At 30.8% G+C, this 111,662-nt stretch overlaps 8 protein-coding genes across 11 annotated transcripts; 4 read left to right on the plus strand and 4 right to left on the minus strand.

Moving 5' to 3' along the window:
- The first annotated feature begins 17,355 nt into the window (after positions 1-17,355).
- On the plus strand, positions 17,356-58,758 carry LOC113394951 (heme peroxidase 2). The gene is made up of 24 exons (XM_026632445.2): positions 17,356-17,590; positions 44,565-44,729; positions 45,336-45,496; positions 47,197-47,363; positions 49,591-49,660; positions 49,983-50,112; positions 51,256-51,448; positions 51,559-51,696; positions 51,788-52,017; positions 52,345-52,470; positions 52,576-52,728; positions 52,819-52,994; positions 53,086-53,221; positions 53,413-53,684; positions 53,775-53,948; positions 54,509-54,685; positions 54,959-55,162; positions 55,279-55,521; positions 55,758-55,942; positions 56,052-56,320; positions 56,748-56,897; positions 57,024-57,170; positions 57,367-57,523; positions 57,767-58,758. Exons 1-24 carry the CDS (start codon positions 17,574-17,576, stop codon positions 57,950-57,952), a joined length of 4,026 nt encoding a protein of 1,341 aa, XP_026488230.2. The 5' UTR covers positions 17,356-17,573; the 3' UTR covers positions 57,953-58,758.
- A 759-nt stretch (positions 58,759-59,517) lies between these two features.
- On the minus strand, positions 59,518-65,073 carry LOC113394952 (serine-threonine kinase receptor-associated protein). Of its 2 annotated transcripts, none has more exons than XM_026632447.2 (8): positions 64,837-65,073; positions 63,191-63,325; positions 62,905-63,063; positions 62,287-62,408; positions 61,878-61,959; positions 61,202-61,369; positions 60,081-60,292; positions 59,518-59,792 (listed from the first exon to the last, which is right to left on the minus strand). In XM_026632447.2, exons 1-7 carry the CDS (start codon positions 64,949-64,951, stop codon positions 60,099-60,101), a joined length of 975 nt encoding a protein of 324 aa, XP_026488232.1. In that variant the 5' UTR covers positions 64,952-65,073; the 3' UTR covers positions 59,518-59,792; positions 60,081-60,098. The 2 variants fall into 2 exon arrangements, with proteins under 2 accessions (XP_026488232.1, XP_026488231.1); XM_026632446.2 differs by having other exon boundaries at positions 59,518-59,795.
- Positions 65,074-65,796: 723 nt separating this feature from the next.
- LOC113394971 (signal peptidase complex subunit 1) lies at positions 65,797-66,229 on the plus strand. The gene has a single exon (XM_026632473.2). The coding sequence runs from the start codon at positions 65,875-65,877 to the stop codon at positions 66,154-66,156; it is 282 nt and encodes a 93-aa protein (XP_026488258.1). The 5' UTR covers positions 65,797-65,874; the 3' UTR covers positions 66,157-66,229.
- LOC113394970 (GPI inositol-deacylase) lies at positions 66,216-78,942 on the minus strand. 2 transcript variants are annotated; one of them, XM_026632472.2, is made up of 17 exons: positions 78,660-78,942; positions 78,493-78,584; positions 78,290-78,420; positions 76,211-76,368; positions 75,729-76,007; positions 75,266-75,436; positions 73,930-74,051; positions 72,752-72,886; positions 71,898-72,054; positions 71,032-71,303; positions 70,382-70,510; positions 69,876-70,097; positions 68,763-68,951; positions 68,369-68,522; positions 67,862-68,262; positions 67,580-67,681; positions 66,216-67,071 (listed from the first exon to the last, which is right to left on the minus strand). In XM_026632472.2, the coding sequence occupies exons 1-17, from the start codon at positions 78,810-78,812 to the stop codon at positions 66,645-66,647; spliced, it is 3,294 nt and encodes a 1,097-aa protein (XP_026488257.2). In that variant the 5' UTR covers positions 78,813-78,942; the 3' UTR covers positions 66,216-66,644. The 2 variants fall into 2 exon arrangements, with proteins under 2 accessions (XP_026488257.2, XP_064071825.1); XM_064215755.1 differs by lacking the exon at positions 69,876-70,097.
- Positions 78,943-80,121: 1,179 nt separating this feature from the next.
- On the plus strand, positions 80,122-81,736 carry LOC113394994 (UDP-N-acetylglucosamine transferase subunit ALG14 homolog). Its single transcript, XM_026632500.2, has one exon. It carries the CDS (start codon positions 80,225-80,227, stop codon positions 80,858-80,860), a length of 636 nt encoding a protein of 211 aa, XP_026488285.1. The 5' UTR covers positions 80,122-80,224; the 3' UTR covers positions 80,861-81,736.
- A 1,016-nt stretch (positions 81,737-82,752) lies between these two features.
- Positions 82,753-84,619, minus strand: LOC113394995 (uncharacterized). Its single transcript, XM_026632502.2, has 2 exons — positions 84,110-84,619; positions 82,753-83,405 (listed from the first exon to the last, which is right to left on the minus strand). Exons 1-2 carry the CDS (start codon positions 84,443-84,445, stop codon positions 83,130-83,132), a joined length of 612 nt encoding a protein of 203 aa, XP_026488287.1. The 5' UTR covers positions 84,446-84,619; the 3' UTR covers positions 82,753-83,129.
- Positions 84,620-85,299: 680 nt separating this feature from the next.
- On the plus strand, positions 85,300-94,086 carry LOC113394993 (uncharacterized). 2 transcript variants are annotated; one of them, XM_026632498.2, is made up of 7 exons: positions 85,300-85,551; positions 85,685-85,833; positions 86,089-86,242; positions 89,527-90,114; positions 91,091-91,381; positions 92,267-92,372; positions 93,540-94,086. In XM_026632498.2, the coding sequence occupies exons 1-7, from the start codon at positions 85,503-85,505 to the stop codon at positions 93,703-93,705; spliced, it is 1,503 nt and encodes a 500-aa protein (XP_026488283.2). In that variant the 5' UTR covers positions 85,300-85,502; the 3' UTR covers positions 93,706-94,086. The 2 variants fall into 2 exon arrangements, with proteins under 2 accessions (XP_026488283.2, XP_026488284.2); XM_026632499.2 differs by having other exon boundaries at positions 85,688-85,833.
- An 8,151-nt stretch (positions 94,087-102,237) lies between these two features.
- LOC113395009 (cathepsin B) lies at positions 102,238-103,543 on the minus strand. The gene has a single exon (XM_026632520.2). It carries the CDS (start codon positions 103,448-103,450, stop codon positions 102,434-102,436), a length of 1,017 nt encoding a protein of 338 aa, XP_026488305.2. The 5' UTR covers positions 103,451-103,543; the 3' UTR covers positions 102,238-102,433.
- Between the last annotated feature and the right edge of the window lie 8,119 nt (positions 103,544-111,662).

Below are 111,662 nucleotides of genomic sequence, written 5' to 3' on the forward strand. Positions count from 1 at the left end.
CCGAGACTGCCAGTGATTTCTCGTAGATCTCGGGCTCGGTGGTTGAAAAAAAACATTGTAAGGAAACCAGATGTATACCCACCAATCGGCATTGGTACAGCGTAGTGGAATTAACTCAATACCTGCTTATTAAAAAGGTCTTTAGCTAGCAATAAGAATTACATTATTGACCATTCATTTTTCTACATTCAAGCAAGCAACAAGTAGCACTAGTATTACATTTGACTGGATACCTAAGAATATTTTGTAACAATTTTTTAATACGATATTATTTTGTCATTTTGCTGACAATGCTATTTAATTTCGTCAAATATTACGAAAACTTTACGTAATCCTTGTGCTTGTTTAGTCTTACCAAAGCATGACATTGTGTAGGAGACCTTATCGCGATTCATAATAGAATCACATGACTTGGGAAGAGCCGTTGCAAAGTATCTAGTTTTGAGATTCCGAAAAATTCTACGAAATAAATTGTTAACATAAAACTCGTATCGGTCATCGATCGCTAGTAATTTTTACCCGCTTAAGATTATTTTTGAGAAACATAAATACCAGTATCATCACATGACAGGTTTATTAATAATAAGTAAGAAATCAAGTTTTAAACAAAAATAAGATATCGTTGTAGGCGAAGCATTTATTATATAATAAGAATGAAAAACATCTTGATTATAACTTAAATACCTAATAATTATACTTAGCTACGCGTCCCGAATTCGCTCGGGTAAAATATAGAATGGTTATATTAAAGGACATTTATATAAAAAATATGTGTTTTCGGGACATTCGCGAGCGTACGCAAAATTTTTATGGGCTACCGCATAGAGGACAAACACACAAGCATTCATTTTTTTTTATATAGATTAAAATTATCTCCTATTATTATTTAGAGTTTAGTTTTTGTGTATTGATGTGACGCCTGACTGATTTCGATCACAAGATAGTGCACAAACACGCGTACATTCGGTATTTTCTAGATACACTTCTATGAGAGATGCTGGATTCAGGCACAGGACCGTCAGCTTTACTTTCCGAAACATGGGAGTTAACTTTCACTGAGAATTCCCTGACAGAAAAACATAATGACTTAATAGCCCGACCCGCGATTTAAAACCCAGGACCTCGTAATATACAACCTAATAGGATAGCCACTTAACCAACGAGGCGGTCAATGTCATAGTAAAATTTTATGTATTTTAACACTAAAAGCGTATTTGAAATTCTTGTTATTTTGGGTCAATTATAGTAACTGTGTTTAAAGTATAATCTATATTTATTATGTTATTTATAGAAGTGATCACTATTTGAAACTTAAATATATATATTAACTAATACGATATTTTTTCCGAGCAAACGCAAAAACTACGGATCCGATTCAGTTGACGCTAAAGCATATGATTATACTTAAAAACTGGTATTATTTTATCTAAATACGATGGAAGCTGGATTTGCATCAATAAAACCTATTAATAAAAGTACCCGATAAATTTTGATAAATAATAAAGACTCCGTAGTTAATATAATAATAATTAATACCTTATTTACTAATGCATATTATGTTTCTAACACAAGATTTAAATTTATTAATTTGCAAAGGTGTTTGCATAATTTTATTATATAAGTATCTGCATAATTTTAGTATAAGGTTAAGTTTTACTACTCATCACTTTATTAACAGCCTGTTAATGTCCCACTGTTGAGCTAAGGCCTCTTCTCCCTTTGAAGAAAAGGTTTTAAAGATGTGACAGAATTTCATTGAAATTAGACACACCGAGCACGAGATGAATTATAAACAAAAATTAAGCACATGAAAATTCAGTGGTGCTTGCCTGGGTTTGAACTTAAAATCATCGGTTAGGATTCTGACGCGTTCTGACCACTGGGTCAATGCTGATTAAAATCCAGGCAAATTCCATTCGGTTTCGGTAAGTAATTCGTGTTAAAAATTATTATTGTATTATAAGTCATCTTGTATTCGGCGTTGAACAAAATCGAATGAAGTTCTGAGACATCAGAAAACGCATTTTTCTTTCATTCAAATCGCATTGGATCCGCTCGGTGGACTAAACTTATGAGGAGAAAGGCCAGCTCTATCACCTTACTTTTACTTAAAGGACGTTCTAAACCAGACATTCTAACCATTTCTGTTAGGTATTTCACCCAATTGATATATATATTTTATATTACATTATTATTATATTAATATTGTACAACATCACATACGTTACTCTGATCCCAATGTAAGTAGCTAAAGCACTTGTGTTATGGAAAATCAGAAGTAACGACGGTACCACATACAACCAGACCCAAGACAACATGGAAAACTAATGAACTTTTTCTACATCGACTCGGCCGGGATCGAACCCCGGACCTCGGTGTGGCGTACCCATGAAAACCGGTGTACCCACTTCTCGACCACTGAGGTCGTCCATTTAAAGACTTTTATTATTTAATTTGAAAAACCTACTCACTACTACTTCGCACTAAAACATAAGGTTCAAGACTGGTGCGTTTATAATTTTAAGCGGAATATTTATAAGTTGAATAGTTAATTACAGTTACGTCAACATTCTAGGAGAAAAATTGAGTCTAACAGTGTTATATAAACGCAAATAATTTATTTTGTTTACAAATTTAAAAACAATTACACATTTTTTTAATGTCTCCAATAAACAATGAGACGGAATTATTGCTAAATCGAAAGGCTATATTAATTTTATTTCAATTTTTTAATTATAATAATAACTCTGTTGTATTAATATGGTTTTTAATATAATATATAAATATTATACAATATTTTTGTATATTACATAAGATAAAACCTGCATATAACATTTAAAAAACTTATACATAAATTTTAATATAAATAGTAAATGAAATGTATTTTTTCTAAGTTTTTATGTTATAGAACAACCAGTTAGAAACAGAATAAAATTCCAACGTAGAAAATACATATAATAATATTTTTTATACGTAATCCTTGAATTTTATTACTGAAGACGGAAGACTAAGCGATAATATCTGAACAGCTGATTTCAAGCGGTCCATGTTTTTGGTAATAGTAACCGAAAAACATGATACTAGAACTCAAAGGACGTAAAAGATCCGGGTTGATGAACCCGGTATGATCGCTATAGTGAATGTTGTAAAATCATCAAAACTGGAATGTTTACTGAAGTAAGGAGACTATCGAGGCCGATCTTAAGAAAAAATAACAACTTAAAACAGTCAACTTACAGTAGTTACAATGTCAACAGATAACACTTTGTTTAATAAATATTCAATAATTAAAAGGAGTGTCGGAGTATTTCTTTAATACAAATCTATAAATCTATAAACATTAGATTCTTTGGTTAGCGGATCATTGACGCATGTAAATATCAAAACAAAAAATAAATAAATTAAAGAATTGTTTGGCTATTATAGTACCAGTATTAATTGATATCAATATTTACTTTGAACTTTGACATCCTAAAATAAATTAAACAATTTATTTAAATTTTACTACACACACACAAACTGACTCGTAATTTTGTTCATAATGCGTTTAGCACTTATTTAATAACACCGAAATTTCTAAAATAATATATCATAAACATGGCCTCGTCACAGTTTCATTATAGTTACAAATAAATTGAATTTGATATTTAAGATTATCTCCAACAATACATTAAACCCTTTATAATATCTTCGCCCATTAACACATCCCACATAATTACTAAGACACCAAAATGTTTATACCGCAATGAGCATTTACAACTGATTATACATCAGTAAATCATTTATGATCATTGATGCTGCGGTCACGAATGCACGCATATCCTTCGTTATATAGCCCATTCTCCTGTTGCCTGACCCTGAAGTATTACTTATTGCCACTTTGTTTTTATTGCTAGGTCACAGATAAAGTACAATACACGAGTTCATCAACTCGCCGCCCTAGTAGTCTGTCTTTGTTCACATCTATATAGTATCATTTATGTTAATCCTATAAAAACGTTGATAATCTATTGTTACATAAGTTAATTCGTTTTTATTTTTATATAAATAATATAATTTTATTAACTCCTGTGAATAACTTTAAATCATTGTTTTAAATATAATGTGCCCGAGGATAGTAGTGGGAATACCTGAATTTAATTATCTCGAATACAGGTGCCGACTGTAAACCGATCTCCATCTTCTTATTTATAATCAAATTTCTATTAAGATTATTATATTGAGAGCGAGCGAAGAGCAAAGTTTTCACATTTAAGGGCATTGTAAAGAAAAGTGAACACAGTTGTACGCATGTCTTGAATAATATTATCAATTTCCATTCTCAATATAAAACAGGATCTGTTCCCATTTTTAGGACGGTTTCGTTTCATTTTATTAATAAACAGTTGCCTGTCCCGCCTTTGTACGGATAAAATAAGGTTTTAATCCCATAGTATTTTTAATCGACGTGATTTAAACATTCACTGACCGATTTAAAAATATATCGAGGTATAAATATAAAATAAAATAAATAAATATAAATATAATATAATATATATAAATATACCAGAGAAATATGCAACATATTAACTTATTATACAGCCTGTCCATTGTGGAAATATAAATCAAATAATATGAAAGCATATCCACAGACTTTGTAGTTTTTGAATAAAACCGAAATAAAAAAAAAACAAAGTTAAGACTTAAGAGTAGTATGTAAAAAAAAAATTAACAATAGAAGCGAATTTTAAATGCATTCTTTTGTAAGAATTTAATCTTTAATCTAATTTTTATCATAATCTAATAATATAAAATTTAATATTTATTAATTAATAGTAATTAAAAATAAAACGGCAATAAAATGTTATTTCACTGACTTTTAAATAGAACTACATATTTAATACGTTTATTATTTATTAAACCACTTTAGGATCAAACAAATAAAATAATCGCCATTAATAGTACAATTAATTACATTATCTTATAAGTTGTTGACTTTCCGCTTAGCCACACTCACGAAATCCGTGCTCTCTCTTTAAAACATTAGTATAGATAAGAACATATTAGAACCATTAAAAACAACATAATGAAACAAAAAGGAAACTTAAAAATACACCAGATACCAGACTCTGTGCAGAAAGATATAATATTTATCTAATGAAAAGTACGTAAGTACGTCACTTATGAATTTGCCAAATGCATTGTAAACATAAATGAATACTAAAAAAAATAACATTTTTAAAATAAGAGTTGCAGAGTTTCCTTGTCTGGAGCCAGACATGGATGTGGAGTCAGCCCATGCCTATCATAAAATCCATTGTTTTCCAAACTGAACCATATGTATCACTTCAACTCCGTTACATAAGAGGCAAAGATTTTTATTCAGCTTTCAAGTTTTCACCTAAACAAACTATCAATCAAATATTTCAAGTGAAAAGTTTAACAATAATAACAATGACAATTGCTTTAATTTTATTTATACAGCTAGATACGTTGTCAAAGCTGAGAACGCGCCGGAAACCAACGGTTGGCGACTACGTACACGCACACCAGTAAAGTATTATGACGTTTAAGGTTTGTCAAGCGTATCTCTCACGCACACCAATATGATAAAGCTGGCTCGTTTATTTTGCCTTTTTGTTGTGGTATACTCCATATAGATATATAAATATGAGGACAATTGCGTGTTTTAATGCTATATCTGTATATATTTGTTAAACTAGCTGTTACCCGCGGCTTTGCCCGCGTAGAATATGAATATATTTATAAATTAACTTAAAATATTACGTTCATGTAAGTTAATGCTTCTAACTTCATGACCTCTTGTTATACCACATTGGTGTGTATTTCAGCCCTTAGGATAGAATATTCAGAAACTCTTAAATACGTATCAACTCATTTTTAATCAGTGGCACAAAAATAAAGTCTCATGTTTTTAACTGAAAAAATGACGGACTTCCATACAAACGTTCAACCCCTATTTCACCCCTTTTAGCGTAGAATTTCCAAAATTCGCTCCTTAGTGAGTTTCGTGATATGTTAGTTTATAAGTGTACAGCCTAAAATGTAAGTTTTATGATTGTAGTTCTAAAAATGACAATACTTTCAACAACTTACAACCTTTCATCCCCCCTTTCAACCCTTTACAGCACTTTATTCAAAATAAAAAGTAGCTTATGTCCTTTCTCAGGCTCTAGACTATTTGTATACCAAATTTCATTTAAATCGGTCCAGTAGTTTTGGCGTGAAAGCGAGACATACAGACAGACAGACAGAGTTACTTTCGCATTTATAATATTAAAGTATGGATTAACATTAAAATTTTTATTTTCGTATACATCCTTCAAATAATCGGATATCACGTTTTAAATATGCGGAAATAGTTATAATCCGACACGATTTATTACAACACAACTAGTAAACTATAATGTTACCAATACAGCGTGTATTCGTAACGAGTTGTTTGATAACAGTTATTTTTTCTTCACAATCAAAAATATAATCCGTTTAAAGTTGATGATTTATTGTATGCAAAGGTTCCAGCTTGTTCAGGAAGGCGCATTTCGTATATAAAGGAGTCTAAATTCCCTTTCACCGGCCACGTGATACCTCGTGACTACGGCGCTTCCAGTTTTGTTTCACTTTAATGGTTTGTACTCTGTTCACCTAAACATTATAGCAGGAATCTTTATTTATCTATATATGTGCATATCTATACTAATATTATAAATGCGAAAGTATCTCTGTCCGTCTGTATGTTTGTTGCTTTTTCACGGCGAAATCACTGAACCGTACTTGATTAAATTTGTTATAAAGCAAGCTATTTAACCCTAACGAAGGACATAGGCTACTTTTTATATCGAACAGCTAGCACCAAAGCTTACAACGCAAGCGAAGCCGCAGGTCACATCTAGTTCGCTTACACATTTACGTTCCATATGTACTTATTTATCTATATACATAAAATGTCAACTTCAAAATATGACAGGAACATATTATTCTCAAAAAGTGAATATTAGCTCAATCACGTCATACATAAATAAATGAATATTAAGGTTTATATGGTCGTGCCTACTGTAGCATGCTTATATTTTTTTCTTTCCGTCTTTCACGTCTAAATGATTTGATGTTTTATACAAGTAACGTACAAAACTCAAATAATAAAAAAGTTTATAATCCTATGCACGAAACCTTTATAGGTTTCGATTTTTACACCTTTGTAGGTTTCGTGCATAGGATTATAAATGTAAAATAGGTATCTTGCGAGCCGTAACAGATAATAATTTTCAAAGAAATTAAAAAGATATGCTATTTTGAATACTGTTCTTAAAATAAAAATCACTCATGTACGTTATTACTAATGTCATTTTTCAAAAATAGAATTTTAAGATTAACTAACGTCTTTATAAACGTGAAATTAATGTTTATTTTTATAAAATAAAAATGTACGGGGAATAAACCAAAATATTATTTATGGGAGGGTCAAGAATTTTATTAATAATTGACTTTGTAATTAACCTGCCCACTAGACTTGGAATGGACTATATTTATTTTTAGTAGTAATAACTACTTTAATAATGAATACTTGAGATGATGCAATTACTTTGTCATTTATGTATAGTTTTTTGATAGCAGCTTAGAGACAAAGAGTTTTTTTATTTTTATTACACAGATAGGCGGACTGGCAAATGGGCCGCCTGGGTAAGTGGTCACCACCGCCCATAGACATTGTTGCTGCAAGAAATATTAACCATTCCTTACATCAAAAATGCGCCACCAACCTTGGGAGCTAAGATGTTATATCCCTTGTGCCTGTAGCTAGCTCACTCACCCTTCAAATAGAAGCATAACATTACTAAGCATTGCTGCTTGGCGGTAGAATATATGATGAGTTGGTGGTACCTACCCAGACTTTCGGATAACACGTAAAGCCATTAGTCCTAATCTCTCTCCGGTCGTGTTTCCATGGTATCGGATCATGAGAGTGCGGGAATAGAGAGAGTAACTGTCTCCGTGTATTTGTCTTTCACATTCGTGCATATATAACTCCTGCGATGTTAACTAGTTGCCGGAATAGTCACCGTGGCGAGGTTCAGTCAAGAGTACTACAACTCGTTGCAATAATAATAATCATTATATAGTATGAAACAAAATCGGTTACAGCTAACTGTCCCTATGTATGCTTAGATTTTTAAAATTACACAACGGATTTTGATGCGTTTTTTTTAATAAATAGATTGATTCAAGAGGAAGGTTTTTAAGTATAATACATGCACAATATAGTAGAGAAACATAGTTTATTTTTGAGGTTTCTAAAGTGATGGCGTAAATAAACACATTTTTTTGCAAAACATTGCAAACGCTCGCTGAACCCTACGAGATAGATCAAAATAATGTACTACAGTATTATTGTACACCTTAAAAATGTCTTCAAAAAAGTCCGCGATGGTATATGTCTATCTCTTATGGATAGCCCACAACAATCATTTTTTATCCTGTACTTTTTACGAGAAATAATGGCTTATTTTCGAAGCGATTTTAAGCAATACAGCATTAATCCTTATCCAATTAACTATCTTAAATACATTGTGCATTTAATATAGATTAATATAGGCCCTTACAGCATGTAATTTCAATGAATATTTTCGAAGATATTACATATTTAAAACGCATTGACTTAGTAGTATTATAATTTATAATACAGTGAAGACGAATTGTATTTAATGAACAGTTTTAAAATATTTATTCATTAAGCAACTTTAAATGTTAATTTAATTAGAAAATTGTTAAGTAACAGTATAATTTGTATGTATAGCTTACTTTACTCATATTTGCAAATGTAAAATATGTAAATAATTAAGCTTTAATTTATAATTATGATAATAAACGCGTCCACTGTTACATACACATAACTTCGTTACGAATAAAGTTAAAAATTAATGAATATTATTTAATTTTCAAATAATATACAATGCGTGTTTACTAGACATATTTACCATTTAAATTAAAACTTATGCTTGTGTTAATAGTGAGTACCGCACTATTACAAGTAGGTACGCGAAACTACGTCATATACATCGTTACGCGGCCTATTATAATTAATATTACTTTTAATTATATTATTAATGTTCCTCATTTATACAATTTTGAAAAACATTGACATTGAGATATTTAAATGACACGTTGAAAATATTTGAATGGACAGAAGTCTTGTTACGACGGAACATGATAATTCTCTCAAGGATATACGTATTTAACTTGAAACATGAAAATTAATAAAATAAACAATAAATTTACTTTTGAAATATTTATTTTAGTATCATTGTGGTAATACTTGTCAAGCCTTTAGTTTAAACGGACAGTATATACTTAGTTTTTGTAGCCGGTACATTTATAAATAGCACTTTATTTCATACCAAAGTCGTGTATGAAACAAATTCTTCCTGGAATTTTAAAATAATATTACTAATAATAATATTCTCCATCGGAAATTTAAATGTTGTGGTCCTCTTTAATGCGTGAAAACTCTAAATCTTTATAAAAAGAAGGAAACGCTGTTTTATAATTAAGAATTACAACAACAATGGTTTTAAATTATCGTTTCTAATTAAAGACTAAGGAATTTTGTGTTGGTTAGTTAAAGCCAGGTTATATTTAATTGAACGCTTGCTTTAAAAGTATCAGTTTATGTGCACATACAAGCACGCAAACAAAAGTTGAGCCTCTACCCAAGTTTATAGAATTCAAGTCCTAAAAATTAGAATAGAATTTTCTCTTAATTTCATCTTAAATTAAAGAATTATCTAGTTTCAAACACAGTTTGAACAAAGCTTTGTAGTTAACTTATTAAGAACTTTTAACTTGTTTATATCGCTTTGCAGATACTTAATATACATGTATATAAATAATTCTCAATTTTCAACAACTCATGAATAATGTGTAATTTTTTTGTTTTAATAAAATATTTTATCTAATATAATATTATAAACAACACTCACACTGGAAAGCGTACGTACTTTAATATTCTTTTGTCAAAACATAAACAGAAAAGCTTAACGAATTTCTGAATAAGACGGTTGAAAGTGAAATTTTTGGTCAATATTTGACTTAAAGCACATACAACGATAATTATTTATTGAATAATAGGTTTTATGTGAAAGTAGTAAGGTTCAAAGTGTTAAGATATAAAAAGTAACAAAATTCCTTTTTTGTTAGGAAAAATTGCAAAACAGTTTGTAATATGTTTACTTAAACTTTAAAATCATTATGCTTTGTAATAAGAAAGTGCACATCTTAATATTATACATTTTTATATAATAATTGAGTAAATCTATAAAAATGATTTAGTAAATTAAAGTAACAGTCTTTGAATGTCCCTTTGCTATAATAAGGCCTCTTTACCATTTGAGAAGATGGTTTAGAATTTATTCTACCACGCTACTCCAATACAGTTTGGAGGATATAAACGTGGCAGATTATCAGAAACTACAGGCTGATTTCTTACGACATATATAGCCGCATACATGATAAATGAGCCACTTGATGGTAAAGTCACCGCTACACAAAGTATATTGCAAAAATTTCTTTTTTTTTTTTTTACGCGATGTACTGCGACGTCATGTCTTTTGTACTTCTAGTTACACTAGCTTAATCACCCTTCAAACCGAAACACAACAAATATAATACTAAGTATTGCTACTTAACGGTTGAGATAAACTTAAAAGGTTTTCCTTCATCCGATCACGAGATATTCTATAAAAGCATGTATTACATAATATTTGTATTGCACAGAAGGGAAATTCTTAAATTCCAATTTGACTTTTTATTAATGAATAATATCTTATAATTATATTCGTATTAGATCTTATTAATAACAAAAACATTTTAAAGCATATTAATTTTTCATGGTGGTCACACTGAACCACGTGCTTTAAAAATAGTTTTAGGCATGTCATGTACAAGTAAAATTGACATTGCAAAAATTAAACATCTATCCCGACTTGAACATCTGACAAGTGACGGGTGCACTTGCACGGTATCCTACACGTGTGTGACAGGGATTATCGAAAGGTCTTAGTCACATTTAGTTAAAAAAAATACAGTACTATAAATCTCTTTAATAAATGACATATTTTCTTATCCCTATGCTTGAAATACCATAAGTAATTGACTTCGAGATTATATAATTTCGTAATTGTTATAAGCTAGTTGAGATGATACGATGTCGCCGGACTGGTTTGGAAGCAATCTCTACTTTCACTAGACGTTCATGTCACTTCGGTACTTGATTGTCTCAGGAACCTCATTATGGTATCCAGATTACCATTACTTAAGAAAAACTAAGGGCTCCTACAAACAAAAGACACTTTGTCTTTATTAATAGAAGTAATTTTATATATCATATATAATTGATGAGTGGCCCAATGGTTAGAACGCGTGCATCTTAACCGAGGATTGCGGGTTCAAACCCAGGCTAGCACCACTGAATTTTCATGTGCTTAATTTGTGTTTATAATTCATCACGTAATCGGTGGTGAAGGAAAACATCGTGATGAAACCTGCATGTGTCTAATTTCAACGAAATTCTGTCACATGTGTATTCCACCAACCCACGTTGGTGCAGCGTGGTGGAATATGCTCCAAACCTCAAAGGGAGAGGAGGCCTTAGCCCAGTAGTGGGAAATTTACAGGCTGTTAATGTATATATGATATCAATTAATTACGCAGGCAGTAACTCTAAATAATAAAATGGACCAGAATAAGAAATTTTCATCTTCAACTGTATCAATTTGGTCGCCGATTTAAATTACAGATGCAAGTTCGTTTTTTGTACATTACGTTTTCATTTATAATTTCTTTAATTCTTGGCGTTGAAGAAAAAACTTTGTAAAGATTTCAAACGTATAAACTCGGTATAGAGGTAGGGGACGACCAAAGAAACGATGGACGGATTGTGTGAAAGACGATATGGTCAGAGAGAATGTTACTTGTGAGAAGACGTCCGACAGCGAAGTATGGAAGAAGAAGACATGCTGCGCCGACCCCAAGTAAAATTGGGATAAGGGCAAGAGGGTGATGAAACTCGATATGCATATGCTACTACATATATAACTAATTTTAGAAAAACAATTTGATCTTCAAATCAAAATATTATTATTATTATTACTAATAACTAATTATTTAATTATACAATTAAATAAAACGTTGTTTTATATGTTAACAAATAGACACTCAAATATAATTAACAAAATAAATAGATAATATTTATTTTAAATCGGTTTTGTGTCCTTGTCCTAATTCTTAAGTAAAATTTGATACAAGTTGACGTTGATACATTTTTTTTTTAATACGTTCGTGTATTATGTCTGGTATTTTTAGGTTCAGATGTTATCTTAAGAACCATCTAAAGGAACTTCTCCGTTTGAAGTCTTCTTGTATACTATTGCTAGCATCCGGTTATATCCTCGTGTGGTGTTTATTTGAGTTGTAAGCTATCTCTACAAATCCATTAAGACAAATTTATTAAGGTTGAGTGATCGACATACAAAATATGAATAGGATATAAATAGGATTTGTTATATACATTATCTCATTGGACTTCTAAAAAAATATATTTTTATATTTTTTTTGGTATTGGTTGGCGCACGAGCATATTCGCCACCTGATGGTAAGTGGTCACCACCGCCCATAGACAAAGGCGCTGTAAGAAATATTAACCATTCCTCACATCACCTATGCGCAACCTTGGGAACTAAGATGTTATGTCCCTTGTGCCTGTGATTACACTGGCTCACTCATCCTTCTAACCGGAACACAACAATACAGAGTACTGTTATTTGGAGGTAGAATATCTGATGAGTGAGTGGTACCTACCCAGGCGGGCTTGCACAAAGCCCTACCACCATATCAAGAAATACTCAATAGCAGGAGGAGCTTAGAAACTAGATGTGTTTACGACGGACTTCAGAAAGTACGTAAAGCCATATAAGTGCATTTGTGTTTGCATTCACACTTATGTACATAATATCTGATATTATAATCTTATTATCTTCTGCATAGTTTTCGCCGTTTCAGTCGCCATTGAGAATCTCTGACGTAGCTAATAGGACGGATGAACGACAAAATATATTCAAATTATCGATAAAAATTAAACTCGACCACGTACCCATTTTTTATAATAGATTTGACGTAATATGTTACTAAATGTAGTACAAAATAAGCATAGCAAAAACAGGACTTAAACATTTTATAATTTGATGTATGAGTAACTCTTTTTACGTAATACAATTTTTTATTGAATGTAAATAAAACCCAACACATTTTCATACGTATGTCCAATTTCCTGAGAACAAATAGCAAACCACCTTTTTTATTCTGCCATAATATATTAATGGATAGATAAGAATGTACACATATGTACGTTGGTGTATTATCACACATTTTCGCCATAGTTAATGTTATCATACCTGCGAAAGTGAAAGCGGACACTGCTCACAATCCAATAATATTTAACCCACGTGTTGCGTAATCAACGATCAACTTAATGACCGCTCTTTCTCCGATCCAATGTTTATATTTATAACGGACATGAGAATAATCTTTTTATTTTGTAACTTGATATTGAGTTATTTTATACACTAGCTGTTACCCGGCTTCGATCGGCGAACATAGATTGTTATGAATTATTATGAATTAGTAACATTATCCTTTATGTTATGGTTATATAATTTAGTATTTTATGATTACATACATATATAATTGTATTTAACTAACATGACTGTATTTTTAGATGTTGAAAAAGTGTAACTACTGAGTTTCTTGTCGGTTCTTCTCGCTAGAATCTACATTCCGAACCGGTGGTAGCTTTACTTAATATAGTTTGTTAAAGGACGATTCAAAAGTGCTTGTAAAGGCCTACTTGAATAAGGTATATTTTGATTTTGATTTTGAGTATGACTTTTAATTGAAATATATGAAGTAGCTTATGATTGATTAACAAACATCCAGACAAATAAACTTTCTGGCTGGCTGTGTCGAGCGGATTTAATTCAGCTTGATCAGCGTATTCCATACATTTTATATAGACGTATATGATAACCGCTCCTTTGTGTCCTAGCGCTAAGCTATACAGCCTTTAAACTTCCTCAATAAACGGAATATATCAAATAATTATTCAAATCAACTGAGCATTTCCGGAGATTAACGCGATCAAACATTAAAACTCTCTATCTTTACAATATAAATATAGATGTAAGATAATTTAATTTTCTTTAATTAAATGTGGCACAAAATAGTTATATATTTATAAAATATCGTCTTCAATAACAATCAAGGATTACAGAGTCATAATATTAAATTTAAATTTAGAATTTCACAGTGTTTCACGTGTATCGACCGAACCGTATAAGCGACCCGTTCTCACTTCGTGCGGGCAAAATTAATGCTTTAACATTTATAAGAAATATTAGTATTAAACAGGGTTATGCAAGTCCGTCTGAGTAGTCCCACCACCCACTCATCGCATATTATCTTTTAGTCGGGTGAGTAAGCTATTGTAACTACAGGCGCAAGGGACATAACATCTTGTTTCAGCCTTGATGGCGCGTTGATGGTATAAAGAATCGGCGGAGGTGATTCTCCATTTGCCAGTGCAGTTACTATACACTTTACTTTAACTGGCCTCTAGGTGGCGCCTCAACATGTCATATTTTATGCGTCTCAACCATACTATAACAATTAGTATGCATATATATATATACATTAATTTACAAAACACTTTTAAAAAATTATCGAACCGATTGTTGACATTAAAATTGAAAAATATGACATATATAATATGTACACTGTGTACTATATATATTGTATATATATGTATAGATTTATCTCGAAACAATCGTACATGGAAGTTCCATATTAATTTGAATCTGGAAAAACAAATCTTATCTCTATAAAATTAGTATGTTATGAATCAAGGGATTTACTGACAATAATAATTATTAGGATTGATTCTGTTTACTCTGGTTTCCCCACACGTGGTATTAATCTCCTATATAATAAAATCAATATAATTCCATTGTTAAAAAATAGGGAGACCCCGTACCAATCAGTCGGTTAGTAAGAATAACGGAAAATACAAATACATATCAATTACACAGCATCACTTGTAAAAAAATATATATATTTTTAAATAAAGTAAAGAAACGCTAATAGTCTATAGCAAAGCTAAATAAACAACATTTGACTTCGAATTGATGCGATATAATTGTTCGAGCTTGAGTAATGTAAGATATTAACTATGGATTTGTGAAAAAATGGCGTTTTAAACATAGACGAAGCTGTTATCGAAACATTTGAAGTAAAAATAAAATAATGTTAGTAGTTAAGTGGAAAAACTTTGTAATATAAATAACGATATGTACATTAATTAAGACCTTTTTAGATTGAGTAGTGCACAATATAGCTAAGCAAATCGCATATAGGTACATTATAAGTTTTGTTTGTCTTAATTCCATGCAACGTCGTTTTGATTCATTCAATACAACAAAGTAACTTTTAAACACAATTATATTATAAACAAAACAAAATCACAAATAATGATTCGAATTTTACGAGTAAAAATAGTGATTCATAGCGGTTTTACCAAAGTCTGCATGAATAGTTTTAAACATATTAATTAGAAGATACATTTAAATTCTAAATTAAAATAAATTCATTTAACTTAACAAAACTTTGTAAACATTAACACAACATATATTTTTTAAGATTGATGAACAAGAAAAAAGCATAGATAAAATTGTCATAGAAAGAAATTATTTAATTCAACTGGCACAGTTGTAAAGTTTCATAAATCTAGTTGACCGGATTGAAATAGACATGAAGAACTAGAAACGACTGTTGAACACTGTACTGGATATGAACTAAAGAATATTATAAAAGAACAATATACCTTCGAATTGTGATGCTGCAAAAAACCAACCAGAATGTTTGAAAACACAAGTGCATCTATTTCGTATCACCTAATTCGAAGGACTTTCAAGCCTGTCCCGGTCTGCGAGAGCACGTGTACGGCGTCTGCCAGTCGTTGGGGAGGTGTGAGAGTGTAAACAATTGCCAGACAGGCTGTAAATGATATTATAAACATACCACGTATTATTATTATGCTGTATATAATAACGCTTTCAATTACACAGGATATAGAAAATAACCTGTAGGGTATATAATTATATATGCAAGTCAATATTTCCCTTAAGTCTACTAAAAAATTATCTTGTGTAGTTTGGGCTAATATAATTAAAGAATAAATATTTCGTGTTTATTTAACTTGTTTTCTTCATTTTTAGTACTTGAAATTCTTTTCAAAAGTAAGCCTTCTTTGACATATAGAAGCTATAGATTAATATAATTAAAATCAATTTATTTTTAGATTTTTACAAGAGCTTTTGAGTAAAGAATGCCTAGAAGGTGTTTTTCTTTTTTAAAAGATGCAAAATACGTATTGATTCATTAATCTACTTGGTGGTAGGGTTTTGTGTCTGGATAGGTACCACCCACATCAGATATTCTACCGGCAAACAACAACACTCAGCATTGTTGTGTTCCGGTTTGAAGGGTGAGTTAGCCAGTGTAACTACAGGCACAAAGGACATAACATCTTAGTTCCCAAGGTCGGTGGCGCATTGGTGATATAAGGAATGGTTAATATTTCTTACGGCGCCATTGTCTAAGGGCGATGGTGACCTCTTACCATCAGATGACCCCATACGCTCGTCGGCCAACCTATACCATAAAAAAAAAATACATATGAATAGTTCAAAGTTATACTAAGTTTAAAAACAACTGAACTTGTGACTGTAATTCAATTTATTAGAAAGGTACAATAAAATAAAATAATTGAAAGTTCCTAAGATATCTTGAACTGGCTTACGTGCAATTATTCACGATGTCAGTAAGTCTGGCTACAAGTAACGTATTATACGTTCAAAATCAATAGATCAAACTATATAATAAATAGACGTTTAAGGCTAACAGACGAACTAATATTTAATAGTTAATGGATAATACCTTCTTTCCTCAATCAAGCAAAACATTCTGTTATTAATAAGATCACATGATCGTTCTCTCGCAATTTATGAAGAATATTTATAGAATTTATTGAAATATTAAGTGAATTTTATATCGATTACAGGTGAGATAATAGTAAACAAAACTAAAGTAGGGCTGCATAAACGGCGTCAGTTCACCGTGTCAGTAGCGCGTAAATCTCTGGGACGCGAAAATTTAATTTGTCACCGAATACGCAATCGGTGAAGATAGCGTCATCGTCGAACGTAACCGCGAAGTTTGATAACTGCTAACTTTCTCTCTCAGCGCCTGTACAGTTGAAGGAAGGCTGCATCCAGCCTCACTCCGCGATAGTCGACGAGCCAGCACGTTCGTCGAGAACGGCGCGCGCTCGCACCGAACGCGTTCTAAAATTCAAAATTAGGACATTGGTTCAAAAAACATAGTGACAAAAATTATCTGCCAGTTCTGTTTTGTTTCTCATGATTCAATTTTAATATTTTAGTGAATGTTTATCGTTTTTTTAAGGCGACATGGGATCCTATAAAACGTAAGTATTTTTTATAATATATTGGATTTATAAAGTAAACATAATATTAAATATTTAAGATCGTCGTCTAATACACCTCTGTCGACACTTAATATATCCTCTCGATTATAAATGTAGGACAATGCCAGATGCAAGTTCAACTCATGTCAAGCTTTGTCTGAATAGCGTTTAAATTATTTTAAACACATTACGAAACGTCAAAAGGAACGCTTTAAAAATATTTTAACAATTGAGTTAAGTAGTCGCGGAAAGCAATCGACCTCGATGGAGTAACCTTCTAGACAAATATTCGTTTATTTTAGACACAGTAGGTAAAAGTTGAAGAGTTAAAATATTTGATAACTGGAGGTCCTTGTTCATTTGCATTAATACACAGACAATTTTGACCTAGTTTCTAAATTACATAATACTGCAGCTTAAATCATGAGGTATTGCCTAAAATACAGGTTTTCGTTACGTCTTATCAATGAGTTAATACATTATTTTTTTGTATCGCTTCGTATTAATAGATTTATTATTATTATTGTGCTATTTCATCTCTATTGCTTTTAAGAACAAATTTAATTTTAAATTATGACCATAAAAATACGCAAATTCATTTTATGTGTATAATATAAGCGTCCAGTATAAAGCGTTATTATTTATTCAATTATTTTAACTACCTAATAACTATAATAGTACTAATAATTATTGTTATTCCTCTCAGTAGAATAAAAACAGGTTAAGACTGTCAATAGCGAGAATAAAACATCCAAAGGACGTTCTTATCACTGAAGAAGTGATTTTTTCCAGACAACGCAGTTTTGAATAAACAAATGTATATAATAATATCTAACCAATTAGAAACAATACATTTTCCTTGAATCTTTAATAAAAGTCATAAATTTATTAAAGTTATTTTGTCGAAACGTTTAGAAATAAGTACTAATTCCATTTTGAGATTATGTAAAACGATTACTGCATAATTGTAATTCAACATAACAGACACGTCTAAACTGTGATTATATCATCAACCGGACATTTGAAGTTTTTAGTGACTATCGACTCTTTTTAAGACGATTCAAATTAGGAAATTAAGAAATTGTATTCGAAAACTATAAGTCATTTGAAGACATATAAAAACTTTAACAAAGAACGTCTTGATTGATTTTTTATTACAATTCGATATTTCGTTATAAATTATGAATGTTTATATTTCACAAGATCCTCGTTTTTGATTATGTCCATTTTGGGAATGAAACAATCGCCTCCTAGGCACTTCCTTATCATATAGGAAATTGTAAACAATTACAAAAGTCTGGTCAGATATTCTTCTCAGACATTTTCTTTTGCGAAAGGTATTATTTTTTTTACTTAAGTGTAAATAAGAGAGTAATGCTTCTACATCAAAAAAAGGAATTTAAATTATAAATTCTCATCTTTTACATCATTTCATTTGTTTTCTGATGCATACTTCATGCATATTTGTATATTCTATAGATCTTTAAAAACGACTTTAAGTAATAAAAATAAAGGTGTACTATAAAGTAAAAAGCAAAATCCTCTTGAAATAATATAGCTTAGTAAGCGTAACGTTTTAATTAATCATCTGTTAATAATTCAATAAACTCGAGGAATGACTAAGGAAAACTACGATTTTTCCGGTAACTTAACCGGATAATGATACAAGTATTCTGCATATATATCTATGCAATCAACATTGATAACATCAATAGTATAAAGTATAAATAATCACACCTTAAGGTCACATTAAAGATTATGTTTTTACTATTTATTAATTTAAATAACAAAATTTTATTATTAACAAAACAAATGACTATTCTCGTTTATTCAACGAGAACTAAATATTTTTAGATATATACTTGTATTAAATTTAGACTAACATATTATTTCCACTTAATACTTATATAGATAGCTAAATTGTAGTTGTTTAGAAATAATAATACATAATGTTTGGTATTTGGGACGAGGTCGAGTTTTAAAATTACCCCTTATATACGTAATATTATATACATTTAAATGGTATTATATTCATCCGATCTAAGTTAAAACTTTTAAGTACTATAAGTTACTTTAATATCGAACTTGTCAAGTCAAATTATTTTCTTGACTATATTTTTATTAATGATCGGGGATTGTTTGTTAGACAATCCAAGCTTATTGATGGGAACATTTGTAATGTCATATTGCATACATTCATTACATTACATATATTAACAGCCTGTAAATTTCCCACTGCTGGGCTAAGGTGGCCTTAGGAGGCCTCCCTTTGAGGAGAAGGTTTGGAGCATATTCCTCCACGCTGCTCCAATGCGGGTTGGTGGAATACACATGTGGCATAATTTCGTTGAAATTAGACCCATGTAGGTTTCCTCATGATGTTTCCATTCACCGCCGAGCACAAGATGAATTATAAACACAAATTAAGCACATGAAAATTCAGTGGTGCTTGCTTGAGTTTGAACCCGAAATCATCGCTTAAGATGTACGCGTTCTAACCACTGGGCCATCTCGGCTCATACAATCGTTGTCTCGACAATATTAAGCAACTGTCTAATTGTTTACCATATGATCAATCATGGAATGAACAAAGACAAATTCAAATTACGTAATCACCTAAGCTAATGGATAAAACGGTTGACCTGCGCTTAAACCCTAAAACTCTTGGATTTAAATGACTCAGTGATATTTACAAATTTAAATTAACAATATATAATATTCCATTGCAATGCGATTTTTGTTATCTGTACTAAGATGCTGTGCTTGTAATTTCTATAATAGTGTATCAATTTCGTATGTAAGAATTTATGTGAAACATGAGCCCAAATAGTCCAATGGTTAAAAGAACGTGAATCTTTCACGAGAGTCGTGAATTTTAATCCGAGCACTGATCATAATTCATTTCGGGCTATGTAGTCAAAAAAAACATGAGTGAAATTGCTTGTGGAATATGCCTTAACATTCCCCGTAAGATACTTCTAGTCAGCAGTAGAATATATAAAAAACTAAGATAAAATTATTTGATGTTAGGCCTTATACAAGTACGTATCACATACAGTACCGACAAACGACAATACTTAAGATTCCGTTTCAGTACCGTTTCCGTTCGTTTAAAAGAGCCAGTGTAACCACAGGAGCAAAGGATGTAACATAGTTCCCAAGGTTGGTAGTGCAATGTGAATGGTCGTTGGCCCAGACTGTCAAACAATTTTAAAATTCATATATACATATATATATCTGTAACTATATCCAAGTATTATCTTTATCTTTTAATATGGTATTCCATCTTTACTATCCATGGACATTCCGAATACAGAGATTATAATCTGCTATTATTTTCTAAAGATAATAAGAAAATAAACTTACAAGGAAATACTCGGAAACTCAGATATGGAGAAACCTGATATTATATTCAATGCATCGTTTCTATACTTATTGCCATTAAACATGAATAAAAAAGGAAATTTCATGAGAAGTTCATCTCTTCTATTTAGGAATTTCCGTATGAGTAATTAATTTTAATTCTTATACAGTATACAATATAACATTAGTGTTGTTGTGGATACTTTTAGAATGATATCATTTTCTTATATAACGAAAGACAATTTTATTTGATTTAATATAAATGAAGAAACGAAATAGTATATTTTATTTTTGAAAATTATCGACAATCTTTAAGTTACACAGTACTCATGAAGTATCACTATGGTTTATTATTTACTAGATCCTACTACAAGTTAAAGCCCTTCTGTTATTTTAAGCAGGAAATTTGGAGCTTATTCTATCTGGTGATAAACGTTTGTTAGAACTTCGCGTGACAAGTTAAGGGCTTCTCACGATGTTATCCTTAACCTTGAGCACGCGATTAATAATAAACACTAGTTAAACACACTAAAACTTTTAACAATAGTTTGAACAATCATAGCCGGATTTGAACCTGTAATCTTCAGTTAAGATTATACGGTTGTTTTATTTATTTAATAGATGAATAGGCAAATGGGGTACCTGATGGTAAGTGGTCACCAATCATAGACAAATGTGCCGTTTGAAATTTTAACCATTCCATACCTTGGCAACCTTGGGTGAGGTGGGTGAACTAAGATGTTAAATCCCTTGTTTCTGTAGTTATACTGGCTTACTTACCCTTCAAACTGGAACCCAACATTAAATATGGTAAATTATGTGACGAGTAAGTGGTAACTACCCAGATAATCTTGCAAAAGCCCTTCCAGCAAATTCTATCCAATGCACAAGCTCGTCTCTCCCATATACTGAGCTGCTCATCTCTCTCCTTGTTATTTATCATAAACGTGTTTTAAAACTATCAAATAAAATATATAAAAACCACCAAGCCCCGTATAAAGAGGTGCCTAGTATTAGAAGAATATGCTACCTTTAGAATTGCATAATATCATCCGTATCCGATAATGTCTTAGTAACACTATTTAAAATTAACTTGAAACACGATGAGATAATATCAAAAACAATAAAATAACTTAGTAATAATTAATAGTTGTTTATTTCATTACTATTACAAGAATTTGTGATTAAATTATGCAGATGTATAATTATATGTGCAATTGATAAACTTCCTCATCGCTTCTTGCATAAACATTTACAGAGATATGGGCATACATTATACATGAAAATCTGATAATGTTTATATACTACATGATGTGTATCATTTATTTATTCAAGACTAGCTATCCATCCCCGCTTTGCACAGTAAGAGGATAGGGGATTTACATAAATTTTTTATATGGTAACACATAACTACATACATTGATAGTGACATGACTTTTTCTAATATCTTCAACAATCCTAAAAAAACTCACGAATTATACACCTAAACATTCCTCAAGACTTCGCAACCGTTCGATAATGCGTTCAGTAGTTTTGATTTTATCGCGTTCGGACAGACAGACGCTGTAATCGGACTCTGTTTTATAATATGCAGTATTTACAAGCAACAGTACAACTAAAAAAAATATGCTGAAAAATAATAAGGTTTTTATACCATCTGATGTATGCAGAACAAAATTAAAATTACATAATAAAACAAATAATATTGTGTTGAGTAATAACCAACTGCCTATTAATGGAAGGCGAATTACTTTTAATTGTTTGTCCAGGATTCGAAAACAAGATTACAACAAATGTCAGTTGATAAAAAAATTGTCACATTAGAGAAATCGAAGCAAGATTTTAAAAAGCCTCTTTTTTGTGTTTGTTGAATTGATAGATTATATATGGAAATAACGTTGTTTAAGTGTTATATATTTCAGATGTTTTTTTTAATTACCATTACTTTTTAAACAACCTTTACCTGTCGAATCAATAACCTAAAAAAACCAAAATAATTGCTAATCTTATTAGGAAATTTCTCCTAAAATCCTATTTATTTTTTAACAAGATTAATATAGCCTCGCTACTGTTTAATGAAATACTCTGTGACTATATACTGTAAAAACATTCAATAATTATTAATACATTAGAGCCTTAATCGGTGATTAATGTTCTAACCCAGACAAACACCACTGACTTTTCATGATAATTTCTGTTTATAATAATATTTAATTAATCTTTGGCACGACGGCGATGAAAGATTAAGCAATTAAACTATATCCATCTCTATCTTTAATAATAAACTCGGCTATCTCATTCTTGCACTGTCATCACTAACATTGTTCATTTTTTTCCGTCTTCTTCTTGCCTTATGACATTTAACATTGTAACATTTCATACTTAATATATTATTTTAAATAGCAACACTAAAAGTTAAAAAAAAACAAAATAATACAATGTAAGAGTAAAAAAAACATTTATCTACATACTAAACTGTAACATAGTAGTTAAATGTAGCTAATTAAAATATTAATGTAAATAAATGATATTTTTTTTACATGCAATTAAAGACAATAATAATTTTGAATGCTAATTTTATCTTCTTGGAGCTATTTTAATTTTGCATACAACCAGCAGAAATATTAACTTAAATTAACGTACAATATTATTAACATTCCTAAATAAGAAAATCATATTTAAATTAAAAGATTGGATTCATAAATATCTGATGTTGCTTAAGACCAAATCGATGCTGTACTGGATTACGTTAACCTTAATATGATATTATTAAACCTGCTGAACGAAGAGCTCTTCTCCTATTATAGAGAAGTTCAAGAGCCTATGTGTGAACATAGGTGAACACACGCTGATTACTTTCATCCAGCACATTGATGTTCTAACGACATGTTTCTTCATCAAATAAAATATAAATTACAAACATAAATTAATCACTTGAAAACTTAACAATAATAATAATAATCTTACTATTAGTTAGATGATTATTATTATTAATAAATATATACTTTCCATTAAACTATAATATCAGTTTATAGAGTTCATATTATTATCTATGACACCATATTTATGATCATCTATTGAAATTGAACTAATAATAATAGACCTAGATACCAGTGCCCAAACAGAGATGATGCAATAACACTAAATTGAAATACAGGTCGCCATTAAAACTTGAGGCACGTACCGGCGCCATCTTCGATGCGTCAAATCGTTTATTGCGTAAACGGTGGCTATTTGAATGGATTTTGCGTGACTTTATTTTTACTTTCCATGACCATATGGAGTCATATTGTCTTTTATTATTTGTAAAGTTATTCTTAAGCACAAATTCTAAGTACTTTAAAACTTCATTAAACTAATATAAGTGAAATATAAAATACAAGGGTTGAAAAACCAATTTATGATTTGAACAAAACATTCAAATCATTCAGAGTCAAATCGTATACATTATAAATTAACTTTTTATGGCGAATAGAGAGATATTGAAGTTACCGGGAGATAGCTTATATGCACTGTCAGAATTTCTATCTTGAATAGTTTTTTAAACTGATTAAATAATGTCCATATATACCCAGATTATAATAAAAGGGATCTATCGATTAGTTTTACGAGCTGTTAACATAGCCCTAAGCTTAATAGGGTTAAATATATATGTAAAACATAATATACAATTTTGTACATAACTCTTTATCTACCTTCTCGAGTAATTCTTCCTTGAGTATCTCTAAGATCAGCGAGAAAAGATCCTTATTGGGCAATTCTGCATACATTTTCATTGTATCATAAAATTAAGTTACTCCTTGTGCAATAATACAACGTAAATAACATAAACCAAAGATTAATATCAATTATTTTTATTTTATAAGTCCTAAATAATTCTTCTTTTAATAACTTTTAAAAAGTAAAAGTTCTAGTATTTTTTTTTTCATGTAAAGCGTTTACGGAACAAAAATAATAATCAAAACAATACTTATAATTATACATGTAACATTTTGTTTTTTGAATACATTTTAACAAATATAAAATATAAATAAATAAAAATATCCCAATTATGGAAATTAAATTGCATTCCTTAAATGTAATTTTATTTACATACATATTGTTCAATATTATACAATACAATGCATATAATATTGTGTATATAATATAAGTAAGACTTTCAAGTGTATATAGGAACTCGATTTTTTTCATTGTATACAAAACCATAAGTACAAATACTTACTTTTTAATAAAAATCGATCCTATAACTGTAACAAATACTGAATACATATTATTTATTTTAAATAAATAATACGACAAAAATAATTTAACTTCTTACGTTTAATTTTATGGTATAAATTTATAAGAATCGAAATGTGTATATGTATATCAATTTGAATAAATAACATATTCAGATAATTCACATATAACTTATATCGCACGTAAACATATTGTGGGGTTTTATTTTATATTTAACGTTTCAAAATTAAATGTTTCTTTAGCAAAAAGGTGGGAACTTAGAAATCTCACTTCCGTCACGTGCACTTTGCGTTGCACGCGTTTTTTTTTTTTAATAATTGATTATCTTTTATGCTAAGACCAGAACGTGTGGTAGCATAAAATGTTTATACGAGCAAAGGACAATACCTAATATTATAATTTACTAATGGCTAATCATCTATACTAATATTATAAATGCGAAAGTGACTCTGTCTGTCTGTCTGTATGTTGCTCTTTTTTTATCAACCATTAATGATGATTTTTTATCATCTTATATATAGCTAAAAGCTAAATAAACGCAATTATCGTAAACATTTTAATCACTTTAGATGTTCTGTTTGAATAAAATAACTCTCCAGCTCTGCCTTTTAAAAGGCAATTCTAAATAAGAACTCATTGTATTTTTAAAGCGCAGTTTAAATCAATACTAAAGCATTGACTATGAATTATAAAAAAAAAAATGTACATATTTTAGTCATATGCACATTACATCTGTCCTGACCGGTAACACAACTTTACGCAACACGGGGACCTCTTTGCTTTCCGTTTACATAATACGTTTTCGATTTCTTCCACTGCCAGATTCACTTTCGTTACTGACATATGTAAATGAACGTCTTTTTTTATCATTGCTATGGTAAAAAGTTTTAACATTTATTATCCACAAGTATACATAACTTAATATGAACACCATATGTAATATTAAAATACGTTCGTATAATTATAAATTCTAAAAATGTTACCTAACAGGTTGCAACACGCTGTATCTACCGAGCAGTTACTTCAATTGTTTTTCACCTAAAAATATTAAGTAACTTAAATTACTTGTTTATGGATATTTTTATGAGTTTATTATTTAATATATAGAAGGTTTTTGTCTGATCGTGAGCAAAAAACGTGATAAACTCGTCACAGTTTACCTTTGTTTGTAATAGTCATTATTTATAACTTCGTATTAAAACTTATAGAGTTATTGAATAAAACGATATTGTTCTATATCGTAATCTAATATAATTGCTTTTAATAATAATAATATATTTAATCTAAACACATCAAATTAATCTTGTTTCATTAACTATACTAAAACTAAAGGATAATAATTAGCAGCTTCTGTGTCATCAACCCAAACTAAAAAAGTACTTACAGATAGGTACTTTGAAAAGTAACCAAGAACTTACTCTGTTCTATTTTCTTTAACATAATTAAACGAATGTAATAAGTTTAAACGAACATCGAAAAATCAATCCTCAAGTCAATATTTAATATAAAAGAAATGAAAAAAAACTATATTTAATACAAGAAAATTACACAATAAAAGTGAATATTCCTTATTTTATAATTAAAAATTTGTAGACAGATATAGTTCATCTGATGATAAGTGGTCATCACCTCTAGACATGGCACTTGGTAACTCAAATGTTATATTCCTTTTATTTGACGTTACATTGGTTCTCTCACCCTTCAAACTCGAACATTACAATACTAAATATCGCTGTGTGGTAGTGAAATATGTAATGAGTTTATAGTATCTACCCAGACGAACTTGCACAAAACCTAACCATTTACTTAATACAGAATATTTTAAAACTCATTAGAAAAAAAACAATATTTCATGAAATACTTTTAAGTGCAAAGCGCTTTTTAATACTAACATTACATGCTGTTATAAAAACACCTAAAACCGGTTATTCAAAGAAACCGGCTGATAGGAACTTGGATAAATGTCAAAATTAAATGCATTCATAACAGACACCTATGTTGAAAATTATTTTAATACATAGTTAAAGGAAGTGCTTAAGGAACTAGTGCATGAAGTTTGGCAACCGAAATTGTTCAAGGTTTGTCATTAAGATAAAACTCGCAGACTTTTTCATTTATCTATTTTTTGTACAATTTGAGAGTGACAACTTTCGTTACCTTGAAATGTACAGTAATGTTGTGAATCTACCTTAAAACAACAATAATTATTACCAGACTTTTTAAAACATAAGGACATTACATTCATTTAAAAATATAATTTCAAATAGTATAAGTAATTACTATCAATAACCCAGCTCAAGGTTTTGTCAGATTCAAAGGCATATTTAAAATTAGTTATCTATTTTGTTTTTATTATTACTGCCTCATTGCTATAATAAATAGATATAAGGTCGCAAATACCAAGTTTGTGGGTTGAAAGCCCAAATCTGATCGATAAAAAGTTACAGTTTAGTGTTAAAATTGTGAAAGCACGTTAAGCCGTTAGTCACGCGCCTGAAATCTTTCCGGTCGTATTGCATTTGCTGTCCCATCGGATTACGAGAGAAGGAGACCTATTCAATGACCACAGACCAGCCAAATAGACGACTAGACGTACCATAGTCCACATGTTTGCACCATGACATGACTTGCGTGGTTGACTGCTCTCCTTTCAGATTGGTCGCCATAGCCGAAATCGGTTAGAATGATATCATCACTAGTGCCCTGCAGCTTAATTTCATTTGGATTATACTGGTCGATCGCATACATAAACAAAGTACATTTCAATAAATAAAGACCGATGCAGTATTCTAAATTGCTTGACATTTATGCTTATTGCTACGTTTATTGTCATAATACGTAATTATTGTATCGTGAAGTTATTTATAACCCATAAATTTCATCAATACTTGTAATATTATTGTACCTGTTTATTTTATTAGGAAGCCAACATTAAATAACACGATATAAACTAGAAGAACTAATAAGAACTACAATCAATTTGTTACACTATATATAACAACAATAGGCTAATTTTACATGCGAATAAATAACTTAATAACACACACAATAATATACAACAGGATTTAATTTTTTATTCTATGGTATCTGTTGTCGGACGAGTGGTCACCACCACCCATAGAAAATTGCGTTGTAAGAAATATTAACCGTTCCTTACATCGCCAATGTGCCAACCTTGGGAACTAAGATGTTATGTCCCTTGTGCCTGTAGATACTCACTCAATTAAACTTCAAACCGAACACAATAATACTGAGTACTTTGTTTGGCGAAAATACTATTAAACAATTTAAAATATGAATATTTTGTGCTGCAATTTTTTTTTTGTTTCGTATTTATCTAGAACCAATTTTACTTCGAAAGTATTGAGTGAATTCTTGATATTAACAAAATAAACATACAAACCGTACAAATTAATAATGTAAACGTAAATAGTAATTTATGGACATGAATGCAGACGTTTGTTGTGGTTTGAGTGGCTATTGACCTAATGTTACGAGCACGTAGGCTTAGGTAAGTCCGCGTGTTCAACATTACCGCATAACAACTGTTAATATTCTTCCTTCCTCGCCTATTACACAATATTTTACGCTATTACATTCGACAGCACTCGGACTCATTGTATATATATGTGAATCACAAATTAAAATGCTAATTTACTCTGGTAACCAAATGAAATAATTTAACTATATTTAAGATTTATTACATAAAGTTTTCTTTACTGAAGTAACTAGTAAACTACCGAAATTGATGTTTAAATTTGTCATTAGCTTCTAATTAGGGATGAAGCAGCGTCACCGTAACCATATCGGATATCCGAAATAAAATAAAAAAACTAAAAAATCTGATAATCGTATTTAAATGCAGTAAAATATAATTTATATATCCATATCGATATCCAGATCCGAAATTACATGTAGGTACTCGTACATAACATCTTTGTTACTAATCTGTTCATATCCTATGCTAGGCAAAGGTTCCCCCATCTAAAAAGAGAGCTTCATTTTTCTCTTCCGTCAAGGCTAATACGGCATGTTTTAACTCAGTAATACTAGCACAGGTTTGAACCATGATCTCATTTTATTTAAATTAAAAGAAGGAAATTGAAAAAATGAATAGGGAATCAATATTATATTAAATGTATTTACTATCCATAGGATGTCATCATTAGCGTCTTTCTGTTGGCACACTCTATTCGTTTGAGGTCTGACGGTTATATAAATAAAAAAAATATCTGGTAGAATATTTATATCATTATAATAATATTCTTAATCTAGCCAGGATAACCATACTGTACTCTACAATGTCTTTGTCAACTTTAATAATAATTGCATAAGATATATATTGTCTTGTCGTAGACAAGATGTACGACGTAGTGTAGGACGTCCTCAGGCACGGTGGAGTGACGATTTGCGCAATACGGCTGGCAGGAGCTGGATGCGAGTTGCCGAAGAGAGATCACAATGACGTGCAATTGGAGAGGGCTATGTCCAGCAGTGGATGATGATGATGATATATTGTCTAAACTAAACTAATGTATGGGATATAAAAAAATATTATTATTAATCTATTCCTGCCCCGTTGAGATGCTTTTATCGACTACTTATACTCTCAACAAAAATCTCTTACTCGGCTCTCATAATACCCACGTGTGAGATAGGAAGGCGCTAGGATTCCACTCTACCGGAAGCATACGTCTTACTTTTCATAGACTATATTAAGACTAGTCTTCGCTATTATAAACTAAAAATATATACAAGGAAAATTGTATATTACGAAAATATTGTACAAATATGTATTTAATTAAAACTAATGTTGCTTTCCAAGATATCATGTTTCTTATATATAGTGTTATTAATTAATTTATTATATGAATAACAAAACGAAGGAGATCAACATTTTATACCGCCATCGAAATGATACATTACAGTATTGAAAATGACGTCTTGGTACAGACAGAATCTTAAGTACCATGGATGCAGAGTTTATTTGACCGTTCATTCGTGTTTCTATATTGCAGTTTAAAGGATGAATGAATAAATTTATTCATCATATATGCAATCATGCAAAGAGGCATATCTTCAATCCCAAAGTTGGCTGTATATTGACCATGTAAGGAGTGATTTATTACAGTGTCAGTATCACAGGGAGAACGTGACCGCTTACTTTCAGCTGGCCTATACGCTCGACTACCGAACCATGATAAATTAAAAAAAAAACATCAACAAATTAAATATGCAGCCTTACAGTTGTCTCATGTGATATATAACATCTGACATTTCACCTTGGTAGGTATAAGAATAATATAAACAAAATTAACATTTTATCCTCTCGGAAAACGGGCTCGTACTATCGGACGACCAACTCTAGCAACGCGCGTACTCATTGACTTCCTGTTACACATTTCCGTCCCCTTTCACGAAATCACTGCCCCAGTTTGCAGGAGCGAGAGGAAAGATATTAAACGTCAAAAATAAAATATGCACAGAATGACTATTAAGATTGACCAGCAATATGATAAAGCTCTTAAATAAAGTATTGTATCCAATATAATTAACATGTATTAACAGTTTGGTAATTAGTAATCATTTGATATGGTACTGAGGCTGACAGTTAATTAATTGATTACCTTAATATACCAGCTGTATATTTGCTAAAGTCATAAATTACTTTAACAAATTTCGTCACGACATAAACATATAATATCATGATAATAGCTTTTAATTAAAATAAAATTAATTAATCATTTTAATTCTTGGAGCGATCGTCATAATTTTTTTTTTTATTTTATTAATTTAATATTTTCTTTTTGTATTTACTATAATAATAATATTAAATATTTAATGTACAATGATTGCTTAACAACGTTGCTTCGAAAAATATTTTAATAAGCTATACAATAAAAGTTACGATGCTTCACGTGTAGAGAGGAACAACGTGGTTGACGTTGTCTGGACAATTAAAAGAATGTTAATTAAAATGTCAGAAAAATAAAATACTTATAACAAAATGGTATTAGATACGATTTATTGAGAATATACAGCTAGAATTTTTGCAGTTATACATTTAGGTAACTCCTAAATGCACTTCTTATGTGAAACATTTGACTCAATATTATAAGCAAACCTTTTTATATTCTGATGTCCTTTTTAATAATATACGCGTTATTCACGTCGTTATTTCTGAATTTATCATCATAACCATTATATTACACGTAGTTACAGCTATTTTGTTGTCAATTGGCTTTGAAACTTTAACCTCAGAGATATAACGAAGGCTATCGAAGCGATTAGCCTAAAACTTGAAAACTTAATTTATTACCTTGAATCAAAATACTTACTATATGAATTTAGAATGACAAATAGGACAAAGGAAATACCTTTATCCTTATGACTCAAACGGATATGATTTTGATAAAGTTCAACGACATCAGATGACAGATACTGTTAAACATTTCAATTTAATATCATTACCATTTTATTGAGCAATGCTTAGACAATATTTACATTGTAAATATAACCGGTACAATTTGAGGAGTGACTTTGTACGTTATTTATGAGAATATGATACCTAAATGTTTCAGCATTCTTAATCAGTAATTACAAAATTTAGTGCTACTATATATGACTTATAAATTACAATATATCTGTTAGTTTACGTGGAATAAGCTTATATATATTTTAGTGTATTATAACGCATATGATATAAATACAGAGAAGGTATATATGTAGTTGTATACTTGGTAGTTTTAAAATGGAAATTTTTAATGGTTAAACTGTTGTTCAAAGGTTTGTTTTTAGTTTTTTCATACACTTACTAGCCGCGTACCCGATGGAATATCCAATCGGGAAATATTAAATCGTTGGTCTTTTAATTAAAAACAGAAGTCTAAATACTGTCTAATCTAATTTCTATAAAAAATATAATTTAGATAAAAAAAGTTTCATCGCCCATTTAATTAAACCCCTTATGAGATAAATTTTGAAAAACTTAGTTCTGCCTTGTATTCCACAATACACATTCCTGTAAAATTTCAGCCTGCTAAACCCACCGTTTTCGGTTGTGCGTTGTATGGACTAGACTTTCATAATTAAATACAGCACTGTTATTCTGTGAGAACTCCCTTCATATTTCACTCGTGAAACCGACTTACGACGACATCCTTTTCTGACACGTATTTCGTTTCCCTTAAAGACTATAACTACAATTATGTGAAAGACGATATGGTTAGAAAGAATGTTACTTGTGAGATGACGTCCGACAGAGAAGAATGGAAGAAGAAGACATACAGCGCCGACCCCAAGTAAAATTGGGATAAGGGCAGGTGGATGATGAACTACAATAGTAAATATCATATATTACTTTCTGACAATTCATGATCGTTGTTAAGAAGCCTAGTTTTTCTTAAAGGAAAACTGTAAATTCATCAATTAACATTCAAAAACGAACATTAATACGACTCCGGTATATTGTTGGTTGTATACATCAAGAATTAAATTGCTCAATAGGGTGCGAAGAAATTAAGACAAAAAAAACTCAAAGCCACAATCAGCTAATACAATGAAACAATGCAATCGCCTTAGGATCTACTTAAGCAATACTACCGTTTTCTTTTCTCATTAAAGTCAACAGATTTATCTATTTTATTATCATTTATCTATTTATTCACGGTAAATTAAAAATGACATTAATTTATTAACTATAGTAGAATAATTTATGAGGTTAAAAATACCACTAAAAAGTTTAATTTTGAATAATGTGTAGTAAGACTCGAAATGTTCTTATTATAATGAATTTGTATTAAAAGCGCGAATATAGAATTTTATAGATCACAAAAAGACGTTTGAAATAAAAACAAATTTTAAAGTCGTATTTTTATCTATAATAAATTACTTTAGAGATAAAATATGTTAAAACTATTTTTAAGATTATACTTTATTTTTATTCTTAAGAGATTACGATCTTATTTTGAGTAAATAATACTTTGATCAACATTTAGATCGTATTATAATATTATTTTTAAAAACTCGTAAAATAAAAGTAAGCATTTTAATACGTTTGAAAATATCAAAGCTATTGGTGAGATTATTTGTTAGTATATTGTTATGTAATTAATAATAACATTCGGTTCAATAAGGACTTAAAGAATGTGCAAAATTGTGTAAAAATATTTTAATTGGATTTTTCTTGGTCATGTTGCAGCTAAATTAATGTTCAAGCAGCAATGAGAAAAATAACCGTGTTCCGGTATGAAAGGTGAAGGAGCCCGTGTAGTTACAGGCCAAGGCCAAGACTCATCATTGATGGCTTTAACAATGATTGGGTGACCCATTTGTCAATCTTCCTATATTTAATTAAAAATACATGGAATAGTTCCATGGTTTCTTAAGAGCTAGGACCACTGTATTATTTTAATTTTAAAAATACGGACCAATATCGATTGGGCAATGTTTCCAACTCAATCGTATAAATTGTTTTTAATCATATAAGAAAGATATTTTTCGGTATAACGTATTGGTTCAAGAATTATGAGATGACTTCTAAAAAAGCCTAAGTGCCATAAAATAAAGATTCAAAAGAACCCTACTAGACATTACAAGCAATTAATCACTTAACGGTTTCGATCTCTTCGAAGACGCAATATTACAAAATAAGCTCAAAGAAGTAATTATTAATCGGAAATCATTTTCATATTTCGAATAACTCATAATATTATACATTATTATAATAACATAATAGTTATAATGAGAAAATTATTATTAAATAACAGGAATATTTCTTTTTTATTTAAATTTAATTACACCATTTATTGAGTGTTATTGTTTGTTTTTGCTCCTTTAATCGTCAATTTTTAATACAATTATACACAGTACAATTCATTACTATACCTACCTTTAGTGTCTGTAAATAAACTTCCCGTAAATAAAAGAGATAGGCCCATTTTCCAAATTTAACGATCCTGTATTATCTTTAAAAACACATTTTTCCAACCCGAATAGCTTACTTAAAAATAAAAGAAGTCATAACTATAAATAAACCTCAGATTTACGTATTCGATGTACATACAAATATAGCTAGAAGAACTGTTATTAATGCACGATATATTGTTCTACTATATATAATACACTACTAACAGTTCTTGGTTAATATATCTTTATTAATAATACAACACTAATCCACTTAACTACTTTTACCAAGATTTATTTTACTTCCAAAATTCCGATAACATCTCCGTCGACATTCAAAAGGTCATATTGTGGCAATACCATAATAAATATCATAGATTATTCAAGCTCTCGACCAATGATATCCCCTCGATTTGATTTCAAATGTTGTTTATTTGTCTTTTGCCCTATTGTGGTTGAAATAGACTACATGTATTTATTTTTACAATAAAATAAATTAAAAGTTAAAACTGTGTTTTTAATTATATTTATGCGTCAAGTAACACAAAGGTACATTATTAAACCGAATTAATCATTATTCAATTACCCTTATAAAAGATAATAGTGTTATTTTGTAAATGTTTTGATACACAAAGTTCGACAGTGTTGAAATTTATTACATTAAGGAGGATACTAGTCGTCCGTTCGTACGGGTAACATTTATACCAAGTTCAGTTCCCACTCAAATTGAAGTTGAAATAACTCAAAAATCCTTTCTTAGTGAGCGTCTACTTCGCGAAAGGAATAACTATGCTAAATTACAAGCCAATTGGATCTATAGTTTCGGAGATCCCGTGATGAGTTAGTCTGTGGTATTTTACTTATAAATATATATACGTATATAAGTCTGTTGTTCATTTATATCCCTCATCTCTAGAACATATTAATATAAAAAAAATCGAATAAAGAGCTTTGGTAAAATATCAAACATATTACTCATATGCAATATTATAACTGACATATGAGGACCCTATATGTGATTATGTATTGAAATAATAAATTTAAAATAACAATAAAACCAGGGACTACAAAGCTTTACTCAAAGATTACTAGTATATAAATATAATATTAATTAAAATGACCAAGAATTCGGTACTTTAATCAGCAAATTAATCAATATAAGTTCGCTTTGTACGAGTATATCCAAACATGGATATCGGCACCATAAAGGTCGTGCGTACAATTCGCATGTTAGGAAGTAATTAGAGGGCAATCAACTTATCTTAGGTATTGACAAGTTAATTGCAAAGTCACTATAAAAACCACTAATAAAAACGGATAAACAAAAGAACGGAACCTACCTTGAATCATCTTTCTACACACTTAACCTTAATTTTAGATAAATTCAAGATTATTCTTAAAGTTAAGTCGGAATCTTTTAAAAAACTTTTTATAATTTTATTTTATTAAAATTGTACACAGTTGTAGTGGTATTTGTGCAGATCTTTCTGAACCTAGTCAGTTACTCCATTTATGTATAAGTTTGTATTGCAGTACTCCGATTCAAATAGGAGTAAGCCAGTGGCTGGCACAAATAATCTTATATCCTGTGATTGATGGCACGATGACACTGTAAGGGGTTCGCAGCTCATGCAATGACAGTATAAGGACAGAAGTGACCATACATAACCAAGTAGATAATTTTCTCGACTGCCTCATAAATATATGTAAACAATAACAAATTGACAACCCGCAGAATTACATTTGCCAGTCTTTCTCAGGTCAGGATATTTTCTTTTCCGAACCGGATCCCAAATCGATTGTCAAATTGAACATTTGACAATCGATTTTATTAAAGATTTTGATATGATAAATAAAATTAATTAATAAGTTGAAAATAATAAAACTATACTTACTTATAAAAACAACATTAGGATAACTCTAAAGAAATCGCAAGATCTATATCTTCTTATATTGTATATTATAATTTTTTATCTTTAATTTATCCGTTTATTATATTATTACTTAAATATATTACATGTGGTAACATGTAAATGTCTAATAATAAGCCTATATTACACACAGCATAAAACAAGCTGTTACATGAGGTAACGTTTTTCCCCGCGCCGATAGATTTTCGCAAGATACAGTTGCCTCATCTGGAGTCGCCGTGTTAATCTCCACGAACAAAAGTTGTCTATTCATTATTCATTCTGTTGTTTAAAGATGGTCTTCAAATTTGTCGGGTTGTACCGTCACGTGATTTACAAACCTGCAATGGGTGAGCCAATCGAACATGACAAATCAGTAATTATCACCAGTTTACGTAGAAAATTCGATTTCAAATGCTATTTTTTATTCAACAAAACCATCGTTTCTTTATTAACATCTATATACTAAAAAAAAATCATGTATTACGTCATTGAATTAACTGCTGGCCTCCTCTCCTTGAAAAGGTTAGCAGCTCAATCCACCACGTTGCTCCAAAGAGGTTTAATGACTGTGACAGATATTTATCCGATACATGCAGAGTTTCCTCAAAATGTTCTAACCGCAGAATCTGAGACGAATTATTAGTAATCTATTTATAATTAATCTGCAGCCACGAGTTATATCGGATACTGTATGTATTTAACTTCAATTAAATTTGATATATTGTAGAACAAATCCAACAGAAATTAGTCCCCGTTTTGTAACACTTATGCATGAAATGTATTATTTCCGAGTTCAGTTTGTTTTTCCTACTGTTTATTACTATCGTGATCGCATTCAGCATTAGAAGTGTAACTAATAATTACTTAGTAACTGAATAATAAAAAATAATAATCGAGTAAACCCTAATCTTATATCAAACATTGCGTGCGAACGCCAATAAAAAACTCGATTCAATTTTTTTCTTCATAACTAATTGTGTACTGATAGTTTTGAAAATAAGGATATATGAACAGTAACCATTTAATTTGCATATATTAGAACGTAAATGAATGTAATCTTAACCAATTAACATGAATACCATCATTTTATGTTTCGCAAGCAATTACTTCGCAATGCTTATGTATGTGATTTTTAATCAAATTCAAATAGGTAATAAAAACATTATTGGAACTATTATATTTTTTTTATTATCTGTATTTAAACTTTCCAGTATAAATCTGTGTTCCAAAAAAAAATAAACCTATATCATATGAACATTCTCAATCTTTGGCTATAGTTATATATATGAGAAGTATTTGATATTTGACAACAGTTTGTGTGTATCTTTTGTGCTTATAAATTCGCTCCTAAGAGTCTTAGCGGGATACGTAACCTGCATTTCAGTGTAAATAAATAAACTAGATTTAACATTCAATAAGTTTCTCTAGGTTTATTATGAAAGTATATATATATATATATATATTTTACAGTAATTATAATAATTATTTGTGTATTCACATAACGTTCGAGTAATTAATAAACAATAAAACAAGATGATTTCAGTTATAAATATTGTTGAATTGTCTGAACAATAAACATACAGTGAATTAATTAACTTTAGTCCTAATTCACACATTCATAGCAACGAAAAACTTAAAAATTCTCATGTCTATTTTATAAACCTATTCACTAACGAAGCCGTGCCCCCTCTGTCTTATAGTGTATATGAGTGAATGACGTTAGTGTTTACAAAATGTCTTAGTGTGCGTGAGACGACTTACAGTAAAGTAAATATTTTTTTTATATTTGTTGAATTTATTTTATTAAAAATTAATGAATTTAACGTAAATGGGCGCGCCTTCTTGTGGGAATAGATCTATCTTGAGTAATTAGCATGCTTATGATAGATTTTAGAATACAATGTAAGTTTGAATTGCATTTACACAATACATACTTGTAATTCTTGAAAGACTTAATGTCTTTATAGATCTAAATTCAAACTCTATAAATTATATTTATATATTATAAATATATAATTATTTTAAAATAGCAGCAACATTTATATCATAATTAACTTTTTTCTAATTCATTTAGAGCTTACAATTATTCAACAATTCTCCTCTCAGATTCATACTACAAATAAAATAATAATAATAATTATCAATTAATTAAGTCTAATGTTTTTTTAAATGTTTTTTAATATTTATATTGAGAACTTAAATAAATTTACAGAGTTTTCTTTACAATTAGTCTAATTTGATATACTATATTGAGAAAAAAAAAATGTTAATCGTTCAAACGATGAGTTTATCAATCAAAGTCAGAATATAAAACTCTAACGATAATTCATAAATTATTGAATGTTTATTTAAATATATACAAATGTGTAAATATAAATCAAATTTAATTAATCTATTTGCTCGAAATGAGTTATAGGGTAACAGAATGATTCTGTCAGTGAAGTAATAGACGATCATTAAAAACCAATAACCAATGTAATTAATTTTAAATCCTATATTTTTTTTAAAAATATTATGCTTAATTAAAAACATAAACAAAATAAAAAAATATAAATTTAAAATAATATAATATAAAATTTCCAAACACAATTTTAAGCACCATGAAGTTAATGTAACATATATTTAAAAAAAAAAGACTATATAATTATTAACTAATATAACATTATATAATTGTTCGCACTAACATCGTCAATCGTCAATTACCTTTGTATTTTCAACAGGAAAAAATGCACGTAAATTTCACACGCAATTAATAAAATAGATTAAATTCAAGGAAATCTTGCAGTTAAAAATAATACAATGCATTTAGTACTTCAGAAATAGAACATCATTCGCCTATCGGTGCAGTGTGTTTTAAAACCTCCTTGTGAATACAGTTGTGGTGCTTCAGCAAATGGTACCGTAGCGAGCTCCAAAATACAAACCGCTAGTTGTAAGGTATCCTGGTATTCAGCAGTTTGTATGTAAGATATGTTCTCAATTAATTAACAAAAACCTTTTATCTATGATAAAAACGAATTGAGATTACGTATACTCCTTCGAAAAAGAACTATATAATATCAAAAACAGGTAATCAATCTTTATTACCTATGTATTTTTAGTATCATTGCTTTTAATTGTTTTACTCGAGCGCGATGTTTACACCTAAATATAATACTCGTATTCCGCCTCACAACAGAGGTCGTCTGGTCCGACGTGAGGTCATCACCACGTGATTGGAAGGAGTTTTTTTTTTCATCTCTACGCTTAAGGCAAATCGAGATCGTTTCTAAGTATCCTACGTTGATTTTTAACCGGACGTTGAATTAGTAATTCGTATTTCCATCGGTAAATTTCCAAATCGAAGATGCTTTTATATTTGACGTATTAATTTGGGAATTTTTAACGTTTAATTGAATTTAATGTAATAAAAATGTCTATCACGAACTGATAAACGTGTTGAATACATTGTAATATAATATAATATAGGTACTCATCGTAATCATATACATACTAAAAAGTTACATACGATTGAAGCACACTGTTTCACACCTGGCAAGCTCAATAAATAAAACCATGTTTTTTTTTAAATGAGTAGTCGGACCCGCATATAGGCCACCTGATGTTTAGTGGTCACCACCACCCATGGACATTAGCGCTGTTGGAATCATTAACCATAACCTTACTTCGCCAATGTGCCACCAAACTTGGGAACTAAGATGTTATATCCCTTGTGCCTGCAGTTGGCTCACTCACCCTTTAAACCGGAACACAATAATACCAAGTATTGCTGCTTGGCGGCAGAATATCTGATGAGTGGGTGGTACCTACCCAGACGGGTTTTGCAAAAATGCCCTCCTACCAAGAAATGTTATTAATTGTGCGTATATTGGATAAAATTATTCCACATATGTATCTATCAACTTTAACTTTTGACTTTAGAACAGCATACATGTTCATTCTTCGTCAATCGTGAAGAAATTCTACATACACGACAATAGTTGCGATTACAATATGGTTTTAAATTGTATTGAAGTTTATAAAGTACAAACCAAACATCAATAAATCTAACGAAGGCACAACTCTGTGTAAATCATTTGACTGTTTTTGTAACCTTTTCGAAATAACAAAAGGTTATCTTGAGAATCCTCGATCACGTTTACTTACGAACTACTTCGAAAAAGATTGCAATAAATAATTATTTACTTAATAAACGAATTTCAATTTGAAAAGAAGATCATTAAATGCAATTTTGTGTGATTACATCCCTTATCCGAATTGGAAATTCAAATATTGCAAGCATAGTCATTCTAAACAATGCATAATATTAGTTTTCGTGTTCTTAAGTATTTATATAAAGGTGTATAAAAATAAATACTCCCTCCCACTTATCATAATTATTATAAGTATTCTTATTTAATTATGTGTGTGAACGAAAAAATTACATATTTAATCTCATGATGGTAGAAAAGTTTTTGGGAAACATCTTATATATTTAATCTACTCTAATAGTATAAATTTCGTATGAGGCAAGTTTAAACTCTAAGGAAGGACATAGGCCATTTTTTTACGCTTAACGCTTAAAGACTAATCCTTAAAACGAATCTGCGAGCGACAACAAGTACAGTATAATAACAATTCAATTTATGTGGTTGTAGGTTTTGAGGAATGTCAGACATGCCAATTTTTTTTTAGTTATACTTAACCGATAGACACTGGCACAAGTCACTACTGTGCCGTTAACGAGCTGCCAATCAGACGATATCCCTTACCATTCAAACCGATACAAATTATTGCTGGCTATTAGAAGAATAAGTTAGTAGTGAAATACTACTCGAAAAGCCCCTACCACCGATAATGATAAAACATTAGAACGTTAATTGTCCATTTTACGATGATTAGTAAAACATAGTCATCACAGTTATACAATCGAAATTTCCCCTTCGTTTCGTCACAGTGACCTTGCTCAATACATTTTTATCCTATGGTATTCTCACATCGGTCACGTATTATTGGCGAATACAACGTACTTTCGTTTCACGTTTTATCAATCGAGGCTACTTGTTCATTTCTGTTGCGTTTTTGACATTGGCACTATAATGTTAAGACATTCGGGTCAGTGCCGTAGACGGTTATAACTTATTAGATCTTTAAATGGTCATATATGTAGGTCTACTATGTGTATTAATTGGTTCATTGAACTTCAAGATTCGACCATAAATAATGAATGAGTTCTATGTATCAGCTATGACGCAATTATTGAACATGTCGGCTATACCTTTTTCTATCGAACCTGCGTCTGGGAGCTCAATTTATTTATAGTTACTTAAGAATATTAATCACATTTTTTTTTTAATAAAACAACTAAAGGCAGTAAAGGTTAACAGTTTGAATGATTAAATATAAATTATATGACATATTACATTAAGCTATGTGAAAGTCGTAGGGTGACATTGCGAATGTCGAGGCCCTTGAGCTGAAGTCTAGTCTTCAAGGATGTCTATATACGCGCACTTTTGATAAATCTAAACGTATTTTGTTTAACATTTATAATATACGAAGTTGTTCCACATATTTATGAACTTAATATGCTTGTGGCAAAACTTCGTAATGTCCGACGTACGATCCAACGTTTGACATTATTTTTCGCCAATTACATGACTTTAATTTATGGTTCAATTCCACAAATGAAGACGAATTCGTTTTGAAATATAAATATTTTTAAAACAATGGAATATATCTAACAATTTAGATGCAAATGTTAACGAAATGGGAACATCAGGAAAGTATTCACTTGTTATTCAAATTAGATGCTACCCATTTGCAACTGTTTTTAACTTTCTTTCGTTAAATAGTTAAAACGCCTACTCTACTTTTAAATGGTTACGAATTGAACTTCTTAAAAAAAAAATTCAATATTTAATTTTCTTCGTTATATTCATGCAATCTGAAATTATATAAATATTTAAAAAGTCAAGTTAAAAAAGTTTTATTATCTTGACTCAAACATACTCATTGGCGGCGCAAAACCAAAAGTTTAAGCTTAAGGCTAAATCGAGGGAGACTTTTTTCAATTTACCCAATTGATTATTGTACTCAAACGTTTACTACTTCGCTAATAGACGTATCTTGAGCGCGTGTAGATAAACACATATTTCTTTCTGTCATGCTTAGTTTATTTATATATTTAGATAGAGTGCCGCTCGACAAAATAACTAAAACAAACGAGCCAACTTTGTTACGGATTGCGAGACCGCTATGCTTGACAATCGAAAAATACCATTCTACTTTAATAGTGTGCTTGTACTTAACCAACCAAAGCCAGACAAAGAAATCATCGAAGCTGTCATGATTGATTTGAAATTCGAAAACTGAGACTGTTACTATAATTAAACAAAATTATCCTAATTATTGTTATAATTGTCAAAGTGAGCTAATTTGCTTCAAGACTTCTCAACCAATCTAGAAATTTTCCATACGCAGGCGAAGTTTAGTTGTAGTTAGATTCCGCCCGGGAATCTAACATGTAACAATCATAATAGTGTTATTTGTCAACATATTTATATAATTATATTTTTGAGGCTAAAGAACGTAAACACGCACAGACGTTTGATTTAAGTTTGAATGAATTAATATGACTGTTAATTTTCAGATGAAATTTAAATTTATTTTAATTAATTATTTGCATATAAATAGTTAAGAATTTTGTCATATATAATCGTGTCATATATAATCACGATTACATATTTTTTTATGTATATTTTTTTCATATTAACCTAATTCGGAATTTACTGGCATGGATTTATATTTAAAACCTGATTTAAATATGGACTGAAAGGTATAACTATTCAGATAAATGCTGTCTTATTACTTAACAATCCTTACTTTGTTATACTTTTATTTTTATTTTTGGTCAAAGGGGTCAGGATCGAACCAGCGACTTTCACATCGCTAGGCGACCTGTAAGCCGTTGTGCTATTGTGGCTTAAAAACATGTTTTTTTTTTTTAAAATTAATATCGGTAAAAACAACTTTGAGTATCGAAATATCCAGTTTTTAGGAATAAGAAAAACAAATCTTCGACAGGTACACGAAATCATTACTTAAGAAAAAAAAATTATGTAACAAAATTCTGGTATATATTATTGACGTAATAATGAAAAGCTAATCTTAAATGAATATAAATGTGGTGGCAGACGGTTGTTTTGATATTATATTTAGGGTTTATTACGTGGGTGAGTGTAGCGCGTGACTAACCAGTATTTTGTCACTTCCTGAATCAGAACCAGTCACGTGGATTAACGGCGATCAATCTTGTCGCAATTTAAATCGAACTCATAGTTTCATAGACTCTTGCGCCAAGCCCTTAGTGCCGCTACGATTATGTATTAAACTAGTTGCAATCTATGCAACTATACTTAAATAAATAATAATTATGTCTTTATACTATTTAATTATTTCTTTTTTATTTAACTTTAAGGAAAAACTAATAAATTTCAAGCTATTATATAAAAATAAACTTGTATTTAAAATTTTAATTAATAATTTTTCACTTTTAATTTATTGTTGTTGTTTATTATTTTCTAGTTCAGAAATATTTCTAATATCCTATAAGTAAAGAATTATTATATTGTTTAATTTTTAAATTAAATTCTATCCTCTTAATTAATTATATTCTGAAATTTGCATAAACAGCAACAGTCCATTACGATATTAAATTTTAATTATTTATATTTTATTTAAAGGTATAATAACGATAAATTTATAGCCTTATAGTATTTCAATAATTAATAGTGTATTAACCTGTAGACAATTGCTTATCTATATCTATCAAATATAATCCTTAAACTTAAACACAAACTAAATTCATTTTCACTTTTTGCCCGAGTCACTTACATCAACTGACTTTGAACTAGGAAACTTTATATCAAGGTTTTGCGGTATACTTTTCCTTTAATCAAAGAGGTCATTCATCTACTTGTAACATGCAAAATACATTAACATTGTTGTTCCGGTTAAAACTAAGTCACCAATTAACAATATTATTTTATTACTAATTAGACAAATTATCTTTTATATATTTAGATATATTTCGAAACGAATCCAACTAGTGTTTGTTAGTGTGTGTAGTGTTAGTGTGCTTGCCGGGTTAAATTTTTTTTCATCCCATGGCAAATATACTATTTTAAAAATACATTTATGTTGTTTATTCACTATAATAATAATTAAACATTTAATATTTAAAGCTGTCCTAATATCTAAGGTTTTCCTATGTGTTGGCTATGTGTTTCTACTTAGACTATAATAGTAATTTATTATGTAAATATTGTTATGTAGTTCGGTTTAACTTGAGTTATTTATCGAGGAATGCATGTCATGTTTGGGATTTTATTTCGACGACGTTATTTTCATAATATTCCCTAAGCATACCAAGGAATTATCGATAAATATCGTTAGTGATAGCGTTTTATAATATTATAAAATTAATTATCATTAATTTTTTGGTACAATTTTTAAATTAATTTTTAGATATTATAATTCAATTCCAGTAAATAACAGTAATATTTCTATTGCAGGATATGGCGAAGTCTTTTGCTTTTAGCAATTGTATCGATAGAGACACAAGCGCAGAAAACGAAATCAGAAGACAACAGTGTCCAAGCGGTTCCGAGTGATCTACGAAGAGCTGTCAGCGAAGCCCTAGCCTTAGAAAGGCGATTCCTACTAGGAGCTAATGACGCGTAAGTGTAACAATATTAATCATTGAAATTAATATATTCATTGGATGGACAGATTCAGTAATATTTTTTATCAAAAGAAAGCTTACGCTATATTTATGTGGTAAAGTAAGGTGTAAAAATATAAACTTATTTCAAGGGTTGAGACCATTGATAGCATACAAATGATGTAATTTATGTAACTGAACGTAACTAAATGAAAGTAACAGTCTATAAAATTATTATTATTCCACTGCTGGGCAAAGGCATTACTGCATCTTGAGTTAGGAGAAGGTTTGAAACTGATTCCACCTCGCGGCTACAATATGGATCGTTGAATTTTTTGGATAACCGGAAAATGTAATGGAATTCTTGAACACATAATGTGTTCGTTTCAGCACCCAGCATAAGAATCATTATTGAAATAAAAGTGTTTGGCCAAGTTTAAATCCATAATATTTGGGAAACATGCATGTATTCAATCATTCTTAGTGTTAATCAATAAAATTCAATAAAAAATGCAAGTGTTATATTTAATTTTTTTTCATAGGAGCCATAGTTAAAGTACTTAACTATATCACACTGGTATAGGATAGTTACAGCACTTTAATTTTATTTGTATTTTCTCAGGCATAATTGTTCAGAATCTGAAGAAGATGAAATAAGCAACACACCGTGTCCCCCTAGCAAGTATCGCAGTGCGAGCGGGGAATGTAACAACGTGAGGCACCGACCGTGGGGACGGCGAGGGGACGTGTTCATCCGACTATTACCCCCAAATTATGCGGATAGTATGTTATCATTAATCAGTTATCAAACTATCTATATAGTAGTAATAAACATGTCTAACCAGTGCCCGATTACCCACGTAGCAAGAGAAGAACAGCAATTGCTACGGGCCCCGGCTTATTTAAACACATCTCTGCCTGAGTGTAATTTTTTAAACAATTTGTGTAGGTCAGTTGTTGTGTATCAGTTTTATATTGTTAGTTTCTTATCAAAATTATAAATTGCCAAGCAATTTCATATCTGACTTTTTGTACTTGTCAGGGCCTATAGTAATCTTCTATACTATTAATTACCCACAAAAATGTAACCTAAATATAATTGCTTTTTAACCACTTCATACTTATGAACCCATAACAGATCAGCGCTCTTTGAGAGTATTTGCAACGGGTCCCGCGCTTGCTTAATCCCGCACTGTGTCTATCTTTACCGTATATTCACAATGAATGCTGCTTCTCTTTAAAATATATCAAACCGTTAAAAAATGTTACCATAAATAATTTCAAATTTTTAAGACGTACACAACTCGTACCATTTTTAATCTGCATAGTATATTATTATATACAGGAAAACAAAATTTGTTGATTTTTAATTCTTAGTTATAACGATCTTTTAATATAAATAATAAATCCATTATGTATCGTCAGACCGACAAGGTGATTAGTCAAATTTAAGATAAACTCATCGACATAAGCGGATCTTAGGGTACGAGTATTAAAGTTCGTTGCACTGTTACGTATTCTAATCGATTAACGAAATATATTATGTTTTGATAATTAAATATATCTTATAGAATTCTAATTAAACATTAGATATATTTTTAGTATTAGTATTACGTTGTTTAATATCACTAATTCGTAAATAAAAAAATAATATGTTTTTTTATTTTTACTATATTCAATCCTATCTTTGAAATTATTTTTAGATAATATCAAACGATATATTGCTTCTAATATTAATTTCTGTTGCTACTATTTTGTTTACACTCTGTTCTGCTCAGTCTAAGAGCGCAGTTTTAGATTGCTATTTTCTGGTATTTAAAGTAAGCGATGTTCATTTGACCTCTAAAGCCTTATCTGCGAGTGTCATCTTTATCCCGTATAATTAAACGATTCCTTACTATTTATTGATCGATAATTAAAAAATAGATATCTACGTCACGTAAAAATTTATTTGCAGATTTTTAACAAAAAATAAGTAAATATTGTTTTTGTTACAATATTAAATAACAATCTTTAAGCGGTTGCCAATATTCGATCTACTTCGTTTTAATTTGCATATTAGATCGAGACTGAGAAATATGTAGGACAGTTGCAGGTCTTGAACTTTATTAACTATATTTTGTAATAAAATCGCAACGAAAGTGGTTGTGAATGCTGAATTTAATAGTATTATTACAAAAGTTACGCTTAATTTCTATAATATCTAGGCTTTAATAGCATTGAGCTATTGAGCCTACAAATAATTAAAGATATTTCGACAGTGTTCCTAAATTATATTCTATACCTATAACACAAAATATAGTAATTAGAGATAGGATTAACGAATATATATTAATTAAATTTACTAAAGTTTTAATTCATGTTTTTAATGTGTGTTGTGATTAACTGGATATCCTGACAATTAGGAGTATGAATAAGCGAGACTATATTTTATATATTTTTCATTTGAAGCAATTTTTAAATTATAATTTCTTTTTAACCAGGTATCTATCAACCACTTGCACCTCCTCGTGTTCCCGAACCAGCACTCGCTATCCAAGCAGTGTCACAACTGGCACTGCCCGTGGAACATGACTACGTTACCAGCATCCTTGCAGCTTGGGGACAGTTCCTTATGGATGATCTCATTGCAACAAATAATGGCAACAAAGTAAGGCATTCGATTTAAACTTATATATTAGTTTATACTCTTCGTTTACCTTTAGCTAATAAATTTAAATATGTATTTTGTACATACTTTATATTTTAAATGCGAAAGTAACTCTGCTTGTTACCTCATTACGATTATGGACTAAATCGATCTTAAAGACATTTGTCATTGAGATAACCTTGGCATAAGAACATTTTAGCAACCAATATAAATAAACTACTACAAACATTTGAGAGACATCTTAAATAAACTCAACCGTAAAATACACTTATTATGTCGATGGAACTGAAAATGCAAATTAAACGTAGCCTTAAAATCATACAATGAAAAGTACGCTGGTATTATATAAAATTTTGTACTTAATAGTCGTGGTAATCAATTATACGTCTTGTCGCATCGTGTTTCACACGTCGTGGGCAGCGGTGCGAAGGTCGGCGGACGTAGTTTTTGTTGGGTACGGCCTAAGTTATTGTGCACATGCATAGTTTACGAGTAATCATGCAGCTAATGATGCGAGCTTGTGTTTAGGCTTGAACTTGGCCGAAATTATAGTTAAGTGTACTTAATTATAATGTTGTCCGTCCATGTGCGCACCTTTATTGAGAAAAAATAGAGTAATTAGGATATTAACCTTGAAAATGCTGTTTGTCTAATTTTTTGTTAAGATAGTAAAAAGTCACATGTATTAGGAATATTATTTTACGAAACAATTGGTTTTATAATAATTACAGGACTGAATTTAAGTAGGATTTTTCGGTCAGTAGAATAATAACGATGCATTATTATTTTACTGATGGAAATGATTCTACTGGCGGAAAATCTAAGCGGATCTATTGTTGAATTTTTGAAGGGCTAAGATTGAAACATTTGTAAAGCAATATTTAAAGTTCAATGACATTCTTCAACTATCATAAATTACTTAAAATACTTACCGAAAACGAATTTCAAAACTACAAAAAGTATATTCTCTTAAAATAAAAAACCTGTGCATATTAAACCAAAAAGGTCATAATTTTTTTCAACGAAATCAAGTTATATTTTCAAGTGACGTCTTATGGTTCGTGATAGTTCGCGAGGTCACGTGGGGAAAGGTTATAAGTTATTACCTGTCAGTGAAAGCCGTGACGTAATAGTAATCGTAGTTCCTAATACCACGCCTCGTGTATGAAATAATCTGACTGACATCTAATCCGATCGGAGATCGGAAATAGGAACTATAGGTTCTTTCACACGTGGGTGTAGATATCTTTAAGTTTTCTATTAAATTACGTAAGAAGCGGAAAATTTTATCGGTATTAGGTATTGCTTAAGAAGATAGCGATTTCATTTTAAATTAAGTGCTATTTATTACTAAAGGCATGTACATAACCATAGTGATTTTATAGAAAAGTCAAAAGTTTTTATGGTCTTACTCAAGTTTTAATTCATTCATTCATTCATTCAGTTTTAATTCAAACTTGGATTTGTCAAACTCGCTTACGAAAGTTACACAATGATAAATGACGATTACGTCTTCTTTATACATACATCGGTTGTGTGAAAGTTTAAACACGCCTTAAGACATTATTTAAGGTAATTCGATGAATGGACTTTTTGTTATACTCAAGCTTTCTTTGATGACACTCTATGACAAGATGATTGTTTAACTCTCATTCATTAGTTTTTTACGCGGCTCTTTCCGGTTTTGATATAATTATTACTTTCGTAAGAATGAACTCTTTATAATCACCGGAACTTAAATTAAATATTTAGACGTTATATTTCTTTATATACTACATAATTAATGGTTACACTAAATAGATATATACTGAATTTATATTTTCATTAATCTCGTGGATAGCTTATGAGGTTATAAATCCTATGATTCTGTTAATATATACGGTTCTTTTTTCTAAAAATAAGTCCTTTATAGGACAAAGTTCAGAAATTAGTAGGCTTGACGCACCAAATGACTATACCCTTTCCGAGACATTCCACAAAATTAGTCTCTACATTCGTGTCGGGTTGCCGTCCTATCAGATTATGAGAGCGATAAAATTAAGTTTAAACACATGCACAAACAGCGTACATGGTTCTACACTAAAATATATCTTGCACATTTGATTGATCAAATAAATTGAAATGTGACCAAAGTCGGTCAGAAATGCATCACTCAGATTACGTTATTTTACATATGTTGAAATAAAACTAAATATTATAATGATTTTTATACGATTTTTTTTTTCAGAAATGTGAAGGTTCCCATTGCGAATATGTCCGTTCTGCACCGACGAGAAATATTGATAACTGTGGATATGGTAAGTTTACCAAAACTCTTCAATTTCGTTTTGTCTAAATTAACAAACTGTCGTTGTCGAAAACCTGTGATGAGTTAGATGAGGGAAAGAAGGTAACCACTTAATACCAAATAGTCCATTGGCCAAATCAACATTTAATTATTATCTATTTCTTTAGAAATCTTACCTGTCATTTAGAAATTTCATGTTTCAGTATACTCTGAAACATGGAGCTTCCTCGACAAATAACTTTTATGAAATCGTTATAATAATAATATGAAGGTTTATTAAGTAATTAATTACAAATATTTTTAGTAGTTGAAATATTTTTTTTTCTTCACAGAATATCGCGATCAAATGAATTTAGCGACATCTGTCCTTGACGGATCCGCTCTTTACGGAAGCTCTGAAAAAGAATTGCGTTCACTTCGATTATACGATGCTGGGAAAATGGATGTTGCTTCCTGTCGCAAGTAAGTTGTTCTACCGTGTTTGGCTCTTTTATTAACCGGATTGTTTTCTGCAGTTCAGTCATTTTAATAGATAAGCTTTTATTGAATTTGGATGTTGGCTATATATTTTAAATTATTTATCGTATGACATATTCGTTTAGTAAGACTTATGTAGTGAGGTTAGGTTCAGTTTATAGACTGTACATTATTTTGTAAAATAGCATCTGCTACTACATATGTACTTTAAACAATTTTCCATTTTATATTTTTATAAAGGACACTTGAAAATCTTGCTTAAATTTATCAAATAATATTTAGTGATTGTTTTAATATTATTATATATCTTTTTGTTTACAATTAATTGGGACATGGTAAACTTTTAAGCAATTTTACCGTTTCAAAATAGTCTAAATTATCAGAATTTTGTTACAATAATCTTTAAGAACTAATTCCATAGAACGACCATGAACTTTAGTCCAAGGAAGTATGTTGTAGCTTAAGTAATGAACTAAACGACTGATTCTATAGGATATTTACTAAAGACAATGATACTTTACAATGACTATGACCAGAATCAATGACTAAACCAGATAGCTTTAGTTAATTTGAATGATGATAATGGAAGTAGAATTCCAACATGTCGTCACAGAAATGGATTGTATGCAAACAAGGGCACCCCACCCAACCTTCACATGATTTGCATTCCGCTATAGATTTTGATCTAACTCGCGCTTTAGCTAATATTGACTACGAATCAAGAAATACTTACTAAATGTTACCGATCCATGATTTTTACTTATTCTTTCATAAACTTACTAACTTATATTTTTATAATTTGTTATGAAATTTCAACAATATCTAACAAGTTGAAGTTTTCATGATATCGTACATTGGCAATATCTTCAAAAAAATTAAGGTAGTCAAAAACTTAGCTCGGTAGGACTTGCCTAAATAAGATATTCAATCGCCAAACAGTTTGAAGTGTGAGTGAGCTAGTGTAAATACTGACACAAGGGACATAACATTTTGCTCCTTAGGTTTGTGCAAAAAAAGGTTAATAGTTCTTACAACCATACCATCAAGTTGCCCAATCGCCCGCCATACTAACTTCAATACAAAAAAAGAAATATTTTGGTCCTATTTTAATTTTTATTTCTTGTTCAGGTGCAATGATGGCTCTCCAACCGCTCCCTTATACAAAACGTTATTAGCGGAACACAACCGTATTGCTGGCGAATTGTACTCGATGAATCCTTTCTGGGAAGATAACGCACTTTTCTTGGAGGCCCGTCGAGCAATCGCTGCTGTTATCCAACATATCACGTACAATGAATTTCTCCCAGTATTATTAGGAGAGGTAAGTTAAATACTTCAATTACTATCTGCAATTATCTTTAATAAGACAGATATTATAATGCTGGATAACTTTTAGTGAATTTAACAAATTACCAAATACTTTTATTTCAGGTTGGAATGGCTAAAGCTGAGTTAAAATTAACTTCCCTCGGATTCTGGCGTGGATATTCCAGTTCTAATCGTGCTGGTGCATACGCTGAATTAGTTTCTGTAGCACCTATTTTCGACGCTATGATGAACGAAAAACTGGTAATATTTTAGTATAATTATTATTTTTAACTTGGGACTTAATTTTTTCTTTTATGTTACTACATATTTTAACATCTTACTTTTTGTTTAGATAAATACAACGGTAACTCTAAATGACCTTGTTAAAACAAGTGCACACCAAGTCTCCAGATTTACGCCATCAGCACAATGGCATCTCAACCGAGCCCGTGATCATGGTGTGCCGTCTTATTTAAAAGTTCTTCGTATGTGTGATCCAATGGCTAACATTAAGTCATACGCTGACTTCGAAAAACTTGGGTTTGATAGGACTCATCAAGAAATGATGGCTGATATGTACAGGTATGGATTTTTTAAATCTTGTTACTAAAATATAATAATTTGGTTACCTCTTCTTCTTGGTTATTTAGTTAGCTATCTGGGATGTTACGACTCATCACTTATTCGATAGACATATGCAAAGGTACTTAGTATTGCTACATCTGATTTGCTGCGTAAGTGTGTCAGTCTAATGACAGGCACCAAAGACTTAGTATCATAGTTTCCATGGGTGATGGTTCATTAACAATGGTTAATATTTCAGTGCCAATATCAGAGAACAGTCAGCATCTGTTGGCCCAACTGCCAGTCTACCTAACTTTTGTAATAGGATAAAAAACTACTTTTCAGGAATGCTGACGATATTGAGCTGATGATGGCAGGAGCTATGGAAAAACCGGCGTCTGGAGCTGTGATTGGGTCTACTCTAGCATGTGTTCTAGCAATGCAGTTTGCTAACCTAAAAAAAAGTGACAGGTAACTAGATTTATTTTTTCTGAATTTTATTTATAACAATCTTAAATTTATAAACGAGAGGCTTTATCTTCAACTGCAATTTATAATATGTTATGATTTCATCAGATTTTGGTATGAAAATGATTTACCTCCATCATCGTTCGCTCCTGAACAACTAGCAGCCATCAGAAAGGTGTCCCTTTCTGGACTTTTATGTGCCGCCGATGATTCCCTCGACAACGTTCAACCTAAAGCATTTGTCAAAGAAGATCCCTATTTGTGAGTTTTCTAAGTTTAAACGACCAAAAACATATTCATTAGTTATCGTATCGTATCGAGTAGTGTCTTACTTATGAATGTTTTTCTTAGGAACGCTGCCCAACAATGTTCTCAACACAGTCGCCTTGAGTTATCAGCGTGGCGGGATGAAAACGGTGCAAAAGCAGCTGAACGGCTCTCACAGGATATGCTTGCTGCTGCTCTGCACAAAGCAAAGCAGGAAATGGCTGACAGAAAGAAACTCGAGTACATGCTGTGGGAAGCCCGTGAGTATCATTAACAGAGTTAATAATGATTATTTTTATACCTAATCATTTAAGCATTTTTTTTATTAACAACTTAATAAACGATTTATAGATGGAGGAGCTGATCCTAAATCTCCAGTTGGTACTGCGGCTTCCTTTTCAAAAGCAAATAAATACGCTTTGAAACTTGCCAATACTTCGCTATTCTTTGAATTCGCTACAAATGAACTTCTTAATTCTGTTAATGGGTAAGAAAATAATATAAAATGTCATTATCATTCATCTAATATATATCATACAATATCAAATGTATTACTAGTACAACACATTTATATTGTACCAGTAATACATTGAATTCTTGCAAAAATAATAATAATTTAACAGCAAACTAAAAGCAAAAGTCAACTATTATAAAGACTTAATAATTTCTATGTTACAGGCGTCGTCGCAAGCGTCAAATATTCGATGATTCACTTGGTTTCGGTACCTCCAATGAGTTTGTGGATTCTTTACAATCAGTCGATGTAAGCAGCTTCCTTGGTCAGGACCAAGTTGGACCAATTATCGAACCTCAATGTGACGATAACGGCAACTGTGATCCAGATAGTCCGTTCAGAACTTATACAGGATATTGCAACAATCTACGTAATCCTAATTTAGGAAAAAGTTTGACAACTTTCGCAAGATTACTACCACCAGTCTATGAAGATGGTAATTATATAGTTACTTTAAAATTATATTGATTATTATAAATATTTGATTTGACAGACAGTACAAACCATTTATTTTTACTTATTAAAGGTGTAAGCCGTCCTCGTATCAACTCGGTAACTGGAACTCCGCTGCCCTCTCCTCGTATCGTATCAACAGTCATACATCCCGACATATCAAACTTACACACACGGTACACATTAATGGTTATGCAGTTCGCACAGTTCCTCGACCACGAACTCACTATGACGCCTATTCATAAAGGTAAATCTTTTCCTAAAGTATAGCATAAAAAAGCGAGAAAGCACATACAGTGCAACCTCGATACAAATCGGAAGGGAACAAGTAAATATTCGTTATATAAAGTAATTCGTTAAACTGAGGTTTGTTATGTTGAGGTTAGGTTGGTCTTAAATTAATTATAAAGAGGTAAAAAAATAGTTTTATTCTCCTCAACATTACGTACTTATCTTCTTGTAACGAACAACTTCTACTAATAAATGATAACACACTTTTATCAAATTACTGTATGTATTTTCTATACAAAAACAATTGTAGATAACAAAAATTTTTGGTGGTACTTTATATAGAGGTTTTAGGTTGACAGAATTCGTTAATTTGAGGTATTTATACTTTTTCTTGCTAGTTGATTCGTTATAAAGAGGTTGTTCGCAAAAAATGTTCGTAATGTAAAGGGATATTTTACATTGACTCTTATGGACAATTCAAGGGACTTAAGAAGAATTTGTTAAATTGAGGAAGTCGCTATATTGAGGTACGTTATATTAAGGTTGCACTGTATTAATAATTCCTTATATTTTCAGGTTTCCACGAATCTATACCAGACTGCAGATCGTGTGACTCTCCGCGCACAGTTCACCCTGAATGCAATCCGTTCCCAGTGCCGCGCGGTGATCACTACTACCCCGAAGTAAACATAACCTCAGGCGAGCGTCTCTGCTTTCCATTCATGAGGAGTTTGCCGGGACAACAGCAATTGGGTAAGAAATTAAAATATGATAAGAGGTTACCCCAGGACTAGTAAAATCTATAATAATGGTCATGATTTTTCCAACAAAATCCCCATCAACGGAATATGACTAATAGCTAGTCGATATGTATTGATTATTATTTACCTTGAAGCAGCATCAATTTCCATTACAATATTTAACAAAATTTTATCAAAATTGGGAATATTTCACTCTTTAATTACAAACAATAATTAAGTAAATAAAAATGTGCAATAAGTAATTTCTTGTTTTTCTCATTTTTAGGACCTCGTGAACAAGTTAATCAAAACACTGCTTTCCTTGATGCTTCGGTAATCTACGGAGAAAATCCTTGTATTGTACGTAAGCTTCGAGGCTTCAACGGCCGACTGAACGCTACCGCCAACCCTCTTAATGGCAGAGATTTATTGCCACGTTCCGACAGCCACCCCGAGTGTAAAGCAGCAAGCGGTTTTTGTTTCATTGCTGGTAAGTCTGACTTCAACTTATGTATAAAATAATAGCAATTGATGTCTGGCGCAGTCTTGTCAACGTAACTTTAAAATTAGATATTGTTTCTCTATAAATTTGACCATTTTTTTTAGGTGACGGCAGAGCATCTGAACAACCTGGTCTAACTGCCATTCACACTATCTTCCTTCGTGAACACAACCGCCTGGTCGAAGGTTTACGTGGAGTTAACCCCCACTGGGATGCCGATTTACTATTCGAACACGCTCGTCGTATTGTTGCTGCGCAGTTCACACACATCATTTACAACGAATTTCTTCCACGACTATTATCTTGGAATGCAGTTAATCTTTATGGGCTGAAACTATTGCCTTCAGGTAAAACTTATTATTTTTTATATACTTGGTGGTAGGGTTTCATGCAATCCTATCTGGGTAAGTACCACCCTCTCATCAGATATTCTACCCCCAAACAGCAATACTTAGTATTGTTGTGTTCCGGTTTGGAGTGTGAGTGAGCCTTTAAAAATTCTTATCAAATGTACAATTACCTAGTTATGTAAGTACGTTTTTTTATTTTTCATATAATGTCTAACAAGTCAATATTCTTCCAGGTTACTATAAAGAATACTCTCCCACCTGCAATCCCGCAATTGTAACCGAGTTTGCTGCCGCTGCATTCCGATTTGGTCATTCACTATTGAGGCCACATTTGCCACGTCTTTCACCAACTTACCAACCTGTTGATCCTCCAATTCTACTCAGAGATGGATTCTTCAGACCCGACATGTTTATGAACGTACGTATTTCAAATGAAACCATCTAATTAACAATTATAATATTATATTGGATTAAATATATATAAATATTCGATATTCGATAATAGAAGAATATATCATCTGTTTTAGCACCCACCAATGGTTGACGAACTCATGCGTGGTCTGGCATCCACTCCAATGGAAACTCTCGACCAATTCATCACTGGCGAAGTCACAAACCACCTGTTTGAAGATCGTCGTATACCTTTTTCTGGAATTGATTTAGTTGCTCTTAATGTCCAAAGAGCAAGAGATCACGGTATCCCAAGCTATAACAACTACAGAGCCTTATGTAATCTTAAGAGAGCTACAACTTTCGAAGATTTGGCTAGAGAAATCCCAGATGAAGTTATTGCGAGGTAATTATTTGAAAGAGAAAGCAAACAATGATTGCTAGGTTTTGAGTGATATTGTTCGTAGCTATAATTCTTAACTGTATATAGAGATACAGTGTATGTACATATATAGAGATACGGTAATTTAATAACACAACAGAGATCGTTGGGAGTGATCACCCATGGCGGTAGATACTAGAAAGTGTTTTTTGTTATTAATTTATAGGAAATATTTTTAAATATTAATATTTAAAAATACGTCCATTTTTAAATATATCTTAATACTTGTTATATAAGTTATACTGTTATTTCAACCATAACAGTGTTGGTTCTTAATAAAACTATTAGATAGAAAACATGTATGATTTAGAAATTACGACCCGTAAAAATGATCTCACATATTACTTGTTTTTTAACTGGGATGTTATAAAATTCTTATTTATTATTTCAGATTCAAGAGGATATACGCAACTGTAGACGACATTGATCTTTTCCCTGGTGGCATGAGCGAGCGTCCTCTGCAAGGAGGTCTCGTCGGTCCTACATTCGCTTGCATCATCGCTATTCAGTTCAGACAACTCAGAAAATGTGATCGTTTCTGGTGAGTGTTTAATTTGCGTTTTTTTGTTAAATAGATAACATATCAACTATGTAACTTTACAAGCATTCAATAAATCCGAATATTAAGAAAATTAAATACATTTTAAATGTTTCTTTGTGTATAAAGGTATGAAAACGATAATAGAGCGGCTCGGTTTACGGAACAACAGCTCTCGGAAATCCGCAAATCGACGCTCTCCAAGGTGCTCTGCGATAACTTTGACATTGCGAGTGATATTCAACGTGCTTCTTTCGACCTTCCTAGCAATTTCCTGTAAGTCAATGGTTACAACATTATAACCAGCCAGCCAGTATCATAACAGCGTATACCTACGTCATTATAATGACGATTTATAATTTATCAGTGAATTATTAATATTAGTATCATCTACGCTACAAGTTAAATTGTATCGAAGTAACGAGGAACCAATCGATAAAGGAATGAATTATAACCTGTTCCCTTTTTACAGGAACCCCCGTGTCCCATGTGCATCGTTACCGAAGTTAGACCTCTCAGCGTGGCGTGAGAGTTCAACTCAAGGTTGTCTGATCGCAGGCCGCTCTGTACCACTCAGTGATTCAGCTTTCCCGTCTCCCTGTACTTCTTGCATCTGTACCGTCGAAGGGGTAAGATTTTGTGAATTTTCATTTAAAATTTATATTTAACAAGATTCACATAATATTTAGTATTAGATTAGAACAACATAGATGCACATCTGTATTGACTACTTATGCACTGTACTGTGTAAAATATCACCTAAGTTGGTATATTTTTGAGATTGGGAATCGTGACTGAAATAAGGTGAAAACAACAATAATATTAATTCATATATATTTAAAATATTAATATGATTATTTTAATTTCTAAAGGCTCAGTGCGCATCCCTCCGTATAACGGACTGCGCACAGCTCTGGCGCGAATGGCCGCGCGAGGCGGTGCTGCGCGATGACGTTTGCACGGCGCAGTGCGGAGCCGCGCCGACGCAGCCGCGCGCGCCAAGAAGACCGCATCTCAACTTCAAGTTCCCGGACTTAACACCTTTTATCGCCAAGTGATTTGAACGCGGCAAATGTGAAAAGTGATGTGACTTATAAACCCAGTGATGTTGAGTGAATGAAAACTTTAAAAATAATATGTAATGAATCTATATCGATACAAACAATGCAGTTTCAAATGTTATAATAATAATTGTAATCCATCGTATAAATTTAGAGTCAAATTAAATATTTACAACGTAAAAAACATAAAAGAAAATACTTTATATATAACTGAACAATGTGAATGCAAGGGTTTATATGAAACGCCCAACCAATGACATTTTTATTTTTATAAGTGGTCATAAATGAATTGCTTGCGCGTACATAACTAGTATCATGTATATTACATTTCTATCATAATATGAATGTAAGTAATAAATATCTCTTTAATTATTATCAACAATAAAACATCGGTAACTCGTGTTACTATAATAAAAAAAAATAAACAAGTCATTTGAACAAGGTCACATAAATAAACGTGATGTGACAATGCGCATTTACGGCCATCTTAAGCTTTAATTTAAAAAAATGAAACGATACAAAATAATTTAAGATTATTATATAAGTCTCAAATATCACAACCACCAATATATTGTTACTATTAACAGAATTTTACCATTCATGTTACCATTAAACGTACAAGAATAATAGGGGTCAATTAAAAATTAATTTAATAAAAATAGTCCTTTGTAAAATAATAAAACTTCTCACTGCCTAGGTTTCTGTCTAATGTTAAGTTTATGTAAATTATTTTTGTAAAATATTGGCGTAATTATTTTTTTACTTAGTCTTAATTTTTACAAAGTAATATTAGGGAATAAAAACTCAAAAATAGTCATACAAGTGTTTCATTCAACGTCACAATATCAATTTATTTTATTCGTAACAAATTACGATTCTTTATACATACGCACATCTGTTTCAGCATTTAAACTATATTTCTTTGCATAAAAAATCAAAGTCATATAATCTATAATTCTATATGCTTTATAAAAAATCAATATCGGTTCATACAGCCAATAACGTAAGAAAATAATCAGCAAACTTATGTTACTAAATATCATTATTTAGCATTTACAAGATGATAGATTTTGTGACAACTATAAAATTGTAAAAATATGAATAACTTGACTGAATTATTTTTCGCGAATCTCAAAATCTATATTTATTAAATTACTTAATACATTATACAATCAGTAAAAATACTTGTACATAATGTCCGGCCCCTGGGAGAATGTGTTCCCGACAAATACATGATCAAATGAATGATGTAACTTTAAAGTACATAGTAAGAATTTTTGATTAAGCTTCTAGTATCAATTATTTGCCGTACTAACGAATATCATAATTAAAAACGATATCAGTTGTAAAAATAAATGTCAATTTTGCATTAAATTTAATAGATACTGCGATATTACCATAATATAATTTATGTTTATAATTTACATATAGTTTATAGTAAGGTACAAAATTATGTTAACTATTTATTTTTGAAGTGTATCACTAATCATTACCGGCTGATAGATGACAGGAACACATTCTCTCAGGACTTTAATATAATAAAACAAATAAAAGTGCAAATATTATTTACAAATCACTTTATTTCGTTTCATAATATTATCAAGTCTATTTAAGTTTCTTTTTACAATAAATACATTGCATTTGAGTATAAAAAGTAGTGTTGCCGTATAAAATAAACAACACAAACACTGGACAATCGTTAAAGTCTTGATTTATACGTCCCGCACATATTGTATGTACATCAAACACTTGGCCTGGTGACTGCTACCGTCAAGTTCGTGGTTCGTCGTAACCACCAAGCGCTCAATTTTGATTGCACATTGTCTTCTTCTCTTCACTTCTGAAACATTTACAAGAAATTATTAAATATCGTTACTATTAAAAGGTCGTATATAAAATCCTTAATCTAGATGACCACAGCTTCAAAATACATGCAAGCCACCAGGATTTTTGGATGCTTTAGAAAACTGCATGTGTCGGACGATATTTGCCATATGCATCCCTAACAACCTGTGTTGAAGCAACATGGTTAAATTAGGTCTAAATATTTTCCTCAAGAGAAGTGTTTATGCCCTGTGGTGGATGGAGGTGGCCCACCAAAACCTTTGGCTCACTGTACACTCACGGGTAAGTCGAGGCAGTGTCAGTTCGCGGCAACTTCCTTGAAGCCGTTGGCGATGGGCTGGTGCTCGTTGCTGCGACGCCACAGCCCGTACACGCGGCCCGGGACCGCCTGCCACAGCCGCACCGTTCCGTCCTCCGAGCCCGTCGCATACAGCTCGCCATCAGGCGACCAGCGTACGCAGTGAACCGGGCCGAAGTGACCTTTGTTTGATTCTGAAATCATACAATCAGACTGTTAGAAAACCTTTTTTTATCAATAAATTAACAGAACTTTACTTTTTGTTTCATTTAAGATAAGATTTTTTGCACCACAGAGAAAGCAACTTTGTTGTGTTTTTTTTTCAGAGGCATTGCTTACTGGCTGCATCAGCCGTAAAGTAAAGGGGGCGTCCCTTTACTTTATGGCTAAAGGAAGATAAGATAAAGGCATATGTGTGTAAGCAAGTTTAAAATGCTCCTCTATACTCCACCACCAGCACCATAAACAAAGTAATAGTACTTTGTTTATGGTGCAAAATGCTGTCTGCAGACACATTAAATGCGGTATTTCTAATTAAAGTAATTAATAATAAAGGAACAGTAAAATGCTTAAAATTGAGCTAAGGTTGATGCTAATTATTATTCGTATCCTTCCTTCTTTATCAATGAACAAACAAACCATTAAAAGAATCTGTCTTAACAGTTTACCTATATTTGGTCATGAATCTCAATAACTTACTACTAGTGATTGTAATAAATCATTGTAATAATAATTATTTATTCAACTTCCTGATACAATTTCCTTGTATTTTTATTTCTATATCAAAAGACAAAAGAAATAATCTCATTTTTACTTTATACCATATAAATATATGGATCTAATGGCGTAGTTAATCAAATATTTCAAGTATAAGCACAAGCATCTCTAAGTTTTTATGTGCTTAAATTATGTTTATAATTTATTTTACACTTAGTAGTAAAACAAAACCACATTACGATAACTGCATGTAATAAATAAAAATCTGCCAACCTGTATTGGAGCAATGAATAAACTCCAAAACTTTGCTCAGGAAGGAAGCAGTTTGAAGTTCATTTATTGATAATAATTAATTTAGTTATGTTCAAAATGTTCATATTACTTACCAAGTTCAGTGCCAGTATTGTAGTCAAACTTGTAAACCTTGAGATCCTCTCCGCCGCATACAAAAGTGGCTCGACTTGGAGCCAGCGAGGCAGAGAAACATTTAGTTGGCACAGGGAACTCGCGCATCTTACGCATCGTGTCTGACGAGTAGAACGAGACATTGGTACCTGAAATAAAAGACAAAAATATTACAAACAGTTCATTAAACTTACATATATATAAGTTAATTATAGGTGTCCTGTTAGTTAACCTGTGTTTTTGGTAGATAAATTTTATTTTATTTTTTCAAACAAACATATTCACAGTTTTTTAAATTATAAGTAGGCAGATGGCCAAATGGGCCACCACAGATAGGTGCTGTAAGAAAATTACCCACTCCTCATACTGCCAAGCGCAACCAACCTATGGAGCTATGTCATGTTCATTGTGCCTGTAGTTACAGTGGCTCACTTACTCTTCAAACATAACAATACTAATTATTGATGTTTGGTGGTAGAATATCCCATGAATGGGTGGTACCTACCCAGGCAGCACAAATCCCTAAAACCAAGTATGTGCTGTCAGTTCCTTTGGTCTATCTTTTGTATTGGGCTCGAGTCTTTAGGATGGAAATATACAATGATATATTATTTTTCCTTTACCTTTCTCAATAAATGGGCTATAATTAATTCTTACCATGTGCTACAGTCAATACTGCTCCATCCCTTGATAATTCTAAACTGTTAGGTATTGTTGAGAATTCAATTTTGTGAACCTCCTGAAAATTACAAAACATTAAAAAAAATGCAAAGTATCAGATTAAACGTCGTATAAAACACCGCCCGTATTTTTTTAAACATTTATCTAAATAAAGGTAATACTAAAACTACTGGTGACAAAAAGGAAAAAAAGACAAATTGTTTTTGTCAATATATTTGCTGTCAACAATTTTATGGTTTCTGTTATCTATAATAGATAGACTATATATATGTCTGTCTTAACTAAACTATAATCTAAAATAATATATAACTACAATATCAATCGGAATAAGTTTTTGCGTGACATTTTGCATATTAGTATTAAAATGAAAAATATAAAATCTTACCTGGCCGCTTGTGCGATCCCAGACACGCATCGTAAGGTCATCGCTAACACTCACTATACGCGAGTTGTGCAAAAAGACAGCATGCCTTATGCTGCTTGTGTGCGCACTTATTTTTTCAAGGGCTGCAAATTATAAGAGTTTGACATTTAACGATTTTTTTATGGCTTTTATTTGTGCCAATAGGGCACAGATAACCAATTATAGCATATTTTAGTAGCAAGTGACCGTAATGAATCCAAATAAGACTGAATTGTTAATCACATTGCGTCAACAGCCCATTCTTAAACACAACAAAAACGCGCCCGGGTGCAATCACTCAAGCATTGTTTTGGCGATCTCCCCTATAGGTTATAGGAACTTTACGAAAGATCTTTGAGACCTGGGGCGTCACACCGTTAGTCCAAGACTTGATTGATAACCATTGGCGAAATGCACCCCAACGTGCGGCACCCGTGTTTTTTTTTCACCCAGCATTGATTAAGACGGGACTTTCGTTCAAAGAAGTTACAATGACAATCAATGCACTTACATATGTACATAAATAAGGATCTGGGTGAAACTTGTCTTGATTTAAAATTTTAGCTTTTAGTCATCATAATAAATACATAAAATTCTTACATCCTGCATCTGGCTTGTTAAGATCAAATACTCGTATTATCTTCTCATTGCTAGCAGTCAGCAGTAGAGTGTCATCGGCATTAAAGTTGACGCTTTTCACTATGTGTTCGTGATCAAATGTATGAACCACTTCACCATATCGCGCGTCCCATAATTTAGCTATAAAACAAATTTTAGTTTAAAAAATAAATAATGTTCCATTATGTAAATGTAATGTAAACATTTTAAGGCTATTGGTTGATTTTAATAATTTTGTTAACATAAATTTACTTAAAATAGAAATCACCTGTAAAATCAGCTGCTCCACTAGCGGCTAAATTGGCATTTTGTGTTAAAGCTACCCCCCACACTGCACCTTTGTGGCCCTCAAATGTTCCAATCCAATCTCCAGTCTCACCTTGTCTTAGCATAGGCTTGCCATCTACAAGGGAACAAATTATGTGTAACATATGCATTATGTACAGATAGTGACTTTGAAACATAGTGAAGGCAATTTATTACTATAAACAAGGTTATTGTGAATGGGCACAAGAAAATTATAGGTATTGATTCTAAATATATTGAAAGTAAATATATCTTTTGTACCATTTCATTATTAATAATTTTACTTAATATATTATTGCTGCTACTAAATCTATCTGTAATCATTAATTGCTACGTTAGCTAGTAACTTATGACATACAGTCGAACTTCTGCAAGAACAAGAACAAGATCTCAAAAAAATCGAGTTATTAGGTTTTTGACTTATATAGAGTTTTGACTTTTTGAAAGAAAATATTCGACTTTTAGATTAATTGCAACCAATCTTGAGTCACTGATTAATTCAACATCAAGAGAGTTAGATTTAAGTAATGAAACCTCCATTACTTGAGAATTCAACAAATCTACATTGAGACTTGAAGTTCCCTTCAAAACATTTTATGTACATTTGACTTATCAAAGTTTGTATTACAGAAGTTTTATTTTATAAGTCCACATGGATTGGATAATCCACAAAAATTATTATTATTGCAATAAAGTATTACCAAAATCTTATATAATAAATAATGGTCTTTCCAGGATGAAATCATAATGTTTTTGTTTAAACAAACATGTACAACAGTAGGTTAATTTTTGGCATAAATAAGAAGATATTTAAAATTAAAATATCCTCAAACTAGATTCTAATCAGAATATAATACTAGAAATTATAAGTATATGCTCTTTTTTTTAAATTGAAACATCATATTTCAATCTTGAAATCAAGTCCACAATTCATATCCAATTTGTGACATATTTCAATTTGTGTATCTTTAACCTTTATTTACACATATAACATGTTGCTGAACAGATGGTAGCCCTCCTATTATGAGTAAGGTCAACCATAGTAACAAAAGCAATGAAAAAATAATTATACCAAGACAAATATTTTAGTCTTTCCTTGTATGATACAATGAAAGTAACTAATGTTTACTTAACATTCCATGTTGTAAACATTAATGTCAAGATTCGATTTATACCTTGAAGAAATACAAGGTGACCCAGAATATATAGAAGAAATGTCAACAAGCTTAACGTAAAAGAAATAAAGGTTTGACCCTAGAGATTTTGTATTTGCAATAAGAATGTAAGTCATGTCCAAGTCACAAGAATAAAAAGCACAACTTGTCTATCAAGGTAAGCTACCGCCGCGAGGAAATACACGAACGGAACCTCAAGGTACTTCCTGCAACTCCGGAAAGAGAAGGTCACTACAGCCTTAGCAGAAATTAAACTTCACGTACTGACTTACACAAAACAAAAAAAAATGAAGGCCTTTCGAATATCTCTTTACGCCTAACATCTGTCGCGTGAATACCAAACAAATACGCCCAAACACACTTGCAAGTCTTCCACCTACATGTAGGCCAAGGCAAAAGGGCACCCCGAGTGCAAAGCAATAATTAAACTTACCTTTACAGGCCGAAATCAAAAAATATCCATCTTTTGTAACGTCACTGAAGTCCAAATGTACAACTGGTCTAGTATGGCCACCACATGTGAGAGGAACTTGTTTGAAAGTTGTCATTTTTTGTTTGAAATTTTTAGTTTGTTGTACTTTTGTAAAATAAAACTAGTTACTTTAAAAATTAACCTAATGAGTCTGATCGTTCTGAATGTTGACAATCGACTGACGGCAAAATGCATTGTGGTGTTGCTACAGGTGTCTACATTATTCGTAATTGCAAATCGCAACTTTTTTTATATTATTTTACTTTTCTTATTATACAAGTACCTACCTACACAATCAATAACATTTTAGAGTGCTAACTTATTTGCTGAAGTATTCATATTTTTTTATTCCAATGTACAAAATTGAGATATTGATCTGTTTCATAAATACGTTAATTTTGGAATTATTTATGTATAAGATGTTGAGATTAAGGTTATAATTAATTTTTTTCCTTATTTAGTATATAATCTATATATGTAATAGTATATAAGGAAATTATTTTATCTATTTATTACATTATAAAAATAGCGTAATATAATTATATATTACGCTATTTTTTATTAATATTAATTAATAAAAAATATTAACTAAACAATATCTAGATTCTCATAAAAGAACCAAAAATTTGTTATATACAGTGTAATTGAATTTAAAAAAAAAAGAATGAAGTAGGAATAGAAAAAAATTAAATTAAAATACTACAAAATATATTTTATACAAAATATATATATTTATTTTAAATTTTAATATAATAATTTATGTTTTAACTATTAACATAATATTGCATTTAAACATGAGTTTAATTTACTTTTGTCTTTACATTTGAGCGATTTATTTCAAAAATATATTTTTTTTAGTTGGCAATTCGACGATTATACCTTATCTATATTTTTCGCCATAATTAAGAATAAAGTATTATTGACGTGTTGTTTGTCTACGTCGCCTTGTCAGTGGTGAATTTAACTAAACTAAACAAATCAGTTTTCTTAACTTATAAAATGGATATTTTTACGTCTATCCCAACCCATATAGATTACGTTGGACAAGCGAAAGCAGAAAAGCTTTACAGAGCTATAATAACATTATTCAGCATCGTCGGTTTTATTTGGGGTTATATTGTACAACAATTTTCTCAATCTGTCTACATTTTGGGTGCAGGATTTATACTAGCTGCAATTTTAACTTTACCACCGTGGCCGATGTATCGCAGAAACCCTCTGAATTGGCAAAATCCTAGAAATACTGATGAAAAATCATCTGGCAAGAAAGGAAAAAAGTAACATGAAGCTTTTAAATGACGTGTCGCTATTATTGATCTTATTTGTAATAAATAAATAGCTTTTAAGGTAAAAATCTTTTATTTTTCAGTATAATTAATATCAATCAGTTTATAGTTTAAAACAGGAAATTTGTCATATAAAATATAAGCACAAAATTAGGCCATGTTTTATACAAAATTACATACTTTTTTGAGATGTTTACAATATTCTTATACAAGTTTAAGTAGCTAACGATGAAATGCACACACAAGACGTGATTCCATGAGAAAATAAGGAATCCAAAAAGAATTAAATTAATCACAGTTTCAAACTAATTACACCAATTCTATTTTTTCAATGAATAATTCTTATTTACCTAAACTGGTAAAATATTGGTGGATTAGCTATTTTAAAATCTCTATTATAATACTCAAAACATTAAATAAGTGTCAAAATTCACTAGGATCTAAATAATAATTTCCAAAAAGAAACTATCACTATGATTACTATCAATGTTCTAAGCTATCGCTGAAACTGAACTTTTCTCTGAGATTTTTGAATATATTGTAAATCCTATTTTCATTGCACACATCACATTCACTGGTATTTTCATCATTTTCAGTGGCTTTTTCATTTGCAAAGTTTTCACTCTTTGGGTCTGGATTAGTATCAGATTTAGTACCCTCAGTTTTAGTTTCCGTTTCTAGATCCATTTTACTAGGTATCTTTTCATCACTAGCATTATCAACTTTACTTTCCAAATGCTCTTCAGAAGTTACTTCAGTGGGTTCTTCTTTGTCATACAATTGTTGTATTGTTATAATTGTAAACATAAATGTTACACCATAGTTTACAATAGATAGGGAAAATGGCCCTAAGGCTAAAATAAATATTGCCATTGTGTAAAGCAAAGCAGCTACTGCATCATAATGCCTCCTGGAAACAAAAATAAAGAAAATTTTAAACATTTTATTCAACTATAATAAACAACATTTGTTCAATTGATTGTCAGGAATATATCAAGTTTGTAGAATATATTAAAAATTAGAAAAATTGTCCATATCCAAATATCATTGTTTTTTATTTGTTCTATAGTATCTATTACATTTGACAGTACACCAGTTGGCTATGTATATGTAGTCTGTGCTGTAGGACTCTTACTGTTATAGTAAATAGTAGTTAAATAAGACCATAACTTAATAGTAATAATAATACATTTATAAAGTCCTTCAATAGATATTTTATAAGGTAACAATAATTAAAACCAATTTGCAAGCATATACAATTCTATTGCCCACCACTATTTATGTTACAAATTTGGTTGCGAGAGTAAAGCATTTTAAGGGCAATTTTGATGTACATTGACTTGCACAATAAAATTCTAAGCATTCCAAAATGTTTAAGGTGTTTAACGTATTGAGAAAACAATTTCAAATATACTAACAAATTTTTCTTTGGTCCATCCATCTGCCAAATAATAGCAGAACATGCTGACATCACAAAACCAGTGTGGTAGGATGTATCTGGCTTTAAAACCATACTATATCTGAAAATTAAATAACATGTATAATTAAATAATTTTGTAAATTAAAAATTAGTAGTTGTAATTTGGTTTGTTTGATCTAAAACATATTAAAAGTTAAGTCAATGGGAATAGTCTGTCGAAGCATTACTAAGAAATAATATTACTAGTGGGTTAATGGTTATTTAAAAACAAACTATTTACTTGAAATTTCGAGCCCATGTCAATAAAGCGGGTATATTAACAATTGTCACTGCCATCCACAAGAAAAATAGCATCATGTGAAAGTTTATATTATTTAAGTCCTCATCCTCATGCTTGGCTTCGTTTGTGTCACACTTCTCTTTTTTTTCTTCTGCGACCTTAGGTAATAATGCTTTTGAATTGTCATTATTCTCTGTATTCGTTGATTTATCATCTGTTGATGCATTAACACTCTCATCTAAAGGATATTTTTTATCTGTTGCTGTGACATTTTTTGCAGGACATGATTTTGTGGCACTTTTAGTTTCTTTGGATTTAAACATACGACAGATCCTGCTTGCTATTTTGGACATTAGTCTATAAACAAAATCTTCAAGATATTCTTCATACATTTTAGATAGCTAAAAGAAATAAAGTATTATTTTTATGTTATCTTCAAATGACACAGGATATAGATGTATCATTTGTACTATAAAAAGATTAATGTTTTATTTGTCTATAACTAACCATGAAAGCATAGAATGCAGCACCAGCAGCTAATGACGCAGCACCACAAGAGAGTGGAACCGCACATACAAGAGCAGCACTCATAATCATAGGCACTTTTTGTAGCCCTGCTGCCATCTTCTCAGCTAGCCCTGTACCACCCCGCCATACTATCCTAATAAGAAAAAAAATATAAGAAACTGCAGCAAGAATATGGAACATACACTATTTTTAGTTATTAATATGCAACTTGATCGTTAATTTTCACGCATTCTCATATTATTTATCACAATTCTTATCGCAAAACAAATTGGGAAAAATAAAACGGTCGTATAAAGTTCCGCATTTAGCATTATTACACTATACACCTAAATAAAATATTGATGAAAACAATTTAGAATACTATTTTACAAACCTAAATAACAGTCGATGAGCCAATTGAGATGAAAATACCATAACAATCAATACAGCTGCGGCAACCACATTTAATATACCCAAAGCAGTCATATAAGCTGGCAGCACTAGCAGTGAACGTGTAAAATATTGTAACTCGAGATTTTTCCAACTTGCGTTTTCTAAAAGAAATGTTAAAAACGGTACTGACCTGGAACAAGAAATAATTTTACTCTTACTTTAATATTACCACATTTGTAAACAAGAGAAGGCACTAAAAAGTGCAAGAAAATCGAAACAGGTGACAAAAAATAAACTTTGCGACTTAATGTAAAAAATGCACTTTTAAAGTTGCACTCATTGCGCCAAAATAGATAAAAAGCTACAACAAATTACGACGCATTATGATTGAATAATTGTTGCCTCGTTTAAGATTATTTATGCAACTAATTATAACAATATAATAAAAGTATATCTTTGTTACAAGCATCGAAAACATAACATCCATGTTGAAATAATAGTATGAGACTATCCGTCAATCTGTGCACGCATTAAGGGTTATCAATTAAGGTTTATGGGCTAGATTTTCTCAAGTACTTTCGACCCATTTTCTGAACTTATTATTATTTAAAGTACTCTGATAGAGTTAGGGCTGACATCTTATCTAATATACTTTCTATACTATATATAGGAGTAAAGATACATAAACAACATTGACCTTGACTTGGCATAACATAATTTGTCAATATATGACATGAATGGTATCGTGTATATGAAACCCATAATATATAAAATAAAATCACAGAGTGCATATTTTGTTTTTTGGTAAGTTAATAAAGATTAAATAAAATTATTATGCCAAGTTATGATGGCCATTATAGTGGTAACTACCGTCCATAGACATTGGCAATGTAGGATATATTAGCCACATGTTATATTGTCAATGTGCCAACCACTATGAGAACTAAGCTGTTATGTCCTTCGTGTCCCCAGTAAACAGACTCAACCTGAAAAACGAAACACAAGAATACAAAGTATTGCTGTTTTGCGGTAGAATGAGTAGGTGGTACCCAGATTTGTTGCGCTGTAAATTTGTGTAAACAATCCTTGAAAAAATCGTATAAAATAAACTTACATCAAAGTCATACTTCCTAATCTTCCAAACACCAATGCGTAATACGGTTTAACGCCTTCACTCATCAAAGCACTGTGTATCGATATACACGAGCCGCGTTCTTTCAAGCTCAGGATATTACTTCTAGCTGCGAGTAAAACTATAGCCACTACATAAGGCACTAATACTGGGGTGTAGTTACGTGAGAGTTGTGCTAAGCGATGGTACCACGATGTTGAGATACTGAAATTATTTTTTTTATAAATTAATAATTAAAGAAGAATTACACCTTAATAGTTTTTCCGACGCGTGTAGTAAAAGTGAAGTAAAGTATAAAGACATGTTCACACTATCGCGTATCGGTGAAAGTTCATGTTACGACCCGAGACGGGACTTGAACCCAGAACCTCGGAACATAAAGCCGGATAAGCTAGCCACTAGACCAAGAAAGCGGTTACTTTTCATATGGAAACTATGCACATTTTAAAATTCTTATTTAGATATTACAAATAATATTTTGTACTTACCTAATCCTAAATGTGCATTTTGGATCTAATAAAAGAGTAATCTTAACTTTATCTACGGCCTCTAAGCCTAATGTTACATTAGGGTTGCTTTTAAATAAGCGTAGTTTCATGGGCGTATTTTTCAAATGCCTGAAAAAAAACAGTTAACATAATTTAAAATAAACAATAACTAAACACAATATAATATATATAAGTAATAGCGAAATCCATAGAATATCAATATGTTGACTAAATGAATTGGAAAGCAATTCTCTATGTACAACTTTCTTATATGTATTTGTAAAGGTAACTAAAAAGTTAAATATCCAAGAAAAAAAGTACAACGTATTTAACATCCACGTGTCTAGTCAAAAACATCGATTTAAAATGACGTTTTACCAATTGAACCAAGTCTTATGACGTTTCGTTGTCGATCAGCAAACTGGTGAGGCAACAATCTGATAACGTGGTATCGATATCATTCTCCCTAAAGTCTAAATTTTAAAAATGGAAACTGCGAAGCCCAACTCCTTCTATAATATGATACTAAAACTTCCAAAACACGCTAAAACTTCTGGTGTAAGTTTTATATACCTATATTGGTTCAGTAGTTTTCCGTTAGGCATTTGATAAAAAAGACATTTATTAGAGTAGACAATAAAATAACTTACGTAAAATAATGAAACGATTCATGATTCCTCGCCCATGGCACGTGCAATTCTGCGGACACGTGATACTGTGTCGTTTGACAGGTGCTCGTCGGCTCGACGTATAACAAATAAGCTTGATGTATCAGATTCAAATCAGACAGAATCAATTCATAATACAAACTGTTCGCTTCGGTTTCATCTTTTATTACATTTCTACCGAATGAAAAATCTGACGGTAGTTTAACATCAATCTCCCTTGAAGCGTGGTCGTTTATATCCACATTCAGTACTATCTGTAAAAATATTACGAATTAAAATAATATACAGCACATAGTACACGTAACAAAAATTTAAATTTAAACTTCAGTAACATTTAGATCCAATGTCACGTAATGAAATATTACATTGAATTTAAAATATATAAGACATTGCTTAGTTGATATCTTTGTAAAGGTTAAAGTTTGATATTTTGTTAATACAAAACGGAGCAATACTCAATGTTGCTGTTTGGGGAACTCAATATAATGGCCGAGATGGCCCAGTGGTTAGAACGCGTGCATCTTAACCGATGATTTCGGGTTCAAACCCAGGCAGGCACCACTGAATTTTCATGTGCTTAATTTGTGTTTATAATTCATCTCGTGCTCGGCGGTGAAGGAAAACATCGTGAGGAAACCTGCATGTGTCTAATTTCAACGAAATTCTGCCACATGTGTATTTCACCAACCCGCATTGGAGCAGCGTGGTGGAATATGCTCCATACCTTCTCCTCAACGGGAGAGAAGGCCTTAGCCCAGCAGTGGGAAATTTACAGGCTGATTATGTTATGTTATATGTATCGATTAGTTCCTAACGGTTCCATTTGAACTATATAGAAAATAACCTACCGGCTTCTTAGTAGGGGATACTTTAACAATAACGTGTGTCCAATCCGGTTCGATTTCCATCAGTTTATGTAAATGTACCGTCGCCAGCTTTCTCTTGCCGAAGTTAGTAGCTGCGCCGGTCCAGCGACTCAGTTCGCTCAGCGAGGTTGCTTCTTTGCTAGAAATTTAAATAAGATAGTTATTACTTAAGACTCATCTATATAAAACTAAACGTCACCCGAAGTTTCACTCGCGTTTTGAGGGTTAGTTGTCGGGCATAAAAAAATAGTACTTCCTTGGACTTAAAGCTTGCTTCTTACCAAATTTTATCAAATTCGGTTCAGTGGTTTTGCTATGAAAGAGACAGACGTACAGACAGAAATAGTATATATATAGACAGAGAGACAGACAAAGTAACACTTGGTGGTGGTGCAAGTCCGTCAGCGTAGGTACCACCCACTCATCAGATATTCTACTGCCAAATAGCAGTACTCAGTATTGTTGTTTACCGGTTTGAAGGGTGAGTGAGCCAGTGTAAATGCAGGCATAAGGGACAAAACATAGTTAGTTACTTAGTCCCCAAGGTCGGTGGCGCATTGGCGATGTAAGGAATGGTTAATATTTCTTACAGTGCCATTGCCTAAGGGTGGCGGAGACCACTTACCATCAGGTGGGACATTTCCTCGTCCAACCTATCCATCATAGGTCTCGAAATTCCTAAAAACATGTTAAATAAACGCGAAGCTTCCCGGGTGACCCACTAGTCATAAATTAGTGGGGCCAGCTGAGTTTAAAACCGCAATCTTTGATTAAAATTCACGTATTAATAGATACATGTTGGATTGATAAATAAATCTCTTGTGTTAATTTCTTACCAGTATCTGTACGAATTGTAAACATTCTTCGCGTTGCATCCAAATATCCAATCTCTATCGTCTACGTTCACAGATTCAACGGCTACAAATCTATTTTGTGGGAAACTAACAAGTCTTATCATCAGGTGTGTTGTCCTATAAAGATAAATAAAAAATATTTAACATTATAACATAAGCTAAAATATTTACACGAAATGAAACTCAATTGTATATACATAAGGTATACAATGCAATATGAAATAATATTAACATTAAACCATATTGATTCAGCTAATAGTTATTAAGTTCTATTAAAATTACTAACTAATAACTCAGTGACAGCCCGTCATAACTACATAGGGTACCATTGAAAATCAGCGTTGGGTTTATGGAAACCAACTTGGAAGCTGAATGATACCCCTGCTTAGGACACGATTACTATCATTGCTTACCAAATCTCTTTTTTGTCGTGTTACTTCATTATTATTCTTAATTATTTTTTTTTAATACTTTTTTTAATTGTGCCTTGGCCGAAATAAACATATCTTTCTTTAGAATTAAAGGAAAGTACTAGGATGGACATGCTCTCAAAGAAAATAATATCAAATCATTAATAAAAAACATTAAAAAATGCGCAAACATCCAACAAAAACTCAAACATTCCACAAATTAAAGAATTTATTTACTCATATTATAAGAAAGGTAACAACGAAAGATTTGGATACAGTATATAACAAAGCGCTAATTTCACCAATGTTTCACGTATAGGCTGTAAAATAATTACCCTTGTTATTCGAATGAATTAAGAAAATACATTAACGAAGGTGACGTGAGCTCTCGGTGTAATAATAATTATTTCGAGGTCTGGAAAAATGCCAGCAATGCGCTGTATTTGTTAGTGTTTGTAGACGTATTCAATGAGATAAATATAACAATTTCATTTTACTCGTAAAATGCAACCATTTTATGAATTATATTAAAATTCATTTTGAAATTCTATCGTATCTTTAACCCATTTCTATTGAAACGCCTTTATAGTAAAGCGATATCTTGAAATTGGAGATAACGGATAAATAAATTACATGGTATATTTTTATCAAATAAATCAATTTCATCAGCATTGTTAGATAAAAAATATCGGTTATTCCAGTACATATATACAACGAGTTGTGTCATTTAAATGTTTTTATACAAGTTACCTCTCAATCTCCGGCCGCGAAATTTGATAAATTCGCCTGTTATCTTCGTACCAAAACGAATCGGCTTGCATAGTCACGTTGGGTCGTATTATAAATGGATTTAAAATCATTGATCGATTCGTCTATAAAGGAAAATTAATATATATATATAAAAACTGTTACCAGATATATATAATAGAAAAGCTGGGTGGTCAACTGGGCAACGTGATGCCCTGTTGTGACCTTCACTTATAGACATTTACACTATGATATTCTACATTATATATTATGAGACACTACAGATTTCTAACATAATAAATATAAAAACTTTTTGGGGTATTAAATATTATGAGCCAAGGGTCTGTATTACAATGATTCATCCTTCAAGCCGAAAACAGCAAAAGTGGGCATTGATGTTTATAAGTATAACTGATAAGTAATATCGTGGCAACCATATATATATAATAATTTAAAAGGAAGTGCTCTATTCTACCCAGATAAAAGATTCACAATTCTTTAATTGCATTGAGAGACATGCAATTTGTTTATGTAACTCCACTACATATTATCGAAGTCTCCCAGCCATCTGTTTGTTTGCAATAACCCAAAAATACCGAACGGCTTTTCGTGCAGTTTTCGCAAAATCCGTTGGCTGGTTTAGAAGTTAGTGGAGACACAGACAGAAACAGAAAGTGACATTATTATAATCCGTATCCATTAAAACATTTGTTAATAGGGCTTAATCGTGCAACCCCGTCTGGGCAGGTACAACCCACTCGTGAGATATTCTACCGCCACTCGGCAATACTTAGAATTGTTGTGTCGGTTTGAAGGGTGAGTCGGTTAATGTAACTACATACACAATTATTATACTGACATATAATTTTAGTTCCCAAGGTTGGTGCCGCAATGGCGATGTGGTTAATATTTCTTACAGTGCCACTGTCTATGGTCGGTGGTAATAGCTTGGCATCAGGTTTCTATTTACCAATTTGCTTACCAATTTTATAAATGGAATTTTTTTTAAAAAATATATTACGGTTCTTGGGTCCATGTTACCAAATAAAAGATTCATTCATATGCCGTGTAGAAAAAAATACATTAAAATGTACCAAAATAAATAAGATGTTATTCTCTAGGACTCTTACACTTTAGATAGTGATTAGATAAAAAATTATAAAAGATTATCTTTGACAAACAACTGAACCTTATTAAAATAAAAATTTAAAGTCCCAAAAAAAAAATAGATTAAAAAAAAAAAAAAATTCACAGGTATTCTTAATATTTTACTTATTATATCAATATCAATGTGAAATTTACAAAAAAATGTTATTAAGATAAAATAAATAACGAATACCTCAAAATATTGTCTAGCACTAGCTGCTATTTTCTGATTATTCTCGGTAACTTGTGTAGTATGTGGATCGATAATGCTGAAGAGGAAACGGTTTACTACCATCACGAGCTGCTTACACCACACCATGCTGACATGATCTGGTGTTACCCATACACCGGGAATAGCTGTGGTCTGTTAAAATCAAACAGTTTAATTAGTTAAGAAATACCAATACCTACCATAGATATTTTTTTTAAGTTTGACTGACAATTGAAAGTAAAATTGAACTATTCATTTAAAAAAAAAAATACTCTCCATAATATGTTTTTAGTTTTATACTGCTAGTATTGTAGAACTGATAGTTTTCATATTGGATTAACAACCTCAATTAATGTTATTTAAGTTTAATTTTATCTATATTGCGAACAATATTCATAAACCAAAACAAATGATAATATTTCATTAAAATGTATATGAAATTTACCAGAGCACTAATGTGACTGTCGTTTGAAGAGGTCAGACCGGCTGGAACCAGTACATCACGTGGTCCACTTCCAATGGTTATTAGAAACTTTTTTTCCTCTACTTCCTTATATTTTCTGACATAGGCTTCCCATTCTAAGTTCATAAGCATATAATAATCATTTATTACTGAATCAAAGTTAATAACTGGAGCCTCAAGTGGTGTTGCCAACGTTATTACAATATTAGTAGTATTGATTGTACTTGGATATGCCAAGAGACGTTTAGCAATAAGTCCTCCCTAAAATAAAACATATATTAAGATTTTTTTATTCATATTATAAATGTCAAGATCACTATTCCATATTTGACAATAAAAATGACTTATATATGAATATTTCTGTAGTGTGGTTGGTCACCTTGATCAATGGGTTAAAAAAAAACGATATTATTGATAAAGTTATTTGAGGTCATTCTAAATGAACAATGATAATGAGTCCTTACCATTGACTGTCCGATAAGTATAATTGAAATAGGAACTGACTTTGTATATCTATTGCTTTTATAAAGGCTCAATATTTTTGTTACACAAGCCGCTGCAAACTGTGTTTGACTTTGTAGTACACCACCATACAAACCCGAGAGCTCTTCGTTATAATTTACTAAAAATTTATAAACACAGTGAACTTTTTGTATCATTTGGAGAAAGTAGGTGAAATATGTAGTAAAGACTATGAAATCATATATTGTGTTTTTTTTATATTAAAATGTGACATAGATCCCTTCCGCATAAATATATTATACAAGACAATCAATTTGAGAAAAACTGTTGGGAACATTAATTTATCATCTTATATTTCCAATTTTTTTTACTGATATCACTAAAGATTTTCAATAGCGACTACACAAAAAAAGGTAAATTAATTGAATAACAGAAAAGAAAACCTAAACCATTTTATTATAATATGTAACATTTATTTTTATTTATATTTTATTTTATTTATTCTTTATTGCACCCAAACTTAAAACTAAAAATTACAATATTGCTACACAAAGTTGCATGAGGTGCAACAGGCGGCCTTATTGCTCAGCAGCGATCTCTTCCAGGCAACCGTTGGGCAGAGGATCATAATATTTACATATATGGGAATGGTACAGTAATTTAAGTCATATTATAATACATACATAATATAATAGTACACAATACACAGATAACAATAAATATATATAATATAAATATATACTATAATAAATATTTACATAAATAAATACATAAAATATATAAAATAAAAAAAGGAAAAATTCCAAATTCGAGAAGAGCGCGCTTATGAGTCTCCCTGAAGAGAGTGAAACGCTCTTTAAGATAGAAGTGTGTCACTGGATTAAAAAGAATAGAATAGAGAAGAGATAAAATGTGATTATTCCTGCGAAGGCGAATAGGGAGCCACTTGAGTTTTTGGCGAAATTCGGAAATATGATCATATTTGCGTAAACCAAATATGAACCGTATACATAGGTTTTGTAATCGCTCGAGTTTACCTAATTGCTCCTCACTTAAGTTATTAATCCGTGAAATAAGTCTCGGGCTACCAATGATAATCACCTTTGTTTTTGTGGGATTAACTCTCAGACCATAAGATTTACTCCATTGACTTATGTGCATCAAATCTTTGTTTATTAAATCAATGGTGTCCGAGAGCCCGCTAAATTGAGTCTGTGAATATATTTGGAGATCATCTGCGTACAAGTGGTAGAGAGAAGAAATGTGATTAGTGATAGAGGAAATGAATATAGAAAATAATAAAGGAGACAACACGCCACCTTGCGGGACGCCAGCGCTTAGCATACACCAGTCTGAGTTACGACCATTAGTGTATACGCGCTGCCGACGCCCTCGCAAGTAACACTGAAACCAGTCAGTTACCTTAGGAGATATGTTAAGAGAACGTAGTATAGCTAGTAAAATGTCAAAATCTACAGTGTTAAATGCATTACTGAAATCCAGCAGTGCTATGACTGTAATCAGCTGGTGGTCCAAACCAAGTATAGAAAGAGAGTCACTTGTTGATATATAAGACGCTCAAATACTTTTGATAAGAAAGGAAGAATCGATATTGGACCGAATTCGGAGTAACTATCCGGATTGGACTTTTTAGGTACACGGATTATTTGAGCATCTTTCCAGATTGTAGGAACTGTACAGGATTCTATCGACAAGTTGTAGATAGATGTAATGATAGGAGCTACAAGGTCAATAACGGGAATAATCATTTTACGGCTAAAGCAATCTGAACCCACGGCATCAGAGTTGATGTCTAGAATGTTCTTCTTAACATCACATACAGTAAACTGACTAAAAGAGAAAACAGGAATATTGGGAGTAGAAGACGCTGTAATATTTCTAATAGTGCTTGTTTTTGTCGTACCATCTATGGTATCCGAAGACGAGAAATGCTGGAAAAACCTATTTATATATAAATAATGGTATAATTTTAAATCTATTATATTTAAGTGTATGTCCGTTTGTAAATGTGTAAGTGTAAAAACGTAATGGCTAGTTAGACTTATCATTAGCTTACTTACTTGTAAAATAATCGAAATGGTATTCATATTTTGATGATAATGCTTTTCTCAAGGCCACAGATGCTAAAGATCTAGCCTGCATGTGACTCCCTGAATTCCCTGGCAGAAAAAGAACGGGTACACCATCAAACCTTAAAAAAAAGTAAAGGTAAGAAAATAGTAAATTTTTACGAAACGAATTTTAAGAAACTAGTTTCACTTACCACATTTTTCTAGCTCTCTCTGTAAATCTTCCTTCGCTGTATGCATAAAGACCATATTGAGGAAATATTTTGTTTTCATCCAGAGTTATACGCTGAAAGTTTACGAAAATATGTTATATGGGAATCAAATACTTAATGAGAATATTTAAAATTATAACAAAACTCACCACATACTGAGGATACTCAAACATATATGTCATAGCACAATAATTATTTTTGTCACTAAAATAATTATTCAATATACCGAAAAAATAACCCACAACAAAAATAAATGATATAATTTGAAAGGCACTAAGGCCAATAATATTTAATATTTTCATTATTATTACGTTTATTGTAGGGATATCTAATAAATACGTATAATTAAATTATTTGGAAACTAAATTCAGTGCAAATAAAATATATTTATATATTATACATTTCATATCGCGGCATATTATTACAATTAATTAAGACATATTAACCACTATATAACAAAACATCACCGTTCACACCTGATAGTGTCAATAATAGACTAAGAAAAAAAATAGAAAAACAATGTGCAATGACAATTTGACAACATAGTTGCCAGCACCTAAAACTTTTACCTATCATGCTATTAGCGTTTCTTATCTAATATTGCTTAAACTTTGTTTTTTTCAATTATTATCACCTGAAATATGAAACCGCAGTCTTGCATTACCTAATGGTCTCATTATTGATGCAAACACAAGTGCATTTTTTCTTCTTTCTTTTTTTCACATTTATATACATCATTAATACTCCGATTTTGATTGAATCATTAAAATCTTAATTACTACCATCAGGCAAAAGGTCAATTTTAATCATTTTATAACAATTGATTTATATCCATAAATGAAACTGAGGTTTTATTTGTACAACCTAGTTTGATATAATTTGCAAATCTCAAATGGTTTAGAGGATTTCCGAGGTTTTTAGAACCTTATTCATCCCCATTTATATCTCTGAAGATAATATTATGTTCCAACACCAGTATACCGCTTGGACTTGGAGAATAACGGATCCATTTGTCCACTTGTTTAAGGACTTAATATTAAAAATTCTTATGGAAGTAAAAAGCCAATCAAAATATTTTATAATTTTAATCGAGAAGCTAACAAAAAATATCAGTCTATATATATTTCTGCACATAACAGTACGTATTATTATACTGTTGTGTTAATGAGTAAATTAAAAGTTATTACTCTAATAATTTTGGACACCCGAAATTTTGTTTTAATTTTTAACATATTATACACGTGATTTTACCAATATATTTATAGAAAGCCAATAAGGTCCCCATGGGCCGCAGATTGAGCAACTAAGGATCGTATTAAAGGACCTTCAAAAATTCAATGTTACATGAAGTTAGGTTCTTGAAAAAACAATATTAAGGAAGTATTTTCATTTGAAATATAAATTTAATAGTAGCTTACATGTTTCTATAGTTATAAACTTATTAAAAAAAAAAGATTGTTGCTCACGTGCACAATAGACATTTTTTTATATGTAGCTTAGCTTTAATATTAATAGCGTTGATGTTTGCTGTCACTGTCAGTTGTAACACTTGTAACTACAAATTTGTTTTTGGAGAGTTGTTAGTTTTTGAACCATTAACTAAGAATAATAATAATACTTTTTTTTCATTAAAGACTGCTACATTTTTATTAAATATAAAGCAATTTTTTGATAGCTGAATTACTCATTAATATTTATCGAGTTAACAGTTAATATGGGTGTTATCTTATACTTAGCAATGAGTATAATTGCGGCGTTCATTACGAGAGTGTTCTTTCTATTTCATAAAATATTAAGAAGTGATTGCCAATTAATTAGCCCAAATAGTTATTTAAGAACAATTTATTGCATCGGGTCTGGTGGGCATACGACAGAATTGTTGAGACTCATGTCTCATTTAGACTCGAAGAAGTTTCAGCCACGACTATTCATTCTGGCAAAAAATGATATCAGTAGTGAAGTAAAAATACAAGAAGCGGTGGATGGATCTGATGATTATACCTTATATAGAATACCCAGAAGTAGAAATGTTAAGCAATCATATATATCATCTGTATTCACAACTATTTATGCAACTCTTTCTACAATTCCTATTTTATATAAGTTTAAGCCTGATGTTATATTTTGTAATGGTCCTGGAACATGTATACCTGTTTGTTTGGTTTCTTTTTTAATGAGATGTTTTTTTATTTTAGACTGTAGAATAGTATTTATTGAAAGTTTCTGCAGAGTTCAAACACTGTCTCTATCTGGCATAATATTACAATATTTTGCTGATATATTTATAATACAATGGCCACAGTTAAGGCATGTATGCTTCAGAGCTAAATACTTTGGTAGATTAACATAGATTATATTAGTATTATAAACTTCATTTAATTAAATACAAAATCAATTAAATATTTCAAAACAATTCCTATTTTCATCAATAATAATTTATTAAAGATTTTTGTTCGCAATTTTTAAACAATTAAAAAACATATTTTGTAAAAAACATTTATTTTGTATTTATGAAATAAACATTGTAAATCAAAAGCCTCATACATATGTAAATGTATCGTTTCTTTTTTAGAAATTCCTTATACATAATGATATATAACATTATGAAAATATACAAAAGAAAATTTAAACCAATAGTTCTTATACTAAATTAAATAGTAAATACAAAAGAGAAATCACAATGAAATTAATTTATTTTATATAAATATAGATCTACTTTGAAGTAATATCTATGTCAGATCAACATTAATCTATCTACAATATACAATAAATGTAATGATTCCTTTATAAATTGCCAACAATGTAAAGTGTAAATCCTTCAGTCTTCACAATAACTGTGCATTTCAATCACCAATTTTAACAGTCAAAGGGGATCTAGTGATCTCCTTTCCATACTAAAAATAATGAAAACTCTATAAATATGTTTGATTCATTAATATGGGTGAATCGTAAATGTTTCTAAGATAAATTAAATCAAAATTAATTTGCACATATAGGAACCTATTAGTAACTACTAATATAGCTGCTGTTAAGCTTGTATTGTCACAGAGAACAGACCTAACAGTGACAATTTAGTCTTTAAAATGCAAAATTCTGCAATAATTGCAATTTTTTTTAATAGCTATATTTTATATATTTATATCAGAGATTCCATCCCTTTTTGCATTAAACCTCCTAAGAATATAAAATTACTTTCAATAATTTTTACAATTGTATAATACAAATATATTACATAGATATTGATCATTGCACTTACATGTAAATATATACAGTTAAAACCGTTTATGGCGACATCGTTTAGAACAACATATCAGTTATATTGACCAAAATCAAAGGTCCCGGCTGAATGCTATATAACTGTCTTATCAAAAATATTACTTTGTATGACATTGCTTACTACGAAATACCACATTAAACGACCACATTTGGCTAATGTTTTTGGAGAATTATATCTGTAGAACAAAATGTGTATATGAGACAGAAGTGTTCCAAACAAACTAAAATTAGAGATTTTATGCATATAGGAAAATGACATTGTTCTTTCTTAATATGTATGCGTTTTGATTGAAATAAACCTTATATTTGGTAATTTCATACTTTAATATATTTTGCCTATTAATACCTATGACCTACACATTCAATAATACCACTTCATAAAAAAATAAGCATCAACGGTTGTTACGACTATCGGTTTTTACGACTAAATATGAGTAGTCCCCTTCAATGTCGTTATAACAGATTTTGACTGTATTCATATATGAAAACATTGCAACATGTCCCCTTTAATAACTCTGTAGTCTACTTCTCCACAACCCTTAGGAAGGTACACTGGATGGAAACTTCTGATTAAATTTTAAAATGCATAAAGTTTACACAAACTTCTTTTTGTTTTTACAACGAAATAAGAGATACTGTACTAAGGAAAATAAATTATTGGCATTGATCACATTTTCCTTTCTTAACACTGGATATTTGTTGACTTCATCATGACTATTAACTTTATACATAAATATATACATATATGTTACAGTTATGTTATATAATGTAGTAATTGTTTTTACTAATTAATATTTGATATTAAAAAATCATTACTGTAATTAGAATAATAAATTGACTGTACTTACAACATTATAATTACAAACTCATATTACTCAACTCAACAGTGGCTGGAAGTCTCTTGAGATAAAGATTTTTTCCCAATTTAATATTTCTGTATTGGTATACAAATAATAAAATGTAAAATAATTGAAGTGTTATTGTTCATTAAGTCCTTTAAAAATATATTAGTTATAAATAATATTCGAATGAAAAGTCTTCAATAATATTTAGAGTAAGATTAAAGTATATCTTATTTAAACTTAGATTATTGAATTAGACACACAGTAAAGTACAGACCGATGAACATCGGCCACAATGAATTGTTAAAATCACAAATACACGTTAATCTAGATTATATTACAATTGAAAATAAAAGACACCTCATAACAATATCGCCCACAAGTCAATATTTAGGCACATCAGAGAATACTAGAAAATTGGTGACTTAAGTAAAATCATAAGTACAAACGGAAGAATTAAGTTTTGCTTACATATCTAAGTTCAAAATATAATACATGTTCTTAGGGTTTGTTGACATCAATGTTTGAATCAGTTTGGTGACTGGTTTCTTGTTTAGGGCTGTTAACAGTTTTCTGATCTAAGTTGTATTTTTCTTCATCGATTAAATACATTGCTTCATCATATGTTGGTGGTGGAAGTTCTGAACTAGAAGGCTGCGGTTTGCTAATTGCAGCACTTGATATTAGAGCATCATAGGAAGGTGGTAAAGTTGCACTTGATGGTGATCGAGGGACTTGACCTACATATGCCTGTTCAGCTTGTACACTTGCCATATCCTAAAATACAATATTCTTTATTTAAGTGTTAATTTAAATGACAAACAAATATGATTATGTATTTTTGAAAATATATCTTAGGAATTTTGCTACCTTACCAATATGTTTAGTTATTATGAAACTAATAACTTAAAGAAAATTTATATTTTGTAATTTTTTATAAAAATTAATAATAAAAAATTCATTTTAATAATTACAAAGTAATACTGCCAATAATGCTGTACAACAGCTGTTAATGATGACTTTTAGTTAACTTTCAAATATATATACCCATCTGTAATGCTCTTAAGCTTTAATCAATAAATAAATGTACTTTGGAGAATGAGTTCATTAATAACTAAATTAGAAAGTATAGTAAAGCTTTTTTTGTTATAAATTAAGTGAATGGCCAAAGTTGCTATTTGTATGATACAAAATGGTAACTAAATTATGCGACAATTACTTTTACTTTAATATTATTTTCATTAATGATAAATTTGCATAAGTCAATAACACATATCTGTTTGTATTCAGTGATAAAATTAAATGGATTTTTGGGTTAAGGTTACAGAACATTTACTTTTGGGAGATAAATAGAAAATACAGTTTATGCACAGAACACAGTTATCAATGGCCCCTATTTATTTTATCAGTTTTCACGTGAACATAGCAAAATATTTCAAAGTAAAGCTGTTAATATAAAAAACAAACTTTCGCACACTTACCCTAATAATAGCACGTTGATGTAAAAGCATTTGAATAACACTTTTTCTCCTCAAATATAACATGCTTTTAACAGCGACCATCATTCCAGAGCATATAAATATAGGTCCCACAAGCCACATGTGTCCCAAGTTACTCAGAATATATCCATCAGCATCTCCTAATGCTAATACTGTGATAACGGTACCAACTGAAAATAACACCATGGACAGCACAAAATAGGAATAGCTCGTACAATCACATCGTCCAAATCTTTGATCTTCCTCTAATTCGAAATCACGGTGCCGCAAACGATGCAAACGTTGTCGAATGAAAGGACTATCGAAAACGGTAGCCATTTTTCTATAAATTTCTTAACACGAGTCAATAAAATTAAGTACTTTATTTTCAAAACAAACACATATTTGGAAATGCTAAAGGAATTGTTTAGAAAAATGTTAAAAAAAATAACAAGTACAACTATCACAAGAAGTAACTTTTGCTTTTCTTGCCCTTCAGGCACAGATTAAAATACACAACTTACAATACGACGAGAAAAAGTTTGTTTATCTATTGAGGTGTTACCATAGTGTCAAAAATCTTATTATTTATTAATCAAAACATAAATTCGTGTATTGATCTATGTAACAACACTCATGTTTTTCATATATGTGTATATTTATATTCTGCTTATTTCAATCAATGAAATAAACTATACTACACCTTCGACCAAATATTAAGACTACCAATATCATTTACTTGCGCCCTTTTGCGGATTCACTTGGGAACGGTACGATCTACATCATTCGTATATTTTAACCAAATCAGATTCCGAAGTTATAGTAGCCTACACCTACGGAAATGAAAGCCCTAAAATAATTTTGTAGATTGTCAGCACATAGACGATATGAGGAAGAAGTAAATGATATAGAAAAGATTTCAAGTAATATACACCGAATATATTTTTATACTATACTCACAACACATATCGTTACCGATTATGATACTTATAAAAATTGTTTTTTGTCAAAATCTATGAGGAAATACTACGTTTATTTAATTTCATCATCAGCAATTTCTTTTTACTGTACTATAAATATGAAAAGGTCAATTTTACATTACGTATCCTTTTCACCATTATTTAAAGCTTGCTTAACTTCCTCAATGTTTACATTTTAGTTCAAAATGTCAACCTCATTTGTCACATACGTCAAATTTTAGACAAATTGTTAAATGGTGTAAAAGTGTGTAGAATAGATGATGACGCAAAATCTTTTTTTCATAATATATTTACTATAGTTTACTTAATAAATCATTTCATTTTTATTAAATTTAAAGTGATAAGAAATTTATCTGATTTCATATTTTAGTGCAATTTAGTAGTGCTTTAAGTCCCCTTTTTGTGCTAGATAGATCATGGCTCGTTTCTTATTGCTATTTTGTTTAATGTTTATTTTTGAGAAAGGTATAATTATATTACATTATTCTATATTTCTATGACCGATTTACTTAGATTAATTATATTTAGTCCAAAAAATTAATTTTTATTCTGTTTATTCCCTGAAATTGATATAAAATTAAAATCGTTTTATTTTCAGCAGTATCGGGAATAAAACTAACTATTGTAAGCGACGGTCCAGCTGTACGTGGCTCCAACGTAACATTTACAGCAACTGTGAAAGATTATGAGGGAGAGAGTCTCAAATTTGTTTTCTGGGATGATGCACAGCCCCAACATACTGCTGAGGTGATAACCATACTATTGCGTACATATATATATAACTATAATTTGCATTATAGTTATATATTTTAAATAAAATATACAAATTAATTCTACATAATATAGAACCTGTTTTGAATTCATTAGACTAAAACTTGATGAAGCATATAATTTCAATAATACAAATAGGTTGTTATTGTATGATTATTATTACACATTAAATTTAAAATTTTATTATTTAATTAAAAATATATATAGTGTATAATTTGTGTTTTGTTTCAGTTTATTGAGTCAGCAAATACTTCCAAGTGGGTAGTTGAGTACCCCCGAGACCTTTATGAGCCTGGAGATTATACTGTCAAAGTAAACCTTATGAGGAGCTTTTATGGGATATGGTATTTGGTTACAACATCCAGTACATCATTCAAATTAACAGGTACAAACCTTAGAGAGTTATTGAAATGATTTTAAATATTAAAATAGTTTCTTGGTAGTAAGGATTTGTAAAACAATATCTGGGCCCTCTTGTCACTTTTTCTATTGACAGCACTACTTAGTATTGTTATGTTCTGGTTCAAAGGGTGAGTGAGCCATTGTTATTACATACATAAGGGATATTACTTGTAAGTTCCCAAGGTTGTCATTGGTGAAGTAAGTTCTTAAAGCACCAATGGTCATAGAAGCGGTGTCCCATTTTTTAGAACATCACCATCAATATATATATATTGTTTATATCATAATATATATATAGGATATATATTTTTTTGTGGTTATAATTTATCTCGTGCTCGGTGGTGAAGGAAAACATTGTGAGGAAACCTGCATGTATCTAATTTCAATGAAATTCTGCCACATGTGTATTCCATCAACCAGCATTGGAGCAGCGTGGTGGAATATGCTCCAAACTTTCTCCTCAAAGGCAGAGGAGGCCTTAGCCCAGCTGTGGGAAATTTATAGGCTGTTAATGTAATATATGATTTAAGTAACTAAGCAAGCTCAATATAAGAATATAGATCTCGAAGGTGGCAGTGTATCTATTACGTAAGAAATGGCTAAAAATATCTCTTACAATACAAATTTACATAGTATTACACTGCATAACAACATAACTACATTACATTCATCTCTCATAATTATATAAGCAATAACCTAGTTTGCATTCAAATTTGTAGAGTGAAAAGACAAATGAAACCTACCATTCATTTGAAATGCTATTGCTTGTCTTTTTTATTAATAAACTGTAAATTGTAAAATAACTGTAAATAGTAAATTTAATTAAATAAAAGACTCATGTGGATTGAGTATTATTTGTAGAAATTTTATTTGAAAATTTTAATACATAGTTTTGCTTTCTTCTGTATGTTGACATAATTAGCTGATTCTCAAACAACACACAATGGTACAGTGATATAATACATAATATACACCATGGTAGAGGGCTACTTTGTTCTCGTTGGTTTAGTACTTTGAGCCACATGAGTTATTTTTTTTTCTGGAAAACCGCCTTTTCGCCTTTCCCCCACATGATGTGGGCGGTATGTGGGGCCCGCCGGCGCTGAAGGCGCGGTACCCACTCCGTCTTTTCGGGGGCGTCAAGGGATCGCTTGCGCATACTACCGTGATGTCCCGACGTTAGGCTCACCTGCGGGCCAGGGTACAGAGACCCGGCGACTCCGGCGAATTTTGAGTCACATAGTTTTTTTAATATTTAAAGATTATTACAATTATATTTATATATAGAAACAACAACTGTCAAGGTTATAATGATTCATGTAAGACGCGTAATTTAAAACAACACACAGCTTGCAGATGTAAAATTTACTCGTTTTAACTGTCACAGTGCAATACGTATAGGATTTCCCTACTTTGTTTGATTCTGTATTTGTATATTGACGTATTTAGAAGAATTAAAAAAAAGCGATAACGCTACGCGAACGCGTTAAGCCAAGTAAAATATCGCCTTTCAAAGATTAGGCACGTGTCACAAGCATGTTTAGTCTCATTGTATCGTATATCATTAAAACAGAACCATGTTTTTGTATACTCATCTATAATACAATAAACATGAATAGGCATGAATTACGACGTTCGTTTGAAGGTTGTGAAACAGAGAAAATTATTATTTTCCCAGTCTGTCAGATTAGTGGTTGAATTTGACATGGTTTTGTTAGCAAGGTAGCTAATATCAAATATGTAGTACTCAAAATATTTAGCGTAGCCTAAAATTTTAACAACATTTACAGAAGTCTCAAAAACGTTATCTTAAATATACCAAGTGAAGTGAAAAACCATACAATTAGTTGCATGCCTTTACAAAACCTTCATTATTATTCGTAACGGTACGTAACGGATGTATACATGTCGTTGAACTTGCTGATAAATTTGCCGGAAACCCCACATCCCCTGTGCCCTGTACTTGCAATTTTGCAGCGCATAGTTTGAGAGGTCCGTGCAGCACAACGTCTCGATCTTCACGTATAATTTTAATAGGCGACAGACTTTATTTTCCAAAAATAAAAAAAAACGCGTGATGGATACCTTTGAAAACAATATGTAATAATAATAAATTCAAAGGGGATTTTGGATATCTATTTCTATTATTTCTAATTGCTTTCAAGTTATTTTTGAAGAAATAGAATTATCATTATGTATGTTAACTTATACTGATATTTTCCGGTATCAATGTAGAAAATTAGCAATGTAAAATAAATTTAATTATTTGATCACAGGATAACATTTTAAAACAATAATTGATTTTGATGTTCTAACGTCTAGCTCGTCAGTCTCTCATATCGCGCTAACGCAATCTGCTTCCTATTACAAATTCAGCTTCCTTCCTCTGCTTTATTGTGAGAGCTCAGCGCTCTCTACCTTTTTCTATTATTCTTGAGCAACATCAAAGTTAATTACGACAATCAGTAGTAATTAAAATATTTTTTAATAAAATTATCGATTTGAAATAAAGTTTATTTTTAAGTTGACGAAAAAGGAAAATATTCCATCCATATCTTTATATTAAAATCTAGTGACCCGCCCCGGCTCCGCACGGTTGCAATGCCGATACTAAATATACTACAGAATGTCTTACAACGTTCGCAGTTTTCATTTAGTTAGACAATACAAACCGCTATGTCGCTACGTTTTAAATCTGTAATAGATTCGAAAATATTCATTTAAATTACATGCTGTACAGGGCCATATTGATCTATATTAAATTCACAATGAATTTAAGGTACTTAATTGGATAAGGATTAATGCTGTATTGCTTAAAATCGTTTCGAAAATAAGCCATTATTTCTCGTAAAAAGTAAAGGATAAAAAATGGTTATTGTGGGTTATCCCTATGAGATAGACATATACCATCGCGGATTTTGTTGAAGACCTTTATAAGGTGTACAATACTGTAGTAGGTACATCTTGATCTATCTCATAGGGTTTAGCCAGCGTTTGCAATGTTAGCGCAAAAAAATGTGTTTATTTACGACATCACTTTAGAAACCTCTAGAATTATCAGTGTTTCTCTGCTATATTCTGCATGTATTATACATATACACCTTCATGATGAATCAATCTATCTATTAAAAAAAATCGCTTCCAAATCTGTTGTGTAATTTTAAGGAGCTAAGCATATATAGGGACAGACAGCGGTAAACGACTTTATTTTATACTATGTAATGAAGATAATTGCATATTTAAATATATTTATTTTCCTTCTTTCAGATTCATTAAACGGTAATTTAGTACTTAACCAAAACGACGTGGACAGACCTAATAAGTTTGTTGCCGTCAATAAAACTGTACATCATTACATTAAATTGCCTGAAAATGAGATACAATTTCTTAAGAAGAATGCTTCAACGGTCATCACTTACTGGTTCATCGATTGCCAGTATATTGATCAAACTGCAGATTTTTCACTGAATTATACATACCAGGATGTTATGAGTGATCATTACATTGATGCATTGGTTGTTGCGAATAACCAACCACTGCCACCAATTACTACTACCACCACAACTACAACGACGACAACAACTACGACCACAACGACGACAACAACTACTACGACTACCACAACAACTCCTAAACCAGCAACTTTAATACCATCAAGCACAACACCACCTACTACTATTAAAGATAGTGTGGCAAGTGGAAATGTAACACATAAATTGTATAAGAGAGCGCTGTCAAACAAAACCATGAAAAAGAAGAGTGCTATAAAAGATTTCATATGCCATAATTCGAGCATCGTACCAATTGGAGATACGTACACATATGGCCACTATCAAGAAACTATCAGCGTCAGAGGTATTTTGATTTTAGAAGCATTATAATTTTTTTAAAAGTATAGGTTGTTGTGGGTGGTACCACTTGGCGTAAGGTAGGATCCACCGACTATTCCATCACCAAAAAATTATATTTAGTATTGTTGTGTTCCGGTTTCAAGGGTGACTGAATCTAGTGTAACTACTGGCACAAGGGACGTAGCATATTAGTTCCCAAGGTTAGTGGCGCATTGGTTGTGTAAGAAATGGTTAAAATTTCATACGTCGCCAATGCCTATGGACGGACTTATTAGGTGGTCCATTTGTTCGTCTGCCTAGCGATCTAGAAAAAGATTCTTCTGGGATACGTTGCACTCATTAGTTTTTTATTAATAGTGATGATGGTAGTCGCATATAGTGCTTGAGTGTGTGCGTAAATCTGTTTGCACATGTGTGCCATTTTCCCGCAATTTCATAATCCAATGGGAGGGCAATCCGATATCACAGGCTCTCCTGTGATTTAAGGCTGCGGACCAACGGCTTTACACCTTTTGCGAGGCATGGGAATATTATGGATGCCAACTTCCAAACTTCGTGCTGGTTCAGAATTGCTCTACGGAAATATCCAATAACTTTTTACTAGACCAACCAGGGTTTAGTATCACGGATCCAGGGGATCTGATAGGATTAGTTGTATTATAATAATTGGGATCCTTGCTTACAGTGCCAAAGAATATAAAGGGGCGAAGGTGATGTTAATATTATACATGATACCAATCGAATTATTTGACTGAAGCCCAGTCATTATACACTGTACTGTATTGTAGTCTTACCGTCATTTACTTTTGTTTTTTGTACCTTACTTTAGTAATTTGTATGTAGCAGGCAATTGTATTTTCTGTTACGTCTCGTGGAAAATTTTACTCCTTAGGCATAATGAAATGTTCCTTGATTATAGTAACCGAACATAAAACAAAATGTTTAACTCTGTTGATTTATATCATTGACTGAAATTTCAGAATCCATATCTGTAGTCAATATTACTGGTTTGAACTGGCTACAGCATGGTGACTTGCTTAATTTACAAGTGAAGTACACAGGCTCTCCACCATTCGACTATTGCGCTATATACAAGCTGGGACAGTACAATGTAACGGGAAACGAGACCTGTTCTTACAACACAAGGACGTCGTCGAATGCCTTCCCATTAGTCCATTACTTCTCTGATAGCGACCAGCATACTGTTGTCGTTGTGATTGAGAACGATTTGGGTAAAATAGTCTCGAGGGCAACCATCAATATCTATAAAGGTAGCAATTTTTCTATTTTATAAATTTTCAATAAGTGGTAAAAAACATATATTACATTATATAATTTGTATGACTTTAACTCTGAATGAAAAATTTTATGAAACTATCGTGAGTTTTAATACTCTAAGAAAATTTCCATGTTTCGATGTACTCAGATAAATATTCACGAAACATTAAAGTGAAGCAACGAGATCAAATAAAAAATTAAAATCAAAAACAAAATCCCGGTAGTGCGAAACGACGTGTATGTTTGTTAACGCGTATGTTAGCAAACAAACCCGTCTGGGTAGGTACCACACTCATCAGATATTCTGCCGCCAAATAATAGTACTCTGTATTGTTGTGTTCCGGTTAGAAGGGTGAGTGTGCCAGTGTAATCACAGGCACAAGGGACATAACATCTTAGTTCCCGAGGTTGGTGGCGCATAGGTGATGTAAGGTATGGTTAATATTTCTTACAGCGCCTTTGTCTATGGGCGGTGGTGACCATTTACTATCAGGTGGCCCATATGCTCGTCCGCCAACCAATGCCATAAAAAAAACACGTCCAAATTTAATTATTATTTATTGACGTACATATTAACATATTGTTTGTAACTACACACACTACTGAAAATACGCATTCGCTTTTAATTTTGTATTAGCTCTTATTGCGTCAGTTAAATATTCTGTGCGTTCTATGGTTTTTTAGAATATTAAGATAAATATAGCAAAGTGGCTATTTATCAAAAACATAGACTGTATAATAATAATAACCATTTTATTATTATTTTTTGTTGATCTTACTGTTTATAAAGATCGTAGAATTTTAAGATTTTTAAATTTTTTTTTTTTTTAAATATGATAACTATGCCATAAAAACAAATAAATCATATTTTCCCTTAGCTTCGGTGCATGCTCAGCTGTCGGTGATAGTGGTGCCGGTGGTGTTCTGCCTGGTTGCTGTTATTTTGGTAGTCTTCGGCATCGCATACTATCAACATCGGTCTAGGTTCGTATTATATTTATATGAGGGTTGAATGAATTGTTGTAGAAGATTCCAGATAAACATTAGATTTACATACACCATGATATTTATAATACAACACTATTAAACTACTTAACTACTCATCTTTAAAGGTCCATCGTTTTGTGGTTGTGGCCGGTGGCTCGTGTGTGGCAACTCTAATAGTAATTCTATACTTTCGATAACAACTTTGCCGACTTTTAAAACGCTAATATTTAAGAATCCATTATAAATACATACAAAAACAACTGCACCAAAATTGTGAACACAAACGACCAACAAAAACGAAGCATTAATATGTATGACATCATAATTGACATAATTAAAAAAAAAATGTCTTCTCCGATGATATGATATTACTTGCATTGTAATTAAAATAATGCGAATCAGAATTTATAATTTACAATTAATAACATAAAGTATTAACTATTTTTTTCAATAATTTATCTTATCTCTATAGAGGTAAAGCACCAATTAGATTGGCATAATTTGACAACCATTTTATGACAAAGTTAGTGTACTTGTTATATTAATATATATTTAACATACTGCATAATTATGAAATTGATTTAACTGATTATAAAGTAATCGCTGAGTTATCTGTTGGTTCTTCTCGGTATAATCTTCATTCTGAACTGGTGTTACCATTAAATTTAATTTATCTGTGTAAAATGACGATTCAAATGTGTTTGTAAGAACCTATATGAAAAGAGTATTTTAGTTTCAAAAAAAAAAAAGATAAAAACTAACGTAATTTTATATTTGTGTGTATATGCTTAGTATGAAATGTTTTATCTAAAACGCGCTTTTATCATTTCGTGTGTTTTAAAGCTATAAAGTCTTTGCCCTTTAATCTAATCTTGCAGCGAAAAAAAACAAAAGCAGTGATAACTTTATAAACGACCTAGAAGACAAAAACGTTTATTTTTTATTGTAATATATCATTTTACTGTCTCAGTATTTCTTTTTAAATATTTATAGCAAACTAGTGTTTCTACCGATCGATATTCGATTTTTTCCTTCTTGTCTATTATTTGTGACGTCATCATTCAAATAATATAAATTGATTTCCACATCTCGTATTATACAAATGTAGGATAATTATCGATGTTTACATATTCATTTAATTAATATAAACTTTGATATTCTCAGATATACAGTTGAAGTGGCTGATTTCGATTTCGGACAGCAGGTCAATCTAGACTACAAAACATTCACCGAGCGTCTCAGAGCCAGCTTCCGAAACGCGTTAAACTTTAGACAACGCGACGATACTGAACCACTAACGTCAGATACGAGATACGACTCGATGACATAAGAGTGAGTATTGTATGAATGGTATTGTACATATAAGGGTTAAATTTCACGTGAAACCATTTGAATTTAACCGACCAATCAAATGAGATCAAATTCAACAATTCAAATTTAGATCTTTATTCGTCGAGTCAAATTTGCCAAAATGATATTGTATATGAAATTGTTTTTGTTTACAAATGTGCTTTGTTAATTAAAATTATATATTTTTTTATTGATTATATTAATTATGCGGTGTTATGTAACCTTAGTCAATGATTAGTCGGTTAATCGAATAGGTTCAGGAGTTCAATATAATATTTCCACTTTTCACATTTGCTCAGAAATTGACTTATATTTGGCACTTCTTATTAGACGTTCGTTGTTTATTTTATTTTTTTGTTATACTTATATTTAAACAATTAAAAAAAAAATCATTCCATTACGACTATGATATGTGATTGCAATTGGTAAAGATAAATTATCGCACGATGGAAAACTTAATTCAGTATGTTGTTATAGTTCCTAACCCTAGTGCTAGAGTTTTTAGGAGTAATTTCAAAATAATACACTAGTATTGATTTAAAGCGATTGCGATTAGTAACGACGTCGGTAATTAAAAAAAATAATTTAAATTAAAAAATAAATAAGCCTTAACTGTAAACATTTTGTTCGATAAAATATCAGTTTACAAAAATGTTTATAAAAATCGAAATTTTAGTTCCATCACTATTTATAGTTTTTGTAATTGTTATTTATATCAAATATGATCATGTGTTGTTTTTACATGAATATATATGTGAACCATTCTTATATTTAATTTTTTACCGCATTTTATTTTATTTAAATATTAATATTGCAGTTTATATAATTTGGTAATATATTTATGTATATTAATAAAATTTAATGCGTAAAAGATTATTATTTATGATAATATAATATTATAGCGGGGTTACATATACAGACACTATAAATAATACACTAATAAATAAATTATTTTTTCATAAACAGATGATTGTATTTATGACGTAGCGAGCAATGGACTAATTGCAAATCGCCAATCAAAAATCGTTTTTTTTTTTAACTGATTTCATATTAATCACGATTGCTACAGAACCACGATCGTGACGAAATATACTTTTGTATTTGAATGTTCAAAGCATTTAACAATTAATGATATACATGTAATGTTAACTATAGACAAATATTCAAACTGGGTAACAGCCACATGTAATTAACCATTGAGGTAGATATACTCTTCTCTGTAATACCGTGTTCGTAAACGCAGCAGCTGGCTCGCTCTATCGCTTTGTCTCTCTCACACGTTAACATATTAATTTTTAAAAGCTATTGGTATGTTCAATTCATTTTTTTTTTTTCTATGCGTCTAACTGAGTCGATGGTAGGTTGTCTTTCAACTTTGTGACAGTTCAATTCTCGGTCTTGATTGTCGATTAAGAGAATGACAATTAGCGAGAAGTTGTAAACAAATTATTGTCGTCATGGTAAAACAAAAGGCCAAATTTAGTTTATATAATTCCGGTTTTTATGTAAAAAAATAATGTAATATTGATAATCAAATAGGAGTTATTATCTGTCCTTGTAAATGAAATAAAAAAAAAATCTATTCATAAGAAATACGTTTTGTAATTTTCATAATTAAATCAAGCTTTATTGTAGGTATTATATAAATAAGCTTTATATTATAGACTGATATATGCTGGCATATGTACGCATTACTATAATTTTTTTTAGGTATGTAACTTTGACATAGGTTATAAACGAGTTATAAAAAAAAAAAAAACATTCTAACGTGCAACAAACAGACGTGAAAATCTTTAGTTTTAATCATCTGTATTTCAAAATATAATTAATAATTATTATAAAATGATTATCTGTGGTAATTTTATTGCCAAATGCATGCAAAATTGATTTCAATTAAAATTGTATCGATACCATGAACGACACTTGTATTCAAATATAATTCTAAACGTCATATAAATAAAGATCAAAATATGATGTTACAATATAATGTGTTATTGTTGTTCACTGTATTGATGAAATATTAACAAAGTGATCAGTCATGTTTTGTGATATTATAGGTTAAATTAAATAGATTTACTTGTATTTATATATTAGTTCTAGAATATTATATATAAACCATGTATCTGTATTTTAGAAGCAAAGTACCTTGTAAACCTATACATATATTATATCCCCTTAAATACTATTTATGAATTATCGGTGCCATATAATTGTTAAAAAAAATGTATCCCTCATTCCAGCTTGATTACTAAACTATTTAAATTTACGTTTACGCCTTTGTCGCTATATTTTGTTTAGTAAGTATTCCTAAATGAATGTTTGTCTTGCTCTTTCAAATATCAAATCAAATATGACAGAAAGAGAAATGAATGTTTGACTAAACACACCCTAAATAATGCTTGTAAGAAAGTCCGTTATCTCTATTATCATAAAAGTTAGACTAAAACATAATACAATACACTCTATAATAATAATAAAAATAAACATGCGTTACTTTGTATAGGAGATATGAAATTCGAGGAACTTAGTTTGGCTACTAGACATTGAAGAGTTTCACTATTCAAATCATGGGTCCAGGGTCTTTGAATCTGTTCGATGGAACCAAATAATTTTATTGTCATAATTCTATAGTATCGAATCGATATCTTTAATTACATACAATTGAAACTAATATAAAATCTGTTGAAATTAATGCAAACCTGAGTCCAGACATAAAAAACTATACAATAACAGATGTAGTTTATTTATTTATTTGCTATATAAATATTATTTGTAATATAAAAATCATTAGTTATCACTTGTTTTTAGTTTTTTTTTAAATCTGTTATAAAGAAATATTTTTTTGAAAATTATGTCTTTTTTTAAGTCACTAATATTAATGAGTGTACGTTTTATAATTTAAATCTAGTCCTAACCTTATAATGTATTGAAAATTTGTAGATAAAAGTTCTTATATAAATAATAATTAATATATATTATAAGACGTATTATCAACTGTTTACACCTTTGCCCCTATTATCTCTATAAAATGAGAGTTCTATGCCTCTAAACTACAGAATGTGTAATTAATTTGTAGTTATAATAAAGTGTTAATTGAAAATAAATTTTTGTTTTTTGTTGCATGAACACCCTTTTTCCTTTAATATTTAAAATTTAAAAAAAAGATAAGATTTAAATAAATGAAATGTCATTATTTTTATTTATTAATGTAGGGATTTGTGCTACATATTTATCGTCGTTCGTTCGATTCGTCAGTTCAATTGTATCGGTTACAAAAATATAGTTAATCCAATATAATATCCTAACCTGAATTGATAATTAATTTATTAATGAAATACATTACATTTAAAAACAACGAATATATGTAGTTTGTTGTCTCATATAAACATATTCGCCCAATTTAATTATCATACAAAAACATTGCATCCAGTCTGGAATTAAGCAAAAAAAGTCAAAACTATTTCATGAAATGAAAACTTCAGTGAGTTTTTAAAACCTACATAAAGAAATGAAGTGGTACGAAGAGTTCAACCAACATAAGAGCAACGTTGTAGGTCACGCTCAAAACCCTCTCGTGATAGAACCCTTGCGGTGAGTTACACGTGAATGTAAATGTGACACTTGATGAGATTCTAATTTAATTTTCCATGTATTATGAGTTTTTCACGAAAGTTTTCATTTTCATTGTATAAATTCGTTTCGTTACACTCATTCGGTATTTTTTAATTACGTATTTGTAAGACTGTTTTAAATTGTATAGAATATAAAAATACACATAATACGAAATGAGATTTGAGAATGTAATTAACAATTGTTGTCATTTTTGAAGTAAAATTTGAATAAGGTAGTCTCTGTGAGCCGAGGTGACGGAGGTTTAATCACGTGCATCTTGAATAAATCAGGACAATTGCGGGTTTAATGCACCAATTACTTTTTCACTTTTGTACATATATTTACATTGTATTTATGTACATAATAAAATATGTACGAAAATTGACATAAATGCTCACTGAATGCATTTTAGGACAAAACTTAATAAATTTCTTAAAATGTTAACATTTGATGATTTTGATCTTTCTCTCATACACACACACTCACAATTACATACTTACACATTACACACAACATTACACTATTAATATAGTATTTAATTCAAATTGTTATAAAATAAAAGTATTATCGAAGCATGTAACTTTTGCGGACACGCGATCGATAAATGTGCTCCTACCGTCATGCAGTTCACCTTGGACGGATGGCATTATGCATCGAGTATTATTACATATTATTTTTAATAAAATATAGTTAAATTATTGCTACTGTATTCTTTAAATAATAATTGTTATAAGTATTTGTTTTTTCTATTAGAAATAAGCAGAGTTATGAATTGGTTAAAATAAATAAATCTGTTTATAATCAAACTAGAAACGCGCCTCGGGTCAATGCTGATACTAAATATACGATAGAATATCTTTATATACAACGTTCACAGCTTTTTCAATCAATTCAGGGCCATATTGATCTTTATTAAATGCACAATGTATTTAAGATAGCGTACTTAATTGGATAAGGATGAATGCTGTATTGCTTAAAATTGCTTCGTAAATAAGTCATAATTTCTCGTAAAAAGTAAAGGACGAAAAATGGTTATTGTGGGTTATCCCTAAGAGATAGACATACAATCGCGGATTTTTCGTAGAGATTATTTAAGGTGTAAAATACAGTAGTACATTATTTTGGTATATCTCGTAGGGTTTAGCCAGCGTTTGTAATGTAAACGCAAAAACCGCTACAAAATCCGTTACGTAGTTTTAATGATGTAAGCATACATAGGGACAGACAGCGGTAAGCGACTTTGTTTTATACTATGTAGTGATTCATTACTGGATATTGGATGTATTGGATGAAATTTTGCAACATGTGAGCTCACAAAGTCAGCACAGTGGTTGCAGAGGCAAGCATTGCCCAGCTATGGGACATTTACTTTACGTTTATTTAGTCTAGTCATAGAGGTATGCCACTTAGGAACAGTGTATTTATCACCAAGAGCGATGGGATTATATCAGGATATAAGGTAACAGCGAGACCGAATTTAAATAAACTTCAACTGTTAAACAGATTTCTGTAACGTACACACGGGGGAAAATCTACTAAATTATAACGGCTAAGATACGTTCACGATTCTATTCCGATTCAACTTAGCCAATTCTTCACAACAATAAAACTCAGCTTAATCGTAACTGAGGGCCAATTTTAATTATTTGTATATGTATTACAATATGCGTCTGAAATATCGCAACTGGATTGTTGTGTTAGTACAATAGGAAAGCAGGTGAACGTTAACGGTTTCGATTCGATTGCAATAACAAAACATTCAAAATTTCAAAGAAATTGATTACGAGTCTACCGAGACAATGGAGTCATGTACTATTTGATTTAGGTTTAATTCGACGGCATTTACTGTTTTGAGTAAACACTATACTGTCGCAGTCGAGAGGGCTCCGTAGATTGAACACGTTCATATGCATTGAAAATTTCGGGTTTAAACCAAGACCACTTTATGCACGAGTTTTCATGTGCTCATAATTCGTTTAGTTATTGGTGGTGGTACAAATATCGTGAGCAATCCAGCATGTAACGAATTAAATTCTGCCATATATTTATCCACCAAACCGCATTGGACCAGAGTGGTGGAATAACCTCAAAACTTTCTGAGTAGGCCTCTGAGAGGTTTGCCCAACAGTGAGACATGTACTGGCTATAAAATGGGAGTAATAGAAGTCGTTGGTTTCGCATGTATTTTTAGTCTATGGTATACAAAAGTTTAACATAAAAAATTTTTAACGTACTGTGTAATAAAAAATAGTTCTTTTAACGCATCGCTCTCTAAAAAGTGGAATGATAACGACTGCATTTTTATTCGTAATACACTCGCAACTTTGTTAAAACAAATGAGTTTAATTTTCATTTAACAACGAACAAGGAAACGAGTGGAAAAAGGAGCATTCGTTTTCGCAATTAATTAAAATTTCTACACACTAAGCGAAGTCTAGCCGTTTAGCGGTCGGGTTAAATCTCTTCAATCGCATAGCGAATACACCCCGAGCACAGTTTAATAGCCTACTTTGCTTAATAGAATTAATTTTCCGCGACGCATAATGCCTCACTGTTTCATTTTACGCGCAAGCAATAAATAAAGATCTTTGAGTAACTTCTTGCAATAACCGTTGACAATTTAATATTCAAAGTTGGAATATTCGTCATTACGAAATAAAATAAATTACGAGAATTTTATTAGATCCTTTTTCGGTTTCTGTCATAAATGTTATATCTGTAATTTACTATATACAACTCCGATTTACTTTATTCGAAAGTTAATTTAAAATTGTACTTATTACGAATTATTTTAATAAATTATATTTTTCACCATTATGCTTAACGATTTAAATTATTCACAAATTGTTGTATTTTCGAATTGTGTATGTATAAGTTGGAAAAAGTTGATTTCTAAATGATAATTAGCTTCGTCATTTGCGATCAACTTTTCATGAAGGCTTGTAACTTGTATTACAAGGGTACTTGAGCATCGTTATTGAGTCTATCTATATAATACATACCGAGTATTTATTATTACTATTTTTAGGCTGATGGAAAGGCAGGAGTTATCAGGATCTATAGTTTTACTTGCTTCCAGAGTTACAGAATAGTAACAGTGCCAACTTTGGGCTGTTACTGCGCGAATTTCTCGGAAATACCTGACAACTTTTAATGGTCCGACCTGAGACTCAATCCAGCGCCTCATGATTTGGTCGTTTAAGCTGGCCGCTAGACAAAGTAGCACTAAATGTATGTTGATAAGAAAATACTTAATACGATCAATTCAATTGATTGAATTATGAGTTTAATTGTCCATACATAAAACGTATTTTAAAATCTCATTATTGATCACTTAAGTTTAATTCGATTACATGGCATTTAAATCGTTGAAGAATTTTGCAAATACTTTTCTTCTTTATCACTCGCTTCGTTTATAGTTACTGGAAGCCGAAATGAAAGAAAACCCTCGGATACTCTTTCTCCGAAACTTCATCAAATTTACTTGAAGTACCTACTTCTGATACCAGGCATCTTAAAATAATTTTGAAAGCAATTATCATTGTTTATCAATATTTACCAACTTAGATTTAGATTTTATTTTTTATAATAAGTACTAATTTTATAAACAAGTAATTTATAAATAACAAAATGAGTTACATTGTGGGCAATTTCGCTTAAATCCGCAACCTAACCCTGGTTTCCAAGGAAAATGAAAACGATATTCAATTAAAACACATTAACAATAAACAAATACACAGTGACTAAATTTAATAATGAGTTATTTATGTTTATTTTAAAATATTTACTTTTAAATAATGATGATAAGAGTTGTCGAGATAGTCCAGTGGACAGAACATGTGAATCTCAACTGATGATTGCGGATTCAAACCCGGGCAAGCACCACTGATTTTTCATGTGCTTAATTTGTGTTTATGAAGGAAAACACATTGAGGAAACCTGCACGTGTCAGATGTGACTACCAAATGTGTACCAAACCAAATCGGAATAGGATCGTGAAATAGGCTCCATCCAAGCCTTCTCTTAAAAGAGAGAGAATGCTTTAGCGTAACATCGGGATATTTACGGGCTGAATTGTAGAAGTTAAAGGAAGGTTGGTAGGTTTTATCTATACGCAAGTCATGTTATGCTGGTGTCAGGTTTTATCTATAATATGCAAGTCATGTTAAGCTGGTGTCCTGTTGCTTGATCAACCTATACCTAATATGTGATAATAGAAATACACAAACTTTATTATAATATATTATTACCAGTTTATCTATGGGCAGTAGGCCTGGCAGCATACACTTCGAAGTGAGGAAAAAAAAATAATGCAAAATAATTGTTAATGTTTCTTTGTTTGTCATGTATGTAAGTATGACACCGAGTTGTTTTGCGAAAGATTTCTTATTAGTACGAACATTTTATTACCAAAATAATTTCAATCATTTAAGAACAGTTGAATTAAATCCCGAGTAACTGTTATAGGTCATAGGTTATAGTAACATATACAGGAACTGTTTATTTAAATTTTATACACAAAATCTTATTGTTAGGTTGAATGTGCTATAACTACATATAAACGTCATAAAATATATAGTAGAAGACAAACAAACAAGAATTTTAAAATAGCTTCATATTTTTAAATAACCGTATCAGTAAAAGATAAGGCAAGTTATTGTAAATAACAGACTTTTCAATTGAATTTATTTGTGTATGTAGGTAGTTTATTAGTGAGCTATGGTTTAATTTAATGTCTTTTAGGACTAACGATGCATCCCAAATAATAAATAATACTCACAAGTATCTGTCTCTATTGCTAATATTCTGATCTTAATGAGGTAAATATAATTGAAAACATTTACCAAGAAATATATTCCTTTTAAATTAGTTGTTAAGATTCATAAATAAGAAAAATCAATATAAAACATTATTATATATTTAAAAAAAAATCGTTCATAAAATTTCATATTCAGATAGTAAATTACATCAGCAAATTGTTGACATGTCTTTAATGGACGTAATGCAAAACACATTTTATTATTCGAACAAGAAATATTTTAACAATTTAATTAGCTTATAACTTATAACATTTTTTTATTTATTCTTCATGATAATTATTCAAATAGCGGTTCACCAGCAATTATAGAACTCTCAATCCCACATTGATCGTCTCCGCGAAGAATTTTGAAGAAGCCATTGTCTCCCCAATCGGAATTCCAGGAGTTTGCAATAAGCCAATATTTGTTTCCATTTTCAACTCCCCATCCCATAATTTTAATAGCGTGACCTCCGAGTGCGTCGCCTGCTACATGTTTGTAAACACCACTCTTGTATGAAAGTAAATCAGCATACACAGTAAAAGCACCCTCAACAGGTCCATTCTTAAATATCTCAGCTCTTATATTATCCTCGCCACCTCTTACAGAGTATACATGTTTTCCGTATTTTTTGTCTTTTTTGTATAGGACGTTATAACTAGATTGGCATGTTCTATAGCATTTGGGAGTCTTAGTGTCTCCGCTGCACGGCATTCTATCGCCTGGAACATGATGTTCGCAAGGAGCTATTTCATATGGTCTGCAGCCCTGAGTCGAGTTGTAGTTTCCCCCTGAAACTAAACCAAAGTGTTTCCAGTATTCCCAAGCCAATGTTGGTATACCCCCATTACAACCGAGACCGCAAATAGGACAACAACTTAATAAATCCTCGGCGGAGAAATGAAAATGCTTTGTTCCGTTTGAGTAAATACAGTATCGATCGGTCATTGCTTCCACTGCTCCGAAAGCCCAACAACTGCCGCAGGAACCTTGATCTCTTATTTCATTTAAAGTTGGACAATTTGGCCATTTGTCTCTGGGGTCGAAATTGTCAGGTAAATTCGCAATGAGGTCTTCGTCATGTTGCACGTTTTCCAGTTTTGCAATAAATTCATCTTCAAGTGCCCCCATCATTTTCATTATCGTCGTTAATGTCGTTTGAGGTGGAAAATTCCGTCCAGCTATCCATGAGTTTTGTTTGGAATTTATTATAGTTATAAAAGAATCAGAGAGTGGATGAGGTTTTCCTAAGTCTGCCGATGAAACGATCACCGCGAGTAGTAGCACAAAACACGGAACGCGAAGTATATTCATGTTTGCATTTATTATTTTTGCTGAATTCTAAGCGGGTATCGGGCGCACAATGAGAGCGGTGCGCGTCGACTGAGTGGAAGTGGGTGCTGCTCATACGCCGCGTAATTACGATGTACACGAGGGGCGAGACAGCGCTTGACCGCGCGTGTCGAAGTTTAATAACGTTCATATCTAGAACAAAGAAATCAAAGATATATTATTTACTTCTCAGCAATACCAACAAATTATATTTGCTGAATGATAAAAATATTATTCTACTTGACGATTATTTGTTATATTTTAATTTATATAATAAAAAAATGATATTTACATTCACCACTTGATAAAATCGGATAAGAAATGCTGACATTTAATTTAACAGATTAATATATATAAAATTGTTAACGATTGCTGAAAGAATTATATTTTAGTACTATGTACCTACCTATGTATAATACTACTTTTAAGTAAATACGTTAGTAAAAAAGTTTTTTACGTTGAATTTATTTTACAAGCCAATTTGTTTGGCTTTTTTGTAAATCGTGTCAAAACAAAACGATAGATAAATAGGATAAACGTTCCAGCTTTACATTTTTGGTCACTTTCATTAGAATAATTAACTATAATTTTTTTATATCGAGTAATGGCAGTAGTTCGTGCTTAAAAAAACATGTCTCGTTTAGAAAGAATCATTAATTTCTATCTCTCGTACAACGAGGACGGATCTCGGAAAAAACGATTAAAAAATTGTGCAGATAAAATTTTATAAAAGTATGATTTAAGAGGACTACAAGAGCTAAGTGCCCTTGAGAATCGCACGCACACACTTACAAAATCGACAAAAACGGCAAGCCCGTGAACTAAGGGTTAATCGAGGTAACGAGGTTACGCCCAAATATTCTAATAGATGGCGCCAAACCGAGCGAAGTAAGATCAATCATAAATCTCATAAAAAATAGATAGGACAACAGAATTGTTTTTATTTCTTTCGATGTTAGTTAACGAATGATTATAAAAAAAACTGATTCAATTAAACTTACAATATTTTTATTTATATTTTGTACACAATAAAATAGACAGTTAGTTTTAACCTTTTTTTCTTTTATTTATATTATTATACCTACCACAATTAGTTCTTATACTAAATATTAAAACATACCAATTTTTAATATTTTATAAAAGTTTGATAATCTATTTATATAATAAAATCGTAAGTGTTCGAAACCTGTAGTGTAGTAACCGTGGGGTAACATATAGCGTAGTGTTTGTTCGTTTTATTAATATCGGTTCACAAAGAAAAAAAAAAATTCAATTAAAACAAAAACATCTAAATATTTACAAGAAAAAAATGTCGTCAAGTCGATTTGGTTGAATCATTGGTTAACTAGGTTAATCATACTAGGTTTAATTATAAATCTCATAAAAATAGATAGGATATTAGAATTATTTGTTTTGCTTTGGATTGTTATTCGAAAATGATTAAAAAATAAAACTGATTTAATTAAACTTAAAATATTTGGATTTGGTACTACAAAAAAAAAACATTTAGTGTTAATTTTTTTATTAAAATATTTTATTTAATTTCACTTGTATGTATGAATGTATGTACGTATGTCCTGAAATCTTGCAATCAATATTACACCTACTTCCATTGAAGCTATGGAGCTGAAAGTTGGCACACATATTTAGTCTCGATGACAATCCACGATTCATGAATTGCTTCCATTTTCAATCTAATATGGCGGACGTTACTAAAAATTACAATTTTTGAATTACATACAAATGACACTTCTAAATATTCTAGTTCTCTGGTTCACAACAATTACATTATTTTTTTTATTATTAAAATTAGTTCATACATAACTTTAATTCCTATTATAAACAAAATCGATAAAATTAAACTCTTACGCAATATAAATAGCTTCCGTGTTATTGTTTTCGACTTTCTTTATTCTGTAAAAAATAAATATAAGTTAGTAATTATATTTATATTAATTATAAAATTATGTATTTAAAAAATATGTATCTAAATATGCCCCATAGTACTTTTAATGAAAAATATCAAATTGCTTCGAGATCATGGGGATCGAACGTAGTCACTCTCAATTGATTTTATCCTTACTTTCACCAAATACTCTATCATAATATTTGAAGAATAGCTCGAAAAATCTGATTCTATACGAACTGATTGCACATTTTTTCTAATAGATGTTTTCAATATTCATAATTTATAAAAAAAAATATGTTTACTAAAAAAATACTCTTACCTTTTAATATCGTTCATATGTATGTTCGGCGCTTAATTTATATAAACGTTTTTTAGTTTTCCTCACCCGTTTCACTTCATTTCCCATATTTACACAATTAAAATTTATGACAAATAATATAATAAAAAACAAATGCCTAATTACTACTACATTATTTTAACTTAATATATTTATCTACAAGAAAGAATAATATTTATTATAAGAAAACATGAAACAATGAATTTACAATTAAAATTACAAAAAAATATTTCGTAACGTAATGATGCTCGTAACGAAAAGATCGACACGTCTATATAGCATCAGGCCTCGGCCGGTAATGTCTGTACACGGCGTTTACGCACACATGCGTACGAATTTTGTTCGAAAATAAGAATATCTGATTTAAAAAAAATCTATTGAAGTTATTAAAAAAGTGACGCAGAGGTTAAATAATATATTGCTTGTAAAATAATCTGACAAAAAACCAGAATTATTGAATGTATATAAGTATAGTTTTTATTTATTAAAAGATTTTTTTAGAGGTAACTTTGTGATTTTTTTCTATCGTACCAAATTAATTACATCATGTTTTCAAAATAGCAAATAACTAGCATGTATCCTGAAGATTATCATATATTTTTTTCATTTGGTTTACTGCATTGGATCATATACTTTTTTGCATTATAAAACTTGCATTTAGCTCATGTAGTCCCCTTAACGTGAAAGTTATTTATTTTTAATTGCATACAAAAATTCCACATTCTTTTCGTGGATCTATTTATTTATTATCGAAGTTGCCAGTTGATATATTTTTATATGTAAAGTGTAAAATATCAAGTTGCCTCGATGGCCTAGTCGGTTTAGTATTTGACTCGGAAAAATTTTTGGGCCAAAATTTTATTTCACGAGCCTTTAGATCGCTGGGATTATAAAATCAAAATCGCAAATTCGATTAAGGTTTTTTTCGATTTGAATTGATTTGACGAATCGATTTTCCCTAATATCTCGGCTAAATTGAATATTTCGAGAAAAATCTTAAGGACTAAAGTTATTCATTATTCAGCTGTCTACATTTAATTTTTTTTCCTAACATTTGCGTACGCTCGGTATTTTCAGAATTAATTGGGAAATATAAATTATTTCATTTATTATTGACCTTCTAAAAGTGCAGGAATTAAAATTCCAATTACAGTAGTCCTGGCAAATCCATTCGTCCATTTCTTCACAGAAATCTAGATCAATATCTAGCGTATACAGTTGATGACTTGTAGGTTCCGGATTCATATCTCGAGGCGGTTCAAATGAAAGTTGTTTAGTTTGCTTAGGAATTCTTAGTAGCTACCCGCTGTTAGTAAATTGGCAATGTCGCAGATCTGTGCCTCGAAAAGCCTGCCTTATCTCTCTTCGGTCTTTAAGGGCTTCGAGAGTTGGGAAATAGTGAGTAAACCTATGATTTCCAGTACAGATGGAAAATCTTTGTGATTGGCCGCCAAAGCTGAAACTCGGTCGGAGAGACATAATATATAAAAAGAAAATATGCACACGTATAGTACACGTATAGTACACGTGTATGTATGTAGTACACGTAACTATAAAATAAAAATATGTTAATGGCTATGTGTAATAAAACTCTCTAATACTGTATATTCATAGAAATAGATATTTAACATAATATGATAGAGGATAGGTAAGTTTGAATTTTTGTGATATCTTTTATGATATGTAGTAACAAAAAAATATTGAAATAAATATTGAGAAGTATTCACGCTCTTTACTAGAGAGCCGAGATGGTCTGTTGGAGTTGGTTGCAACAACCCTCGAGGAGAACTCCGCCGAGAAATAAGCGGCGCACAGAAAGAAAAGGGACCGGGGATACGTTATGTGCACGTGATCCCGCGGCCATTTTGATCCGTAGACTGCCAGTGCAGTGGTTTAGTGGGTGAGAATCCCGGGGCTCTTATACGAAAAATGCGGTTTTTAGCCCGGAAAAAGACTATTGAGTTTTAATGAGCTTCATTTGTGTTTGTAAAATTATTTTTGCATTAGGCGGTGAAATGTCGTACAGAATCGAATGATATTTAGCCACGTTAACTAATCTGCATTGGATCAGAATGTTGGAATTAGATCTTAATTCCTCAAGGGGGAATTTACAGACTGTTTCTGATTTTGTTTCTACGCTGTGTTCTTTGTATTTCTAATGTACACGAGTGCAGCTAAAAGAATAACGTAAATACATTATTATTTAGTTCGTATCCTTTATTTAACTGTAAACTTTTATATAATAATAGACTTCTGTTAAAAAGACTGCGATGGCAATTAGTTTTTTCATATACTCTTTGGCTACGATGAGAGATATGTACCTAACATTTATTATTCAAACGCTTCTGAATGCAAAGACGAAAGTTTGTTTCATTTTTGTGACTTGCGCTCGCTCATTTTTATTATTTTATGACCCAAATAAATTATGTATTTCTAACATAATTTAATATTATGAATACAATGAAATCTAATTTTAATTATTATATAATTTATAATATTGTATACTTTATACGAAGTAAAAATCAGCTTTTTATAAAGTTATTTTATAATATAGGTAAGCGGACGAGCAAATGGGCCACCTGATGGTAAGTGGTCACCACCTCAGCCACCACAATTTCGGCCAATCTTCAAACTAGAACACAACTATACTGAGTATTGTTTGACGGTAGAATATCTGATGAGTGGATGGGTAACGGGTTTGCACAAGTACCAAGTAAAGTCCTGTGGTAATCTTCTTCACAAATAAAATTTGTGTAGACACCAATCATTTACCATTAAAAAAAATTGTGAATGAAAAATATACGACAATTAATCTTTTATCCCTAAGATCTATTGTAGATTTTGAGTATCCTAAAAAGCGAAGGAACGGGTGTTATCTTCGACTACGATGACATAATAATACAATATAAAAAAAAAATTAACCACACACACATACATATATGAGCTATTTATTCGTCCTCGAGCTGTAATCTAAGAGCTATAATAATATTAAATATTATTCTAATGAGATTTCTTAACCAGAAACAAATAATTAAAAAAAAAAATACACCATAGTGGTACCATTACGGTGTAATGTTTTTAATCAGGGATTGTGGCTTATGCAAACGCGCACGCCATAACTACTTCGTGGATCTTGTTTCCTCATGATCTCATTACTTTTCATATTAAGCAAATTAATCGTCGGATAGTCGAGTCACATATGTCTATAATACAACGGCATTTGAAGACAAACTCATTTATAAACATAGAATCTAAGCTGTAGATACGGAAACTGGAAAGGTTTTTTACAATATTGTTTAGTTAAAATTATTTTTCAATGTTATTTTGATTTTGACATAGTAATAAATGCAAAGAAGGTTTCATTGGAAAATGTTAGAATTATCTTTTTAAAATGCTTCTTGTGTCAAAATAATTATTTTTTATTACATATTTATTTAAAAAAAAATCGTTTTTTATTAAATTCTATCTAAATATTAAAAGAAATTTTAAATGATATAAAATAAAAATATAAAAGATCTTAATATAATATAAAAAATATCTTATTTGTTCACAAAACTACACGACAAGTTCCTTAACTAATATTATGTAGTGCAATCAAATAACAGTGCATTCTTTATGAAGTCAGTATTAAGTAAGTACTCATTTGAATCACTTCTTACATCACTCGTGTAATATTGAAAACCGACTTAAGGAAAATAATACGTTATTATGACGTATCCTTTGACGCATAGAACCCTGACATTTCATGATCGTGGGCTGCGTTGAGTTTCGACTTTGTTCTTGTCAATAGCCATGCAGATCTCACTTTCATCATATTCAGCCAGGGCCGTATTTGGAGACCTCCAAATTATTTTCCAAATAAATAATGAATAAATTTTTAGTCATGTGTTTCAATTATTAAAATAAATAAAAATCTTATAACTCCTTATGCATTCTTTGAATAATTTCTATAAGGCATTAAAAATAAAATATAAAAATATATGTATAAAAATAGAATATATACAGTAACATACAAGATATATTATATACATACTATATTAAAAAGGTTTACTCGTAGGAATTTGGATGTTTTTAGAAATTTCTTTTGAGTTTCTCCCCTGTGGAGCCCAGGGCAGTAGCGCGTGATGCCGTCCCCAAAATCCAGTATGTATACCATAAATTGCTAATGTAGCATATACTACATGAGGTTGACTTAGGACAAAACAGTTCAATACACTTTTTTTAGTTTGCTCTCTAATATTATTCTTTAATAGTCTATGATTATGTTTGCTACTTACTTTTACTTACCTCTTTGATTATGTTCATGTCTAAGTATATGTCAATGCGTCAACAAAAAAAATGGTTCGTTTGTTTTATTTCTTTTGTAGTGCAACACTTTCTCGATATGTAAATTATCTAGGAGCTACCCATAAAAAAAAACTTAAATCATGGGGTAAAAATGTTCAATATATTTCAATCATACACATACGTTTTCTAAAAAATTACAATTATAATTAGAGTTGTATTTCGACCACTGGACGAACACTAAATTTAATAAATCGATATGAGTAGATGATTATAATGCAAATCTGAGTCAATAAATCCTTCTTGGTTCAAATTATCCGTTTCTATAATAAGACTCCGCAGATATTTTTAGCTTTGCCGATTCATAAATTCAAATCATTTGTTCAAAATACATTAATAAAATAGGCATATTAATCAATACAGTATTATATGACATGATGACAGAAAAGCTTGGAGCTAATACTTGATGACTTCCATGCAGGATATTTTATATACATATATAATTGTATTTGGCTAACATAACTTTTTACGTTAAATGTTGAAGAAGAATAACTACCGAGTTTCTTGCTAGTTCTTCTCGGTAGAATCTACATTCCGAATCGGTGGTAGCTTCACTTAATATATGTAGTTTGTAAAATGACGATTCATAAGTGCTTGTAAAAAACCTACTTGAATAAAGTATACTTTGATTTTGTGTTTTGGCAACATGGACACACATTTGACCCACAGTGGTTTATCTCGTATATTAACAACTATTGCGCTCATTATCCTCGATGCTATAGTCTTTATCCAACGCAGAGAAACTTACTTAATCCTGATTGGTGATATTAGTGATAATGAGGGTGTTTTGTACGTTGTTCAGCGATTTTACCTCGTTTCGTTAGGGATGGTATTTTATCTGCTATTACTTCGTTGGTACTTTTAATTTAGGTCTTTAGTTTTAAAATCTAGGCGTAATTATAAGTTTATCTGTTCCAGTAAATTATGGTATGTTAATATACAATATGTGAATTTCGTTAATTAGGAAACAGTTATATATTTATTCTTGTTACTGTTAAAACGCCTTATATATATTTTTTACATTTAATAAAATATATTTTGAACAATATACAAAAACATTTAAAATAGTTACAAGACGTGGATATTAATTGAAGAATACTTAAAATCGCAAGGATATTTATTAATTATTTTGTAATGCTTTCTAAGCTCGATTGCATAATAATTCATCGTGAGGAAACCTGCATGCTTTGAATATAATTCTATCATATGTGAATTGGATATATATTCGAACTGGAGTAACATGGTGTAGTGAGTTCCAAACCTTCTCCAATATGAAAAATGGCTTTTGTGATGTAGTGGGTTATATACAAGCTGCTACTAATGGATTTATTATTTGAGAAACTGAAGTAAAAGAGGAAGGAACTTTCGTATTTTTCTTTGATCTTGTTAAATGATAAGCGAAAGAAGCAACAGTAAGAACATTATAGGAGAAAAAATAGTGATAGCATCGTTTTATAATTTTGCTTCAATAAATTAGTAGGAGTTTGAGAGTTTATTAATGCCGTTAAAGATAATAAAATATTAAAAGGTCTGATACAGCCCCTTTTCCAGAGTATTTATTGACAAAGCTAAAAGCGTTTGTGAAATTTTATTATAGAAGCGAA

Source organism: Vanessa tameamea, chromosome 9, assembly GCF_037043105.1.
Source record: "Vanessa tameamea isolate UH-Manoa-2023 chromosome 9, ilVanTame1 primary haplotype, whole genome shotgun sequence".
Taxonomy (NCBI): Eukaryota; Metazoa; Arthropoda; class Insecta; order Lepidoptera; family Nymphalidae; genus Vanessa; species Vanessa tameamea.

What these genes read in the sequence shown, in the direction of transcription:
- LOC113394994 (XM_026632500.2), top strand. Translation starts at nt 80,225, where the DNA reads ATGGGTGTTATCTTATACTTAGCAATGAGTATAATTGCGGCGTTCATT.
- LOC113394951 (XM_026632445.2), top strand. An exon ending in CTACTAGGAGCTAATGACGC is followed by an intron (nt 44,730 to 45,335) that starts GTAAGTGTAACA and finishes GTATTTTCTCAG; the next exon opens with GCATAATTGTTCAGAATCTG. An exon ending in GACCCGACATGTTTATGAAC is followed by an intron (nt 55,943 to 56,051) that starts GTACGTATTTCA and finishes CATCTGTTTTAG; the next exon opens with CACCCACCAATGGTTGACGA.
- LOC113394995 (XM_026632502.2), bottom strand. Translation starts at nt 84,445, where the DNA reads ATGGCTACCGTTTTCGATAGTCCTTTCATTCGACAACGTTTGCATCGT. An exon ending in ATCAACGTGCTATTATTAGG is followed by an intron (nt 83,406 to 84,109) that starts GTAAGTGTGCGA and finishes ATTGTATTTTAG; the next exon opens with GATATGGCAAGTGTACAAGC.
- LOC113394952 (XM_026632447.2), bottom strand. Translation starts at nt 64,951, where the DNA reads ATGACAACTTTCAAACAAGTTCCTCTCACATGTGGTGGCCATACTAGA. An exon ending in TTTGATTTCGGCCTGTAAAG is followed by an intron (nt 63,326 to 64,836) that starts GTAAGTTTAATT and finishes GTTCCCTTGTAG; the next exon opens with ATGGCAAGCCTATGCTAAGA. An exon ending in TGGAGCAGCTGATTTTACAG is followed by an intron (nt 63,064 to 63,190) that starts GTGATTTCTATT and finishes TTTGTTTTATAG; the next exon opens with CTAAATTATGGGACGCGCGA.
- LOC113394971 (XM_026632473.2), top strand. Translation starts at nt 65,875, where the DNA reads ATGGATATTTTTACGTCTATCCCAACCCATATAGATTACGTTGGACAA.
- LOC113394970 (XM_026632472.2), bottom strand. Translation starts at nt 78,812, where the DNA reads ATGAAAATATTAAATATTATTGGCCTTAGTGCCTTTCAAATTATATCA. An exon ending in GTGCTAGACAATATTTTGAG is followed by an intron (nt 74,052 to 75,265) that starts GTATTCGTTATT and finishes TTTCCTTTATAG; the next exon opens with ACGAATCGATCAATGATTTT. An exon ending in CTGCATTCTATGCTTTCATG is followed by an intron (nt 68,263 to 68,368) that starts GTTAGTTATAGA and finishes TATTTCTTTTAG; the next exon opens with CTATCTAAAATGTATGAAGA.
- LOC113395009 (XM_026632520.2), bottom strand. Translation starts at nt 103,450, where the DNA reads ATGAATATACTTCGCGTTCCGTGTTTTGTGCTACTACTCGCGGTGATC.
- LOC113394993 (XM_026632498.2), top strand. Translation starts at nt 85,503, where the DNA reads ATGGCTCGTTTCTTATTGCTATTTTGTTTAATGTTTATTTTTGAGAAA. An exon ending in AATGTTTATTTTTGAGAAAG is followed by an intron (nt 85,552 to 85,684) that starts GTATAATTATAT and finishes TTTTATTTTCAG; the next exon opens with CAGTATCGGGAATAAAACTA. An exon ending in AGCCCCAACATACTGCTGAG is followed by an intron (nt 85,834 to 86,088) that starts GTGATAACCATA and finishes GTTTTGTTTCAG; the next exon opens with TTTATTGAGTCAGCAAATAC.